Source organism: Bos taurus, chromosome 19, assembly GCF_002263795.3.
Source record: "Bos taurus isolate L1 Dominette 01449 registration number 42190680 breed Hereford chromosome 19, ARS-UCD2.0, whole genome shotgun sequence".
Classification (NCBI taxonomy): domain Eukaryota; kingdom Metazoa; phylum Chordata; class Mammalia; order Artiodactyla; family Bovidae; genus Bos; species Bos taurus.
The window spans coordinates 42,385,591-42,511,491 of record NC_037346.1 but is presented as its reverse complement, the minus strand read 5'-3'; the positions used below and the strand labels follow the sequence as shown (position 1 = coordinate 42,511,491).

Here is a 125,901-nt window from a genome sequence, read left to right as displayed (position 1 = left end):
TTCTGGGTTATGTCCTCTTTTCCTTTCTGGGCTCAATCTCCCCTACCTTCTGGTGAGAGGTGATCCTGAGATTCTGAAATGTAGGTCCAGAGTCAGGATCTTGGAAAGTCTTCCCGGAATGGAAAACAGTGCTGGTGCTGGGTCTTCCCAGGAGAAGAACTGGCTCTGAGATCTAGGATCTCGCCATTCTACTCCTGGCTCTTGAGCTCCTGTCTGGGGTGGGGGGCGGGTTGTGTAGTGAAGCAAGAATAGAAAAGCAATCCCTCCTTTCCATTCCAAGGCAGGGATGTCAGAACCAGAAGAAACCTCCAGGTTGGGAAGAAAACATGTTCTCAGCTCCCAGACAGCTTCTTCCTCTTTCCTCAATTTCTACATAGCGATGGAGAATGACCATTGGTGGAACCAAACCGTATGGGGAGAGTGGGGAGATCATTAACTCCCCTTCCCTAATACTGGTTCTTCTGAAACTATACGAAGTCTGGGAAACGCGCTCCCTTGAAAGTAAACCTACCTTCAAGTTACCCTACTTCGGGGTCGCCTGAGATCGGCTGTGAGCTCACCCCTCAACCCAAACAAACTACCCAAAGCCTTTTGGGTCTGGCTCGGGCAGTGTGGGGCTCTGTGCACCAGAGGGCGCTCTGCCCATTTCCAAAGTTCGATTGTGAGCTCTGGGAGGCAAAGGGTAAGAAGTGGTTTAACATGGGTGGTTGCAGGGCTTGAGGAGCGGGTTGGAGAGCCGCAGAGATACTTGACCGAAGTGCGAAAACAGGCCAGATTCTGATCCGAAGCTCGGTTCCCTCTTTACTCTGTATATGTGCTTAGTCACTCAGTCGTGTCCAACTCTTTGCGACCCCAGGGACTGTAGCCCGCCAGGCTCCTCTGTTCATGGCGATTCTCCAGGCTACAGTAGGTTGCCTTGCCCTTCTCCAGGTCTACTTACTATTCATTCAACACATATTTGAGTGCTCACGAAGTGTTCAGCTCGGTGCCAGGCGCTGGGGGTACCAGCGCAGGAGTCCAGGCCGATTTCACAGGTACCACGCACTTGCCAGCATCACGGGTGCCAATGCCCGGCCCCGGGTTCGCCCAGAGTCCCCCCAAGTCTTCGCCCAACTCTCCAGCTCTGCCCCCACCCTCATCTGTTCCCTCTGATCTCCCTTTAGGATGAAGTGAAACTGCCGGCCAAAGTGAGCATAGGGAAGTCGCTGAAAGAGTCGGAGACGCTGCCCGAGAAGGAGGGCGACGAGCTGGCCGAGGGCGAGCGGCCAGAGGAGGACGCGGCGGCGCTCGAGCTGTCGTCGGACGAGGCGGTGGAGGTGGAGGAAGTCATCGAGGAGTCGCGCGCAGAGCGCATCAAGCGCAGCGGCCTGCGGCGCGTGGACGACTTCAAGAAGGCCTTCTCCAAGGAGAAGATGGAGAAGACCAAAGTGCGCACGCGCGAAAACCTGGAGAGGACCCGCCTCAAGACAAAGGAGAACCTGGAGAAGACGCGGCACACCCTGGAGAAGCGCATGAACAAGTTGGGCACGCGCCTGGTCCCCGCCGAGCGCCGCGAGAAGCTCAAGAGCTCGCGAGACAAGCTGCGTAAGTCCTTCACGCCCGACCACGTGGTCTACGCGCGCTCCAAGACCGCGGTCTACAAGGTGCCGCCCTTCACGTTCCACGTCAAGAAGATCCGCGAGGGCCAGGTGGAGGTGCTGAAGGCCACGGAGATGGTGGAGGTGGGCGCCGAGGAGGAGGAGGGCGGCGCGGAGCGCGGCGAGGCAGCAGACCTGCTGCGCGGGAGCAGCCCCGACGTGCACACGCTGCTGGAGATCACGGAGGAGTCGGACGCCGTGCTGGTGGACAAGAGCGACAGCGACTGAGCCGGGCGCGGGGCTGTGCCCGGAAGGCCGCGCCGCCCCGCTTCTCCCCGCCCCCGCCCCGATTCCTTTCCCTCTACGAACTTTCTCTTTCGCATTCTTTCTCTCTCTCTGCCCCAAATGGGCTGAGATATTTTTAAATCGAGAACACCTCCCCACAACGAGCACCCCCTCCAAGTCTTACAGCTATTAAGACGAGGGGGAGGCAGCCTGCACCATGGACATCCCCATTGTAGGCGTAGGCTGGGTGGAAATGCAGAGGGCGGTGATTCGTGTCCTGGGGATCCAAGTCGGGAATCCTAGAGGAAATTGCTGTCGTTTCCGTGATTAGGCCCAGGCTTGGGGCAGGCTGCCTTCTCCCCGCCCCCCACCCCTACACACACACACACACACACACTTACACACACACACGCTTACCCGGCTGCTGTCACACACAAACACACACACACGCTTACCCGGCTGCTGTCACACACACACACACACTCACACACACACACACACACACGCTTACCCGGCTGCTGTCATTCCTGTTCACTGAGCTCTTCTTTCTCATTCTGATCTCTGGCGGCTTCAAAGCCAAAATTACCATGAAAGGGCCCCTTGCCCACACGGGAGACCCCATACTGGAAGGATTTGAAAGCAGCTTTTGGGAGTATCTAGCTGCCGTTTCTGGGGTCGCACAGAGTCGGACAAGACTGAAGCGACTTAGCAATAGCAGCATCAGGGCAGTGTCAGAGAGAGAGCAGAGTAAGCCATGACCCTACATGAGGGTCTAGCACAGGCTGTATCTGCAAAAGGTCCCAGTAAGGAAGGCTGGATCCAGGCAGAGCTCTGGGGGAGGGAGGGAGGGCACTTCATGTTTATGCATCTTCGCAAAGGTGCCCATGGCTATGGCTCTGAAGGAAAGCAGAAAATAGTAGAAGGTGGAAATGGGCGAAAAGAGAATGCTCATTAGTAGCAGGAGAAACACAGGACAAGGATCCCATCTTATTGGGGTTCTCAGAGGACAGCAGGACAATTTTTCAGGACTAGTAGGTAGGGCAGTGTGAGAAACCCATCATCCAAGAAGAGAGAGGTAAGCCTTACCCCTTACCTCTACTGGTTATGGTGCCCCCAGGGACAGCCCATTTCTCATAGCCCAGAAAATTAGGGTCCCAGAAGAGGGCAGCACCAGGGTCCAGAAAGCTGGTATTATAGTTAGGAGGGAGGCTGATGGGAAAGAGACCAGATGCTAAAGGCCAGGTCACCAAGTTGAGAGCAGGAGAAGGGGAGAGGAGAGTAAGGAATTCCTGTGTGTAGGGCAGCCCGGCCTTGGCTCACTCCTGGCAGTTTCTTTTCAAGATCCTTCCCTAGAGCTAGTACCATAAAGCTGTAGAACATGCCAAGACCTCCGTAGCCTTGTGAGTTCCTCTCCTGAATCTTTGGGGTGAGAGGGGTGCTGCTTCCAGTTCAAAGGCCTGACTTCTGATCAGGTTCTCCTCAGGACACTTCAGTCTCCCTGTTCTTCCCCCATAAAGGGAACTTGTCAGAAGCAAGGACACCCCCCTCACCCCCAAGTCACAGCCCGAAGAGGAGAGCTGAAGCTCCCTCCTTCTCCCCTCACCCCTTCTGCCTTATCTTCCCTGCTCTGCATTTTAGAAAATTGCAGCTAATTGTTTTAAGGGCTGGAGGGAGGGAGTCCGGGGACACACCTTTTATACAACACAAAGCTTTGCTCCCCCCCCACCCTTGGTTCCCTTCTCTCTTCCAAATGGTTGGAGACACATCAGCTGAGGGAGGATGGGGATTGTGGGACGAGGTTCCTTGGTGCTGAAGGGGCCTGAGTTGTGGGCAGATACAGTTTCCTGTGGGCTCTGGGGAGCCTCTCGTGTTGCTGTGTCCTGGTGAGCAGCCCGACCAATAAACCTGCTTTTCTAAAAGGATCTGTGTTGGATTGTATTCTTCGAAGGCAGTTACATAGGATGAGTTCCAGAGAACAGGAGGGAACCAGGGAATGAAAGAGAGACACTGCTAGTTTAAACGTGCAGCATTTGCCTGGATGGGAAGTGGGACTGGGGTATTACAATTATCCCACTTAGAAATGGGAAGACATACACACAGAGTAACTTGTCTAACGTCCCATAGGTGGTAAGTGCTGGAGCTGGGATTTTAAGTCAGGCACCCTGGCTCCAGTTTCACCGTGTCTGTAATCCTGTAGTGTCTAGACTGCTTCTCTGCCTTCAGAGCCTTAGCCCTCCAGACCCACCCAGTTACTCTACTCAGCCTGAGCTCTGCCCCCAGCAAATTCAGGCTGCCAAATCCGTCCTGTGGGAGGCAGCCTAGGGGAGGGGAAAAGTCAGAGGCTGAATGTCATAGAAAAAGGATTCTGGTGCGTGCTAGAGATGCCAGTCATAGCCACACAGCATATTTCATTCTCCCTACAGCCCTGGGATGGGCACCTCTTTCATTGTCTGTACACCCTCTCTTCCTCATGAGCAGCCAGCCCTACCTGCTCACAAGTTATGGATTTCCTAGAGCAAAGAAAACAAATTGTCATGTGAGTTCTGCCAGCATCAGAATCATCTGGGGAGGGGTGTCCAAATAAAGACAATGTCATTTCTGGGGCTGTGTCCTGGCCTTGTAGTACCACCCCAAACAAGCTGAGTCCTTCCTCAGGAACCACCCATTTCCCTTGGTCCCCTGCTGCCGACCCTGGCAGCAAGCACGGCAGTCTTGGGTTCTAAGTCCCCCCAAAAGGGTTGGCATTCCTCCAAAAGGGTTGGCATTCCTCCAAAAGAGATGAAACTAAGGATTAAAATTCAGAGCCTGGGAGCCATGAAGCTTCCCCTCGGCCAGGAGAACCACGCTCAGGATCCTCCTTCCTGAGGGATGCAGAGGGGCAGCTGTGAGAAGCAGGGAATGACATCGGGACCCCAGCTGTGGAGTAATGAGCTTGAGGGAAACCAGGAAGGGCCCTGGGATACCAAGCCATTGTTCACTTTTCTTACTCAAAGCAGTAAGTTTCCTGGTTCTTTCCCCTTTGCTTCTGTAAGCCATCCTGCTCACTGGTCCACCACACTTTCACTACCAGCCAAATTACTTTGCTGTAACTTCCCTACCCAGCTCTATTCTGGACACCATTTTGTTAGAAGTGGCCCTAATTCTCTGAAGAGCCACTTTTCTGCTGGCCCCTGTTCCATGACATTCCTCCTTTACATCACAGTGTGGGGCCACAACTCCAGAAGCTCTGCCTAAGTCAGAAATTATTCCTTTTCTTCTTTGCTTGCAGCCGAAGGGAGGAGGAGGCTTTCATGAAATAGCTTCCTACCAATAGGATTTGATGGACATTCCAAGGTCCCATTCCCACAAAGCATCTTTTCCACCAACTGGTCATCAACTTGCCCACCCTCATTAGCACTATTTCCATGGGTTAGAATCAGACAATAAACTAGAGGTATTGTCTCTCGAAGGATCCCATCAAACATTATCTGTGTTGACCAAAAAAAAAAGCACAACCTAAAAGTTGAGAGTTATGTTTTCTTTGGCAGACATTATGAGGGCTTCAAGCCTGGGACACAGCATCTCAGATAACGCTGAGAAACTGTTCTAAAGAGGCAAAAGGGAGGAGCCAGGATATTAAGCAGTTTTGCAACAAAGGTCAGGCAGTCGGAACATTGAAGATTATCGTTAATTAAAGAAAACCAGACATTTCAAGTTAATGAAATTAGTGCTTCTTTATGTGTTGATTGTTAGTCGTTCAGTCACATCCTACTCTTTGCAACCCCATGGACTGTATGTAGCCTGCCAGGCTCCTCTGTCATGGAATTCTCCAGGCAAGAATACTGGAGTGGATAGTCTTTCCCTTCTCCAGGGGATCTTTCCCACCCAGGAATCAGATCCAGCTCTCTCGAGTTGCACGCAGATTCTTTATGTCTGAGCCACCAACCAGGGAAGCCCTTTTTATGGACGGGAAGGTGCAAAGTCTGCACTCACTAAATTCATTTCACTGATATGCACTTCAACTGGGTCTGGTGTCCTGTGTTTTCTCATTGTGAGTCTCCTCAGGTATAGGGCAGTGGGTATAGGGGGTGGGAGGGGAGGATCCAGCAGTTTACTGCAGAATGGTGGGCAATCTTAATTTCTATCCTGAGTTCCCTCAGCACTCACTGTCAGGGTGGCTGTAATATGACACTTGATTCAACATCTTTTGTTTACTGATAATTGTTGTTTCCTTTAGTCGCTAAGTTGTGTCCACCTCTTTTGCGACCCCATGGACTACAGCCAACCAGGCTTCTCTGTCCATGGAATTTTCCCGGAAAATTCTCTAGGGACCCTTCCCCAGTTCAATTTAGTTCAGTCGCTCAGTCGTGTCTGACTCTGCGACCCCATGAACTACAGCATGCCAGGCTTCCCTGTCCATCACCACGCAGGGATCAAACCAGCATCTCTGCACGTGCACTGCAAGTGGATTCCTTGCTACTGAGCCACCAGGGAAGCCCTTACTGATAATGGCAGGCAGCAATCTTTTGTCCACACCTGGGATCTAAGGGAGTTCCTCTACAGACTGAGTTATCAGATCTCTAAATAGTACTTCCAAAGTCCTTATCCCAAGAGGTAACTTTCTTCAGGGGCAGGAGAAGACAGCTGCAGCGTCCTACACTCGTCCAGATCTCATTTGCTCTCACCTGCGGTGTTTGAACTGCCTTTAGATTCTTTCTAATTTATTCCCCATGTTACTGCCAGGTAGAGATAGAGATATAAACTTATTTATATTATTTATATAGGTACATAGATTTTCTTTTTTAAAGAAAACATACTTTCCAGTTTAAATGTCTTCCTTTGACGATAGGGTTAAAGTCTTTGGCACGGCTCACAAGATATCATAAGAGTCTGGCCCCATGGGACTTCCCTAGTGGTCCTGTGGCTGAGTCCACCTTGCAATGCAGGGGACATGGGTTTGATCCCGGTCTGGAAACTAAGATCCCACATGCCTAAGAGCAACTAAGCACTTATGTGCTGCAACTGCTGGGCTCACATGCCACAACTAGAGTCTGTCTGCCACAACTAAGAGCTAACACAGCCAAATAAATATATATATATATATTTAAAGAGTCTGGTCCCTGCTTCAGTTCTTACTGCTGTTCAATATGCTCTATAGCAGTCTGCTGGTCAAAAATGGCCCACATACTTTCAGGCCTGTGGGCCTTACCTCCCTCTGGAATAGCCTCCCTCTTTCCATCTCCCCTCATAAACCAACCTCTTCTCCAGTCATACTGATCATTTCCTTCTCAGGGTTCCCATAGGACTCTATGTCAATAAACGTTCGTTGAACAAATTTTAAAACTTTATTGCAATGGTCATAAACTCACCTCAGACTGGCTTCAGCAGAAAAAGCCAAAATAAAACAAAACAATCATACAAAAAAACCCACCAAAGCTGAAAATAAAAATCAAAGGAGTTAAAGTAATCGAAAAAGTTTCCAATGGTAGGTCGAGGAGTGTCTGGTTGCAAGTTCTGATGTAACATCACTAGGAATTTCTCTTCCTATCTCCTCTTCTCTGCTGTGTTTTTCATTTGCAATTAGATTTTCACAGTGTGTTGGCAAAGATGACCATCAATAGCTGCAGGCTTATGGCTTGACAGCTCAACAACCCCAGTTAAGAGGATTTCTTTCCAAATCTTTCCAGAATTTCAGATACACTCCTGAGATGTCACATATTCAAATCACTGTGCCTCTGACCAAATCTAGGCCATGGACCATTTCTAGAACTCACCTGCAGCATAGAATTGAGTGTGGAGGAAGACACCTACATGGTGGTCCGGTGGTCAAATTTTATTTATTTATTTATTTTCGGCTGAGATGGGTCTTCATTGCTGCTTGCTGGCTTTCTCTAGTTGCAGCAAACGAGGGCTATTCTTCGCTGTGGTGCTCAGGCTTCTCATTACAGTGGCTTCTCTTGTTGTGAAGCACGGGCTCTGGTGTGCAGGCTTCAATAGTTACAGCATGTGGGCTCAGTAGTTGTGGCTTATGGGCTCCAGAGCAAAGGTTCAGTGGTTGTGGTCCACGGGCTTAGTTGCTCTGTGGCATGTGGGGTCTTCTCAGACCAGGGATGGAAATTGTCCCCTGCAGGCAGGGGACAGGCAGATTGACAGGCAGATTCTTAACTGCTGGACCACCAGGGAAGTCCTGTCCAGTGGTTAAGACCCCAAGCTCCCAATTCAGGGGGCATGGGTTTGATCCCCGGTCTGAGAACTAAGATCTTGCATGCTGCTCAGCAAGGAAAGCTGATTTCCCAAAGGAAAAATGGGTTGCTGTTAGGGGAAGGAGAGAAGATGATGGGTGGACAAAGAATCAGGTGTTCCTTCCCATGGATCTATTTGTGATATTGTGCTAACAGCCAAGATATAATATATCTAGCTCTTGATTTGAAACATTTTGCAATTAGTGGGAGAGGCAGATGTTCAAAATAACTCAAAGAGATATTGAGTAAGAGAAGTAAAGCAGAATGCAATGGCAATACACTGAAAACAGATTCACCCTGCTTGGGGAATATGGAGAAACTTATAGAGGAAGAGGGCTTTTAAGTTATAATCCTTCACAAAGGGTAGGATTTGAAATACATGTTGCTGGAGGGCAGAGACAATATTTTACTTGATTTTTGTGTCACCTAACACAAAACTGTTAACACTTAACCTAACTGTTAGAGCCTAACAGAGTCTCATACACAATTTCATTGGTAAATGTTATTAGGTTAAAAGCATAACAAAAGAACACCGGCCAAAAGGGGAAACAGGAACTTATGTTGGAAGGCTGCCAAGGTGTCCCATGGACACCAAGGAATTGCTGAGTGGTCAGGCTGGGAAGAGTAGGAATCAGGGGATCTCCAGGGACTTTTGAGAGGGAGATGATGGATGGCCCTCTTGAAAGCACTGACATTAATGGAACTCAGCTTGAAGGGCTCCCAGGCTCTGTGCCTCTCAGTTTCAAATTCCAAATTCCTGGCAGAGAGACTCTGATTAAGCCAGTAAACATGTGCTCACCCAGGGTTTAATCATCTATGACTGGGAGAATAGGACCATGAAATACAGACATGCCTGAAGGGACCTATTCCAGAATATGAATGGGGAGTAGAGGAAGCAATTCCTAGGAAAGGAGGACTCGTTGTGAGCCAGACAGGACCCAACAGGTATCTCTTGACATAGTAGATACTCAGTATGTGTTAAATAAATGAAAATAATGATGTGGGACAGGCACAGTCCTCCAGGCAAAGGGAGCAGTGTGTGGAAAGGCAAAGAGACAGGAATACTGAGGACATGATTGCTGCTGCTGCTGCTGCATCACTTCAGTCGTGTCTGACTCTGTACGACCCCATAGACGGCAGCCCACCAGGCTCCCCCGTCCCTGGGATTCTCCAGGCAAGAACACTGGAGTGGGTTGCCATTTCCTTCTCCAATGCATGAAAGTGAAAAGTGAAAGTGAAGTCGCTCAGTCGTGTCCAATCCTCAGCGACCCCATGGACTGCAGCCTTCCAGGCTCCTCCGTCCATGGGATTTTCCAGTTAAGAGTACTGGAGTGGGGTGCCATTGCCTTCTCTGGGACATGATTGAAGAACAGTTAATAGAATAATGAGGGGACTTCCATGGTGGTTCAGTGGTTAAGACTCTGTGCTTTCACTGCAGGGGGTGTAGGTTTGATCCCTGGTCAGGGAAATAAGATCTCATATGCTGCACAGCCAAAAAAAAAAAAAAAATTATGGAGTGTTGAAACCTGTAAGAGTATTGTTTTATTTATTTATTTATTTTTAATATTTTGACCACATGGCTTTTAGGATCTTAGTTCCCCAACCAGGGATTGAACCCAGTGGAAATGTGGAGCCCTAACCATTGGACCACCAGAGAATTCCCAAAGGGTCTTGTTTTATAGATGAGAAAAGCAGGAGTCATAGAGAGGAAGTTACTGTGGACCTGGAAGAGAAGGTTGTTTATTTGTACCTTATAAGACTCAGCATAAAATAGTTATCAGAAGAGAAGTGATCTTTGAAGTGCTAGGAACAGATGAGCTAGCCAAGGGAGGGGGAAGTTAGGGAGAGAAGATGATGGATTGTAAAATTAAAGCAGCCATGCCCCGCTTTAAGAAGTTGATGGGGTTGGAGGGAACAGTAAAGTAGATTGTGGGATGGTTGGAGAGGGAGAAGAACACCTTACTGGGTGCAGGGCACTTTCATAGGTATTATCTTAGGTGATTCTGGTGCTTATCTGATGTCCTTCTGCTTGGAAAATCCCTGCTCCCTCCCTCCAGGTCTTTGTCTCTACCAGATAACCAGAACCTTCTTTTTTGGAACCTACTTTTACTGGATAACCCTGTCCAAGCTGCTTTTTCAAAGATGCCTGTCTAGACCAATGAAATCCTCTCTGCCAGCAATTTAGAATTTTGAGCCTACAGCTGCCAGGAAATTGGAAATTTAATTCCAATCAGATGAACAACAACAAAAAAGTGAAAAAGAATGCTTGAGGACTTCCACGGTGATCCAGTGGCTGGGAGTCCTCCTGCCAATGCAGGGGACACAGGTTTGATCCCCAGTCTGGGAAGATTCCACATGCCGAGGGGCAACTAAGCCTGTGAGCCACAACCACCGAGCCCACCAGCTGCAATTACTGACCCATGAACTAAGAGCCCGTGCTCTGCAACAAGAGAAGCCACTGCAATAAGAAGCCTGCACACCGCAACTAGAGTAGCTCTCACATGCCACAACTGGAGAAAGTCTTTGCACAGCAGCAAAGACCTAGCACAATCTCTCTCTCTCTCTCTCTCTATATATATATATATATAATATATATATAGAATTCATATATATATATAATATATATAGAATTCATATATATAATATATATATATGAATGCTTAAAATGGTAGCATTAAAAAACACCAGCGATTCAAAACATTTGGAACCTTCACTTACCCTTCTTATTACCATGGTTAGAGACTGAACATTTCAGTAGCAGCCTCAAGTCAAGTCATGACAAGTGAATGGCAGAGCTTAGTGGGACGTCCACTTGTGGTGAGGTTCCTGGAATTATAAGGTGTGGTTGTTCAACTCTTTATTGGAATTTGGGAGAGACCTCAGATTCTTTCCAATAAGTTTCCCCCACCCTACTCTTGTTTTTTTTTTAGTGGGTTTTTTTTTTTTTTTTGAATAAGATTCTAGCTAACACTGTATTCTCTTCTATCTTCACAACCTATGAGGTAGGTGCACTCATATTCTCTGTTCTGTAGATGAGAAAACAGGCTCAGAGAGGTTAAGCAACTGACCCAGGGTCACACTGCTGTGTAGGTGGGGTGTCTGAGCCTGGCTCTTATCTGTCATGCTACACACTTAATTTGTATCTTTGTTCTTGTATCAAGAACCCTTTAATGCAAACTTCCTGAGGTCAGAATTAGGTTCTCCATTGAAGATGAGGGTGCTGACACTCACAGAGGTTAAGGAACTGGCCCAGGGTTGCACCATTTATTCTGTGTCAGAGCCAGGATTCAAACTCTGTGTCTCACTTCAGCTCACATCAGCCTTCTAGTTAATGCAGCTGCTTCTGTTGACCATTGTGATGGTCAAGGGAGGAAAGACTATCTAGGAGGGTGGAAGGGGAATGATTGGCAGATTCTACAGTCAAGTTAAAATAAAATGACCCAGAAGAAGACATAAGCTTTGGTGAGAAAAAGGTCCCTAATGACCTTCAAGAGCACTGTCCTATGGAGAGGAGAGTGCAGAAGCCACCTTGGTGGGGCAAGTTGGGGTAAGGACTTGGGGACCAAGATGGGAAAGGGGGGAGTTACTTGAAGGTCAAGATGGGAAAGACAGAGAATCTGCAGAAACAGAAGGGAAGGAATAAGTGGAAAAGGTCAAGAGAAAGAGGAGAACTGATAAAACCCACCGTGGCAGGGGTGGAACCAAGAGCACTTCCATTTAGTCCATGTGTTTATTGAGCACCTACTGTGTGTCCTGCAGGGAGAGACAAGGAAGAAGTGAACAGGCAAAATCCATTTTTCCAGAACTGATAGTAAAATGAAGAAGACAGATAAGAAACTGTAAATAGATAAATAAAATGAGGATTATGATAAGAGTTTCAGAGGAAACAGCACATAGAGATAAGACTAAAGTTGCTGGGAGCAACCTTAGGTGGAGGTAGTTAGACAAGCTCTCTCTGAGCAGGTGAGACCAGAAGGGTGAGAAGGAACTAGCCATACCAGAGCTACAGAAGGAAAAAGAAGGGCATATGCAAAGGCCCTGAGGTGGCAATGGACTGGCTGGAATTGAGGGGACAGGAGAGAATTTGGTGGGATAGGTGGGGCCTTGGAGGGAATGAGAAAGGAGAACTCCTTTTTTCCTAAGCCCCATGGGAATGACAGGGCTTCCTGGTGGCTCACAACCTGCCTGTAATGCAGGAGACCTGGGAAGATCCCCTGGAGGGGGGCATGGCAACCCACTCCAGTATTCATGCCTGAAGAATCCCATGGTCAGAGGAGCCTGATGGGCTGCAGTTGGTAAGGTCACAAAAAGTCAGACTGAAGCAACTTAGCATGCATGTGGGAATGACATGGTATGGATGATGTTTTAAGCAGCATAGGAAAAACATTTAGCCTTGAAAATACTGAGTAAGGAGGACTGTTTTTCAGACAGGACTGAAGAGAGCTGCTTGCATGATGATGCCTGAGAAGTGTTTTTGCAGAAAGTAGAAGTCCAAGGAATTCATGTTGCATGGACCTGCCCTTCTCTGTGATTTTGTTTATTTACTTATTTATTGGCCATACCACTCAGCATGTGGGATCTAAATTTACCTAATGTGAAGAGTAACAAACCATCCCAAAATATACTGGCTTAACAATCTGGAGGGGAAAAATAACAAAGCTGGAGGTATCATCCTTCCTGATTTCAAACTATAAATTACAAAGCCATAGTAATCAAAACAGCACAATACTGGCAGTACCTAGATAAATGAAACAGAATTTAGAGCCCAGAAATAAACGCACACAAAAATGGACAACTTATATTCAACAGAGGAGTAAGGACACACAATGGAGAAATGATAGTCTCTTCGATAGATGTTGCTGGGAAAATTGTATAGCCACATGCAAAAGAACGAAGCTAAACCAACTTGAAATGGATTAAAGACGTGAATGTTAGACCTGAAACCATAAAACACCTAGAAGAAAACATAGGCAATATGCTCTTTGATAAGTCTTAGCGATATCTTTCCAGCTATAGCTCCTTAGGCAAGGGAAACAAAAGCAAAAATAAACAAAAGAGGGAATTTCCTGGCTGTCCTTTGGTTAGGGCTCTTTCACTGCTGTGTGGGTTCAACCCCTGGTTGGGGAACTAAGATCCTGAAAGCTGTTACGGCATGGCCAAAAAAATAAAAATTTGGACTTCCCTGGTGAACCAGTGGTTAGGACTCTGTGCTTCCAATACAGGGGCCCGAGTTTGATCCCTGGTCGAGGAACTAGATTCCACATGCCACAACTAAAGATCTTGCATGCGGCAGCTAAGACCTGGCACAGCCAAATAAGTAAATATGTATAAATTTAAAAAATAAAGAAAAATTTAAAAAAGAAAAACAAATGAAACTGCAACAAACTAAAAACTTTCACACAGCAAAGAAAACCATCAACAAAATGAAAAGACAACTGACAACCTACAGAATGGCAGACTACATTTGCAAATGATATATCCAAGGGGTTAATATCCAGAATACAGAAAGAACTCATATAGCTCAACAATAACAAAAACAAGCAATCCAATCGAATTCCCTGGTGGTCCAAAGATTAGGACTCCGAACTTCCACTGCAGAGGGCCTGGGTTCAATCCCTGGTCAGGAAATTAAGATCTCTTAAGCTGAGTGCCATGACCAATAAATAAATTAATTAATTAAGAGTAGAGAAGATGAACGGAGAAGGCACTGGCACCCCACTCCACTACTCTTGCCTGGAAAATCCCATGGATGGAGGAGCCTGGTAGGCTGCAGTCCATGGGGTCGCTAAGAGAGCGACTTCACTTGCACTTTTCACTTTCATGCATTGGAGAAGGAAATGGCAACCCACTCCAGTGTTCTTGCCTGGAGAATCCCAGGGACGGCGGAGCCTGGTGGGCTGCCATCTCTGGGGTCGCACAGAGTTGGACATGACTGAAGTGACGCAGCAGCAGCAGCAGAGAAGATGAACAGACTTTTTTTCCCAAAGAAGATATACTTACTGATGACCAACTGGCCTGTGGAAAGATGTTCAACATCACTAACTTTTCGGGAAGTGCAAATTGGAATCACAATGAAATATCACCTCATGCCTGTTAGAGTGGTTATATCAAAAAGGCAAAAAATAACAAGTGTTGGCAAGGATGTGGAGAAAAGGGAACCCTCATACACTGTTCGGAGAAGACAATGGCAACCCACTCCAGTACTCTTGCCTGGAAAATCCCATGGACGGAGGAGCCTGGTAGGCTGCAGTCCATGGGGTTGATAAGAGTCAGACACGACTGAGCGACTTCACTTTCACTTTTCACTTTCATGCATTGGAGAAGGAAATGGCAACCCACTCCAGTGTTCTTGCCTGGAGAATCCCAGGGACGGGGGAGCCTGGTGGGCTGCGGCCTATGGGGTCTCACAGAGTCGGACACGACTGAAGCGACTTAGCAGCAGCAGCAGCATACACTGTTGGCAGGAATGTAAATTGGTGTAGGCAGGAATATAACTTTTCCACTATAGGAAAAGTTATGGTGTTGCTCAAAAAATTAAGAGCAGAACTAAAATAATAGTCCAGCAATCCTACTTCTGGGTTTTTATCCAAAGAATACAAAAAGACTAATGAAAAAGATATGTGCTCCACTATGTTAATTGTGGCATTATGTACAATAGCTAGAATGTAGAAACATTCTAAGTGCCCATTAATAGATGAATGAATAAAGTAGATATGGTACACATACTCACACACACACTGGAATACCACTCAGCCACAAAAAGGTGAAATCTTGCCATGTGTAACATGGATGGGCCTTGAGAGTATTATGCTAAGTGAAATAAATCAGATCGAGAAAGACAAATACTCAATGATTTCCCTCCTATGTAAAATATAAAAAACAAAAAAAGAAACAGAATAAATGAATGAACCAAACAAGAACAAACATGTAGATACAGAGAACAGAGTAGTGATTACCAGAGGGAAGGGCAAAATGGGAAAGATACATCTATCAGCTGTATGATGATAGATGGAAACTACATTTTTGGTGGTGAGTATGCGATAGGCTGGAGAAGGCAATGGCACCCCATGCCAGTGTTCTTGTCTGGAGAATCCCAGGGACGGGGGAGCCTCCTGGGCTGCCGTCTATGGGGTCATACAGAGTTGGACACGACTGAAGCGACTTCGCAGCAGTAGCAGCAGCAGCATGCTATAGGCTGGGGCTTTCCAGGTGGTGCTACTGGCTGCCTGCCAATACAAGAGACGTAAGAGATCCTGCTTCAGTCCCTGGGTTGGGAAGATCCCCTGCAGGAGGGTACAGCAACCCACTCCAGTATTCTTACCTGGAGAATCCCATGGACAGAGGAGCCTGGTGGGATGCAGTTCATAGGGTCGCAAAGAGTCAAACATGACTGAAGCAACTTCGCGCGCATGCATGCTATAGGCTATATAGAAATAGAAATAAAATGCACACATGAAACAGTTATACACCAATGTTACCTCAATTAAAGGAAAAACCAAACAAAGAACCTAGTAGCTTAAAACAATGACAACATTTATTTTGCTTATGAATGTGTAATTTGGGTAAGGCTCAGCAAAAACGGCTCATTTCTGCTCCATCTGGCCTCCATCTGGCCTCCATCCGGGTGGCTTGAAAGCTGCGGCTGGAATCATATGGAGTCTGACTCACAGTTGGTGCTTGCTGTCACCTAGGCCTTAGCTAGACTGTTAGCCAGAACACTTTCAGGTGGTTGCTACATGTTGCGTAGGCTTCCTTATAGCACGGTGGCCGAGTTCCAAGGGTGAGTGTTCCAAGAGAAAGAGTCAGGTGGACACTGCATTGCCGTTTAATTTTTAAAAATATTTATTTACTTGTTTGGCTGTGCCAGGGCTTAGTTATCTGTCAGCATGTAGGATCATCTTAGTTGCAGTCTGCAGGATCTTTAGCTGTGGTTCACGAACTCTTAGCTGTGGTATGTGGGATCTAGTTCCCTGACCAGGGATTGAACCCAGACCTCTTGCATTGGGAGCACAGAGTCTTAGCCACTGGACCACCAAGGTAGTCCTGTATTGTCTTTTATGACCTAACCTCAAAAGTCAGGCAGCATCATAACCATTGTATTCTATGTGGAATGAGACTCTACATTTATTATAGACGCAAGAAGTGTCAAAGAATTTGCAGATATGTTTGTAAAGATATGTCCATCCACCATGGACTTGAATGGGCTGGACTTCTGCACTCTGCCCTTATTTATTTGATGGGTGGAGGGTGCAGGCATCAGGTTTTCTCCTCCTTTAGGTCCTTCCTTCCTTGGAGATCCAAAAGGAAGTTTTATCCTTGATATGAAGTCAAGGAAGAGAAGCTATTCAGGCTCTCCAATTGAACACACTTGGGTTTGAATCTGACTGTCATTTACCAGCTCTTTGTTCTTGGGTAAGTCACTTAACCTTGGGGTAAGCCTCATTTTTCTCATTTGTAAAGTCAGAGTATCTTGGAGCTATTTTAAGGATGAAATGAGTTAACAGATGAGCTGCATAACACAAGCTCAGAAGCAGTAACTAGCACATAGTAAACACTCCACGTGTTAGCTATTGCTAATATGATTATTCAACACCTGTTGATTAATATTTCATTAACTCAGGCTTAGGTGAGTTCTGGGCTAGATGCTAGAATTACGAAAGTGAGTATGAAGGGGTTCAGGCCTCCAGAAACCAAAAGCTTAGAGGAGATGTTTTCAAGCTTATGGACAAAGGAGGCAGCCAGGCCTGATTCTCATTCTGAGTTTGCATGTAGTCTCTATCTGTGGGACCTTGGACCAGTCTTTCAACTTTCTCTGCCATAGTTGCCTAGCTGAAAATGAGAAATGCAACAGTACCCACCTCACTGGGTTTTGGTGAGGGTCAAATGAGATAATCTATGTAAAAAGCTTAGCACAGTTCCTGGAAAATGGTGATTGTTTTATAAAAGTTAATTATTAATTTTATTTACCAGGAAGTAGGCTAACAAATGGATTCATTGGAGTCCAAGGTGGAGAATGCTAAACTAGATGGGGAAATAACCTGTTAAAGGAATCCAGGAGAAGAGATTAACTTTGCCAGGAAGAGTCTCGGAAAGCCCAGAGGAGGTGGTGCTGGAACTGGACTTTGAAGAATGAATAAGAGTTTTCCAGTAGGGAATGAGGAAAGAGAAGATATTCCAGTTGGAGGCAAGGAGATTTGCAGAGGCGTAAAGTTACAGAAGGTGTTTGGAGGAGGGTAATAAATTCAGTGTGGGAGCTTCAGGTGTTTAAGATGGAGGGGATGAGATTGGAAAAGGGAGTTCAGGTCAAAGCATTGGCTCAGGTGAGAGAAACTTCTGTCTTCAAGCCACGGGGGGCTCTGTGGTATGGAGAAAGGCCAGTGGCTGCACTGGAGAGAGGTTTCATAGGTGGAACAGATAGATTCAGGGGTAGATTTTCTGTGTAAATTGAGAGGAGGGCAGTGAGGGAAACACAGGTCAGCAGAGGAGTCCAGAAGGAGGGCAGGGTTCAGGTGGATGGAACAAAGTTGTGAGATGTAGATTCTAAAAACCTGGCTCTGGGGACTTCCCTAATGGTCCAGTGGCTAAAACGCTGCACTCCCAGTGTAGGGGGCCCAGGTTTGACCCCTGGTCTCCATCTCTGGTCGAGGAACTAGATCCCACATGCCACAACTGAAGAGCTCACATGCCGCAACTGAGGGAAAAAAAGACCTTGCCACGAAGACCCAGGGCAGCCCAAAAAAGAAATAATAAATACTTTAAAAACAATAAATAAAATACATAATAAAAACCTGGCTCTGAACCCACCTGGTATACCTCTGAGTATGTGATCTTGAGATGATCATACTATTTCTATCATAATTTCCTATCAATGGATAATATAGCCTCTATCTGCCACATATAATTGTTGTGAGAAACAAGAGTGTATCAGTAAGAAATATATAAATATCAGCCCCTATGTTACTAAGGAGGTAGTCAACTGCATGGGAAAGCATAGCTAAAGCAGAGTTTAGGTGAGGTGGAAGGTGGAGGATCTGCCCTAATCCCCTAATCTGCCCTAAAGGGAAGATTAAGATAATTGCAGTCAAACACACACACATATACACACACTACAGACAAATATAGCAATTTCCAAGCTGGGTTGGGTCTATGGGAGAGCAATAGGAAACTCGAAGCCCCACCAGGAAAGACCCTACCATTTACCCTACAGATGCTCTCACCTCTTTATTTGCATATATGGCGGTCCAAAGGTCTAAACTAGGGAACCAGGAGAATTTGCGAGTAAAATGTCATGCTGTGTATTTCTGGGAGTAGAATCCATAGTCTCCAACCAACTCAGATTCCCCAAAGGTTAGGAGTCATTGATTTTCCCACCAGAAATTAGTAAGAATAGCTATCCTTGGCGAGAAGGACTAGTGGGGGAAGGGGGCATATTTTCAGTTTTAATTTTTGTGTTTTCTGAACTGTCTGAATTTTCTAACCACAAACATGTGTTAGTTTCATTGAAAAAGCTGTCATCAAGGTTTATTTGGGTGTTCAGATAACAGGCCCTTTTTAGATTTCATCTTTAATACCTCTTTGTACTAAACAAACACAACCAAACACTAATAGCTGTTATTTTTTTAAAACCCTAATAGTCTTACACACACACACACTATAATGCAAAGAACATCTATTATGTAAGGTGAAATGTCTACATTTCCTATAAACTACTGGTTAATGCAGTAAAACTTGAATTTGAAGTAGATGAGGCAAAAAAGAAAAAGGCACGCAATTTCAAGTATTTCAACTCAGACGCATAAAAACAATGTGTATACGTGTCATCCTTCATTGGTACTGTCTCCTTATTCCCTTGAACCGGCCAATGTGCGAGCCGTTGGCCTTTGATGCTTGAAGCGACGGAACGAAGGGCAGGGTTAAATCCACTACCTTCTCCCCACGCACTCTAGTAATTACTCTATTTCCACGTCATGTTTCCGGGTGTGTGTGTCCCGACTCACGCAGAAACTGAAGTTCAAAGCAGGCGGGAGTCACCCATGTTCTTTTTGCTGTCTCCAGAAACCCATTTCGGGCGTTGGGCCCCTAGAGGATCTGGCGACACCTGGGGACTGTCTAACTGGCTGATTCCCACGTGGTAAGTGCTCCCAACCTTGCCCCCACGTGGTGCCAAGGGCCGGGAAGACGGAGAGCAAGCAGAAAGGAGCCGCATCAGGGGCATTTAAAGTGTCTTGACGTCACGCACTGCCAGGAACTCAGCTGAGTTTTCAGCAGGACATTCCAGTCATCTTCCCTCCCTCCCACCGGGCTCCTCTGCCCAGGGCCTCGGTTCTTCCCCAGTTGTTGCGGAGGGAGGAGTCCTAAGAGTCGGAACAGCCAGAACAGGGGCGTTCCCAGACTTGTATTGGCTCCGCCCTTTCTCCCAGAGGCTCTCTTCATTGGCCAGTGGGTGGGGCTTCGGATGTAGAGTAAGCTCAGCAGGGCCTCTGGGTGGCCGAGAAAACTGGTCATGTTATGAATTATACATGAGCGGCGTGCCCTGGCCAAGCGGGGGCTGGGCGGGGATTGGCTGGAGGGGCTGTAATTCAGCGGTTTCCGGAGCTGCGGCGGCGTAGACGGGGAGGGGGAGCCTGGGGTTCCGACGTCGCCGCTGAGGGAGAGAGCCCGAACCGGATCCCTGACGAGCACCCCAGCTCCGCGCTCTCCCCACTTCTGCCAAGGGAGACTCCGCGGCCTGAGGGAGTTCCGCGGCCCGCACCCCGGCGCAAAAGCAGCCCCGGCCAGGCGGGCCTCAGCCCGAGCAGCAGGTGAAGGGGGTTAAGGGTGGGGCTGCCCCCCGACGGCCTTCAGGCCTGGGCATCCCGGGGGAGGAGGGGCGCGCTGGGGAGCTTCTGGGGTGTTTGGGGGGGGTAGTGAATGGAAACTTCAGTGGGGTCTGGGGGATACGAGGAGACACGGAGGGTCGCTCTGAAGGGACAGTTCCCCGGGATGACAGGAGCCGACCTCTGAAGGGACGGGGTGCGCTGGAAGGAAGTTTCGTTCTTTGGAAAAAGGGGAGACGCAGAGGAAGAGAGAGAATGGACTGGAGGGGGAGGACCGTGGGGCGAGGGTACTCTAGGGTGGGGGGGCAGGAGCGAGGGACAGCCCCCCGACTTCCTGCTCCCTGGGGCTCTGGGGACGTTCCGGCCACGGGAGCGACTGTCACGCCGGCGGAGATCACGGAGTGGGGTGGTTGGCAAGCGCCTCCTCGCCGCCCCCCGGCGGGGCCCGGCGTCTCCCGGCTGAGCCACTTCCTCCGCCTTGCCCTGTTCCTGCTCCTTTAGGAGCCAGCTGTGCCCCCCTGGAGGAGGTAGGAATAGGTGTCTTCCCTTTACAGCCTTGCGGGCTGTTTGGTTATGGGTAGGATTATTGCATAAGATTCAAGTTTCCTGTAGGGAAATTGACAGTCTTGTACTCTTTCTAAACTCCCCCCAGCCTTTTTCTGGGGGTAAAGTCGTGTTTCCCTTCTCCCTCTTCCAAAAAAAATCCAAATAAAACCCCCGTCAACCCAGCTCTAAAGAGAAATAAACCTTTTTCCTCCTTGACATTGTTCTTTTATAACCACCTGGTAAACTTGGCCAGAAGATAAATAATTGAGCCCTTGCGTTTACTGGATTGTGGTGTTGCTTAATTGCATAGGACAGAATGAACCAATCGAGAGTGGGAGTTTTCTGTCTCAGAGCCAAGGTCTTGGGTAAATGCAGAGAGGGAAACAAAGACAAGCTGGCCTTGGCAAAGCCATGTGTGCAAACTTTACCTGTGTTTGGGGGTGTGGTTGCACTTCAGTTAGCTTAATTCAAACCGTCACCTGAGTGGTTTTTTCCATGTTTAGTCCACATCTTTCTGTGTTATATCAAGTGGATGCATGGTATTGACACACTTATTCTTATTAAAAATGTATATAACGTGTCCCTGCTGGTTGGTTAAATAAATAAAGGGCATATTTATTCTATGTGTGGGTTGTAGTTTTTTGGCTGGCTGAGCTGATAGAGCATTGGTTTGAATAAATCAGAACCGTAAATTATCTCAATCTTTTATATGTGGATTTAGACTGTTATGACTTGATTTAGCCAATTTTATGTTTTATATTAAATATGTCTATTCCCTGAGTCAGCACATTTATTTCCTTATTACATGTGCCAGGCTGAGCTACTAGTAGAATTTTTGCAGTGACATTTGCACAGTGGGATGGAGGAAAGAAGTCTTTAATACAAAAAAAAAATAAAGAAAGTGTAGATGCTAGAGGCTTTTTGTGTGTGTGTATTTATTATTTATTTATGGCTGCATAGGGTCTTAGTTGTGGTGCGTGGGTTCAGTTGCCCCAAGGCATGTGGGATCTTAGTTCCCCCACCAGGGATTGAACCTGACTCTCCTGTATTGAATGCGTAGATTCTTAACCACTGGACCACAAGGGGAGTCCCTGAGGCTTGACCTTAATCTCTATATTTGCTAGCATGTCTACAACAAAGAACCACTAGAAAATTCGTAAATCTTCTATCTTTATATGTCATTCTTTTGGGAAGAATAGCCATCTAGAAATATCCATAATTATAATTTGACCCACAAAGGGTAGATAGTTCATGTAACCTTAACTCTGTTTTGAAGATAAGGAAATTGAGGTGTAAGGAACAAGACATTTGCCCGGGCAGCAACATACCATAGTGGTAGAGCTTGTACCTTCTGTATATTTTGTTTGCTTTTGACTATCTATGCTTAAGTATTAGGTCTTAATTTAGAGTGACTGTAGGCCCTACTGGGAAAAGTGTCAGTGAAATTCTAACATATACCTAGACAATGAAATACCATCAACATCCTGTAAGACTCCAAAGGAGATATTTAAAATAAACAGGTGAGTCCCATTTAGGTTATTACAGAATATTGAGCAGCATTACCTGTGCTATACAAAAGGTCCTTTTTGATTATCTGTTGTAAGATAGCAGTGTGTACATGTCAATCCCAAACTCTCAATCTCCTTCCCCTCAGGTAACTAACTTTTTAGTCTGCATAATTTACCATCAGAATTTAGCTATTTGCTAATGGAAAGAGAGATTTACTGAGGCAGGTTTGTAGGTGAAGGACAGTTATGACCTAAATGTCATTTAAACCAAAGTGTCTTGTGGCTTGATCAGTTGTCATTTGTATCTCCAAATACAAATTGCTCTTTCCTCCTGCCTCTGCACGTCATGACTTTCAGATGGTGAGATGGGGCAGAGGTGGTGGCCATCATTCCAGAGGCCGAGTCCAGCACCTTTTAATCTTATGGCTTTCTCAGAGGTTATATACAGATCAACAAATATTTACTTTTTACACCTTTGTGAAGTTGCTATGAGGAACAAGATGCCTTGTTGACAGACCTTGCAGTCTACTGTGACAACTTCATGAATTTCTTATCCATGTAATGCAACTTGATTTCCTCAAAGAGATGGTGAGACTGTAAGCCCATGCTGTCCAGCAAGGTAGCTGTTATATGTTTTAAAACATATAGCACAGATATAGAACATTTCCATTATCATAGAGTGGAATGCTTCGCTGTTGGACAGTGCTTCACTAAGCACTACAGGTCTTCAGAAGGAGGAGAGGTTATGAGTCTTGGAGTTGTCTAGAAGTCTTCTTGCCAGAGGAGAGATTTGATCTGAGACCCACATAATGGTTGGCATTTGACTGATGTAAAGAATTTGGGGCAAGGAGGTATGGTGATACGGCACAGACCCAATTCTAGTAGATTAGCAAAGTAAATAGAGGAGTAAGAGGTCTTGAATGCAAGGTCAAGGAGTTTAAAGATTTTTGAAGCCAAATATTGATGTTTAATTATGGAGTGCTTACTACATGCCTGACGTTGGTTAATTTGTATAAAGTAAATGGGTATGTGTGGCTTCCACCCCAGGGAAGTTGTCATTGAAGATGACCATATAAACTGGACCAGCACCCAAAAAGAGGGGTCCTGACTTTGCAGATTTGTGTGGTTAAGTGCAGAAGTGGATTTGTTTTCTTTTTTTTTAATGAGGATTTTTAACTGGCTACACATGTCCACTCATATTTTCTGTCTTCCATATTTAAAAAAATTTTACCTTAACTTTTGGGTCATGTGTGACAACTAGCCAATGAACACTTGAAGGACATGTCCAGATCCTGGAGAACTCCTGGTGTCCTGGAGCAGCCTTGGTGAGGTCCAGCAGAATGACATCCCTGGGCTACCTCAATCTGTGTTGGTTATGGTGAAATTAATATTGTGGTTACACACTTGTTGCAAGGAACCTTGGGTTACAGTGGGGCCCTTTTGTCAGGATGGTTTTATGGTACTTCGGTAGTGAGTTGTTTGAAATATCTCCAGATTTTGAAAGGAATAGCATATGCAAGAAAGGATTTCTATTATGTTCAGTTTTCCTATATCATATTATTAATATCACAACTCTAGTTCAGATCAACAAGCATGTTATGTAATGAGAGTTGGTTATCATGCTAGGCAGGATCCAAGGATAATGCAATATGGTCCCTGTTTCAGGGACCGGAAGTGGTATTATAGGGGCCAGGGTCTGTGCTTCGTCAGTAGGGACTTAGGAGTGGGAAGATGACAGCACAGTGGTTCAAAGGTCAGACTCTGGAGTCCAGCACATTCTGGAATTGGATCCTATATCTGCCAATTCTTAGTCAGAATCTGAACCTCAGTTTTCTCATCTATGAAAGGAGAGGCTAACAGTGTATATCTCCTAGTGCTATTTAAGACTCCAGGAGATGATGCTGGTAAAATACTTAGCATAATGCCTGGTGTACAGTAAGAACTTGCTAAATCCAAGTTTTTATTAAATATCTAAGAAAAGTGATTAATTTTTTTAGGGATGAAAGAGAAAGGCTTTATTATAGAAGGGTATTCACATGGGAACACATGATTAGGGTTTTATAGGATGATTAGGAATTCTCCCAACAAAGTTGAGTTGGTGAATAGCTGTATTCAAGGTTGAGGGAACATGAGCGTGCAGAGGCTTAAAACAGCGTAGTGTGTTCAGGGAGCTATAAGTGGAAGTTCTTAATTTAGGAGAACTGAGGAGAAAGGAAGCTGACTCTCAGCCCTTCTGTTAATAATTGGGTTCAGATATTATTAAGTTGTTTTTTTTTCTTGTTTATAAAAGTAACGCATGCTAGTGTAAAGAAATTTAAATTTGTCGAAATAGAAACCATGTATAATTTTTTATACATGTCTTATTAGTTTGGTGTGTGTTTCTCCAGCTATTTTGCAGCTGCTTCTACCTACCAATTTATCTTGGACAAATTTATTGCAAATTCCTTTCTAATAGCCTAATAAAAAAGTAATAAAAAAGGCAGACCTGCCCCCAAAGTAAAGTTTAGATTGCCTGGTTTCCTTTCTGCTAAAACCTCCCCCCTCCATCCTTAAGAATAAATGACTTTCCTAATCACTGAACTTTTCCCTGACCTTTGACTTTTTAACTACATCAAACACGAGCTTTCCTAAGGTAACTGTTACTGTAATGTTGAAATGTTTGGGTGAGGTGAGTTTGAGGATTTCATGATCCACAGCTGTGATAGGAGTCAAAAGAATGGCAATGAGCTCAAACTTCCTGGGCTTTCATCGCAGATCCAACACCCCTTAGATCTTGGGTCAGTTGCTTAACTTCTCCCGGTTTCACTTTCTCTGTCCAGAAAGTGCAGATACCAGATCCAATTGTAAGGGATTTGTAAGGATTGAGCAAGATAAGGTATGTGAAGTACTTTGCACAGAACCTGGGAGATAGCTAAAAGTGGAGTGCTAATAATTGCTATTATTAAAAACCACAGTATCTAACTATAAAGTCACACCAGTTATGATTTGTGGTAACCTTTCATGACCCAAAGGAAAGAAGGAGTAATCAGGAGCTTCTAACCTAATAGGAAAAAAACTAAATGAATAGGGAGCAGGGGGATTTACACTGTGGTGGAGGAGACGGAGGCTATCACGCAAAAGGAACAGAGCACGTTTACACGGGTGCCTTTGTCAGACGTATGTGTCTCTACATCTTCTGATGGTGGCCCATTTATTTGAAGTAATATTCAACACATTAGATTTTTATGGCCACTTAGGAATGTAAACAGTCGCTTGGAGTTCTTGATACAAAAAGTACAGATAATACGAAAGGTTTGAGGGGTGGGGGACTCAGGCAAGGAAGGTGGGCCAGCACACAGCTTGGGGGTGAGGTCACAGCTTGGGGGTGAGGCTGCACCCTAAGTAGAGTGAATAATCGTATGAGGCCAGGAAGGGATTTGTTCTTTCACATCTGTGCTATGTGAGTGCGTGTGTTTTCATTGGAGGAGTCGAGCTTTACTTTCCTGTCCTGTAACTTTCCTTTGCAAACGAAAACTCAAAACAGCCTTGTGGTTTAAGAAGAGCCACTCAGCACCTCCATGAAACAGATTCTCTTGCACCAGCTCTCCGGTTTGGGGTCAGAGAAGGCCGAAGAGAAAAGGCCTGCCGCTGTTTCTTGGCCGAATGTGGGGCGGGAGGAAGTCAGCAGAGTTTGAAAGAGAAAGTAAACCTTCTGGTAAATAAATGGCTTCCCTATTGTGGAGGAGGAGTGTAAATTATTAGGGGGATGTTTGGGTAGTTTTTGTAGAAGCCATTTCTGAAAACTGATTGAGATGATTGAGGGTGAGCCCTATTTAGGGAAATCCTGCCTGGCCTGCTGTGAACCCACTGTTATTCCCACTTCGTTGATTGATTTTATTAGTTTGTGGCAGCCTGACCTCCTGTTCTTGTTGAAATTGGAGGATCTGAGTGTGACTTTGAGCACCTGCTTAGTAAATACTTCTTGAAATGCTTGTTTTTTGCTTGTTTTCTAATGTTCATTTTGTTTTTACTTTTAAGCAAACACTTTTTCTGACAGAAGCTAAAATCATGAGACTTTCCCTTTGTTCTTTCCTCCCCCTCCCACCTCCAGTCCACCCAAATGTCATCCTCAAAACCTCAAAACCCAGATGTTAGCTGTGTAATTACCTCTCCTCTAAACCAAGCAAAGTGCAATCTTGCGTTGAGTTGGCATTAAAATCGTCAGCCTTTGAATTTCTTTCTACTTGTGGTTTAGATACAATAAATATTTAATCTCAGACTGAATTTGCCTGACAAATCAGTCTTGTATTTGGGCCTCTTTTTATCAATAGGTTTAGAGAAAGCAAATTTATTGAAACATTAACCAAAATAAAATGTAATTAGAGTGGTCACTGTCTTATGCATCGGAGCAGGTGGAATAATCAAAGCCAAATCTCAATATTTATTCTTTTTTATTATCTCATATTTAATTTGAACATGCATATATATCAATATTTATTCTTAATTCCGTGTGTTATTACGCTTTCCATTTGAGTACATAAATAAGTAGATAGAAGCACTTGGGACGCTTTAGGGTCTTGATTACTATGTTGAAGAATCCTAGGTTCATGGAGCCATCTAAGATTCCTGTTTCTCAAGTGTACTCCTGTGGTGCTGGATGTTAATAGGGTGGGAGTGGCAAGGGGAGGCTGTCCCTATAGGGGGAAAAGGGGTGGGGGATAGGTGAACTCTGTACTTCCCACTTAATTTTAATTTGAACCTAAAATGGCTCTTAAAAGTCATCTATTAATTTCAAAACAATCCTGCAGAAATGACTGTGTCAGAAGTGCCCTCTATACAGCTGTGTGATTCCAATGACTTCTACCACTGGATTCCCTAAACTTGGCAAAGAGAGTGGCTTTCTTTTACCATTATCTCCCAAGTAATGGAGAATGCGACTAGAAGTGGGGCATCCAGAAAACCCATATAGTCTCTGGATGAACCTGCTTCCCCTTTCCTTAGGAGAGATGAATGCTAGTCTGAACTACAGATTTTCAGCCAGAACGTATCAGTTTTGTTTTTCAGTTCCAAGCTAGTTTTTTTATTTTAGGGGGGAGGGGAAGTTTAATCACTACAGTAAATGCAAAGTCTCCCCTTCATCTTATCCTCTGAACTCTCTCTCCCAGGGACAGCTAGGTACCTATTTCTTTATCTTTCCAGAATGGTCATGTGTGATATATAGGCAAACATGTTATTCTTTCTCTTTTTTTCTTCCTTCCACAGACAGTAGCAAATTATACCTGTAACTCAGTATCTTTTTGAAGACACTTTGTTTATCTTAGAAGATACTCCATGTGAATAGGTTTGGCACCCCACTCCAGTACTCTTGCCTGGAAAATCCCATGGATGGAGGAGCCTGGTGGGCTGCAGTCCATGGGGTCCCTAAGAGTCGGACACGACTGAGTGACTTCACTTTCACTTTTTCACTTTCCTGCATTGGAGAAGGAAATGGCAACCCACTCCAGTGTTCTTGCCTGGAAGATCCCAGGGGTGGGGGAGCCTGGTGAGCTGCCATCTATGGGGTCACACAGAGTCGGACACGACTGAAACGACTTGGCAGCAGCAGCAGCAGCAGCAGTGAAATGGCAGGGCTGCAGAAAGCACTTCTGCTGCGAAGAAGTCTGGTGGAATAGCACTTGTGGAATTGTTTGAGTTGTGATCTCAAACTAGCTGCTTTTTTCACGAAGCACCATGCTTACTTGAAAGAATGATTGACAGACCAACAGGGATATTGATATTTTCTCAAAAATGAAAGAAGGGAAGCTTTTTCTTCAAGGAAAACAACCCACATTATTTGTTGCCGATGCTTTAGAGTGGAAATTAGAGTTTGAGAAACTTATATCCACTACTGTGTGTTTGACAGCTTCTCAGGATTAATGTAATTTTTTGATAATGTGGTTTTGTGATAGTTTATAATAAATTATGTTGGTATTTGAAGGTCTGCATGTCTCTGAAATAGTGTTTTACAGATACTTGATGCATGGCATTACAAAATCATGCATGAAAACATTCCATTCAAAATGCAAGATAGACTAATGGATTTTAATGTAACTGTGTATGAAGAGTTCATTGCTATGGTTTCAGAGTCTACACTGCCTCTAACCTTGAAGAAACTACTACTTGTCAAGTTTTGATGTAGTATTAAATAATATCCAAAGTTATCTGCAAAGATTCTTCATATACTGTCTTTTCTTTTCCAGTGAGTGTGAGGCCAAAATTTCTTCGTACATTTCAACCAGAATAACATACTGCAACAGGTTGAATGCAAAAACAGAGCTGTGAGGATCCAGCTGTCTTCTAAGCTAGAGATTAATCGTTAGAGAAACTTCCAAAACTTTAACAATGTCACTCTTTTCACTAAATTTTTTTAAAAATAAGTTGTTTTTCATAGAGATGTTATTTATGTAATAGGTTTATTTTAAAAATAATAAATATATTATAAATGTCTCAGTTTTAGTTTGTAATACAGTAAAATTGATGTATGTCCATAAACAAATGCTCCTTAGGATCCTCAATTTTTAAGGGGGTCCTGAGAATAAAAAGTTTGAGAACTGCTGATTGACAGGTTTTAGCATAAGAACTCCTTGAATAGCTGTTGAAGAAAGAAAAAAAAGATTCTATGGTTCTGTTCCAGAGACTCTGGGTTAGTAATCTAGGGTTATTTTTAACAAACAGCCAGTGTTCTGATCCTGGTGGTCCTTGGTGTGAGAATGCTGCTCTGAAGGATCATAAGCTATAAGTCTTCAGATTCATGAAGTCATATCCACAGGTTTTAGAAATCATTGTTTTGGGGATAAAAGTAAACGGTAGCCATGTGGTCTTCCAAGGAAAAATGCTTTGTAGATTTCTTTTTATCCTGTTCTTAGTATTTATGGATCTGAATATTAATCATGGGGGGATTATAGTCATAATAAATAGTCATAAAGAATCACTTGGCCAAATTAGAGTTCAATTTGGTTTTATTGATAGGCCACCCATGAACATATTAAGATACTTTCTGAAGACTCGGGTTAATTTCTAAAGACATTTCTGGTTAAGAATTGTCCTTAAATTCTATAAGAAGTGTTCTATTTCAGACAGGTCTTTAACTTTAGTGTATACGTGTAACATAAGTAAAGCTGTCATTTTCATTCTTATAATTGCTTGTATTACGAATTCAAAGAGAGTTTACTTGTCAGAGATAATACAGCAGAGATAAGACTTCAAAAAATATAATATGACTCCATTCAGTTCAGTTCAGTTCAGCCACTCAGTCGTGTCTGACTCTTTGTGACCCCATGAATTGCAGCACGCCAGGCCTCCGTGTCCATCACCAACTCCCAGAGTTCACTCAAACTCATGTCCATCGAGTCAGTGATGCCATCCAGCCATGTCATCCTCTGTCGTCCCCTTCTCCTCTTGCCCCCAATCCCTCCCAGCATCAGGGTCTTTTCCAATGAGTCAACTCTTTGCATCAGGTGGACAAAGTAATGGAGTTTCAGCTTTAGCATCAGTCCTTCCAATGAACACCCAGGACTGATCTCCTTTAGGATGGACTGGTTGGATCTCTTGAAGTCCAAGGGACTCTCAAGAGTCTTCTCGAACACCACAGTTCAAAAGCATCAATTCTTCAGTGCTCAGCTTTCTTCACAGTCCAACTCTCACATCCATACATGACCACTGGAAAAACCATAGCCTTGACTAGATGGACCTTTGTTGGCAAAGTAATGTCTCTGCTTTTCAATATGCTATCTAGATTGGTCATAAGTTTCCTTCCAAGGAGTAAATGTCTTTTAATTTCATGGCTGCAATCACCATGTGCAGTGATTGTGGAGCCCCCCAAAATAAAGTCTGACACTGTTTCCACTGTTTCCCCATCTATTTCCCACGAAGTGATGGGATCAGATGCCATGATGTTTTCTGAATGTTGAGCTTTAAGCCAACTTTTTCACTCTCCTCTTTCACTTTCATCAAGAGGGTTTTGAGTTCCTCTGCAGTTTCTGCCATAAGGGTGGTGTCATCTGCTTATCTGAGGTTATTGATATTTCTCCTGGCAATCTTGATTCCAGCTTGTGCTTCTTCCAGCCCAGCATTTCTCATGATGTACTCTGCATATAAGTTAAATAAGCAGGGTGACAATATACAGCCTTGACGTACTCCTTTTCCTATTTGGAACCAGTCTGTTGTTCCATGTCCAGTTCTAACTGTTGCTTCCTGACCTGCATATGGGTTTCTCAAGAGGCAGGTCAGGTGGTCTGGTATTCCCATTTCTTTCAGAACTTTCCACAGTTTATCGTGATCCACACAGTCAAAGGCTTTGGCACAGTCAATAAAGCAGAAATAGATGCTTTTCTGGAACTCTCTTGCTTTTTCCATGATCCAGCAGATGTTGGCAATTTGATCTCTGGTTCCTCTGCCTTTTCTAAAACCAGCTTGAACATCTGGAAGTTCACAGGTCATGTATTGCTGAAGCCTGGCTTGGAGAATTTTGAGCATTACTTTACTAACATGTGAGATGAGGGCAATTGTGCGGTAGTTTGAGTATTCTTTGGCATTGCCTTTCTTTGGAATTGGAATGAAAACTGACCTTTTCCAGTCCTGTGGCCACTGCTGAGTCTTCCAAATTTGCTGACATATTGAGTGCAGCACTTTCACAGCATCATCTTTCAGGAGTTGAAATAGCTCAACTGGAATTCCATCATCTCCACTAGCTTTGTTCATAGTGATGCTTTCTAAGGCCCACTTGACTTCACATTCTAGGATGTCTGGCTCTAGGTGAGGAATCACACCATCGTGATTATCTTGGTCGTGAAGATCTTTTTTGTGTAGTTCTTCTGTGTATTCTTGCCACCTCATCTTAATATCTTCTGCTTCTGTTAGGTCCATACCATTTCTGTCCTTTATTGAGCCCATCTTTGCATGAAATGTTCCCTTGGTATCTCTAAATTTTCTTGAAGAGATCTCTCGTCTTTCCCATTCTGTTGTTTCCCTCTATTTCTTTGCATTGATTGCTGAGGAAGGCTTTCTTATCTCTTCTTGCTATTCTTTAGAACTCTGCATTTAGATGCGTATATCTTTCCTTTTCTCCTTTGCTTTTTGCTTCTCTTCTTTTCACAGCTATTTGTAAGGCCTCCCCAGACAGCCATTTTGCTTTTTTGCATTTCTTTTCCATGGGGATGGTCTTGATCCCTGTCTCCTGTACAGTGTCACGAACCTCTGTCCATAGTTCATCAGGCACTCTGTCTATCAGATCTAGTCCCTTAAATCTATTTCTCACTTCCACTGTATAATCATAAGGGATTTGATTTAGGTCATACCTGAATGGTCTAGTGGTTTTCCCCACTTTCTTCAATTTAAGTCTGAATTTGGCAATAAGGAGTTCATGATCTGAGCCACAGTCAGCCCCCAGTCTTGTTTTTGCTAACTGTATAGAGCTTCTCCATCTTTGGCTGCAAAGAATGTAATCAATCTGATTTCGGTGTTGACCATCTGGTGATGTCCATGTGTAGAGTCGTCTCTTGTGTTGTTGGAAGAGGGTGTTTGCTATGACCAGTTCGTTCTCTTGGGAAAGCTATTAGCCTTTGCCTTGCTTCATTCCATGCTCCAAGGCCAAATTTGCCTGTTACTCCAGGTGTTTCTTGACTTCCTACTTTTGCATTCCAGTCCCCTATAATGAAAAGGACATCTTTTTTGGGTGTTAGTTCTAAAAGGTCTTGTAGGTCTTCATAGAACCATTCAGCTTCTTCAGTGTTACTGGTTGGGGCATAAGCTTGGATTACCGTGATATTGAACGGTTTGCCTTGGAAACTAACAGAGATCATTCTGTCATTTTTGAGATTGCATCCAAGTACTACATTTTGGACTCTTCTGTTGACCATGATGGCTACTCCGTGACTCCACTAGCCTGGGAGTTTCAAGACTCCCAGTTTGTGTTCTGGTTTTATCTCTGTCTTTTGTGATCACTTAACATTTTGATAGAGTTGTTACATTATCTTGGAACCTCAGGGTTCTCTTTGGCTGAGTGGTTGACTGGAAAATCCAATGTAAATTTATGCTTCAGGCCAGGTTCTGTTTGTGTGTAATTTTTAGGATTTAGATCATAAGCTACTTCCAAGGCAAGCTTCAATAGGGTTTCTAAATTATACGTTACTATCTTCTAAGTATTTATTCTTTTTCTTTCTAAGCCATGTCCACTCTCTCACTTACATTGTGAGATGTAAGCCATGTCTCTCAAATTGTCAGATTTTAATTTCATGAGTAATTGAGACTTTTTCTTAACCTTCTCTTGTGTAGATGCTAATGGATAAGATCAGCTGCTCTCTGAAGATTGCCCACATTATGCTAAACTATGGTGTACAATGAGGTCACCTATTTTTCCAAGTATGCTATTCATTTTGATAAGAATTTCATAGAAAAGCTTGTCTAATTTGGGGAGATAGCTCATCTTCCTTCTTAAATATAATTGAAACTCTGTGGGGTCAGCTTATCTTTTAAAATATTTTTCATAAAGCTCAATACATTTTAAACATTAGTAGATTATATATTTAAGAGCAGTCTTAGGATGCATAAAAATTGAGCACAAAGTACAGAGAACCCCTCTATACCATCTTGTCTCTGCTTCCCAGTTTGTCCAATTATTGACATCTTGTCTTAGTGTGACACATTTGTTACCATGGATGAGCCAATATTGACACATTATTATTAACATTAGAGTTCACTGTGTTATACATTCTACGAATTTTGACAAATGTATAATGACATGTATCTACTGTTACAGCAACATTCAAAATAGTTTCACTGCCCTGGAGATCCCCTGTACTCTACCTATTCATCCCTCCCCCGAACCCTGGCAACCACTGATCTTTTTTATTATCTGCATAGTTTTGTCTTTTTTCCAGAATATCGTATGGTTGAAGTAGTCATTTCAGTTTGCCTTTGTTCACTTGGCAGCATTGATTCGGATTCCCCCATGTCTTTTCAACGCTCGATAGTGCATTTCTTTTTATTGCTGAGTAATATTCCGTTGTCTGTGTGAACCACATTGTTTATGCATTCACCTATTGAAGGACATAATAATTGTTCCTCAGTTTGAGCACTTATGAATGAACTTGCTATAAATAATTTGTGTGCAGGGTTTTATGTAGATGTAAGTTTTCAACTCATTTGGGTAAATACCAAGAAGTGGGTTTGCTAGATCCTAAAGGAAGGAGTGTCACCAGGGATCTCCACATTACCAAGTTGAATGGATGTCACTGTGTCACCATCTTGCTCACAGTTTTAGTGGTATTGGCATAGCTGAAAATCTTTTTTTAAAAAAATTCTCTCCTCTTGGCTTTTGTGATATGTTCCCCTGGTTTTCCTTCAGTCTTGCTTGTCTTTCCCAGTTGCCTTTCCTTGTTCATCCTCTACCTGAACACTAGTGGTGAAGTGCTTCAGACCACTGTCTGGGGCTCTTTTTTATCTTCTTCTATAATCTGTCCCCTAGTTTATGTTATCCATTACTTTGGCTTTAACTATCATCTCCATCCTGATGACTGATGTATCTCTAACCCAAGTGTCTCCAGGCTCCCAGTTTCTGTGTCCTGATGCTTAATTGACATTTCTCCTTGGACGATTGTACCATCCAAGGAGAAATGTCAATTAATAGAATAGGAAAGACTAGAGATCTCTTCAAGAAAATTAGAGATACCAAGGGAACACTTCATGCAAAGATGGGCTCGATAAAGGACAGAAATGGTATGGACCTAACAGAAGCAGAAGATATTAAGAAGAGGTGGCAAGAATACACAGAAGAACTGTACAAAGAAGATCTTCACAACCCAGATAATCACGATGGTGTGATCACTCACCTAGAGCCAGACATCCTGGAATGTGAAGTCAAGTGGGCCTTAGAAAGCATCACTATGAACAAAGCTAGTGGGGGTGATGGAATTCCAGTGGAGCTATTTCAACTCCTGAAAGATGATGCTGTGAAAGTGCTGCACTCAATATGCCAGCAAATTTGGAAACCTCAGCAGTGGCCACAGGACTGGAAAAGGTCAGTTTTCATTCCAGTCCCTAAAAAGGCAATGCCAAAGAATACTCAAACTACCGCACAATTGCCCTCATCTCACATGCTAGTAAAGTAATGCTCAAAATTCTCCAAGCCAGGCTTCAGCAGTACCTGAACCATGAACTTCCAGATGTTCAAGCTGGTTTTAGAAAAGGCAGAGGAGCCAGAGATCAAACTGCCAACATCTGCTGGATCATGGAAAAAGCAAGAGAGTTCCAGAAAAACATCTATTTCTGCTTATTGACTATGCCAAAGACTTTGACTGTGTGGATCACAATAAACTTTGGAAAGTTCTGAAAGAGATGTGAATACCAGACCACCTGACCTGCTTCTTGAGAAACCTATATGCAGATCAGGAAGCAACAGTTAGAACTGGACATGGAACAACAGACTGGTTCCAAATAGGGAAAGGAGTACGTCAAGGCTGTGTATTGTCACCCTGCTTATTTAACTTATATGCAGAGTACATCATGAGAAATGCTGGGCTGGAAGAAGCACAAGCTGGAATCAAGATTGCCAGGAGAAATATCAATAACCTCAGATATGCAGATGACACCACCCTTATGGCAGAAAGTGAAGAAGAACTAAAGAGCCTCTTGATGAAAGTGAAAGAGGAGAGTGAAAGTGAAAGAGGAGAGTGAATGTTTTCAACATTCAGAAAATGAAGATCATGGCATCCGGTCCCATCACTTCATGGGAAATAGATGGGGAAACAGTGGAAACAGTGTCAGACTTTATTTTTTTTGGGCTCCAAAATCACTACAGATGGTGATTGCAGCCGTGAAATTAAAAAACGCTTATTCCTTGAAAGGAAAGTTATGACCAACCTAGATAGCATATTGAAAAGCAGAGACATTACTTTGCCAACGAAGGTCCATCTAGTCAAGGCTATGGTTTTTCCAGTGGTCATGTATGGATGTTAGAGTTGGACTGTGAAGAAAGCTGAGTGAAGAAAAATTGATGCATTTGAACTGTGGTGTTGCAGAAGACTCTTGAGAGTCCCTTGGACTACAAGGAGAACCAGCCAGTCCATCCTAAAAGAAATCAGTCCTGGGTATTCATTGGAAGGACTGATGTTGAAGCTGAAACTCCAGTACTTTGTCCACCTGATGCAAAGAGCTGACTCATTTGAAAAGACCCTGATGTTGGGAAATATTGAAGGCAGGAGGAGAAGGGAACGACAGAGGATGAGATGGTTAGATGGCATCATTGACTCAATGGACATGAGTTTGGGTAAATTCCGGGAGTTGGTGATGGACAGGGAGGCCTGGAGTGCTGAAGTACATGGGGTCGCAAAGAGTCAGACATAACTGAGCGAGTGAACTGATACTGATCTATTTATCTGTCAAAAAAAAACCCCTCTTTAAAAAAATATATTTATTTATTGGAGTATAGTTGTTTTATGCTAGTATGTCAGTTTCTGCTGTACAGCAAAGTGAATCAGCCATATGTATACATATAACCCCCCCTTTTTTGGATTTCTTTCCCAGTTAGGGTACCTCAGAGCACCAACTAGAGTTCCTTGTTCTATACTGAAGGTTCTTAGGATCTTTTTTCTTATATTGAAGTAGTTGATTTACAATATTGTGTTAGTTTCAGGAATACAGCAAAAAAATATATGTAGATAGATAGATGCTTCCCAGATGGCTCAGTGGTAAAGAATCTTCCTGCCAGTACAGGAGAAGCAGGAGATGCAGGCTCCATCCCTGGGGTTGGGAGGATCCCCTGGAGGAGGAAATTTCAACCCACTCCAGTATTCTTGCCTGGAAAATCCCTTGGACAGAGGAGCCTGACGGGCTGCAGTCCATGGGGTCCCAAAGGGTCAAACACGACTGAGCTTGCAACAACAACATATATGTGTGTGTGTGTATTTTCCAGATTCTTTACCATGACAGGTTATTACAAGGTATTGAGTATGGTTTCCTATGCTATCCAGTAAACCTTATTGTTTATTTTATATTTAGTGGTGTGTATCTGTTAATCCCATAATCCTAATTTATGCCCTCTTCCAAAAAACATAACTCTTAAGCTTTCTTACCACACGCTTGTGCCCTTCTCCCTGCCTAGCTTTCCCCATCTAAGAAAATGGCATCCCCATCTAACCCATGGTAAAAGCCGAAAACTTAGGAATAACGTTAATTCCCCCTTTCTCTCAGGCTTCCCTGGTAGCTCAGATGGTAAAGAATCGCCTGCAATGCGGGAGACCTGGGTTTGATCCCTGGGTTGGGAAGATCTCCTGGAGAAGGGAACGGCTACCCTCTCCGTTATTCTGGCCTAGAGAATCCCATGAACTATACAGTCCTGGGGGTTGCAAAGAGTCCGACACGACTGAGCAACTTTCACTTTCTACTTTCCCTTTTCTCTCGCGCCTCTGTTTCTCTTCAAATCATCAATTCCTGCTGTTCCACCTCGCAAGTCTTTAAAAATTCTTTGTCTTGTCCTGACTTCCATTCCTGCTCTATGGTAGGCTAGATACCCTGAAAATCTTCCCTCAAAACACCAAGAGGGGACTTCCCTGGTGGCCCAAAGGTTAAAACTTCATACTTCTGATGCCAGGAGGCGCAGGTTTGCTCTCTGCCTGGTCAGTGACCTGGGGAACTAAGATCCTACCTGCAGTGGGGCTGAAAAATAAGCCAAAAAACAAACAAACAAAAAAACCACCAAGAAATATTGGATACCCTGAGCTCTCCAGGAAATTAGGGAAATCTTCAGAGGTAAAAATCAAACAGAATCTCCCAAAATAAGGGAGAGGAAGTCAGCCTATAGTAGGAGTGGGGAGGAGGGTATTTCCATATCCCTGTTACTGAAGACTATTTGTTTTACAGCCACTCTAGGCAGCAACCAGGTCTTGCTCTTGGCGAGGAATCTGCCAAGTCGAAAAGAATTCCTCAGCATAGGGCTGTTGATTTTAGAGATTTGAATTTGCACTCCTTTTTGTCCCAGAAACTCCTATCTGAGATTTTTAACAGAGTCTGAACAAATAGCTTACTTCCTTCTAGATATGGTATCTAAATTGTAACTCCCAGTCACTCACTATCCTACATCTTTATTGCTCTTATCGCAAGAGGTAATTATCATCCCATTGACTTGTCTGTCTTTATCTCCAGGGCAGAGACTGTCTGTCTTGTTCCACACCCTATACTCTGCCTTTGCTTCCAGACCCAGGGTTTGTTTTTTTTTTTTAATTTTCTTTTTTTTTAAATGAATAAATGGGTGAGTGATTTGAGTAAGTAGCTTCCTTCTGAGAGAAGATAAAATGATGTTATGTCAATTTTGTTTTGGTACTAAGCATTTCACTTTTAACACATTATTGACCAGAGACATATCAATACATCTTTAGTTGGCAAACATTATTGACTGAAGAGGTATCAGTATGTTTTTAGAGAGTGATACAATTAACATCAGACTTCCCAAGTGGCGCTAGTGGTAAAGAATCTGCCTGCTAATGCAGGAGACGCTGGTTCTATCCCTGGGTTGGAAAGATACCTGGGAGTAGGAAATGGCAACCCACTCCGGTATTCTTGCCTGGAAAATTCCATGGACAGAGGAACCTGGTGGGTTACAGTCCATTGGGTTGCAAAGAGTTGGACACAACTGAGCGTGGGTGTGCGCGCGCACACACGCGCAATTAACATCACTGTGCAAAGTTGTTAGAGCTTAAAATTGATCAAAGCTTCATTATACAACTTTTGATTGTTGTTATCACTCACATTTTGCTCTGTTAGATTTTTGTCCCAAACTTCTGTATATTACAAAGGCAAGTTTATTACTGTAAAAAATTTTTAAATGACACATCACAAAATTTTGAGTGAAGAATTTTTTGGTGAATTTTATGCAGATACTTTCTCTGATTATCCAAGTAACATATATACTGGACTCTCAGAATATGGTAGTTCTTCAGAATATAGTTCTGATTCAGACAGTGTGGTTATTAGACCCACAAAAAGACAAAAAATCTGAGTGATTCTGATTCGGAAAGTGAAAATGAAACTCATGGTGCTGGTGAAGACTTTACAGGTGTGTCAGGTGTAACTATTGAATGTAATAACCTGCAAAGTGTTAGTGAAATGATAGAGTTAAGTTTTGACTGGTCAAAAGAAAAATTACCAGCCACAGGTGTTAGTTTCTGCAAAAATCCCCTGGTCTGTAATGAGTTAGAACAGAATTTTAATTTTTATGCAGAGTAATGCACACAAATAAGTTAGAAATCAAAGACTAATGCAAGACATATTAAAAATCATGGTTTTATGTTCCACCCTTATTTCCAAGTATTGCTTCCCAGAAAAGTCTTATTTATTTTAAAAATTATTTATATTTATTTATTAGACTGTTCTGGGTCTTAGCTGTGGGACGTGGGACCTAGTTCCCACCAGGGACCGAACCCCGCCTCCTTCCTTGGGAGCGCGGAGTCTTAGCCACTTGGAAGGACCACAAGGGAAGTCCCGTCATCATAATTTTTAAACCATTTTAGTTAAACCACTAAATCATGCACTTTAAGTAAATAAGTATTTACTGATAGGCTGCATAGTATACTGTTACATGATTACATTTTCTTTCACATGCAGATTTTTTCCCTGGAGTAAATATTTTTATCTTAAAAAAGAATTTTTATAAAATAAAAAAATTCAAAATTATTTTCATAAAAAATCGATTTAATTTTCTTATACCTATTGCTAACTTTTCCCAAATATTCCAACAGGTCTATCAAATGCCTGGCAGTCTTACTGCAGATACTTAAACACATCTGTTCGTTATTTTCTGGGCAACTCTCTCACCTCTCATGATAGTCATCCTGCAATCTGAGTCTCCTTTCACCTGTCTTCCATATTGGATTCCCCTTTCCCTAGATCTTATGTCTTCCTCTTTCTATCTTGATTACTTATTTGCTGAACCACAAATTCTAGTAAAATACTATCAGGAAAAGGTGCCTGGGAAATAACTTTTCTGAATTGTTGAGTATCTGAAATCTCTTTATTCTTTCTTCACCTCAGATGATGGTTTGGGAGGGCACTGAATCGTTTGTTCATCAACTCAAAGGCATTACTGGCTCAATTGGCTTTGAATCTTTCAGTGCCTGTGTTGAAAGGCTTATGCTGTTCTGATTTTTTATCCTCTCCAAGAGGCCTGGTTCTTTTCTCTGGAAGTGTGTATGACTTCTTCATTCCCACTGTTCTGAAATTTCACAGAATATGCCTTAGTGTGAGCCTATTTTCATTCATTGGATTGAGTTCTAGATGGGTCCCTTTCAACCGGCAAAGGGGAATTCTTATTATTTTTTTGATAATTCTCACCTTCCCGTTTTCCCCTTGTTTTTTTCTGAGAATGCTCTTGGTCAAATATTGGATCTTTTGGACAGATCATCTAAGTTGTGTTGTGTTTTGTTTCCCTTCTGCTTCTATTTTCCATCTTTTTTGTTATGGATTATTTTCCATCTTTTTTGTTGTAGGTTTATTCCAGGAAGTTTTCTTGGTTGTTTCAACCCATCTATTTGATTTTAAATTCTGGCTGTCGTTTTCAAGAGTCCTTTCTCAGTTGCCATTTTCATCTTGATCTTCATTTTTGTAATTGAAAAAAGTTTTTATTTGACTGCACCAGGTCTTAGTTGCAACACATGGGAATCTTCACTGTGGCATCTGGGATCTCGTTCCCTGACCAGGGATTGAACTCAGGCCCCCTGCGTTGAGAACTTGGAGTCTTAGCCACTGGTTCACCAGGAAGTCGTTCATCTTAATTTTTATCCTATTCCTGATTAACGTATATAACTTGTCTCTTTGAGGATATTATTTATAGTTTTGTGAAGTTTTTGTATACTGCTAGTAATTCCCTGGAACCAGTGACAGACTTTATTTTCTTGGGCTCCAAAATCACTGCAGATGGTGACTGCAACCATGAAATTAAAAGATGGTTGCTCTTTGGAAGAAAAGTTATGATCAGCCTAGACAGCATATTAAAAAGCAGAGACATGACTTTGCCGACAAAGGTCTGTCCAGTCAAAGCTATGGTTTTTCCAGTAGTCATGTATGGATGTGAGAGTTGGACCATAAAGAAAGCTGAGCACCGAAGAATTGATGCTTTTGAACTGTGGTGTTGGAGAAGACTCTTGAGAGTCCCTTGGACTGCAAGGAGATCCAACCAGTCCATCCTAAAGAAAATCAGTCCCGAGTATTCATTGGAAGGACTATGCTGAAGCTGAAACTCCAATACTTTGGCCACCTGATGCAAAGAACTGACTCATTTGAAAAGACCCTGATGCTGGGAAAGATTGAAGGCGGGAGGAGAAGGGGACGACAGAGGATGAAGTGGTTAGATGGCATCACTGACTCGATGGACATGAGTCTGAGTGAACTCCGGAAGTTGGTGATGGACAGGGAGGCCTGGGATGCTGCAGTCCATGGGGTTGCAAAGAGTTGGACATGACTGAGTGACTGAACTGAACTGAGTATTCTCTGATTCCTGAGTTCCTCTTTTCTTTCGTTCATCTCTCTCATATTGAAAGTTTTCTTCAAAAGTCTAATAGGTGAAGTTGAATGGTCTTATTTGCTTGTTAGGCTTCCCTGTGGGGTGGCTGGGGGAGGCCCTGACTGCCAAGCTTCTTGGAGCTGATGTATGTAGCTTCTCACCTTATTGCCATTATTTCAGTTTAGTGCATCTTCAGCCGTGCCTGGTATCCCCAAGTCTGGAGTTAGCTTTCTCCAGGCAATAAGTGTTCTTTTTGGGTTTGGAGAAAGGTAGTTATCTGGGGGGTCTAGATGCTCTTTATACAGGTTTTCAACCAGTTCTCCTATTTTTATCCAAACTTTTCACCCCTCCCTTCAACCATGTCTCCCATCTCCAACTTGAGCTTTTGGTGGGTTACACAGCAGACACTTACTGTTCAGTTTTTTCATCTGTACTAGGTCAGTTAACATCACTCTACTTTCTGAAATCTAGAATTTTATTGACATATTTTGTCCATGGTCATCTCCTTTCCCATTCTTTGTCCTTGTGGGTTTGTACCCACAAACCCCTGTCACTTTAGTAGGTCTGTGGGTCATATTTAACCAGAAGATCTGTATTATGTTCTCTTAGCACCCCTGTGTTTGCACATGCTGGTCCCTCTATGTGGACTGGTTATCCCTTCCTTTCTAGCATTACCAGCTCTCCTGCAGACCCACTGTACCTTGTGAAGTAATCTCCAAGAAATGGAGAGAGGAGGAGATAGAAAAGAAGGAAGAAGAGGAGTTAGAGGAGGAAAGAGGAGAGAGATTGGAGTCAAGGCTTATATTCAAGGTTTTTAGCGTGAGCACATGCAGGAGTGGAGGTGTCATTTGCTAAAATAGGGGAGATTGAAGGAGAAGTTGGCTGGGAGAGGTTTTTAATGAAAGGGTTAGTTCAGGGTATATTAAATTTGGGATGCTTGTTAGACATCCAAGTGGAGATGTTGAGTAGACAGGGTTCTGGAGTTCATGGGAGAGGCTAGGGCTGGAGATGTAAATTTGCGGATTGTCAGATGTTATTTTGAAGAAATTGGGACTGGATGACTCATTTAGAAAGTGAGTGCATAGGGGAAAGAAGAGATTAACTAGCGAAGTAGTTTTAACAGCACAGCCTTTCCTTTGAAAACTACAAATTCCTTTCTCATGGAAGTTGGGCTCTATAAAGATGACATTCCATCAGTGTGTTAGTAGAAGTGTTGTTCTGGTCACCAAGGGCCATAACCCAACTGAAATTTTAGTAGCACAAAGCCCCCACCATCTTGTGCTCACAGATTCTGTGGGCAGGGAATCTGTAAGGCAGAGGTGACTGGTCTTAGCTCCTCAGTGTCGGGGGCCTCAGCTGGGAAGACTGGAACATCTGGGGGCCGTTACCATTGGGAGGCTGCTTCACTCACACATCGCCTGGGATGAATCAGCGGCTGACCTCAGCCGGGACTGTACGCCATCGTCTCCACGCGGCCTCTCCCGCCTTGGGCTTGTCACAGCGTGTTGATTGGGTTCTGGAAAATGAGCCTTCCAAGGGAATCAGCACTTCTGTTATAACTCTGTTGGTTGGAGCAGTCATGGACTTAGCCAGATTCAAGGGCAAGGGGCAAAGACTCCTTCTCTCAAAGGGAGGAGTATCAGAGAATTTGGAGCCATTTTTTATACCCACCCCAATGCCCTTTTGGATTTGAGCTTCTGACCCCAAACCACAGTCACTTTGAAGGAAGAGGTTCTAAGACAGGATCCACAGATAAGGATTCCCAGCCCCAGTTATCTGGTGCTTCAGGCTAAGTGTCCAGGATCAACTTAGTATATCTTTTAGGGAAAGTAACCTGAATAAATTAAAGAAAAACTTCTTCCTTCTCTTTAGTAAGTGTTGAACTATATTGTGAGTCAGTGACATTGAGATTCAGAAATTTAGGTACTCTTTCTCTGTTTTATTTCGGTTGCCTATCTTAAAAGAATATTACTAACTTCCACAGCGTTCTAAATCAGTAGATGCTTTTTGACTCTCTTCATTTGGGCTTTGGCCAAAGATAGTAGTATCTGCAGGCTTCCCCCCACCCCAGCCCCTGCCCCGCCCCAGCAACTTGCCCTTCTCCTCCCTTTGCTGCTTCAAGCCTGGGAACTATGACATGATGATTTGCTTGCCCAATGTACAGTGTGTTTCTTGAAGGCTATACTCCTGTTTTTATTTAAAAATATTTATTTGGCTGTGGCGGATCTTTAGCTGCAGCATACAAACTCTTGGTTGTGGCATATGGGATCTTCTTCCCCAGTTAGGGATCGAACCCAGGCCTCCTGCATTGGGAGCTTAGAGTCTTAGCCACTGAACTACCAGGGAAGTCCCTATACACCTGTTTCTAAAAGTTGGCAGCTTGCCTCTGATTCCTGTGAGGGTGAGTCCCTCTGTATTCATTGGAAGGATGCTTTACTTCCCTCTAGAAAAACCTCCAAATTCTAGGTAACCGGTCATACGGGATGCGGTTGCTGTATTGTTGGCGTGCTTTTCAGCACTGTAGCCAGCAGTGACTGTTAGTAGGAACTTTTGCAGTGGAGGTGGTGTTTATGTGTGTGTGTGCAAATGTGAGTAAAGGAGGCTATAAAGGCACTACTCATTTGGTGTCTTAAATATGATATCAGAATGATATGTAAGGATCAAATGGAGGAGATGGAATCAAAACAAGAAAAAGCCTCAGCCACATTTGTAGGTGCTGTGGGCTTCAGATTTGAAGCAGTGATTGGACCCTAGGTAGGGTTAGGAACCAGGGCTAAGTTCTCCAGAGGAGACAAAGGGACATAAAATGCCGCCAAGGGGAAAACCACCTTAGGCAAGAGCACCAGCGAAGAAGGAACACGGTCTGTGGAGGGTGGAGGTGAGGTTGAGGGGGACATAAGTTGACATTTTGAAAGTCATCTTGAGACCCGAGAGAGGAGCTGGAGAGGCCAAAGTTGGCTGAGGAGTTGGGGAACCTTAGCGGGTGTAAAGATTTTGGGTGGGACAATGTTTTTGAACTGGGGGAGTTGCTGTAATTTTACTCTTATTGAAAGATCACTGAAGGCTCATCCTCGAATTTTTCAAACAGCAAATCTGAAAGAGTTGGTCTGCTCCTCAGAATACTTCTTACTGGATGCAGGGTCCTTGCCTGGGAGAATATGTTTCAGTCCACTGACTGAGCTGTAATTCATACCAGTGGTTTATTTGTTCTATATGTCTCTCTGAGTATCTGTTGTGAGCTGGGCACCCTGCTGGATGCTGAGGGGCGAAGGGAGGAACTGACTGGTGAGCAAAAGCCCAGGCTCTTCCTGTCCTCAGGCTGGCAGCCCAGCAAGAGGTTACCAGTTCAAGTTACAGAGTCCACGGTGCTCACTCAGGCCCAAGTACGGAGAACACCAGGGATCCTTCCCAAAGCGATGTCTTCTCAACAGCAAAACTGGGGGAATTGTAAGCTAAGGGTACATGCATATTCATGAAGGGGCTTGTGCAGAGGTAATTTCAGCATACAACTGGGGCAAAGGTCAACCATCAACCAAGACGGGGCTTTAGTTGATTGAAGTCAGAAGTGTCAACATCTTACTCCCATCCTTCACCTGGGTGGGGGCCTTGTATATTGTTATGTGTATCCCTTGTGGAGGAACTAGGACTCTGCTTTATCACTTTGTTATTGTTTGTCTTTTCTCTGTTGGATTCCTGTGTTCCCTTAAGACCATTAATTACTGAGACCTGTTCAGGGGCAAACATTGCAACCAGGATTAAGCCAAAATGGCTTCTCTTATGTGAAGAAAATCATTCCTGGTTCTCCTCCTTTAGAGGCATGTTAAGAAAACCATTCATGGTTCTCCTTCTTTAGAGACCTCCTAACATTTCATGCAAAGATGGGCTCGATAAAGGACAGAAATGGTATGGACCTAACAGAAGCAGAAGATATTAAGAAGAGGTGGCAAGAATATACAGAAGAACTGTACAAAGAAGATCTTCACAACCCAGATAATCACAATGGTGTGATCACTCACCTAGAACCAGACATCCTAGAATGTGAAGTCAAGTGGGCGTTAGAAAGCATCACTATGAACAAAGCTAGTGGGGGTGATGGAATTCCAGTGGAGCTATTTCAACTCCTGAAAGATGATGCTGTGAAAGTGCTGCACTCAATATGCCAGCAAATTTGGAAACCTCAGCAGTGGCCACAGGACTGGAAAAGGTCAGTTTTCATTCCAATCCCAAAGAAAGGCAATGCCAAAGAATGCTCAAACTACCGCATAATTGTACTTATCTCACATGCTAGTAAAGTATTCTCCAAGCTAGGCTTCAGCAATACGTGAACCGTGAACTTCCAGATGTTCAAGCTGGTTTTAGAAAAGACAGAGGAACCAGAGATCAAACTGCCAACATCCGCTGGATCATGGAAAAAGCAAGAGAGTTCCAGAAAAGTATCTATTTCTGCTTTATTGACTATGCCAAAGCCTTTGGATGTGTGGATCACAATCAACTGTGGAAAATTCTGAAAGAGATGTGAATACCAGACCACCTGACCTGCCTCTTGAGAAACCTGTATGCAGGTGAGGAAGCAGCAGTTAGAACTGGACATGGAACAACAGACTGGTCCCAAATAGGAAAAGGAGTACGTCAAGGCTGTATATTGTCACCCTGCTTATTTAACTTATATGCAGAGTACATTATGAGAAACGCTGGAAGAAGCACAAGCTGGAATCAAGATTGCCAGGAGAAATATCAATAACCTCAGACATGCAGATGACACCACCCTTATGGCAGAAAGTGAAGAAGAACTAAAGAGCCTCTTGATCAAAGTGAAAGAGGAGAGGGAAAAAGTTGGCTTAAAGCTCAACATTCAGAAAACGAAGATTATGGCATCTGGTCCCATCACATCGTGGCAAATAGATGGGGAAACAGTGGAAACAGTGTCAGGCTTTATTTTTTGGGGCTCCAAAGTCACTGCAGATGGTGATTGCAGCCATGAAATTAAAAGACGCTTACTCCTTGGAAGGAAAGTTATGACCAACCTAGATAGCATATTGAAAAACAGAGACATTACTTTGCCAACAAAGGTCCGTCTAGTCAAGGCTATGGTTTTTCCAGTGGTCACGTATGGATGTGAGAGTTAGACTGTGAAGAAAGTTGAGTGCCAAAGAATTGATGCTTTTGAACTGTGGTGTTGGAGAAGACTCTTGAGAGTCCCTTGGACTGCAAGGAGATCCAACCAGTGCATTCTAAAGGAGATCAGCCCTGGGTGTTCTTTGGAAGAAATGATGCTAAAGCTGAAACTTTAGCATCATTTAATGCAGAGTACTTTGGCCACCTCATGCGAAGAGTTGACTCATTTGAAAATACTCTGATGCTGGGAAGGATTGGGGGCAGGAGGAAAAGGGGACGACAGAGGATGAGATGGCTGGATGGCATCACCGACTCGATGGATGTGAGTTTGAGTGAACTCTGGGAATTGGTGATGGACAGGGAGGCCTGGCGTGCTGCAATTCATGGGGTCGCAAAGAGTCAGACACAACTGAGCAACTGAACTGAACTGAACCGAACCTGTCTGCTTACAGAATTGTTTGCTTCTCTTCCTAAAACCCTTCTGACCTCCCCACTCCCTCGGGCAACCTGCCCATTCCCCTCGGGCAAGAGTTCCTGTTTCTTTGTATGGCTTAGCCGAGAGCCTCTCCACCCTCATCTCTTGCCATAGTTCCCTTATGTGGTCTCCACAGGGTTCTGCTTCATTACAGCTGCCTGGAGCCCATCCTTGGGGTTGATTATTCAGTACATGCAGAGTAAGGACCAGCCTCTAGTGTCTCAGAGCCCTTCAGGTGACTGAGATGTGCTTGCTGGGTGAGCCCTGATCTCTACTTTTGTTCTGAGGTTTTCAATCTGGCCACACCTTAGCATCATCTGAGGAGCTTTCAAATATTGAAACCTGGCTCCTTCCCATCCTCGACAATTCCCATTTAGCTTCTGGTTTGGTTGCCAGGCATCTCTATTTTATTTTTTATTTTTACAAAAATATCTGCCCTCATAATTCTGCTCTGCAGCTAGGGTGGGAGAAGGAAATGGCAACCCACTCCGGTATTCTTGCCTGGAGAATTCCATGGACAGAGGAGCCTGGTGGGCTACAGTCCATGGGGCTGCCAAGGGTCTGACACAACTAAGGGACTAAACGACCGCTAACACACCACCAGCAGCATTCTTGCCTGGAGAATCCCATAGACAGAGGAGCCTGATGGGCTGCAGTCCATGGGGTCGCAAAGAGTCAGATATGACTGAGCAGCTGAACACACAGCTAGGGTGGGGAACCTCTGCATACCAAGGGCAGAATCAGGGAGTAGATGTTACAGGAAAACAGATCCTGATTCTGGAGTGACTTATCCTTTTATGTACAGATCTCCAAGTATTTGAAAAGCTACTATTCCGTAAGTTATCCTTTTCTCTTCTGACTTTATTTCCTGCTCCCCAAGTCTATTTCCCGGGTGAAACGTTCATGTTCTTGGACTGCTCACACCCTGATTGCCCCTCCTCAAATATGTTTGTTTTCTAGTGCACCATTAAATTGTGATACAGTCAGAATATCACTATGGGCCAACTGGATTAATCCTTTTATTCAGACATATGTCTGTTAAGATATCATTAGATCACATTGACTTTGTATTATGATTGACTCATGGTTGACTTAAAATCAATGAAACTCCCACTGTAGCATAGTGGTTAAGAGCTGGAATTCTGAAAATGAACTTAGTAGGGTTGGGGTTCCAGTTTCATACCTTTACTACCTGTCTGAACTTGGGTGAATCACTTAAAATTCTGTGCCTTATTTTTCTCCTCTGTAAAATGGGTATAAAAATAGTGTCTATCTCACAGGATTATGAGGATGAAACGAGTAAATAAATATATGTCAAAGAGTGCCTGGCACACAGTGAAAGTTAAACTTAGTCACACAGTCGTGTCTGACTCTTTGCGATCCCATGGACTGTAGCCCACCAGGCTCCTCCGTCCATGGAATTCTCCAGGCAAGAGTACTGGAGAGGGTTGCCATTTCCTTCTCCAGGGGATCTTCCTGACACAGGGATCAAACCTGGGTCTCCTGCATTGCAGGCGGTGCTATATAAATATTAGCAGTAATCATTAGTTCTTTGGACTGCTCTTAAACCAAGGTTCTTATTTTTCATCTTTGTCTTTCATTTGGATATCACTTAGTGTTTCCACCTTTAGTCTTTTTAGGGCCTGGAGTTGTCCTTGGGTGAACTGTGTGTGGAGATATTTGATCAGGGTACGACCCAACCCTCTCTTCTTCCCCTTCACTTACACCAAATCACTGCATTACTAACTCCCTCCCTCAGGCTACATTACAAAGACCCATTAAAATGCATGTATTTTATGTAGAAGGGAAAGTTAGCTTATCATTTAATAGGACTAATCTGATGACAGAGGATGAAATCTGATCACACAGACCACAGCCTTGTCTAACTCAGTGAAACAAAGCCATGCCCTGTGGGGCCACCCAAGACTGGAGGGTCATGGTGGAGAGGTCTGACAGACTGCGGTCCGCTGGAGAAGGGAATGGCAAACCACTTCAGTTTTCTTGCCTTGAGAACCCCATGAACGGTATGAAAAGGCAAAATGATAGGATACTGAAAGAGGAGCTCCCCAGGTCAGTAGGTGCGCATATGCTACTGGAGATCAGTGGAGAAATAACTCCAGAAAGAATGAAGGGATGGAGCCAAAGCAAAAACAATACCCAGTTGTGGATGTGACTGGTGATAGAAGCAAGGTCTGATGCTGTAAAGAGCAATATTGCATAGGAACCTGGAATGTCAGGTCCATGAATCAAGGCAAATTGGAAGTGGTCAAACAAGAGAGGGCAAGAATGAATGTCGACATTCTAGGAATCAGCGAACTGAAATGGACTGGAATGGGTGAATTTAACTCAGGTGACCATTATATCTACTACTGCGGGCAGGAATCCCTCAGAAGAAATGGAGTAGCCATCATGGTCAACAAAAGAGTCCGAAATGCAGTACTTGGATGCAATCTCAAAAACAACAGAATGATCTCTGTTCGTTTCCAAGGCAAACCATTCAGTATCACAGTAATCCAAGCCTATGCCCCAACCAGTAACACTGAAGAAGCTGAACAGTTCTATGAAGACCTACAAGACCTTTTAGAACTAACACCCAAAAAAGATGTCCTTTTCATTATAGGGGACTGGAATGCAAAAGTAGGAAGTTCAGGAACACCTGGAGTAACAGGCAAATTTGGCCTTGGAGTATGGAATGAAGCAGGGCAAAGGCTAATAGAGCTTTGCCAAGAGAACGCACTGGTCATAGCAAACACCCCCTGCCAACAACACAAGAGAAGACTCTACACATGGACTTCACCAGATGGTCAACACCAAAATCAGATTGATTATATTCTTTGCAGCCAAAGATGGAGAAGCTCTATACAGTCAGCAAAAACAAGACCGGGAGCTGACTGTGGCTCAGATCATGAACTCCTTATTGCCAAATTCAGACTTAAATTGAAGAAAGTAGGGAAAACCACTAGACCATTCAGGTATGACCTAAATCAAATCCCTTATGATTATACAGTGGAAGTGAGAAATAAATGTAAGGGACTAGATCTGATAGAGTTTCTGATGAACTATGGACAGAGGTTCGTGACATTGTAAGGAGACAGGGATCAAGACCATCCCCATGGAAAAGAAATGCAAAAAAGCAAAATGGCTGTCTGGGGAGGCCTTACAAATAGCTGTGAAAAGAAGAGAAGCGAAAAGCAAAGGAGAAAAGGAAAGATATAAGCATCTGAATGCAGAGTTCCAAAGAATAGCAAGGAGAGATAAGAAAGCCTTCCTCAGTGATCAGTGCACAGAAATAGAGGAAAACAACAGAATGGGAAAGACTAGAGATCTCTTCAAGAAAATTAGAGATACCAAGGGAACACTTCATGCAAAGATGGGCTCAATAAAGGACAGAAGTGGTATGGACCTAACAGAAGCAGAAGATATTAAGAAGAGGTGGCAAGAATACACAGAAGAACTGTACAAAAAAGATCTTCACGACCCAGATAATCACGATGGTGTGATCACTCACCTAGAGCCAGACATCCTGGAATGTGAAGTCAAGTGGGCCTTAGAAAGCATCACTATGAACAAAGCTAGTGGGGGTGATGGAATTCCAGGGGAGCTATTTCAAATCCTGAAAGATGATGCTGTGAAAGTGCTGCACTCAATATGCCAGCAAATTTGGAAGACTCAGCAGTGGCCACAGGACTGGAAAAGGTCAGTTTTCATTCCAGTCCCTAAAAAGGCAATGCCAAAGAATACTCAAACTACCGCACAATTGCCCTCATCTCACATGCTAGTAAAGTAATGCTCAAAATTCTCCAAGCCAGGCTTCAGCAATATGTGAACCATGAACTTCCAGATGTTCAAGCTGGTTTTAGAAAAGGCAGAGGAGCCAGAGATCAAACTGCCAACATCCGCTGGATCATGGAAAAAGCAAGAGAGTTCCAGAAGAACATCTATTTCTGCTTTATTGACTATGCCAAAGACTTTGACTGTGTGGATCACAATAAACTTTGGAAAGTTCTGAAAGAGATGTGAATACCAGACCACCTGTCCTGCCTCTTGAGAAACCTATATGCAGGTCAGGAAGCAACAGTTAGAACTGGACATGGAACAACAAACTGGTTCCAAATAGGAAAAGGAGTACGTCAAGGCTGAATACTGTCACCCTGCTTATGTAACTTATATGCATGAGAAATGCTGGGCTGGAGGAAGCACAAGCTGGAATCAAGATTGCTGGGAGAAATATCAATAACCTCAGATAAGCATATGACACCACCCTTATGGCAGAAAGTGAAGAGGAACTAAAAAGCCTCTTGATGAAAGTGAAAGAGGAGAGGGAAAAAGTTGGCTTAAAGTACAACATTCAGAAAACTAAGATCATGGTGTCCGGTCCCATCACTTCATGGCAGATAGATGGGGAAACAGTGGAAACAGTGTCAGACTTCATTTTTTGGGGCTCCAAAGTCACTGCAGATGGTGATTGCAGCCATGGAATTAAAAGATGCTTACTCCTTGGAAGGAAAGTTATGACCAACCTAGATAGCATATTGAAAAGCAGAGACGTTACTTTGCCAACAAAGGTCTGTTTAGTTAAGGCTTTGGTTTTTCCAGTGGTTATGTATGGATGTGAGAGTTGGACTGTGAAGAAGGCTGAGCGCCGAAGAATTGATGATTTTGAACTGTGGTGCTGGAGAAGACTCTTGAGAGTCCCTTGGACTGCAGGGAGATCCAACCAGTCCATTCTGAAGGAGATCAGTCCTGGGTGTTCATTGAAAGGACTGATGCTGAACTGAAGCTGAAACTCCAGTACTTTGGCCACCTCATGCGAAGAGTTGACTCATTGGAAAAGACTCTGATGCTGGGAGGGATTGGGGGCAGGAGGAGAAGGGGACGACAGAGGATGAGATGGCTGGATGGCATCACCGACTCGATGGACATGAATTTGGGTGAACTCTGGGAGTTGGTGATGGACAGGGAGGCCTGGCGTGCTGTGATTCATGGGGTGGCAAAGAGTCGAACACACCTGAGCAACTGAACTGAATGTGATGACAGAGGATGAAATGGTTAGATAGCATCACCGAGTCAAAGGACAGGAGTTTAAGCAAACTCTGAGAGATAGTGAAGGACTGGAAGCCTGGTGTGTTGCAGTCCATGGGGTCCCAAAGGGTGGGACACGACTTAACAATGAAACAACAATCTGATGATTTAATCTCTTTTTCCCAGGGCATTGAGGAAATGGATTTAGCACAGGAAATGCTGATGAAAGGGATGCCATGAGAGGAAGGAAAAATACAGCTGTGAGGTACACCCAACACAGACAAGAGGGATGCTATACATTTTTTTTTTTAAAGGCAAGAGTGGCCCCTGAAATATAAGGTGGTTAATTTTTTGTTGTTGTTTGTCTTTTAATTAATTTTTGGCTGTGCTGGATCTTTGTTGCTATGTAGGACTTTTCTCTAGTTGCAGTGAGCAGGGGCTATTTGCTAGCTGTGGTGCACGGGCTACTCATTGCGGTCACTTTTTTAGTTGCGGCACACAGGCGTAGTTGCTCCGAGGCATGTGGAATCTTCCCCAGCCAGGGATCAAATCTGTGTTCCCTGCATTGGCTGGCAGACTCTGAACCACTGAACCACTAGGGAAGTCCCCATTATTTTCTTATTACTTACATAACAGTCCTTCAAAGGAGGGCTACTTCCCTATTTTACTAAAGGAGAAGCCTGTTCAGTAGTCAAATTATGTTCCCCTCCTCCCATATAGCTGATAAATGACTGTCAGGACTGGCACCCAGGCCCATCCAAGGTCAAGTCTTTTGGTCCTTGGCTTCACACCACACAGCTTCAGGGGAGCGTGTCTGGATGGGGGAGGGGTCATGTGACAGTGGGAAGGCCATGTGACACTCAAATTTGGTCTCTGTTGTGGTTTTTATCTGGTGCTCAGACCTGTTCTCAGGCAACTTTAACCATAAACTTCACATTGAGTAATTGACAAAGCATGTCTAGTTGTGTTACTTTCAGTTTAGAGAGAATATATTTGTTCTGCTCCTGTTTAACCTGAAATAGTTGTGATCACATGTGGTGCCTATCCCAAATGCAGTATGGGGAATACATTGCATTAAAAAAAAAATTACGTCCATAGCACTATTAGATTTGAAATAATAAGAGGCCCTGGTAATTCATAGTTTTCAGAATCTTTTCTCAAAGGTAGCTGTTTGAGCACTAGACGTTCGTTAGTGCTTTTGGTTTTGCTTTTAACATCCTAATTGTCCTTCATGGGTCAGGGCACTGGGTTTTCCTTCCTTTTTGCTGTTCACATTCCTGGTCGTCTCCACCTCTTACATTTAACTGTAAACCTGATACATTTTATTCTCTAAGTTTCTGGATTTAAATTAGATAACTACACCAAAGTAGTGCTAGTGATAAGACCTTACACATGTCAGGATTTGGAATGGAAAAAAAAATCATGTGCTCAGCACAAGAGTCTTGAACTTTTCCACGAATTAAAATGGGATAATGGACTTCCCTGGAGACTGCCTACCAATGCAGGGGACACAGGTTCGATGCCTGGTCCAGGAAGATCCTACATGCTGAGCAGCAACTAAGCTTAGTTGCTGAGTGGCAATTGAGCCCATGCATTGCAACTACTGAAGCCCACTTTCTAGAGCCCAAGAACCACAACGAGAGAAGCCGCCACAATGAGAAGCCCATACACCACAGCCCCCACTTGCTTGAGCTAGAGAAAGCCCTGTTGCAGCAAGGAAGGCCCAGCACAGCCAAAATAAATAAAGTTGGATAAGAAGAATGAGGGATAGTAGAATTTGGGGGGTTGCATGTTCTTTAGAGTGTCATTAAAACTGTTATTTCCCTCACTTCTCCAAGCTCTGCTGCTGCTGCTAAGTCGCTTCAGTCGTGTCCAACTCTGTGCGACCCCATGGACGGCAGCCCACCAGGCTCCCCCATCACTCCATCACTGGGATTGTTCAGGCAAGAACACTGGAGTGGGTTGCCATTTCCTTCTCCAGTGCCTGAAAGTGAAAAGTAAAAGTGAAGTCACTCAGTCATGTCCATCTCCAAGCTCTGCTCCTCAGTAATTTAGTAGTACTGCTTTCTTATTATAATCAGTTTTGCCCACATTAGTAGGGAACTATAATTCAAATTCTCTTATATCTCAAGGTCCTTTTTTTCCCCAAGGAAGTGTTGGTTTCTAACTTTAAAACAAATATTTTATTGTTATCTATAATTGAATGTATTTGATTATTCCAGTGCGGTTAGTTCAGATTGGGCACTCAAGTGTTTAATATTTTGTCTTTTTAGGAAACCAAAACTGGGTGTCTGTATAGACAACTTATTGTGAAGGCAAATGTCTAGTCTTTTTTTAAAAAAAATTAGTTTATTATTCTTTGTTGTGCTGGGTCGTTGCTGCTCACAGGCTTTCTGTAGTTATAGCAAGTGGGGGCTACTCTTCCTTACCGTGCTTGGGCTTCTCGTTGCAGAGCACGGGCTCGAGGGCTCACAGACTTCAGTATTTGCAGCACACAGGCTCAGCAGTTTCAGCTCCCAGGCTGTAGACTGCAGACTTGGTAATTATGACACACAGGCTTAGTTGCTCTGCAGCATGTGGGATCTTCCTGGGTCGGGGATCGAACTCATGTTCTCTGCATTGGCAGGCAGATTCTTATTCACTGTGCCACTGGGGAAGTCCCTAACATCTAGTCTTAAACTTTATAAAGGAACTGTTTGGATTTGTAAGCAACGAAATCACATATTTACTATCCAACTGTACTTATTTTGAATTATTTTTATTTTATTTTTTTGGTCACACCATGCAGCACGTGGAATCTTAGTTCCCTAGTCAGAGGTCGAACCCATGCCGCCTGCATTGGAAGTATAAAGTCTTAACTACTGGTCTACCAGAAAAGTCCCAACATGATTACTTTTATAGTCTTGTAAAAATGTCTTCTCAAAAGGACTGGTTTCTGTAGACCTTAGTACCATTTGCTGCTGCTGCTAAGTCACTTCAATTGTGTCTGACTCTTCGCGACCCCATGGACTGCAGCCCACCAGGCTCCTCCGTCCATGGGACTTTCCAGGCAAGAGTACTGGAGTAGATTCTCATTGCCTTCTCCATAGTACCATTTATATGTTACTTTTACTTGGGTTGCCTTAGTCACTGGGCCTTTCCTGACAGCAAAGAGGAGCTTAGTGTAGACAACAGATAAAATACAAGTATGAATAAATATGTTGTTTTAAAGGTAGGTATTTCTACTATAGAGTATGGCTAACATCCAAAGAAAAATCTTGTGACGCACTGCAAGGTGGAACAGAAACTATCTTTAGATCTCTTTATGTTCTGGATGTTTGTGGACACCTGGTTTTCCTCCCTCTCCTCACTTTCACTCCGGTTCACTCACCCCTTGTCGTAAATCCACTGGTCATGGATGCAAAGAACAGGTGTTAATTTTAAAAATATATTTTATGAAATGATGTAATGAAGCCTTTTTTAAGTGGTCCTGACTTGTGGTTCTCAGTACATCCCTTGGTTTCTTTAGATCGAAGTACGTAAATGAAAACTGTGACTTAGCGGATGAATCTTTTCAGTGATCTTTACAGTAATAAGTTCCCCATTAGACAGTAGTTGTTTGCCTTTTGACTTGTTGTTGGTAAATTATCCCCAAGAGGCTGAGAAATTCCTGTTTTGAAAAGTCCAGAAAGTCTTTGGTGACTTGCTGTTTCATTTTTATTGTTCTTTTCTCTTCAGTTATAGAAAACAGGATCAAACTTACCTTTCCTTTATCTGCTAACATTTGATATATGTGAACCTTAAACAGAGTTAAGTCCTGGAGAGGGGCTTCTCTGGTGGTCCCATGGCTAAGACTCCATCCTCTCAGTGCTGGGGGGCCTGGGTTTGATTCCTGGCCAGGGAACTAGACCCCACATGCCCTTGCAACTAAAGATCCCTTGTGCCACCACTGAGACTCAACGCAGCCAAATAAATAAATGTGTTTTTTTGTTTTTTTTTTAAACACACCTGAAGAAAAAAAAAAAGAAACACACCTGAAGAGAATTAGAGACTGTATTGCCCTAAGCCAGCCACTGTATGGAATGAATTGCCTTCTCTCGGAGTGGTACTGGGCACTCACATTGTTGTGCAAATTTCTCTCTCTGTTCGGGGTTCAGTGAAAGTGGTTTGTAAGTCACGTTTAGAATTAGACTTAGAATCATTCCATAGATAAATATTTTAGCTAAAATTTAGCGAAGTCCTTCAGATTAACTTGCGATTCGAAAAGCAGAATTGAAATTGTGAAATAAAGTGGACTTGAAAAAAATTTTTTTGCAGTTAAGACAGTTACTACAAAGCTAATTGGCAGTGGTTTCCTAGACAATTTGGCTAATGATCCCTCTCTTTATATAACATTTATTTGGTTGCATCAGGTCTTAGTTATGGCACGTGGTTGTCTTGTTGAGGTGTGTGGGCTTCTCTCTAGTTGCAGCTCGAGGGCTCAGTTGCCCCAGGGCTCAAACCCGAGTCCCCTGCATTAGAATGCAGATTCTTAACCACTGGACCGGCAGGAAAGTCCAAACTAATGATCCATTGAGGATCCACAGTTATGAAGAACAGTTGGCCTGTGGCTCCTATTAGTTAAATATGGTTAGTAGCTAAGCAGCTGATAAGGAAATCACTGTTTGACCCTTTGCTGAAAATACTATCTGTTCCTTGGCTTTCATTTAGAATGATTTTTTTTTTTTTTAATATAAGAGAGCTAATACACTATTACCTACAGTGATTAGACTGAGACATAGAACATAACATTACTCATTTTTGGTCTTTTAATTTTATGGAAAATACAATATTGTTAGCTCGTGTCTGGTTTAAGAAATAGCCCAATTATTGTACTAACTGGCACTAAAACCACTGCAGATGGTGACTGCAGCCATGAAATTAAAAGACGCTTACTCCTTAGACGGAAAGTTATGAGCAACCTAGACAGCATATTAAAAGCAGAGACATTACTTTGCCAACAAAGGTCCGTCTAGTCAAGGCTATGGTTTTTCCGCTAGTCATGTATGGATGTGAGAGTTGGACTATAAAGAGAGCTGAGCGCTGAAGAATTGATGCTTTTGAACTGTGGTGTTGGAGAAGACTCTTGAGAGTCCCTTGGACTACAGGGAGATCCAACCAGTCCATCCTAACGGAAATCAGTCCTGAATATTCATTGGAAGGACTGATGTTGAAGCTGAAACTCCAGTACTTTGGCCACCTGATACGAAGAGCTGACTCATTTGAAAAGACCCTGATGCTGGGAAAGATTGAAAGAGGGAGGAGAAGGGAGGACAAGGAGACGACAGAGGATGAGATGGTTGGATGGCATCGCTGACTCAATAGACATGAGTTGGAGTAAACTCCAGGAGTTGGTGATAGACAGGGAGGCCTGGCATGGGGCAGTCCATGGGGTCGCAAAGAGTCGGATATGACTGAGCGATTGAACTGAACTGAACTGAGCACTAACTAAAACCCAAACAACAACAGCAACAAAAACCTTCTGAGTAATGAATTAGAAATGAATTGGCAAACTTTCAACAATTTGTAATTTTTTAATGATGTAAGAGTTTGAAAATGCAACTACTCAGGCATGAAAGTGAAAAAGTGAAACTTAGTCAACTCTGACTCTATGCAACCCCATGGACTGTAACCCGCCAGGCTCCTTCCTCTGTCCACAGAATTCTCCAGGCAAGAATATCGGAGTGGGTAGCCATTCCCTTCCTCAGGGGATCTTCCTGACTCAGGGATCAAATCCCAGTCTCCTGCATTGCAGGCAGATTCTTTACTATCAGAGCCACCAGGGAAGCCCTGACTCCATGGTTAATCCAGAAGTGAGTAGGGATAGTGGGATGTTGCTTCACAGTTTTAATTTGGACCTTCAAGGATCAGACTGTAATGGCTTTGTATTTGTATACACGATCAGCAGTTAGTTTATTTTTTAACTGACTTATAACACAGGAGTTTATTATGAAAAGGTGTCTGTTTCTTTAAGTACTTTATTAGAACCACAGCTTTTGGATTACATAATCTGCAGTAGTGTCCAGCAAAAATAGAATATAAGTCACATATGTAGTGTTAAAGTTTCTAGTAGCCACAGTAAAAGAAGTAGGAAGAAATAAATAAAATCCATCTTAATGGTGTATTTTATTTAGGGACTTCCTGGTGGTCCCATGGTTAGGACTCAGTGCTTTCACTGAAGGGAGCTTGGGTTTGATCTGGGAACTAAGATCCTGCAAGCCATGTGGAGCAACCAAAAAGGAAAAAAAAAAAGATAGTAAAACTTAATCCAGTATATCTAGAATATTAACATTTCTGTATTAATGAGATATTTTACTTTTATTTTTGTACTGAGCCTTCAAAATTCAATGTGTATTTTACAGCCTATCTGGTTTGAAATGAGCCACATTTTCAAGTGCTCAGTAACCACATACGGCTACTGACTGCTGTATTGAATTATGTAGATCTATAGTTTTGACATTCACATGAGACAGAAATCTATATAAATTGGCATATTACACAGATTTCTGTGCAAATCATGTCCTGAGAAATATAGGGCAGATCCTGATGCTTTTAGCCTAGGAGGCATGACTGACTGCACTTCCATGCATTGGAGAGGGAAATGGCAACCCACTCCAGCATTCTTGCCTGGAGAATCCCAGGGACAGTGGAGCCTGGTGGGCTGCCGTCTATGGGGTCGCACAGAGTCAGACATGACTGAAGCGACTTGGCAGCAGCAGCAGCAGGCAGATTTTAATTTGGTCCTAATGTGAATATTATAAGAGTGTTCTAATGGCCTTTGATTTTTTTTTCTTTTTTTAATTTTATTGGAGTATAGTTGACTTACAACTTTGTGTTAGTTTCAGCTCATTGATTCAGTTATACATATGTATATATTCATTCTTTTTCAGATCCTTTTCCCATATAGGTTATTACAGAATATTGAGTAGAGTTCCCTGTGCTATACAGTAGGTCCTTGTTGGTTATCTATTTTATATATAGTAGTGTGTGTGTGTTAATCATAAACTCCTGATTTATCCCTCTCATCCACATTTGCTTTTTGGTAACCATGTTTGTTTTTGAAATCTGTGAGTCTTTCTGTTTTGTAAATAAGCTCATTTGTATCATTGTTTTAAAGGTAAATTCCACATGAGTGATATCATATGATATTTGTCTTTTCTGTCTGACTTCACTTGGTATGGTAATCTCTAGGTCCCTCCATGTCGCTGCAAATGGCATTATTTCATCCTTTTTATGGCTGAGTTGTATTCCATTGTGTGTGTGTGCGTGCGTGTATTGCACACAAATGCCACCTTTTCTTTATCCATTCCTCTGTTGATGGACATTTAGGTTGCTTCCATGTCTTGGCTGTTGTAAATAGTGCAGGAGTGAACACTGGGGTGTGTGTATCTTTTTGAAGTAAAGATTTTCTCTGGGTATATGGCCAGGAGTGAGATTACTGGATCATATGATAGTTCTATTTTTAATTTTTTTAGGGAACCTGCATACTGTTGTCCATAGTGGTTGTAGGCCTTTGATTTCCTATTGAGAGTAAAACTCAGCATGGTCACAGTGCTTCAGCAGTAGCATGCGCTTCCTCGCTGTTTCGCACACATGTATTACTGCCCAGGTAGCATTGCACTGGTACTGTGGCAGGTAGTCTTGGGGGTGAGCAATGCTTGGACGGGGGGTAGCGGGCGGGGGAGACTGCAAAGGAGTGGTAGCTGAAAATGTTCAAGACGTGCTTCAGATATTGGTTTTTTTTTTTAAATCCCAAGCAATGAGAAAACTTAACTTATTCCCCTCTAACATTGTTGGAAGATTTAGCTTATTTATTAAAAAGAATTAGCCTGATTGGGGCAAGTACCTCATTCTGACATTCTCATTTCTTTGCTTTACCGAAGTTTTCACTAGTGGAACTTAAGCCTTTGGTAGTTAAGCAGGGAAATACCTTAGATCTGTGGTGTAAGTGTAAAGCACACATTGGGTTTAGAAAACTTTGTGTGAAAAGAAGAATGTAATGTATCTCATGAATAATTTTTGTATGATCACACGTTAAGGTGCTAACATTTTGGATGACTTAGGTTAAGGAAAATGTATTTTTAAAGTTAATTTTACTTGTTTCTTTTTACTTTTTAAAATATGGCCCCTAGAATATTTAAGATCACCTATGTGGCTTGCATTACATTTCATTGGATAATGCTGCCTTAGATAGTTATTTGTTCAATGTAAAGACTGCTGGGTGGGGCCAGCCTCTGCTCTCCTGAATATATGCTTGAAAGCTTGATCCATTGACATTATCTTTGTAGTAGCAAGGGGGTCTGCTGCATCTGTCCCCCCAAGAAAGGGGAGGAGAACAGCAGCACAGCTCTCTGGAATTCTATAATTTGGATTTGTTCAGCTTGAGTTGCTCCTTGGCATGTGGAATCTTCCCAGACCAGAGATTGAACCCGTGTCGACTGCATTGGCAGGCGGACCCTTAACCACTGGCCCACAAGCGAAGTCCCGCCCAGTTCTTTTTATGAAAGGACCAGTAATTAGGTGCTTCTTCATGCCTTCTCTGAGAAATCACTCTATATATGTATTTGTGTATATTCTATCTCTCAGTAAATGTTCTCACTGTCCCAAAGAACCATGTCAATATACTCTGATCTATACATACCTTAGTCTTTGGCTACTGCTTGTAGTTACCCTTTACAGCTTCTTAAGATTGTTGTTGTTACGTTAGCTGCTCAGTCGTGTCCAGCTCTTTGCAACCCCATGGACTGTAGCCCACCAGGCTCCTCTGTCCTTGGGATTCTCCAGGCAAGAATACTGGAGTGGCTAGCCATTCCCTTCTCCAGGGAATCTTCCCAACCCAGAGGTCAAACCCAGATCTCCTGCATTGCAGGCTGATTCTTTACCATCTGAGCCACCCGGGAACCCCAGTTCTTAAGATTACTTGGTCTCTATTGCTGTTTCAGTGACCCAAGCTATTCAGAAAGAGGATTTAAGGTGGTTAGCTGGCTTGCCTTCTCCTTCCTGAACATTTCTCTGGGGTAATCATGAACCTGGGGACAACTCGAATGCCTTGTCTTTAGCTTCTCTTCTTTCTCATCCCAGACTGAGAAATTTTAAAAACAAAATTACTCTTTTTTGAGTGGGAGAACCCCAGGCAGATCCTTGCTTGTAGGTTTAAATCTGTAGTCCTTTTTAACATTTTATTTTATATTGGAGTATAACTGATTAACAGTGTGGTAGTTTCTAAATCCGTAGCCTTGGAATTAGCTCTCTGTCCTCCCTGAACACCCACATCCCACGTTTTGGTCTTAGTTCAGGTTTACTGTGTTCATATTTCCCAGTCCGCCTAAAAGGAGTGGCAAGTGGAAAGAAAGGAACTCCTATCTGTTGAGCATCTATTGTGTGCTGAGCACTGAGCTGGATGCTCTAGAAATATTATTTCAGTAGCCCAGAGAGCTGGGAATTATAATCTCTGTGTAATAAGAGGAAGAAATGAAATCTGGAAGTGAAGTAGTTTCTCAACTTCACATACCTCTGGGAGATAATGGGTTCTAGAACTTGGCACCATGCCCACATTGTCATCTTGGTTTAGAAGAAAGAAGCTGTGATGTGGCCCCAGGGGTAGAGATTTGAATGCACATGTATTGTTCTAAACTGGGTGGAGCAAGAGAGAGCCTTTCCACAGCACCTTTTATCCCTAATCATAGACCTGAGCCCTATGTTGGATAGTCATTTCCTCTTACTGGGCTGGTAGTGACCATATGAACCTTTGGTTTGCAGTTGTGACCCCTGATTCCAGCAGAATGGCCCAATGGAATCAGCTCCAGCAGCTGGACACACGGTACTTGGAGCAGCTCCATCAGCTGTACAGTGACAGCTTCCCCATGGAGCTGCGGCAGTTTCTGGCCCCTTGGATTGAGAGTCAAGATTGGTAAGTCCTTCTCAATAAACTCCCCAAATTGCTAAGTGTTAGTTTGAGTCAAGAGACATGATCTGCTCTAACTTAACTCTTTGCTAACTATTTCATCTTAAAGCTTATAGTTGCAGGTGACGGGGCAAAAGAGATTGGAAAGTAAAGAGGTCATTTTAGTCCTGAAAAGCATTTTTACATTAGAAGGGCATCTGGACAGCTGTCTTTTGGCACACTGAAACATCTTGCTTGATGGTTCAGTTCAGTCGCTCAGTCATGTCCAACTCTTTGTGACCCCATGGACTACAGCACCCCAGGCCTCCCTGTCCATCACCAACTCCCGGAGTTTACTCAAACTCATGTCTGTTGAGTCGGTGATTGCATCCAACCATCTCATCCTCTGTTGTCCCCTTCTCCTCCTGCCTTCAATCTTTCCCAGCATCAGGGTCTTTTCAAATGAATCAGTTCTTCGCGAGATGTGAAATTGAAAGTAAAAAGTGTTACTGGTTCAGTCGTGTCTGACTCTCTGACCACATGGGCTGTAGCCCGCCAGGCTCCTCTGTCCATGGAATTCTCCAGGCAAGAATACTGGAGTGGATTACTATTCCCTTCTCCAGGGGATCTTCCCGACCCAGGGGTTGAACTCAAGCCTCCCGCATTCCAGGCAGATTCTCTACCATCTGAGCCACCAGGGAAACCCATTTTAATTTCATTTGCTTGATGAGATTCTCTGCGTGTTCTGATGCTTCAGGGACATGCTACAGATATATTTTTTTTAATCTGAATGAGAATTTTGTCATGGATAAAAAAAGGTTTGGGTTTGTACTTCTGATTCCTCTTTCATTAAAGAAAAGAGATACAGAGTTAGAGAAACAGACTCAGTCATAGAGGAGATAGGGGTTCCCTGGTGGCTTAGATGGTAAAGAAACCGCCTGCAATGCAGGAGACCTGGGTTCGTATCCCTGGGTCAGGAATATCACCTGGAGAAGGAAATGGCAACCCACTCTAGTATTCTCGCCTGGAGAATTCCATGGACAGAGGAGCCTAGCAGGCTACAGTCTGCGGGATCGCAAGAGTTGGACACAACTGAAAGACTAACACTTGGTCATAGAGAAGATAGTGGTACAGAAGCCCAGCAACTCTTCCCTTCACTTTCAAGTTTTCAGATCCACCTTTTAATTTTGGTTTAATTCAGGCCCATGACCTAATTTTTCCAGTATTTGATGAGGGGCCAGGGAGGTAATTCAGAGATGTTGGAAATAGGCCATCCTAATCTGGGATTGGTGATTTGCTACTGAAAATCCGACCATAGAGTTGACTGAGAATTTAAAGGAAAACAGTGTATCTGATCATTCAAAATTTGATAAATATAGAACTATGACATTCGCTTAATAGTATCCAAAATAATTGCTGGTAATTTTAAAATCAATTAATTTATGATTGCTGAGTAAGATGCATCTAAAATGATGAGTGGGTTAAAGCATCAGGTTTGCCTTGTTTTTCCCTCCTTCTTGATGGTGATTTTGAGTGCATGCCTGTGCGTGTGTGAGTGTGTAGGTTTCGGAATCATTCTTTGTCTTTATCTTCCTTTTTCTAGGGCATACGCGGCCAGCAAAGAATCACATGCGACTTTGGTGTTTCATAATCTCTTGGGAGAAATTGACCAACAGTATAGCCGCTTCCTGCAAGAGTCCAATGTTCTCTATCAGCACAATTTGCGAAGAATCAAGCAGTTCCTTCAGGTGTGATGAGAAACTGAACCTGCAGAGAAGGGTTTTAGCTTTCTTTCCTGAAAATGTTTCTTTCTCACTTGATTAATTAATAACCTATCTTGTACTTTAAATCCAAGGAGAAGTTACCAGCCCTTTGAGTATTATTGCTTGAAATTTACTTGGTTGGTTCATTGAAATAATAATGTGATTTTTATGTTAATTATGTTAGTATGCTAATAACATGATTGTAACAAGTTCAGATGACTAGGAAGATGGCTCTTACTTTTCAGTGTCAAAGGCTTGGACACCATAGTTGGATACTCCTTGACAAAGTCAGTCACCCCCCTTTAAGACCAGGATAAACTCACTGTCCAAAGACAGACAACCAAGCCTACTCTCACTGCAGTACTGCTCATTGTGACTGCCTTTCTTCTTCTCTTCGTCACTTCTTCTCCTACTGACTGTAGCTGGGCTCTGATGCTCTGTGGTTCCATGGAGTAAATGTAACACTTTCCCTAGTTTATGAGGAAGTTAGCTTTAAGTTAGCAAAGTTCAGTCCACATCTCCTGAGTCTGCTGCTGCTTTTCATTCTCTTTGTCTCCCCACTTACAGAGCAGATACCTTGAGAAGCCAATGGAGATTGCCCGAATTGTGGCCCGTTGCCTGTGGGAAGAGTCCCGCCTCCTCCAAACTGCAGCCACTGCAGCCCAGGTGAGCCTGGGAAGAAACAAACGCTGTTGACATGTGCTTTCTTCGTGTGTACGAAGATGTCCTTGCTTTTTGACCTCCAGAGTAGTGGGTGTTTGGGGGTTTTGTACAGTAAAAATAACTTTCTCAGCATATAAAATGCATTCTCCTTTTTAAGAAAGACTTTATTTAATAAAACATTACAGAAAATTACAAGGAAGAAAGTTTTAAGAAGAACTGAAAGGTCACTGGGTCCTCTGTCCATTTTGTCTTCCCAGGAAACCAACATTAATAGTCTGGAATATATCCTTTCATAACTGTCTCCAGGCTCCTATAAACTATAGAAAACACACCACACACATGATATTTAAATTGGTTTACTTCTCCACATCTTGCATTCTTTTAATTACGTCATGCAAATCCTTCTAAGTCAAGCAAATTAAAGCTAACTCACTTTATTTGCTGCATAATATTCTGTAGTACATATTTGCTACATATTTTATAGTACATAATTTATTATTGTCCCTTCAATAGACTTCATTTCATTCTGTTTTTTTTTTCACCTCCATGAAAAACACTAGTGCAGTACCTCCCTATATATATTTATGCTGTGTTTTCTCTACTGCAGTTTTCTAGGCGTGGGATTGTGAGATCAAGGAGCGTGTGTGTGTAAAATATATAAAATTTTACAGATAGTTCTGGGTTACTTTCCCCAAACGCTGTAACTGTTCACACTTGCACCAGGAAGAATGACAATGGACTATTCTTGGGAGCCACCTTGGGGCTGGTTTGGGATTGAGTCATTCAGGTTCATATGTATTTCTCTTTGTTGTTAAGTTTGAGAATAACCTCCCTAGAACTAAAGATACAGTTAATTTAGGGAATAGAGATTATATGACCCTACAGGCCCATTGAGGGACCACATATTGATATATGATAGTCACATCCATCTGTCTGTCTGCTGCTGCTGCTGGTAAGTTGCTTCAGTCATGTCCAACTCTGTGCGACGCCATAGACGGCAACCCATCAGGCTCCCCCGTCCCTGGGATTCTCCAGGCAAGAACACTGGAGCGGGTTGCCATTTCCTTCTCCGATGCACGAAAGTGAAAAGTGAAAGTGAAGTCGCTCAGTCGTGTCCAACTCTTAGCGACCCCATGGACTGCAGCCTACCAGGTTCCTCCGTCCATGGGATTTTCCAGGCAAGAGTACTAGATCATCTAATCTATTATATATCTATGTGTGTCCTACTGTGTGCTAGTTGTTATGACCCTCTGCTCTAGAGGAGGTTGTGGTGTGAAACAGAAAATCAAATTTTATAATGCAGTGGATTTTCTAGGCAAGAATACTAGAGTAGGTTGCTATGCCCCCCTCCAGGGGATCATCCTGACCCAGGGGTTGAATTCTCTCCTATGCCTCCTTCATTGGAGGTGGGTTCTTTACCACTAGCGCCACCTGGGAAGCTAATGAAAGATATACAAATTATTAAAATATATTTAAAAAGGTGAAAAAAGTTGATTTAGCCATAAAAAATATATTGAAAAAGACTTAAAAAAAAAATTACACTCTGTATCCCAGCAAAAAAGCCAAAAGGCCAGAAAGTTTAGAAGTTTTAACAAACCTTTGTGGTACAAATTGTTCCATTATCATTTAACTCCTCCAAAGTGCAGGAGAAAAAGAGATGAGATTGAAATAATGCTAATATCAAGACCTAAACTACAGTGTAAATAAAGGTTATTTTATGAGGTTGAAATAATGCTAATATCAAAACCTAAAAGAGTAAATTTAAACTGGTTAGGATTTTTTTAGGGAGTCTGTTAATGTAATTCATTAAATTAGTAAATTAGAGAAGAAAAATTGTATTTTTGTTAGGTGACAAAATTTAGTGTCCATTCTAGATTTTAAAAAGTAAAGAAATAAACAAAAAAAAATTTGTCAGAAATATGATACACAGTGGTGAAACACTAAAGTAATATTGTTAAAATAGTTACAAGATTGAGGATGCCTCTTGCCACTGATATTTTTCTGAAAGATGAAGCCAATGTAATAAGACAGAAAAAGGGAGAGTAAATGTTGGAAAGTAAGAGACAAACTTTAAATGAAACAAAACAACACAACTATTAGAACTAACGAGAGTTCAGAAAGATGATTGTGTTCAAGGTAAATATTTTAAGAATCAGTAGATCTCATAAATAGTAACAATAATATTTCATTACATGAAGATGTAATGGAAGATCAGCTTCATAATAGGAAAAACAAATTATACGATATGCATATGTTATTGATACATGTGAAAAAATGTCTGGAAGGATATATTTGTTATTATAACCCCATGAACTGTAGGCCCGCCAGGTTCCTCTGTCCGTGGGATTTCCTAGGCAAGAAAACTGGAGTGTGTTGCCATTTCTTTCTCTAGAGGATCATCCTGACCCGGGGATCAAACCCGCCTCTCCTACATTGACAGACAGATTCTTTACCTCTGAGCCACCTGGGAAGCCCCAGAAAGATATGTGCCAAAGCATTGATATTGTTGGTTACAGGAGACTTTCTTATTTTCCCTGAGGGTTTTTTTGTTTATTTGGCTGATTGGTTGGTTTTTTTGGCCATGCTGCCTGTGGGATTTTATTTCCCCAACCAGGGATTGAACCCACACCCTCTGCAGAGAAGGCACAGAGTCCTAACCACTGGACTACCAGGAAATTCCCCTGAGGTGTTTTCTTTAATAACCTCTAATTGGGGAATTTTTTTTCTTTATCCCTTCTTTAAAAAAAATTATGGTAGCATATACACAACATGAAATTTACCTTCTTAACCATTTTTAAATGTACAGTTTCATTAGTGTTAAGTTCATCACATTGTTGTACTTCTCAAGAAATTTGTTCATCTTGCAAAATTAAAACTCTGTACCTATTAAACAATAACAGCTCATTCCCCTGGCATCACCATTCTACTTTCTGTCTCTATGAATTTGACTATTCTTTGTTGTTGTTGTTCAGCTGCTAAATCGTGTCCGACTCTTTACGACCCCGTGGACTGCAGCATGCCAGGCTTCTGTGTCCGTCTCTGCCTCCCGGAATTTGCTCAAACTCACGTCCACTGAGTTGGTGATACTGTCCAGCCATCTCATCCTCTACTGCCCTCTTCTCCTCCCACCTTCAATCTTTCCCAGCATCAGGGTCTTTTCCAACAAGTCAGCTCTTCACATCAGGTAGCCAAAGTATTGGAACGTCATCATCAGTCCTTCCAATTCAGGGTTGACTTCCTTTAGGATTGACTGGTTTAATCTCCTGGCTATTCAAGGGGCTCTCAAGAGTCTTCTCCAGCACCACAGTTCAAAAGCATCAATTCTTTGGCACTCAACCTTCTTTATGGTCCAACTCTCACATCCCTGCATGACTACTGGAATAACCATAGCTTTGACTATACAGACCTTTGTTGGCAAAGTGACATCTCTATGAATTTGTCTGTTTTAGGTACCTCATTTAAGTGGTAACATACCACGTGTGCTTTCTCTTAGCGTAACATCCTTAAGGTTTATCCATGCTGTAGCATATTTATCCAGAATTCCCTTCCTTTCAAAGGATGAATACTATTCACTGTGTGGTTATATCACATTGTGTTTATCCATTCATCTTTATCCAAGTGTCAGTGGACACTTGGGCAGCTTCTGCCTTTTGGCTATTGTGAGTAATGCTGCTGTGAACATGAGTGTGCATTTTTTTTTTCTTTTCAAAGACAAAAACAGGGACTTCCCTGGTGATCCAGTGGCTAAGACTCCAAGCTCCCAATGCAGGGGGCCCGAGTTCAACCCCTCATCAGGGCCCTAGATCCCACATACTGCAACTGAGTGTGTACAACAACAAAAAGATCCAGCGTGCTGCAACTGAGACCATGCCGTGTGCCAAGTCGCTTCAGTCGTGTCCTACTCTTTGTGACCCCATGGCCCACCAGGCTCCTCTGTCCATGGGATTCTCAGGCAAGAACACTGGAGTGGGTTGCTATGCCTCCTCTCCAGGGAATCTTCCCGACCCAGGGATCAAACCTGCATCTCACATCTCCTGCTTTGGCAGGCAGGTTCTTTACCACCAGCGCCACCTGGCAGCTAAGAACAGGCACAGCCAAATGAATAATTAAAAAAAAAAAAAAGACAAAAATATAGCAGGAACAAAGAAGAAAGAATATCTAAGTCTAATTGAGAATATCAGAGAAGGCATCGAGGAGAAAGGAGAGGTCATGTTTGAGCTGAGACTCAAAGCTTATCAGATGAGCATCAGGCAAATGGTAAAGAGAACACACTGTAGGCAGAAAGATGATCATGTTCAAACAGGGAATCTGAAGCATATGTATTCTTGGGAGAAGTGTAGAAAGTTCAGCATCTGACTGGGTAAAGGAAGATAAGGTGGTCAGAGGGCCACATCGTGAAAATCTAGTTAGTCATGCCTCAGTTTGGCCTCAGAAGAGCAGTTTTACCACAGGGGACTTGGGCCCAGACTGCCTGTATGTGAACCCCAGAGCTCTGCCCCTGCTGTTTAACCTGAGGCAAACTGTTTGCTCTCTTCTCCTCCACTGGGGAAGATAATTGTACTGACTTCATAAAATTAAATTAATTCCTACATGTAAAATGCATAGAACAGGACCTGACACATGAATGCAAGATAAATGTTCACTGTTTTCTGTTGCTGCTGCCATTGTTATCATCAAGTCTGTACAAAATGGGGCCCATTGAAGAATTTTTTTTTTTTTTTTGGCTGTACCATACAACGTGCAGGATCTTAGTTCCCTAAATCGGGATCCAGCCTATGCCCTCTGCAGTGGAAGCACAGAGTCTTAATCCCTGTACCGCCAGGGAGGGCCCTCCACTAAAGAATTTTACGTAGAAAGCTGGTATACTCAGATGCAGGTGAGGGGGTAATACTCATCATTCAAGACTCTGAAGTAAGGGAGGTTAGAAGATGGCAGTTGTCTGTGCATCACTAGGGTTTGCTGTTTGTGGAGAACTTTTATATTTGCATTACTGTTCCATAGGATAAAAATAATCAACTTAAGCCAATTTGCATAGAGGTGCCAGCTTACCATGGGAGTTAGAAAAGCAGGAAGTGTGCCAAGGATGTTCCCAATTGTGTTGATCGGGGCTGGCAACCAATACCTGGGGCCCAAATCCAGCCTGCTGTGTTGTTTGCTTTTTTCTTTATTTATTTAAAATTGAAGGCTAATTACAATATTGTGTTGGTTTCTGCCATACATCAACATGGATCAGCCATGGATTTACATATGTTCCCTCCCTCTTGAGCCTTCCTCCCACCTCCCATTCCATCCCAGCCCTCTAGGTTGTCACTGAGCCCTGGTTTGACTTCCCTGAGTCATACAGCAAATTCCCACTGGTTATCCATTTTACGTATGATAGTGTATATGTGTCGTGATACTGTCTCCATTCATCCCATCCTCTCCTTCCAATCCCCCTCCCACCCCATGCTGTGTATTTTTGCAAATGAAGCATTTTGGAACACAGCCACACGCGTTCACCTGTGCCCTGTCTGTAATTGCCTTCATGCCGCAATGGCAGGGCTGCGTATTTATGACAGAGACCACGTAACCGACAAAGCCAAAAAAAATTTACAGTGTGGCCCTTAGAGAAAAAGTTTGCAGCCCCATGCTACAGAGCTAGCTCAAGCCAGGTCTCACTGTTGTTTTGTCTGTTGACATCTGTGGCATATTCCCACCTGTCTTTTGTGGGTAAAGCCCTGGGGGACTAGTGGGCTGTGGTCCCTTGTCTCCCAGGGCTCTCTGTCTAATTGGGTAATAGGTGCACAAACACTTCAAGTGAGAAGAATGTAGAGGAGGATGTTGAAGTTGAGTAAGGATTCAACTTCGGGAAGTTGAATAAGGTTTCACAATGGAGCAAAAACATTTTGTACTGAGTTTGAAAGTGAATGAGTTCAGGTGTGCCAGTCCGAGTGAGGTGGCGCTAGTGGTAAAGAACCTGCCTGCCAATGCAGGAGACATAAGAGACTCGGGTTCGATCCCTAGGTCGGGACAACACCCTGGAGGAGGGCATGGCGACCCACTCCAGTATTTTTGCCTAGAGAATTCCATGGACAGAGGAGCCTGGTGAGCTACAGTCCAGAGGGTCACAAAGAGTTGGACACGACTGAAGCAACTTTGCACGCACGCACACAGTTAAGCTGAGTAGACAGGGTGCGGGGAGTCAGTGTGGAAACCTGCTGTGTGCAGAGAAGGCTGGGGAGTTTGCGGTGACTGAAGCACAGGGAGGGAGGGTTTAAGTTCTTCTTGGATTGTGTGAAACAGCTGTCTGTGCTGGGCTGAGATGCTTATATCTGGAAGCAGTGGGGCACCATTTCTGTGGGTGATAACTGATCACATCTGTTTTCCTTCTTTAAGTGCAGTACCAATTTAGAAATAGACCTAGGAGGACTTCCCTGGTGATCTAGTAGTTAAGACTCCTTGCTGCTAGTGCAGGGGGCACCGGTTCAATTTCTGGTCAGGGAATGAAGATCCCACATGCCATGTGACACAGCCAAAATATAAAGAAAAATTTTTCTAAAAAAAGAAACAGACCAGGAAGTTGACACCAGATGAAACAATCAGCTGTATTGTTGGTAAACTGGACTGGAAAGCATGACTTGGATGGATGACTGTGGGGACTTTATTTTTATTTATTTGTGTGTTTAAATTTTTTTTAACTTATTTTTATATCAGAGTATTGTTTAAAAAGTACAGCAAAGTGATTCAGTTATATGTGTGTGTGTGTGTATATAAATATATGGGGCTTTTCAGGTGGCTCAGAAGGTAAAGAATCTGCCTGCAATGAGGGAGATGCGGGTTCAATCCCTGGGTTGGGAAGATTCCCCTAGAGAAAAGAATGGCTACCCACTCCAATATTCTTGCCTGGATAATTCCAGGGATAGAGGAACCTGGTGTGCTATAGTCCATGAGATGGCAAAGAGTTGGACATGACTGAGCAATTAACACTTTTACTTTTCACTTCATACATGTATCCTTTTTCAAGTTCTTTTCCCATTTAAGCTATTACATAATATTGAACAGAATTCCTTGCGCTGTACAGTAGGTCCCTGTTGGTTATCCATTGTAAATATAGCAGTCAATCCCAAACTATTTATTTATATTGAAGTATAGTTGATTTACTGGAGAAGGCAATGGCAAGCCACTCCAGTACCCTTGCCTAGAAAATCCCATGGATGGAGGAGCCTGGTAGGCTGCAGTCCATGGGGTCACGAAGAGTCAGACACGACTGAGCGACTTCCCTTTCACTTTTCACTTTCACACATTGGAGAAGGAAATGGCAACCCACTCCAGTGTTCTTGCCTGGAGAATCCCAGGGATGGGGGAGCCTGGTGGGCTGCCGTCTATGGGGTCGCACAGAGTTGAACACAACTGAAGTGACACGGCAGCAGCAGCAGCAGCGTAGTTGATTTACAGTGTTTCAGATTTATAGCAGAGCAATTCAGTTTCTTCTTCAGATTCTTTCCCATTATAGGTTGTTATAAGATATTGAGTATAGTTCCCTGTGCTGTACAGGAGGTGCTTGTTGTGTAGATGCCTGTTGTCTGAGTCAGGTGTTGGGGTGAGAGACTGGGTTTGCAGAACAGCACTGCCCAGCCATCCTTTTGGAGCTTTAGAGACCACACGCTAATACCCCCTGAACTCAGACACATAGGCCTCTCGAACTGCTTCTAGAAACCAGGCCCTGGCTCCTGCCCTAGGTGTGCCCCCGGAAGGCAAGAGTGGGAGAGAACCACCAGCTTAAGGGCTGGGCCTTCAAAGATCTCTGTGTGGGCAGTCTTTCTCCTAACCTCACTAATTCGATGAGTCACTCCTCCTGTAAAGAGAGTTATGTAAGGGTGGAGGTCGCCTTCCTGGGACTTCTAAGGGAAGTTTATATTCTGTGGGCTTGGACAGGGTCCAGTGGAAAAGGAGAGAATAGGTCCCTCTAATGGTGGCGTGTTTCAGTCTACTTTGGAGACTTGTGGTAGCAGTTTGGAGAGCAGATTGGAAGTGAGAGAGACTAGAGGCAAAGGGATCAACTTTGGGGCTTGAATGGAGCCGGTAGCACTAGAGATCCATTGGAGAGATTACAGAATACAGAGCCAGGAAGATCTGGCAGCTCAGTGTGAAGTCAAAGACAACTGAAAATTTCTAGTTTGGAAAACTGGACTCTCAGTTCTTTTCTGCCACACTGTCTTGGTCACTGCAGCTTTTATATGGTCTTTAATGTCCTATTACTTTGACAGAACTTATTTGTAAGTTGCATGTGCTATTCAACCTTTTTGAGGCACCAGCCATAACCTTCCCTTCTCCCCCTACATGATATCTCTTGATTAGGAATTTTATTATTCTACCGAAATGTGCTAAAAACCTTCATGATTTTTTTTTTTTTTTTTGGTGGCTGTACCACATGACATTCGAGATCTTAGTTCCCCAACCAGGGATCACACCCTTGCTTCTGCAGTGGAAGTGTGTATATTTAACCACTGGACTGCCAGGGAAGTCCCCCTCCCGCTATACATTTAAACAGGCATCCAGCATCTGCTTTCATAAATTGTCCTGATTTTATATATATATGTATGTATGTATGTATCCTTACCTAGAATGAGGTTTTTGAAGGCAGGGACTGTGTCTTAGCTCAACATATGGTCTCTGAGTGCAGTACATACAGTGAGTTTATAGTATGGCTTCCCTGGTGGCTCAGTCAGTAAAGAATCTGCCTGCCAGTGCAGGAGATATGGGTTCGATCCCTGGGTCAGGAAGATCCCCTGGAGAAGGAAATGGCAACCCGTTCCAGTCTTCTTGCCTGGGAAATCCCATGGACAGGAGAACCTGGCAGGCTACAGTCCATGGAGTCACTAAAGAGTCAGACACGACTTAGCGACTAAACCACCATGAGGTTAAAAAGCCAAGGACACAAGGAAAAGTGTGAGAGCTTTCTTGGCCTGCGCTGACAGCCCCTGGAGAGCAGTGGGTGCCGTGGGACCGCTCCTGTCCTCACAGTGGCAGCAGCAGCAGCTCAGGCCAAGCAGGAAGGGTCATGGAGGAGATGGAGACCAGACAGGGATAGTCTTCTCCTGCTATTTCCGGCTTTCATGTGCACATGCTCCCTGTCTTGGCAGCAAGGGGGCCAGGCCAACCACCCCACAGCCGCCGTGGTAACGGAGAAGCAGCAGATGCTGGAGCAGCACCTGCAGGACGTCCGCAAGCGTGTCCAGGTGAAGCAAGTCTTGGGCGGGAAGCCTTTTCTTGGGGAAGTGGCCTGTGGGTCCCTTGTGTAGCTTTTGCGAGGTTGTGGCTTTATTTTAATCCTACTCAGAAACTTTCTTTTCTCTCTCCCGAGGGCAGTCCTTTTTTTTACTTCTGTTTTGGTTGGTTTGTTTGAAACAGGATCTAGAACAGAAGATGAAAGTGGTAGAGAATCTCCAGGATGATTTCGATTTCAACTATAAAACTCTCAAGAGTCAAGGAGGCAAGTGCATGTTAGAGACATTAAAATCCCCCATATAAAGTGAGTTTGTGTTACTGGAGTCTCAGAGCTGGCTCATCTTGACTCTGAGTTCAGACTCAGGGGAGGGGGCACTCAGGGGCTGCTGGCAGTTCAGGGAGCCCAGTTACTGAAGCTAGGCGTATTCCCTCATCTCACGGAGGTTCTCCTTCCTTCTCAGACATGCAAGATCTGAATGGAAACAACCAGTCGGTGACCAGGCAGAAGATGCAGCAGCTCGAACAGATGCTTACTGCCCTGGACCAGATGCGGCGCGTAAGAGCAGTGGACCCCCTCCCCGTGCCTGGCTCACTCACCTTTGGGAATTGGGCATCTCCAGGAAGAACTTGCCTGTTTCCTAATCAGTTCTTTCTCTGGAATTGACCAAAGAGAGACGGTCTGTGGTTAGAGACGGTCTGGGGGAATGTTTTCTGACTTTGTTTTTTGGTTTTCAACCAGAGCATCGTGAGTGAGCTGGCGGGGCTTTTGTCAGCGATGGAGTATGTGCAGAAAACTCTCACGGATGAAGAATTGGCTGACTGGAAGAGGCGACAACAGATTGCTTGCATTGGAGGCCCTCCCAACATCTGCCTAGATCGGCTAGAAAACTGGTATGACAGAGAAGAGAAGTTTCCCCTTTCTTTTCAGAGAGCTGTGCTAAAATATGGTCAGAGCTGCATAAAGAGTTGCTACTGCATTTCAGTAGAGAAGGGCATGGCAACCCACTCCAGTATTGTTGCCTGGAGAATCCCATAGACAGAGCAGCCTGGCAGGCTACAGTCCATAGGATCGTACAGAGTCTAACACAACTGAAGCGGCTAAGCATGCACATACTGTATTTCAAGGGTGGGGATTTCAACATACTCAAATTTAGTCTAAGGGTTAAAGCTTTTTACTTTATTTGGACAATTTTTAAAATGAAAATGTATTTATGTTTGCTATATTTTACATATATTTTGCTAAAGTTTTTGGTTTAACTGTTTTTAAACATGTAGACTAAATTTTAAATTTTAGTTATTCTAAGACTCTCAAATGACATCTGCTCTTTATAAGAGAAAAGAGTTCAAATACATAAAGTTAATAAAGAGCCGAAAAGACTTTAAAAATCAAATCATGCAGAGGTACTTAGAGTTAAACATTTGGTGACCGTCACTCCAGACATCTGTTATTATATATACACATACAAAGATAGAAATCTACATGTTTATTTTATGTATATATATATATACACACACACATAAAGATAGAAATCTATACATTTCATATTTGTAAGATCATTCTTTATATGCTCTTCTTTTACTTTGATTCACTCAGAAAATCTTGATTGAGCACCCTTGATGTCCAAGGCCCGATACTCAGTATGTTGCACCAGCTTGAACTGGGAGAAACTTGACCTTGACCCAGGATACACAGAGCGTGAAATGGGAAATTTAGGATAGCTCTACATGAGATGCCTGTTTGTTCATCTAACTGACCCTGAGCTTTGCTCATTGATTGAAAGCAGTTTTAAATGCTTTCTAGTCAGGGAACCAAATGACTTATAAGTTCTAGGAATGTATTGAGATGTTTCCATAACACCTTATAGGAAAACCAAGCAAACATTTTAGCCAACCCAGTGGATGCCAGAAAGGAGTCTGTGAGCTCAGGAGTCCTGGTGCTGTCCTTCTCCACCCCTTGCCTTCCACTCTGTCTCTTTGGGGTCTTCACTAAACTAGTGGGGGGCCATCAGAGAGAGCCACTGATATTCTCCCTCCTTGGGGGCAGACTTAATCAGCCTTTGTCTCCCCGTCTACTTTTTCTGTATGCATGTTATCAATATTTGGAAACACAATGTCACATCCAGTCATCCAAGAAGACGAAGTTTAAAGGGCTCCTGGGGATCGTGCAGTTCAACCCTCTCAGGCAAGGGGACATCAAGGCCCACGAGGGTGAAGGGACCTGGCCAAGCTTGCATAGACAGTGAGGGACAGAGCTGTGCAAACCTATCTTTTTGGGCTGTCAGATATCCTGCGTTTCCCCAGTCCTCACATTTGGTACAAAAACAAGTTAGGCTGAAGAAAGTGAGTGCCAAATTCCATTATTTCATGTTCTCTGTATCTGGGTTCTAACGTGTTAACTTTCCATTGGTTACCTCATTAATGCCTCCTAGTGGTATAAGTTTTGGCATGTCTTCCTCTGTGTCTGCCTCCTTCTTTGAAAAGTAAACTTTTAGGAAGTGAAATGAGGGTTGCTCAGTTGTGTCCAACTCTTTGTGACCCCATGGACTGTAGCCTTCCAGGCTCCTTGTCCATGGAATTCTCTAGGCAGGAATACTGGAGTGGGTAGCTGTTCCCTTCTAGCAGGCCAAAGTTAGGATTTGGTGCTTTCACTGCCAGGACCGGGGTTCAATCCCTGGTGGGGATCCTGCAAACTATGCTGCATGGCCAAAAAAAAAAAAAAGGGCAAAATAATTTTCCCTTTTCTAATCTAGTGCCACTGAACTGTGTATTTAGAAATGGTCAATGTTATGCTACTCATATATTTCCATAATGAAAAAAATGCTCCTTTCTTATGTTGGATGACTGTGTTAGAGTACCTGTGGTCTTATTCCCTTCCCCTTCTCCAGCTCATTTATATACAACCACTTATGTAACTGATGGCACCCCACTCCAGTACTCTTGTCTGGAAAATCCCATGGATGGAGGAGCCTGGTAGGCTGCAGTCCATGGGGTCACGAAGAGTCGGACACGACTGAGCAACTTCACTTGCACTTTTCACTTTCATGCATTGGAGAAGGAAATGGCAACCCACTCCAGTGTTCTTGCCTGGAGAATCCCAGGGACGGGGGAGCCTGGTGGGCTGCCGTCTATGGGGTTGCACAGAGTTGGACTTGACTGAAGCGACTTAGCAGCAGCAGCAGCAGGTAACCAAGAACATCCTTATCTTATTGGCAGGATAACCTCATTAGCAGAATCTCAGCTTCAGACCCGCCAACAAATTAAGAAACTGGAGGAGCTGCAGCAGAAGGTTAGCTACAAAGGGGACCCCATTGTACAGCACCGGCCAATGCTGGAGGAGAGAATCGTGGAGCTGTTTAGAAACTTAATGAAAAGGTAACATAGAGACTTCCGAGGAATGGGACAGGGACCAGCCCACTGCATCATGTGTGACCCACTGCCTTTCTCTGTCCCCTCCAGTGCCTTCGTAGTGGAGCGGCAGCCCTGCATGCCTATGCATCCTGACCGGCCATTAGTCATCAAGACCGGTGTCCAGTTCACAACTAAAGTCAGGTGGGCTGTTTCACCTCCTCTTCTGGCGGATGTTGTATCAAGGGACACCCTCAGGGCCAGGGTTGTTCTTTACAGCCATTGCAGGCAGTACTGTGATGGATAGGGAATTTTTTGGTGTAATATTAACTTGCTCTTTGATTGTCCTGTCAAATGCTAAAGAACCAGAATCTTTCTGAGGTTACCTGGATATATTCCTATGATTCGGTCGCACTGTATTCCTGATTCCAGGCCTAATGTCTTAGGTCATAGCATTTCCATCTACCATGCAAAAGGGGCAGAATAATGCCAGTTATCTTCTGTTCTTTGAGCCTGCTTTTTCCTGAGCATTTGAAGGGGAAGAGTAAAGCTTAGTGATAATAGACGCCAAGAGGTCACAGGGCAGGTGGGTGGGGGACCTGCAGGTAGAGCATTACTTTCACATTCAAGTCAGAGCAGGTAAGCTGGGGTTTGCCCTTCTGCAGTGAAATTTCCCTCCTCAGAAAGGTAGTACACTGTTGGGTTTCCAGTCTAATAGAAGGAGTACCAATTTCAGAGCATGTATTCCTGTAATGTTTTTCATGATAGGGCTTTCATTATCCTTTTGTGTGTCTCTCACAACTTGGTCCAAGTTCTTAGGCTTTTTTTTTTTTCAGTCCCTTTTGGCCTGAAGGGGGTGATGCTTGACTTAAAATGAAAGGAAGCACTGGCAGGAAGAAAAATTTGGGATTATGACTCATCTCTTTAGAATTGAAGAGTTATGAGTTTTAGATTCAACTAGAAGTTGCTGGGGGAGCCTAGTGGCTGTTTTTTAAAACTGGATTTTTTTCCTTTGCTCTGAAACTTTTTTCCTTTTCTTTTTTTGACGTAGATTGCTGGTTAAATTCCCTGAGCTAAATTATCAACTTAAGATTAAAGTGTGCATTGACAAGTAAGTACTCTATCTTAGCTTCTTTTTTTTCCCCCTTTTCTTCAAATGAGGGACAGAGAAACGAGAACTTTGATAGGCATCATGTGAACTTAGAGGCTTTATCTATATTCAGAGAGATTTTTTTTTTTTTAAGTTTTCAAAAGCCTTGCTGTGCATTGTCATTTACGTGCCTGAACAAAACCACGAAGCTGGCGGTAGCGATTTGAGTTGTGATTGGCATTGTGACCTCAAGTCCCTCTTTCTTTGTTTTTTTACTTATAAATGAAACTTGTGCATATTATGTAAAATTGAGAATATATGGGAAAATTGATTTTAGTTGTTGTTCCACACTTTACCACATAATGGAATCCTCTTCCAAATTTGACAGTACCTTTAAAAAAATTAAAATGCACTTACCCTCTGAAGACATTAGAAAAGAGAAAATGTAGGTGATATAATTATTCATCTGGAAATTCCATGAGAATGAACTAGAAAATAGTTATGCAGCCAGGGACTCGAGGAAGGTGGTAGGTTTCATAAATGAATAAGCAAAAATTAATGACTTTAACCATAAATTAGTGTAAAAAAATCACCGTCTCACTAAAAAAAAACTGACCATCAGAATAAATTCTAGATGTACCTTAAAAGCATAGGCAAGGACTTCCCTGGTGGTCCAGGGGTTAAGAGTCTGCCTTCCAGTGCAGGGGACACAGGTTTGATCCCTGGTCTGGGAAGATTCCACATGCTGAGGAGCAACTAAGCCTGTGAGCTACAACTCTTAGAGTAGCCCCTGCTCACCACAACTACAGAAAGCCTGAGCACAGCAACAAAGACCCAGCACAGCCAATAAATAAATAAATAAGTTAATTAATTAAGATTTTTTAAATGAATAAGCAGATGTGTAATGTAATGGCGGTAGAATGGCAACCACTTTTGGAGAACAATTTGGCAGTTTCCTGAAAAGTTAAACTTGCACCTATCCTACAACCCAACCACTCCACTCCTAGGTGTTCATCCAAGAGAACTGAAAGCGTATGTCCACACAAAGGGTGGTACAGGAATCTTCACTGATAGATGAGTGTCCATAAGTTTGTGGTATATCCATGCAAGGGAAGTACTACTCACCGACAAAAAGAAATAGAGTATCAAAATACGTAATACACGGATAAATCTCAAAATAAATATACCAAGAGGGAGAAGCCAAACCCAGAAAAAAGAGTACATACTTTTATGTTTCCATTTATATAAAATTCTAGAAGTGCAAATAAATCTATCATGACTGAAATCAGATCATTGGTTGTCTGGAGACAGGGATGGGTGGAGTGTGGGACTGGGGAATGGGTTGCATAAGGGAGGTGGGAAACTTGGGGAGGAGGGGTTGATGAATACATTCAGTCTCTTGATTGAGCGGGTGTCACAGGTGTGTGACATCTATCAGACCTCATCAGCTTGTGCATTTTACATATGCAGTTTATTATTCATCAATTATACATCAAAGCTGTAATACAAATAAAGAATATAAAATAAATAAATATAGGCTAGACATGAGGGAAAACTTTCTCATAACGGGGGCTTGATTTAAGTTCTAAGATGTGATATATGGGAGGTTCCCTCGTGGTCTAGTGGTTAAGACTCCAAGCTTTTACTGCTGAGGGCCCAGGTTCAATCCCTGGTTGGGGAACTAAAGTCCCACAAGCCAAGTGGCCCCCAAAAGACATAAAATTAATGTATGGAAAGATATCTTCTAAATGGTTTAAAAGTTGATCCATTTTAATCTATAAACTCCCATGGAATGCACTATCTAATAAGTAGTAGATATTATTAATTCTAAAAACATAAGTGGATATATAGCAATGGAGAAGGACTTTTAAAACAGTACTAAAATAATGTTAACAAGAAAACACTGAGAAATGGTGACTATGTAAAAAATGAAATACTCAAAAACAGTTAAAGGACAAGGAACATGCTGGGAAGAATTTTTCTGGCGATGTCAATGGGATACTCTGAGTTGCAGGTAACAGTAGACCTTTACAGAAAGCCCAGTGTGGCTTCAGTAATAAGGAAATTTGCAACCCAGTATAACTGGAAATGCAGTTAGAACAAGTTCCGGGTGGTGAAATCAGTGACTCAATTCCTGTCACCAAGGATCCAGAACCTTCCGTCTCTCTTCTCTGCCACCATAAGTAGCACGGGCATTCGAGGGTTCCCTCTGGTTGCAGCATGGTTGCTTGTAGTAAAGGCCACGTGTCTCCTTGCTGATGTGCAGCTGAAGCTACAGAATGTAAATCCAGCCTGAGGGAGAATTCCTTCCCCGTCGGATTGAGACAGTGTGGGTCCTGGCCTCACTCCTGGACCAACACTGTGCACATGCTCGGTTCTGTGGGCTTAGAGCAGGATCCCCTGGAAGTGGGGATGGGAAAGATACTTGCTGGAGTCAAGGTTCTGTTAGGAAGAGGGGAGTAGAGGTTGGGTAGGCAACCAGCTGTGTCTTCTACTTGAGCATGTACAGGGATGTTAGATTTCACGTATACCATGTAATCGAGTCCTTGACAGAAATCCCCAGGAGAACAGCAGTTTTTCCATCCGAGTAAATGATAGGTGTTCAAAGTGGACTTTCAAAGAGACTCGGGGCCTGTTTTATTAACACTGGTTTATATTCTTAACAGAGACTCCGGGGACGTTGCAGCTCTCAGAGGGTAAGTTCAGCATACAGGCTTCCTTCTGTTCTGTATAATCTAACTTTGTCCCTGGCCATTCGGTCACGTATGTGGTTGGTCTTTTCCTCCTGTGATTCAGGTCCCGGAAATTTAACATTCTGGGCACAAACACGAAAGTGATGAACATGGAAGAGTCTAACAATGGCAGCCTCTCAGCGGAGTTCAAACACTTGGTACATGGGAGAAGCCTGGGCTCCCTTTCTGCAGGGCCTCTGGCAGGGGGAGGGACTTGGGGAGAGCCTTACCTGACGGAGGATGCTCTTTGTTTTTCTTACAGACCCTGAGAGAGCAGAGATGCGGTAATGGGGGCCGAGCCAATTGTGATGTAAGTTTTGTTGGAGATGATAGCTGAGCAGGAGAGAAAAAGAGCCTCCATAAGAACTTCCCTAGTGGTTAAGACTCCACGCTTCCAATGCAGGGGGTGTGGGTTTGATCCCTGGTTAGAGAACTAAGATCTCACATGCCTTGCAGCCAAAACACTGAAACTTTTTATAAAAAGAAAAGAAAAAGAGCCTCCTTACTGCCCAGAAGTAGAGACACCTACCTGCTATTTCAGCTGCAGTCACCGCCAGCCAACACATGAGTAGTCACACATGCCTTGGAGGAGTTCTCTGGCTCAGCGCATTTCCTTGATTGTCCGGAGAGTTAGCTCATCTTTAAGGAGTGTAAAGTCCCTTGCCCACACCCATTTGGTAGAAAAGGAGCCTTCCGCCTTGCCTGGGACTTTCCAAATTCCCCTTCTAACTTCTATGCACTGACACGGCTTGTCTCAGCTTTTGGTGATCTGTTTTGGTCACTGAGGTGGGATGGGTTTCAACACATCCAAGTTAAACATTTTACCAAAAGAGAAACAGCAAACTCTCTTGTTCTTTACCCACCTTGTTTCTTCTCTGTCTCCCATTGACTCAGATTCTTGGATTCTTAGTGTTAAGAATAAACTTAAGGGAATTCCTTGGTGATTCAGTGGTTAAGACTCCAGGCCTTCACTGCCATGGGCCTGGGTTCAATTCCTGGTTGGGAAACTAAGATTCCACAAACTATATGGCCCCCCAAAAAAGAATAAACTTTAAAAAAGAGAAAGTATATGTGACCAAGCACTGGTTTTAAATCTTTTTTATAAAATTGTGACACCCTATTCTTTTTCTGTTTGTCTCCTGAGCCGTTCTTACCCTCTTCTCTAGAATGTAGCAGGCCTTTTAAAAAAACAAACTGAATCTATAAGACTTGACAGCAGTTAAAGAGTGAGGTTGTTTCTATGCAGTGATATGGGAAGATGTATGTGGCATATTTATTGAGAAAAAAATGCAAAGTAATTTGAGTAGTATACTAGTATAATTGTTTTAAAATTTACTGTTTTTTCTCCATTCATGTCTGCATTACAAAATTCTAGAGGAATGTCTACCAAATAGTGCTTATATATTTGTGCTGCTGTTCTCACCCAAAGCTACTCTATACTATCTCTGTAATATTTGCATTTAAAATTGAATGTGTATTTCTTTTGTTATGAGAGAACATTTTAAAATATGAGTTGGAATTTCTAATAATTCATTGACAGTTCTCATTCAAAATAGTCGCTATGTTGCTGGTGTATCAATTGTTATAATCACTTTGAAAAACAGTTGGGCATTATGAAAATAAATATACCCTATATACCAGCAGTGCCACTCTCGGGATTTAACAATAGAGAAATCTTTGCTCATAGGTGCCAGGAGACTGGCGCCAGGAGACATGCATTTCATGTCCCAACAGCCTAATTGTAAGGCCTAAATACAACCCATATGTCAACAGCACTAGAGTGGATAAATGATCTGTGGTATAGTCAGGTGATGGAATACTATACAGCTATGAAGATGTATAAATTGCAGGTATACACAATTACATAGGTGTGAAAAGCGAGTCACAGTATGAGATTCACAACCCCCACCCCAAATTAAACAACACATACATTGTTTAGAGATATAAATGCAGGAAAACCATAAAGAAGGGCTAGGAAATGACAAACTCAAAAGACAAAATAGCAGTCACTTCTGAGGTAGGAGGCTCAGGGATGGATGGAGTTGGGAAGGGCACCCGGAGAACCTCCATGGTGACGGTCTCTGCCTTACACTGAGGGGTGGGTACACAGGTGTTCAGTCTTTTGCCATTATGCTGTTCCCATTTTATCCATGACCAACTGGATCTCCATAGTATCATAATAAAGCCGATAAGAGGTCAGGTTGTAGATCAGAGCACTGGAGAGTCGTAGAGTTGGAAAGACCATGTGCTCCAGTTGTATCCATGGCCACCTGGTGCGTTGCGCTTCAGGATGGTGTAGTGATGGCTGTCAGGACTCAGTGCCATCCTCTCTGAGGAAGAGCATCCTTCTCATTCTCGTAGGCCTCCCTGATTGTGACCGAGGAGCTGCACCTGATCACCTTTGAGACTGAGGTGTATCACCAAGGCCTCAAGATTGACCTGGAGGTGAGTTCTGCACAGAACTGGGTAGAACCGCCTGCAGGATGATTCAGAATGGGGCTTCTTCTAGTCAGGGTTTTCACTCTAGAAGGTGGAATGATGACTCTTTACTCAGCACTGTGTTTACATTTGCTTCTTTTTCTCCAAAAATTTGTTAGTATCTTGCCTGAGTGCTTAGAAGATACATGTCTACTCAGGTTCCAGCGAACTTGATGTAAAAACTCGTATTTAGGAATTAATTATAGCCAACTTTATACAGTTTGGACAAAACAGTCTTTCAACCACCACCGTTTTTAGTATCCAAACAATCATGGCATTTACCTGCTCTTTCCCCAACTTTCTTGATTTTAAATTAAAGATACACCTGAAAAAGCAAGCACCCTAGTCTTTGATTCCTGGGACCTCTCTATTAAATGGGCAGATACAGCTTCAATGCAGCAATGCGGGAGACTTGGGTTCGACTTCCCTGGGTTGGAAAGATCCCCTGGAGAAGGGAAAGGCTACCCACTCCAGTATCCTGGCCTGGAGAATTCCACGGACTGTATAGGCCATGGGGTCGCAGAGTTGGACACAACTGAGCAACTTGCATTCTTTTCACAGCTTCAATTCGTGAAAGTCTTCCAAGTTTTATAAATGGGGAGTCCGTGGACTGTGAGTCCACTGTGAGGAGTCAGCTTTGTAAATTCCTGGTGATACTCAGACAGCCCCTGAGTTCAGCCTACTCTCCACGCTGGGTGTCAAGCTGACCGGGCCCCACAGCTTCCTGAGGGTTGGCAGCAAGTGTACTCCACGACCTCTCCTTTTATTCTGAACCCTGCGAGATGCGGGTGAAGAGGTTTCTGGAGCCTCAAGGGCCCTCTGCCTCCCCAGCTCATTCCCCGCTCCCTCCACAGACCCACTCCTTGCCAGTGGTGGTGATCTCCAACATCTGTCAGATGCCCAATGCCTGGGCGTCCATCCTATGGTACAACATGCTGACCAACAACCCCAAGGTGAGTTGGAGGCCCGGGTTCTCCGGAGGCTCCTTGGTGCCTCGGGGCTGCCGCCCAGCAGGCGCCACCCTCTCATCTAAAGGAGCAAATGTGTCATTTCCAATAGAACGTGAACTTTTTCACCAAACCCCCGATCGGAACGTGGGATCAAGTGGCCGAGGTGCTGAGCTGGCAGTTCTCCTCTACCACCAAGCGCGGGCTGAGCATCGAGCAGTTGACGACGCTGGCGGAGAAACTCTTAGGTCAGCCCTTGACCTCTTCTCCCTTTGCTGTCCTTGCAAAAGGAATCTGGCCCATGGGGTTGTTCGTTGAGGAAAGTTGACTGAGCAAGGCGCTGGGCAGAATACACGTGCTCCAGCAGGCCCTGAAATCGGGACGCAGAGGAGGTTTGCGCCTGTGATCACTTTTATGAGACGGGAGGCAGATTTCTTCTGTTGGTGGCTGTCTCCCTGGGTACTTTGTCCAGCCTTAGGAAAGTATTTTAAATGTATGTTCGAGCTAAAGGCTTGGCATCCCTGTCTGTTTTTTCAAGAAAATGTAGCTTGTTTTTAATTTTTTTTCCTGGAAGAAAAAAGTCTTAGAATGTTTTACGTGCCGTCTAGCTTTGTCCTGTGCTGCCATGAAACATGGGCTCTCCGGGTGCCTCAGTGGTAGAGAATCCACCTGCCAGTGCAGGAGACTTGGATTTGACCCTTGGGTCAGGAAGATCCCCTGGAGGAGGAAATGATAACCCACTCCAGTATTCTTGCCTGGGAAATCCCAAGGAGAGGAACTTGGTAGGGCTGCAGTCAGACATGACTGAGGGACTGACCATGCATGACTAAACGTGACCCTGTAACTCAAGCTGTCAGCTTCTTAGTGTGTTCTGCTGATCCCCAGACTGCCACACGAGGCTAGAAAGGGCAGCAGGGACTTGATACATCACCCACCACCTCCGCTAAACAACAACTTAGGGGGCATCAAACGATGGGATTGGGTGGTGGGGAGGGGTGCGTATGTATGCACACAAGAGTGCCAACGTTCAAGTGCATGAAAACCAAGTTTCGGGGCGTGTTGTGGGACAACTGTCTGTCTGTCTGTTTGAAGAAAGATCTGGATTTAAAACTGCAAATTATATGACTTTTTTTTTTCTTTCAGGACCTGGTGTGAACTATTCAGGGTGTCAGATCACATGGGCTAAATTTTGCAAAGTAAGCCACCGTGTGAACTCCATCCATGAGGCTGCCTCATAGGAGGAGGAGGGGGCAGGGACACTTAGCTGTGGGGATGTCGTGGAGGGCAGTGGGCCTGAAGGCCCCGGACTCTTGGTCTGGCGGCCAAGATGACCTGCCTGAGGGTAGATGGGCTTGAGGATTTTGGTGGCACCTCACCCCCTTAAAGGAAGAGCCCAGGGAGGTGGGGGACTGACCTTTCCCATTACTCTTTTCTCCAGGAAAACATGGCTGGCAAGGGCTTCTCCTTCTGGGTCTGGCTGGACAACATCATTGACCTGGTGAAAAAGTACATCCTGGCCCTTTGGAACGAAGGGTAGGTTGGAACTCTTGTGTCTGACAGAACACACAGGGGTGACAAGTCGCCTACTCTCCCAGCAGGTTGGCTGCAACACAGAGGTCCCTCAGCCCCAACCTTGCTGTTGCTCCTCTCTGTCTCCAGGTATATAATGGGCTTCATCAGCAAGGAGAGGGAACGGGCCATCTTGAGCACTAAGCCCCCAGGTACCTTCCTGCTGAGATTCAGTGAAAGCAGCAAAGAAGGAGGCGTCACCTTCACCTGGGTGGAGAAGGACATCAGCGGTAAGCTTAGTGATTCCCCACCGCAACTTGTGGCCAGCACTGCTGTGGCTGGCCATGGCTGCTGCTAGTTTCAGGCACCTGCTGCCCCCTTGTGGGCAGGGATGGCCTCGCATTCTCCTGCCTCAGACTTGGAAGGTACCCGGTGATCATTTTTATGAGATGGGAAGACTTGGCTTCTCTAAATTCTTCCAGCTGGAGGATTGGTTTGCCAGTTTTATTTTGCTCCCTGCAAGGGGTTAATCAGTTCAGTCGCTCAGTCGTGTCCGACTCTTTGTGACCCTATGAGTCACAGCACGCCAGGCCTCCCTGTCATCACCAACTCCCAGAGTTCACTCAAACTCATGTCCATCGAGTCAGTGATGTCATCCAGCCATCTCATCCTCTGTCGTCCCCTTCTCCTCCTGCCCCCAATCCCTCCCAGCATCAGGGTCTTTTCCAATGAGTCAACTCTTTGCATGAGGTGGCCAAAGTAATGGAGTTTCAGCTTTAGCATCAGTCCTTCCAATGAACACCCAGGACTGATCTCCTTTAGGATGGACTGGTTGGACCTCCTTGCAGTCCAAGGGACTCTCAAGAGTCTTCTCCAATACCACAGTTCAAAAGTATCAATTCTTTGGCGCTCAGCTTTCTTCACAGTCCAACTCTCGCATCCATACATGACCACTGGAAAAACCATATCCTTGACTAGACGGACCTTTGTTGGCAAAGTAATGTCTCTGCTTTTGAGTATGCTATCTAGGTTGGTCATAACTTTCCTTCCAAGGAGTAAGCGTCTTTTAATTTCATGGCTGCAGTCACCATCTGCAGTGATTTTGAGCCCCCCAAAATAAAGTCTGACACTGTTTCCACTGCTGCCCCATCTATTTGCCATGAAGTGATGGGACCGGATGCCATGATCTTCATTTTCTGAATGTTGAGCTTTAAGCCAACTTTTTCACTCTCCTCTTTCACTTTCTTCAAGAGGCTAATATTTGCCTAGAAATTGGTAATTTTTTTTTTTGAAATTTGAAATTTAAATTGTATTCTTCATCTCCTTTCTTACCCACTCTGTTCATATATCTTATAAAAGTAATTATTCAACTATGTTACTTGTGGCCCAGCTGAATAGCTTCTCCCGAAGCCTGCTGAACATTTCCATAGTACCAGACAACTGGGCAGAATATTCAGGGTCTCGAACACTAGGTTGGCATAAGCCTTTCCCCCTCAAGGGAAAATCAATCAGGTAGTCTTCTCTAAGATCACCCGAGTATTCTCTTTCTGTATCCCATGACAGGCAAGACCCAGATCCAGTCAGTGGAACCTTACACCAAGCAGCAGCTGAACAACATGTCATTTGCTGAAATAATCATGGGCTATAAGATCATGGATGCCACCAATATCCTGGTGTCTCCACTGGTCTATCTCTACCCCGACATTCCAAAGGAGGACGCGTTCGGAAAGTACTGTCGGCCGGAGAGCCAGGAGCATCCTGAAGCCGACCCAGGTAGTTGTTGATTTTCCGCAACAGCCACTTGGTTCTGGGGAGAAGTGGGAAATCGTAGGATCCTTGGGGGACAGGTAAGGTAAATGCCTGGAGAGCCTGGTGATCTGTTTTTTTCTTTCTTTCTTTTTAAGAAATTTTCTCTTTATAATTTTTATTTATTTATTTTTGTTTTTGGCTGTGCTGGGTCTTCATTGCCGTATGGGCTTTTCTGTAGTTGGGGCAAGCGGGGGCTATGCTCTACTTGCAGTGCGTGGGCTTCTCATTGCGGTGGCTTCTCTTGTTGCAGAGCTTGGGCTCTAGGCACAGACTTCAGTAGTTGCGGCAGGTGGGCTCAGTAGTTGCAGTTCCCAGGCTCTAGAGCCACAGGCTCAATGGTTGTGGCACACGGGCTTAGTTACTCCGAGGCATATGGAGTCTTCTCGGACCAGGGATCAAACCTGTGTCTCCTGCGTTGGCAGGCAAATTCTTTACCACCGAGATATCCAGGAAAGCCCAGTCTGGTGATCTTTATTCCTCTTTCTGGGAAAGAACTTAATAGTGAGTGCCTTTAGGGGCAATTGATGGGGTTAGAGAGAGGAGAGGAATCAGTCACCAGGCTCTGCCCCACTGGAGGCACCGGTCTAAAGGGGAAAACAGCTCACACATACCCAGACATACCTAAGACACTACGAAGAGAAACCGAGGGCGGAATTCTCTAGAAACAGGATGCCCAGCCAGCACAGCACTTCTTGCAAAGCATATGCTGGAAGGTTTGCGACTCAGACTTCAGTCTAGAGTGTTTCCTTTCCCCATCATTGAACAATGTAAGCAGCCCAAGTGGGATGAAGAAAGGCTTTCTGGAGGAAATGAGTGTTAGGCACGCTGGAACATGGTTTAAGAGAGATTCTCAGGAGAGTGGAGATTGAAGGGGAAGACGGTAACTGGTGGGAGGGGCCTAGGCTTGGTGCTTTGAATGTGCAGCTACTGAAACTCAGATGTTTTTTTAGTGTACTCGAGCCCATGTGCTTATGTAAGTTACACATACATTTTTTCATACTAAACTCTCGCTCTCTGGTGCCATCACCCGCATGGAGGCTGGAGCCTTCTAGCCTGTTCCCATGGGCGTTTGAGGCTCAGACTCGTGGTTCTCTGGCCAGATCCTGAGGAGGAGACTGTTATTTGCCATCCTTTGTTTTTATTGAACTTTCTTTAATCATAGAGCCAGCAAGGGCTTAAAGTGATCCTTTTGAGTTAGCCTCCCTACCCTAACTGCTTTGGGAAAAAACCTGTGTTTTGAACAAATAGTTCCCCCACACAAACCCACCACTGCCTTCACACTCTTTTCACAGTAATTCCCTGTGAGGGATTTCTGGGGGCGAGCAGATTGAGACTTGGAAGAGGGAGTTGGGGCTCACTGGCAATTGACTTTCCTTTCTCCTTTGTTCTGGGTTGAGTCTTGGTCACACTCTAGGCGAGCATAACTCTCATTTCCTGTCTGCTACTTATCTCTCTTTCCACGTTGTGCTTCGGTTGGTAGATCTGTTTATCAGCCCCCGTCACACTGCCCTGTTCCTTCTGCGGAAGGCAATTAGGTCCAAGTGCTGGGCCCTCGACTCATTTCGCCGTCAAGGTCCAAGTTCCTTGTGTGAGGCTGCACCCTCCCTCACGGCTCCTGTGTGAGCAGGAGGCCAGGCCTTTTCCTGCCTGGGGACTCAGTGTTTCCTCAGGGGCAAGACGCCAGTCATGAGATAGAACTAATTACTCAAGAGCTTTGTCTGTCTCCTGGGGCAGCAGGAGCCTGGTGATGGCATCAGGGGGTGTGGGGGAGGCCGGTGGGCGACCTGTGGGTTCCTCCAGAGTGGAGCAGCTGACCGTTTCCTCTCTGTTCCCATCCTGAAGGTTTTATTGTCTCTTGGAGATGGCTTATCTTCCCAGGACTCTTCCCTCCTCCTTTCTTAGAAGCTCACATTACTTCCTCATGGCTTGAGGGAAAGACTCCTCTGTAGAAATGACAGATCTCTTATCTTACAAATTAGATGAAGCACATTTACAACCTTGCACAGAGCCATAAATCAACTTCTAATCATTCTCCTTTGCTTCTACTGTGGCATCTCAGAGCTGTTTTTCTCAGCAACATTGATCACTTAGGAGAATTCAAACCCTTTTGTGTCTGGGAGTCAGCTGGAGTCAGCTCCCCTCAAGCCTGGGCCCAAATGGATTTATAAGATAGCAGAACCCTGCCTTGGTAGCTTCTTTGGATTCTGTACTGAGTTAATCTAGTTCTTGGCCCCAGATAAACTCTGATGGCAGTGCCCTTTCTCCAGTTGTCACCATTCTTTCTGGTCTCTCAGTTTCTCTGTGAGCCCCAAGCTTTCCAGTCATGCTTTTCCTGACCCACCTCACCCTTCCTAAGCGGTCTGTTCACCGGAATCCCCCAAATTCCATGCCAGTGTCTCTGGGGCCCCTTGACCTCTTGGTATAAGCATTTAGCAGTTAAAATTCTTAAATCTTCATGTTTCTAACTATAGAAGAAGAATCACAAATGACAAAGATGGGCCCCTCCATCCTCCTCCTCCCTCTTATTTTATTATCTTGTAAATATAGTTGATTTTTAAAATTTTTTTTAAATTAACTTTTGGGGGCCACCCCACACCGTATGTGGGATTTTAGTTGCCTGATTAGGGATGGAACCCAAACTCGCTGCACTGGAAGCGTGTTTTGAAGATGTAACGAGGCCCCAGCCTCCTATCTCCCAGTCCAAAGCCAGTTGTACTACACCGGAGACATTCTCCCCATGGAGAGGCTCTTCTCTGTGATGTAGTTATCTAATGGGGGTTACTAATATCCTCACTGAAGGATGTAACAGGCAGATCAGTGCTAATGGGAACAGAAGATGTCACCCTCAGCTTTGGAACTGCATTAGCCACTTCTGTGTTTTCATAAAGACCCCGTGACTTCGGTGTCTGAGCAGGACGAGGTGCCCGATCTAAGAGATACAACCAGGCCAGGTTACAATCCTCAGTCCGCATACAAGCAGTGAAACTCTTCACCCTCATCTAGGGGAAGAATGAACACCAGGCTGGCACTTGTCTGAGCTCAAGTGAGTCTGCTGAAAAGCTTTGGGGAAAGAACTGAGCTTCCAGCTGCAAGCGCTGGAACGTCAGAGTCTATAGTGGAGGGGAGGGCAGCCCAGTGGGGGATGGAGGTTCCTTCAGACCGTCTCTGCTCAGGGATCGAGTGAGCTTCACATCGGCCCTGGGGAGGCAGCCAGCTTCCCCCTTCCGGTACCCAGAGTGGGAATCACAGTCGCTAAGGCAGAGTTGTCTTCTCCCCAGGTGCTGCCCCGTACCTGAAGACCAAGTTCATCTGTGTGACACCGTAAGTGGCTTCCCTCCCCGATTTTGCCTCCATCTCTAATGTCCTCAGTTATCCCTGGGAACAGGACAGTGGGTGAGAATTCTCTTGTGAAGCAGGGTTGGAGCCCTCTGAGTATGTTTGGTACTCATTTAAACTCACAGTGACCTCGTGTGTTTAAAAAGCTTGAGCTTTTATTTTTTTTCTGTTGGAGACCAGAGTTTGATGGCTTGTGTGTGTGTGTTTTGTTCTTTTTTTTTTCCTCCATTGTGTCTTGTCAACCCGACCCTTCCCCCTCCTGCTGCTCCCCCTTTCCTACAGAACGACCTGCAGCAATACCATTGACCTGCCGATGTCCCCCCGCACTTTAGATTCATTGATGCAGTTTGGAAATAATGGTGAAGCTGCTGAACCCTCAGCAGGAGGGCAGTTTGGTGAGTATCCGGTTGCTGGACTGTCCCCCTGAGCTGATGCTCCCGTGTATAGAACCAACCAAGGGGCACCCAAATGGGCAGAAGGAGTTCTTGAGCAGCACTTTCCTATAGAAATGCACTCCCCGTGCCAGTGTAAATTTTCTAGGAGCCAGGTTAAAAAAATCAGTGAAAAGGAACAGGTGAGGTTAATTTTACAAATGTATTTTCTTTAGCCCAACAAATCCGAAACAGTAGCATTTCTGTGTATTAGAAAAATAGGAATGTACGACATCCCCGGTGGTCAGGGGTTAGGACTCCGAGCTTCCAGTGCGGGAGCCTGGGTTCGACCGCTGGTCGGGGAACTAAGATCCCGCAAGCCAGTTGGCTCCCATAATATTAAAAAACAAAAAAAACCAGTATGTATATTATGATTAAAACATTAAAAGTATACAGATACAACTACCATGTGACCCAGCAATCCCCCTGCTGGACACGTACCCTGCTGCTGCTGCTGTTGCTAAGTCGCTTTAGTCATGTCTGACTCTGTGTGACCCCATAGACGGCAGCCCACCAGGCTCCGCCGTCCCTGGGATTCTCCAGGCAAGAACACTGGAGTGGGTTGCCACTGCCTTCCCGCATATACCCTGAGAAAACCATAATTGAAAAAGACACATGTACCCCAGTGTTTGTAGCAGCACTGTTTACAATAGCCAGGACATGGAAGCAACCTAGATGTCCGTAAGCATTTGAATAGATAAAGAAGTTGTGGTGTGTACATAGGTACATACATATATATGTGTATGCAGTGGACTCACCCATAAAAAGAACTCATCTGAGTCAATTCTAGTGAGGTAGATAAATCTAGAGCCTGTTATACAGAGTGAAGAAAGTCAGAGAAAAACAAGTTTCGTATATTACCATGAACATAATTTCATATACATGGAATCTAGAAAAACAGTACTAATGAACCTATTTGCAGGGCAGACATACAGAACAGATTTTGGACACAGCGGGGGAAGGAGAGGGTGGGATGAACTGAGAGAGCGGCATTGCCATACATCCTTTACCACGTGTAAAGTAGATAGCCGGTGGGCAGCTGTTGTATGGGCACAGGGAACTGAGTCTGGAGCTCTGCAACAGCCTAGAGGGGTGGGTGCCCTTTCAGAAGGCAAGACCCCATAGGGAGGAGAGAGAATGTGAATTCTCTACCCCTTCTTGATGACTGAGGGGCAGGGGCAGGAGACTGGATGGCAGTGGTGGTCTGAGCCCCGTGCCCCAGAAAGCTAGGGCTGTGTGCCCTGCCTGCTGTGGGGCCCAGGCAATTGAACTGGCTCTCCCCGTGTGTGTCCCCTTCTTCCAGAGTCCCTCACGTTCGACATGGAGCTGACCTCGGAGTGCGCTACCTCCCCCATGTGAGGAGCCGAGGACGGAGGCTGCAGAGAGATGACGGATGCGCCAACCCATGTCCCACCAGCCCTTACACAGCCTAAGCCCAGATCAACTCAGCTCCCAGCTTTGCGGTTCCAGATTTTTTTTTTTTTTTCATCTCTCACTTTAGCTATCTCTGAGCAATCTGGGCACTTTTTTAAAATAGAGAAATGAATGAATGTGGGTGATATGCTTTTATCTACATGCAAATAAGAATACACGCTCCACAACTGAGATCAGGGGATGTGGAAGGGGCGGCGAGAGGGAGAAAGAGGAAACATCTTTTTTTGCCCTCCTCCCCCGCCCCCCGGCCCCCTTTCTCAGCAGCTTGTTGTCGTTGTGAGTCAAGTGCCTCCTGGTGCCAGCTGCATCCTTCTGCCTATTCTGTAAGCTGATGCCATGGGCAGCCTCTCGCCTCATCCTCCCGGCACCACACTTTCAACCTTGCTAACGTCCAGATAGATGCTAGGACTTTCAAAGCCCCTAGGTTTATTTTTAATCTTCAGTAATTTTTTTTAAGGGCAAAAGACACTGACTGTATTGGCATAGCTTCCTCTGTATTTAAGAAAACTCAGTTAATTTCCTCCTTGGTGCTTCAGGTATTCAGCTTTCTTCAGGCCGATAATTTATATAACCCCTGACATGAATTTTAGATCCAACCCTTAAAAGATATCTTCTGAAGATGCCTTTGGTTTGAAATAGGAAGGTTGAAGGAGACCCTAAGTATTTTAGGATTTTTTTTTTAATAAAGTTTTTATTTCCCCCTTTAGCATGTTGGCCTGTTTGTAGGTAAGGCTGGGCAGAGGGGCATTTACAACCTGATCTCTCTTTCTCCCTGGGCTTCTCCTGTTGCCAAGCTTGGGTGGGTGTCTTAGAAGGGACAGGACAATTCTTCCTTTTCCCATCGACCTGAGCCCCTCTGCTGGGTGGCTCCTTCCAGTGTCTAAAGGTCCCTTGTCCTGTTTGCTTTACGCACCTGGTCTTGGGACCTTTTCAGATAAGAGGGAGACACAGGTTGAACACGAGTCAGACTACAGACCCCCAGTCGAGGGTCTAGTTGAGCTCAGGGAATACAGTTCTTATCCCAGTTCCTTGGAGATTTCCTGCTGCACCTGTAATCATTTCACTCTGTCAAGCCAGGGGCAAAGGCTTAGTGATAAGCTCGGGGTCTGTCTGTTGTGTGAGGGAATGTACACTCCCACCTCCCCCCAGCACTGGTGACTGTCTTCCCCCTGTAGAGGCCCTACAATTAGGCAGAACAACTGCATGTACTGTGCATCTCAGAACATAGGTAGCATGTGGGATGGTCTCTGATACGGGGCCTCTCAGACCCAGAAGCACGGCTAGATTGGGTCGGCTACAGCCATCTTGTCTCAGTTGACCAGAGTTTCTAGGGATGCTTTGCGTTACACCCAAATTCGCCAATTTTTGAAGGGGATAAGACCTCTCCAAGACAAACGGGTTGACAGGTAATGCAGAGAGATTTCCCTCCAACTCTCTAGATGGAAATAAGCTTAACATGAGGGACCTGGGGCAAGAATCCTGGCTTTGCTGGAGCAGAAATCGTAAAATCCGTGGCTCTTAGGTCGTATGAGTATCTGGTTTTAACCCTGATATTAGCAAAAGCCCTGAGAGGAGCTGAGACCCTCCCTTAAAGAACCTGCCTGCATTCTCTCTGCCAGCCCCCTGTCTAGCCAAGGGATTCCCAAGGATGCCTAACCTACCCACAGGGTGGTTTGTGAGATGCTGTCCTGGCCACTGCATTCAAATTCCAATGTATACTTACTTAATAGTGTAAAAATTTATATTATTATGTTGTGGGTTTTTTTTTTTTTTGTATATTGCTGTATCTACTTTAACTTTCAGAAATAAAAGTTATAACCCTCCCATAGCATGGCAGTTCTGTGTCTGGCTGGGGGCTGGGTTGGGAGGGGAGTCCCTCTTCCCCTGCGTCAGTTCTGAGGGGCCTCATAGGCTGAGCCTGGGTCTTGCAAGATGGTGGCTACCCCATTCCTGGGCTGGTGGTCTTAGCTTCTCATGCTGGAGCTGATGGGGCCCACCTCTGGAGCACGGAGCATCTACCCTGCACCCCATCTTACATTAGCCACCAGCCTCCAGCTCAGGGGTACCTGGAGGAGCCAGGGGTACTACTCCTGGTGCACAAAGGCTGCAGAGTGAGGCCTCCTGTCTCCCCCTTCCTACCTCCCTCCTCTCCTACCTCCCTCCTCTCCGCGACAAAGGCTGCAGAGTGAGGCCTCCTGTCTCCCCCTTCCTACCTCCCTCCTCTCCGCGACCTCCCTCCCTTCCGGGGCCTTCACAAGTCGCGGTGTCCTGTCTGGGGTCAGATAAGCCACCTCAGGGGGTTGAGGGGCAGACACTCCCAACCCCTAGGCCTCTTCCACAGTTGGTTCCATTATCACTTTCTCTTCAGTTCGCTCCATGGGGACGATCGTCAACACTCAACGGGCCTCGGCTACGGGCCCCGGGCCGTGGGCGGTGATAACTCACAGACCGAGGCGCCCACTGGCCTGGCTCCCCCGCCCCGGCGCCGAGCACCATGGAGACGAGCGGGTGCGGGAGATACGCGCCGCCTCCCCGGGTAGAGATGCGGCTGCAGATTAGATGTGATCCGGGCTTCGTGGCTGCCTCCCCTCCCGCCCACCCGCGCTGGGCTCCTGCGCCTCTCCGGGTGGGCTGCGAGCCCCTCTTCCCTTGCTTTGAGCCCCGAAGAAACCCTGTCGTAGGCCCTTGCTCCCCCGCCCCCAGGCCCTGGCAACAGTCCCTGGACTCTCGGTGCCAATGGGTCCAAATGGGGAGACCGTCCCAGCCTCAAAAATCAACCGCTTGAAAACGCAGTGGCAGTGGAATGGTGCCACCTGCTGGTCTCTGGAAAGGGACCCGGGGAGAAGGGACTGCGGGAAGGCTCCTGCAGCGCTCCCCGCTCTCCATGTCCATCCAGCGGGGTTGCCAGCCGGGTTGAGAATGGTGGGCCCTGGCCTTCAGCTGCCACCCTCCAGACTGCTTATAGCAGCAGCTGATAAGGGCAGGAGGCGGGGACCAGAGTTCTCCCCTGCTCCCGCTCCCAGTAATTGTTGTCCTGGCTTTCCCCAAGACAAGTTCTTTAGTCTTCGGAGAGGCACTGCAAGTATTGGGGTGGGGAAGGGGGGTGGAGTGTGGCGCCCTTAAAAACCACAGAAAAGGGAGCAGACTGCAGGTTACCGCACCAGCTATGCAGGAGGAAAGGAACAAGAGAACTCCAGCTGTCCCCATGACCCAGGAGCCTTACCAGCAAATTTACGAAAAAAAAAAATATTTTATTCAAAAACTGTTTACACAAATGTGTAGCCTATGTACAAAGTACAAAAGAATCCTGCTTCTTGTCCCCACCTTCCTTGAGAGATGTTTCAACTTGGGACCCCTTCCAGGACTCTGGCTGTCAGCTGCCCTGGGGCTGCCTGTGGGCGGCAGCTTCGGCAGGAGGGGCCTTCTCAGACCACAGTCAGTTATGCAACCGCGAAGAGGCCCTATTCCAAGTTCCCCCTCCCAGCAGAGTGGACCGCCATCAGCTTTTACCCCTCCCTCCTCCAGACTCCACGGGCGCACAGCAAGTCGCTGGTGCTGCCTCTTGCTGCAGGTTTTTTCCAGGAGAGGGGATCAACCCTGCAAGCCCTGGACCTCTCTCCCCCTCCCCCAACTTCTTCCATAGTGAGCAAGGTTGGAGACAGAGGCAAGGAAAGGCTGGGGCCAGATGGAGGGAATGGGATTGGGGTCGGGGGAATGAAGAGCAGGAATGTGGGCAGCAGCATTATACACATGAAGCCGGACCCCCCGAGCTGGGGGCCAAGAGGCCAGGGAACTCCAGGCCCGAGGCAAAAGACCCCTTTCTGCTGTGTTTAGGGACATAACCACAGCCTAGACAAGCTCTCGGTTCACAAAAGCTCTGGAGTCCCTATTCAGGAGATAAAGTATAAAATATCACTCATCACCTCCCTCCTGAGGGGAAGAAGCAAAAGACCAACACTGTACCAGAGCAGATCCACGCACACAACTGAGAGGCGAAGCTGCTAGCTAACTCAGGAATAAAACTTGAGCTTAGAGAAATTACCTGTCTCCTTTCCCTTCGCAAATAATTCCATTCAAACAGCTGCTGAGCAGACTAAGGCTCTGGCAGGAATAGGTCTGCCTGCCTGGCGTACCTGTGACCACAGAAGCGGCTTGGTCTCTCTCCACAGACAGACCCAGTGAGCTCTTGGAATGCCTTCATCTGAAGAAGAACAAGGCAGCCACACACCTAAGACTGCGGAGGCGAGGTGGGCACACCTCGTACACAAATGCGCGCACATCTACATGTGTACATGGGCTGCCTGCAAAGGCATCAGTATGCACAGAGATACAAATACAAAATCACAATGAATAGGACCCTGCACACTGGGGATTGTTTCCACAGAGGAGTGCAGTGTTCGAACAAACATTCAGGACAGCGAGCCTCTGCCGGGGGTAAAGAGACCAGTGGGCGGGGGGAGAGAGGGCTCCAGACTGTCCATTGGGCGGCGGAGGAGTTCTTCCACGTGCCGGGCCACATCCATGGTCTCGTCCAGGTCGAATTCTCCATCCTGGTCGAGCACCGGGTCAGGGCTGGGAGGGGGAGAGGGGTATCAGAGGGAGCTGGCCTGCCGCAGAGCCCCAGGCTCCTGGGGGACAGCGCCCAGCCTGATCCCCGTTCAGTCTCATGGGAACAGGACCTGCTCTGGCTAGATGCCCGCACCACCAAGCTGAATCAGTCAGTCACTAGTTTGTCGGAAGACACCCCGGTTCTAGTCTCATCACTCACAAGCTCACTGAGGGATCTCAGGGAATTCATTTCCCCTGTCCCTGCCCTCCTCTGTAAAAACAGGTGGTTGGGTGAAGGAGCTCTGCCCATGAGATCTCAGGCACGAGACACTGAGCACCTATGAAGGCCTGGGCCTTTCAACCACTTTATGCCAATCCCCACAGCCACTGAGGAAGAAACTGAGGCTCAACCATGTTAGGAAGCTTGTTCAGAGCCACCTGGTAGGCAGGTGGAGTCAGGACTGGAATTCCAGTTTTGTGACTCCCAAGCCTGTGGTCATCCCATGGCAGTAGGCCACCCTTGGCTGGAAAGAGAATGAATTTTCTTCTCTGGGAACTTCAGAGAGGAGAGACATGTCCTGTTCCCACACAACTCCTAAGAACCACCACCACCCAGAGATACTCTGTATCAAGCCATTACAACAGCCTTACCTGGGCTAAATGCATTACCTGCAGTCTCTTGCTTGAGCCTGACCCCAGTCCCATGTGGTAGGTACTCTTGCCTCCATTTTACAGATAAGGAAACTGAGCATCAGAGAGGCTCCATAATTTCCCCAAGGTCACACAGCTACTCAGCACCAGAGCAAGGGTCCTGCTATTTCACAATGCTCTGTGCTCCTGGTTGGCTGATCTCATCCACCCTGCACCTGGGCATATACCCAAGCCCACCTGGCCTGGGTGGTCTCAGACGGAGAGGAGCTCTGGTGTCCTTGCCCATTAGCCCTCTGGGTTCCTCCCCCCGGAGCTGCATGAGAACACAACCTACTTCTGTGGGTACATGGAGCTGCATGAGAACACAACCTACTTCTGTGGGTACATGTTATAGTGAGGCTGGGGGCACACGGCTGGGGAAGGAGCCTGGTCCATGTAGGTGGCGTTGCTTCCAGCAGAGTCTGCAGAGGCGCTCACAAACCTGTGGGAGGAAGCGGAGCCTCAGCGGGGAGGGGCTCGGGGGCACCTTCGTGTCTTTCTCAGGTGTGGAAGGACAACTGGCCCCTGAGCCTAGGGCTCCGGTGCAGGGGCGGGGCCCTGGGTACCCGCCCCTTGTGACCACGCCCAGTTCCCCTCCCCAGGGCTGGGCCAAGTTGGGTGGGGGAGGGAATAGGAGGGGAGGCGGTGGGGGGTGAGGAGAGCCAGGTGGAGCCGCGCGGGGAGGAGAAAAGAGGCAGCAGGAGACCAGCGCTGGGCCCGGACACTTACTCAGGGACCACTTGCTTGATCTGTGGCTTCACGTATCCGTCCACTGCTTTAGCTGCCGAGGGTGGGGGGGTGGGGATGGTGATGAGAACCAAAGTCACTGGGAGCTCCCAGGGGAGTAGACACCGCCCTACGCAGTCGGCCCCCCCCCCCACCCACTCCCCACAATGCCACGGGGCTCATCAGGGATAAGATTTCCCACAGACCCATTGAACACCTGCTGACAGTCACCAGGTGACCCCCCAGACCTCTGGTTTCAGTCTCATCCCATGTCCCGCTTCCTTTCCTGGCCCTTGGCTTCCTCTCTCCCCGTCCCCACCCCTGCCAAGGAAACAGAGTCCACACCGAGGAACAAACCCAACCAAAGGAGTGGGGCCAGGTTGAAGAGAAAAAAACCTGTCCATTTTGCTTCCTACCCTCAACTGTGAGGGCAGGTTTGAGGGTGGAGAGGGGTGAGAGCAGTTGATTAAGATGGGAGCCGTGCATTATCTGTGGGTCTGCGTGATCCTGCTCCTCCCCCTACACTGCAGCCGCCTCCTCCTCCAAGGGCGCAGAAGGGAGTGCACTCAGTGTTTGCTTTGCAGGGAAGAAAGCTAGGTCGGGGTTTCCGCTTCATGGGCCTGTTGCTTGTTCACAAAACCTAGGATGGCCCTGGGTGCACGGAGCCCTGAAATCCCCTCTGCGTGCCTTGTGCCATCCCACGGACCAGCCCTCACAGGGGAAAGGGCCCCTGGGCTCTTCCTGGGGTGTACCCGCTGCTTAGCCCCGGGAGTGTGTTGGGAGGAGTGTTGGGCAGACGCACCAAGCACAGGAGTGTAGTACTTGGAGAAGACCTCATCCTTGGGCCGGTCGGGAAACACGTAGATGAGATAGTTCAGGTCCCCCAACCTGTCGGCCAGGGATCGGATGGAGAAATCCCGCGTGGTGAATGGCTTCAGATTCCACAGGTTACGGTCAGCTGTGAAAAGGCCAAGCTCATTTTCACAACCCACTGCCCACAGGAGGAGGATTGGAGCTGTAGGGCTGGGGGCCAGGCTTGTGGAGACATCCAGGTAAAAGCCTGCACTGCTACCCCACCCCTGTTCTCAGCACAGGGCAAGGAAGTGACCACGGGCGAGCAGATACCAACAAGTCTGGGTCAGGACAAAGAAGGACTCGCTCAGCAGTTCTGGAGGCTGTGGGGGGTAGTGATGTTAGGTTCTCCCAAGAGGAAACCAATAGAGACTGGGTATTTGAACAACACTCCACCCACCCTCCAAGCTCAGTTCCCATCTTTCCCACTGGACCCCTTCTAAGGATACAGGCCTGATGGAGAATGGGAATGAGGAAATGAGAAACAGAGCCACTGGGGCGGGAGTGTGGGCAATGCAGGGAACTCACGAGAGTCAAACTTCCAGGCGATGGTGATGCCCCCAATTTCTGAGTCGCTGAAGCGCAACAAGAAGGTACCGTCGGGCTTGTTGATGAGCAGGTCATGGGCCTGTTGCTTGTTCACAAAACCTAGGATGGCCCTGGGTGCATGGAGCACACAGAGTCACTGCTGGGCCACCAGCCACTGTCCCCTGAGCCCCGACCTCCCACCCGCCATGCCTCACCCGTCATTCCAATGGGGCTTGTGATGTTTCTTCAGCACCTCCATGACCCCGTCGAACCACTGCCAGAAGGTGTAGTTCCAGCCGGGCAAGTTCTCCTGAGGGTGCCCGGGAAAGCCCAGGTTAGGGCTTGTGTCCCCATCATCTCAGGTGGTCCAGGGAACACTTGGTGCCCCTGTGTCCTCACCCAGTGCCTGTGTGCCAAGTCGCTTCAATCGTGTCCGGCTCTTTGTGACCTTATGGACTATAGCCCACCAGCCTCCGGTCCATGGGATTTTCCAGGCAAGAATAGTGGAGTGGGTTGCCATGCCCTCCTCCAGGGGATCTTCCTAACCCAGGGATCGAACCCACGTCTCTTTTATCTCCTGCATTGGCAGGCAGGTTCTTTACCACTAGCGCTACCTGGGAAGCCCATCCTCTCAGACACAGGGATCTGGGACAATCCCATGGAGGGGGTCAAAGGTGCAAGAAACTGTCCAAGCTGGATGAGACCTCCAAAGTCATTCCTGCCCAACCCCTTCATTCTACAGATGGGAAAAGTGCGATGCAGAGAACGGAAGGGGCCTGGCAAATGAGGTAACATGTTGAGGACCAGAGCCCGGGGACCCTGACTTCCAGCTCTGGGTTCTTTCCAAAGTCTTGCCTCGGGTCTCATGGCTGTCTCCACTCCTTGGGGCACCAGCCCCCATCTCTCCTGGTTGTAGGAGAGGGGTCTGGGGGTGGAGGGGGCCCATGGACCAGGTGCCTGTCTGTGAGGTGGGGAGGGGTAGAGATAGTCCCAGGCAGGCAGCAGGCAATGCGTCCCTTACCCGGTTGAACTGGGACCAGGACACGGACATGCCGTTGTAGTCCTCGAGATGGCTGCTGCTGCTGTTGAACAGCTTCTGCGCCAGGAACACCAGGTTCTCCTTGGTCAGGCCCCGGTTGCTCTGCACCTCGGCCTTGAATTTCATGTTGAGCGCCTCGCACAGCTGCGGCCACAAGACTTTGTCGGGCACCGCAAACGGCACCCTGCCCTGAGAGGGAGAGAAGAAAAGGGAAAAGATTGAGGTAATAGGAGATATTTACACACACACACACACACACACACAGATACCAAGAGGCAGAGGGGAGTGAGAAAGATCCAGGAAAGGAGACAAAAGCACAATGGAAAGAAACGGGGGGCAGGAGCAGAGGGACGGGTATATAGGGGTAGAGACCCAGAACGGAGCCCTGGGAGCAGAGATCAGGGGCCAGATTCCAAGCACCAAGCTCACAGACCTAGGAGACCCCAGTCCCGTGACCTGGAGCCCAGACAGAGCTGAGGTCGTGCTGAGGGCAGGGCGCTCACACCAGCTGCCCCCTGACCACTGGTTTGGCCCAAGGGTGGGAGAAGACCACTCAGCAGGAGCCCTGGGGTTGGGGCTGGCCCTGGGAACCTCTGAGGGGCTGGGGCTGAGGTGGGGGTCCCACGGGGACTCACCGGCTCAGCAAAGGCATTGTCCCACAGCACCGTGGCAGTAGCATTGTGGTCCTGGCTGCCATGAACGATGACAACCACGGGAAGGGACAGGGTCTACGGGAATCCAGGGAATGAGGGATGAGGGCCTATGACCCTGGTCTTGCCCTCCACTTGGGGGAGGCACCTGACCGCCATTCCTCAAGCCCCTTCCAGCAAAACCAAAGCAGAAATAAACAAAAAACACAGCCCATTTCTTTTTGGCCATTGCCTCAATCCTGAGGGTGGGTGCCAGATTGCTGTCTGTGCTCAGTCACTCAGTCGTGTCCTACTCTGTCGTGTCCTACTCTTTGGGACCCCATGAACTCTAGCCCGCCAGGCTCCTCTGTCCATGGTGATTCTCCAGGTAAGAATACTGGAGTGGGTTAACTCACAGGGGATCTTCCCAACCTAGGGATCAAACCCAGGTCTCCCACATTGCAGGTGGATTCTTTGCCATCTGAGCCACCAGGGAAGCCCAGGTGCCAGATTACAATCTAGCAAATAAGCACCAGCAGAGTGAAATTAGGTTTTCTGAGAGCATCATGCGGTAACTGGACTGAGCGTATGCAAGGATTCCAGTCTCTGGCTTTCCCAAGTCAGCTGGGTGGCCTGCAGGGGACAGGGGAGCCAGGCCTCACCTTCACCTGGAACACAAGCTCATTGCTGCCAACACTGAATTGAGACTCAAACAGGACCGTGAACTTCTCTTCCGTCACAGACTCTGCACCTCGCCGGTCAGCTCGCTTGATCCTCTTGAGGGACTGCAGGGTGGGAGATCAAAAGGGGACGAGGGGAACGTGGCAGGTTACGAGGACTCAGGACTCAGCTCTGGACAGACCTCCCAGCTCGGGCCGGGCCCTGTCCTCACCATGTTTCTGAAGTGGGCGCTGAGGGTGCCTGTGGCCTGGTGATACTCCATCACACAGCAGTTGTTCAGGATCTCCCCGCTGCACTCACTGCCAAGCAGAGGGGAACCCGTCTCCGTTGGGCCCAGGCCCAGAGCACTGTCCTGTATGCACCCTGGGCCCCAGCTTCTCCAGAAGGCCCCACAGCAGCCCCTGACCCCTCCCCTAAGAGCGTTCCTCTGGGCTGTCTTTCCTCATCAACCTGAGAGCATCCGAGCAAAGCCCCAAGGGTGGGGCCAATGTTAAAGTTCCTTGGGCGTCAAGATTGACGTGGGGGCCTTTGGCAGCTTCTAGCCCACTTGACATAAAAATCATGACCTCAGCCTAACAAGATCCATGCCATCAACCCCTGCCCTGGCCTCACTGGGCTCCCCTCCCCTCATTCAGAACAAGCAAGCCCACAGTATCTTGTCTGTTTGCTGAACACACAAGCTCAGTGCTGCCTGGGGACTCCTGTACTTGCCTTCCTGTTACATTCTTTTTTTAAGTAATGCATTTTGCACTTTACTATTTTTTAAATTTTTTAAAAAGTTCTGGCTGTACCCCGAGGCATATGGGACCTTAGTTTCCCAACCGGGGATCTAACCCATACCCCCTGTATTGGAAGGTGGAGTCTTAACCAGTGGACCACCAGGCAAATTCTCCTGTTGCATTCTTGACTTTCTCATTCAGGTCTCCACTCAAATAGATCCTCAGAAAGGCCCTCCTTGGCCATCCATGTGCTGTTGCAACATCTATCCAGGCGCTGTGATATTGCTTGGCTTTAATTTTCTGTCTAGAATCTATTGCCTTCTGACGCTGCCTGATTTTTAAGAGTATATGACTGTCTTGTTCCCAGCCCAAAGGCAGGCTCTAAGAGAGTGAGAACTCTTCGTCATCTTCGTCATCCTAGCCCCAGAGCACACAGTGGGCCTCAGTACTCAGGACCCAGTCTCTCCCCTCACTCATTCCCGCCCTCCTTCACTCACTCCCACGCCCTTCACGGGTGGCCTGGCCTAATCCCAGGACCTCACCCCGGGTTCTCCATCCACCACGCCCTTTGTCTGCTCCTCTTCCAGACAGGCCCGTGTTCTCTCTGCCCGAACGTCTGCCCTCTCCACGCCCGTTCACCATCTCCTCCTAGTCACCCCGCAGCCTTGAAACTAGCTGTCATTCTGTCCCACCCCCTCCATGACCCACTTTCATGGTGCCCCAGTCGTCTCTCTTTTCACATGCCAGCAAGTAATCAATTCTCACGTCTGCTGCCTGCTAGCCTAAAGGTTGGGCCGTGATGGAGCCAAGTTTGGTGTGGATCCCAGCACTGTGCCAGTGCTCAGCACAGATCCTGGGACACCCTAATAGTGAAGTCCTTGATTTGCTCTGTGTGCGAGGAATACCCCCAGACAGACAGAGTCATCTGTCATTGCAATGCTAGACAAAGAGTGGGAGGCCCCGTGTGTCCTCATCACCTGGGACCCCAGCTACAGAGCAGAGGCTGAGCTGGGGGAGGGCAGATGAAGGAGCGGGCAGCATACTTGCGGGTGTTCTCGTTCTTGAGCAGTGACTTGGCCTGCTGCTCGCTGATGATGGTGGCCTTCACCTGGGGGGGGTTCATGTGCACGTTCAGCTTCCCACCCACCAGCAGGCGCACGGTGGCCGCGAACTTGGTCTGGGTCTTCAGGACCTGAGGGGGCTGCTTCTCGATGATGAAGGTGCTGCGGAGACACAAGGGACAGGAGACACTTCAGGGGACAGGACTCTGGCCCCACCTTCCACGTGGGGAGGCTGCCTTGCACCAGGCTGAGCAGGTGAAGGGAGGGTTTGCGGACAGTCCACCCTCCCTGGGGCCACTGTGAGTCAGGGGAGCTGGCGGGAAGGGAGGCAGTAAAAGGAACTCAGCAGCTGAAAGGAGTTGCAGGAGACAAATGCCCGTGTAGTGTCCACGAGAAATACTGGGTGAGGTCGACAGCAAGAGGCCATAGCAACAGGGGATGGAGAGGGATGGGAGGAGGGTGTGAGGCAGAAACTGAAGGATTTAAGCCAGAGCTCCCCATCTGCAAAGACCCTGCTGCCCCCAACCCAGGGCAACCAGATGGGAGCGGGGCGTGGCCAGGAGTCACCTCGTCACCAGGGCTGAGATGATGTCAGTGATGGTGGCGTTGACCTCAGCCAGCATCTCCTCCACGGGGCCGGGGATGGGCAGCTGCTGGCAGAGGTGCTCGGCTCTGCGGATCTGCTGCCGGTTCTGCCAGATAATCTCCGCCAACTTCTCACACCTGAACCCGAGCCCCAGGGCCCAAGGGAAGGACACGGGCTTCACCCCCGTCCTCCAGGCCAGAAGCTGGCAGGCGCCCAGGCGGGGACAAGGCCCACACCCAGCTCCACCCCCAGGAAGGCCTGGTGCCCGAGCCACCTCGCCTGTGCACTGGGCACAGCAGAGATGCCCTGCCTTCCAAAAAAACCAGAGAAACACCCAGGAGGAGCGACACTGACTGGGGTCCAACCAGCCTGAGCGCCACTTTGCCACCTGGCCCCACCCCAGCATCCTCCCAGGGGAGGGGGCACAGAAAGGGACACCGGTGTCAGCACCAAACACACCACTGGTGGGATAAGACCCGCGCCCAGACAGAGGGAGCCAGCTGCTCATGTAGACGTGGGCGCAAACAGCAGCTGGCAGCACCACTCTGCTGCCTGCCCCTCCCCGCCCCCCACCCCTGGTACCAGGACTGTAGCACATCCAGGCTGCCCTCGGGGGGCCCTCCGTTCCCCGCCAGCTGCTGCCGCCGCTTCCACTGGATCAGCTCGTCATCCAGGATGATGGTCTGCTGCTTCCGCAGCAGCTGCAGGGTCTTCTGGTGCTTCTCGGCCAGCTCCTGAGGGTCGGGCGGTGGCTCAGCCGGCCCTTCTGGGCTCTCAGAACAGCCCTGCAGGGCCTCCTCCTCCCAGACCGACTCTCCCCCTCAGGCCCCATGAGGAAGAAGGCCCGGGCCTCCTGCTCTGCTGGGTCCCGCTCTCCTCCTGGCTCTCTGCCTCCCTCAGGGTCCCCAGGACAGCTCAGGGTGTCACTGCCCCTGCGGGAGGGGAGGGACGCTGAGCCCACTCACCACGCGGTACTGCTGCAGCGTCTGGGCCTCGCGCTGCAGCCAGGCCTCCAGGGACACCTGCTTCTGCTGGAGGGCCGTCTCCCGGCTCAGTCGCTCCTGGGGGTTCAGCTGGGCCAGCTGGGCAAACTGAGCTGGAGGAGGGGACAGGACACCACGACCATGACCTCCCCGGTCCAGCCGGGAGCCCATCTGTTCTGGAGGCAAGACCCTCGAGGGGACATGTCTGACCAGCGGCCAGTCAGGTTCCACAGCAACGGGGCCCGTAGATGAGAAGACTCTGGCCCCTGTGGCCCGACTCTGAGCTCCTCTCAGGGAGTGGGGAGATGGAAGCCTGGGGGACAGCTGAGGAGAAGCCTGCCCTGGCCAACCCCCTACTTAGCCTGCCTCACCCAATGCATGGTCTGGCTTGGAGCCACCATGTCTGGTCTGAAGTGAACCCCGCCATTCACCAGGTGGTGAACTTGGGCAAGTCACCCCACTCTCCTATGCCTCAGTTTTCCCATCTGTAAAAGGGGAGCATCATGAGGCATCTACTTCAGCGGCTGCTGCTAAGTGATGAGACAGAAAATGCTCAGGAAGCTGCCTGGCACCATTGGCCCCCGAGGGAAGTCAGTTATGGTTAATGGGTTACATGAGGGGATGAAAGGCAGATGGAGCAGCTCTCAGCCCCAACCTCACGGGCACAGCCTCGTGAGAAGCCTCTGGTCCGTGGGCTTTGTCCTGACTACCAGGCTTGGCAGCCTCTCCTCAGGGAAGGGGGTTTTCTTCAGGTGGTGAAGGTCCCTAACATGCTTAACCAGGTTGGTCACTGTGAGCTCAGCTAACCAACCGGAAATGAGACACAGAGAGAGTCGGGGCCACTGGGGACACAAAAGCAGTGAGATTCTCTCAGGAGAGAGAGGCAATTTCTCTCCACACCAGCTCTCAGGCCGCTCATCAATGGCAGGAATATGTAACCAGGCCTCACTGACTCCCTCTGCAAACAACCTGTGATGAAATACTTAAGACACAGGAAGTAGAGAGGATGATACAAGAAACACCTGTGTATCAAGAAGCCGCTTAAGAAATCAGGCACTTCCATGGTGAAGCACCCGTACCCCTCCCCTGCTGGCAACCCCATCCCTCCCTCCACAGGTAACCACTGTCCCCAGTGCTGGCATCCTACCCTCGCCAATGGCCTTTCTGAACATCCCAGGGACCTCACTGGGGCTGAGTCTAGAAGACGTGAGCGTCAGTCAGCAAGTCTTGGTCAAGCTCCTTGCAGGCCTCTGAGGGCCATGTCACATGGCCAAGACCCGGTCCTATGGACACACAGGGCTGGGACAGACTAAAGCAACTCTATTCAAGAGAACTTAGAAATATGGCTCCATTCTGACTGCAGGGGACTGAGCAGGCAAGGAATGGAGCAGAACAATCTGGACAGCCACTCGGAATCCTGCCACCCACAGGGAGACAGTGATAATCCCAACACCGGGACCTGGCTTCCTTATGCAAGTAACCCACTTAAGTCTCTCCTGGCAAATTGCAGAAGCTTCTGGGAAGGACGCCAGGAGACGTGAGGCAATTGTCTGCTCCACTGGAGGGAGCTGAGACTGCCCTCACACAAACAGATCAGTCATCTGTGTTTCTGATGGGTGCACCTGATAAATGAGACTGAACTGACATTGCATGATGGGGACAAACCCAACCTCACAAGTAGCAAACAGAAAACCCAAGAAGCGGATCATCCATTCTGTCAGCCAGTCAATGGCCTTGGGTAGAAATAAGAGCCTGAATCTCCTATTCCCTAATCTTGGAAAAGGGCTGTCTTTTCTTTCACGTTAATCTGGGATGGATTCAGATGTAATGAAGACCTGCTTGAATCATCCCCCCAACTTTTATTCAATGCCTGCTAAGTCTCAGGCAATGCGTTAATCTCAAGATACAGAAAACACCCATAGGGTAGGGTAGGAGGAAAGCTTAAATGGTTAAGTTAAAGCAGCATCTTTAAAAATTTAAAGAATTAAAAGGAAGAACAGAGGAACAAAAAACCAAAAAGGGACAAAACAAAATAAATATTAAAATGTGGACCTCAGTAGACGGGTATTTAACATTACATTAAATATTAATAAACTGAACACCTCAATTAAAAGCAAAGATTTTCAGAATAAATACAAAAAGACTCAATTATGTGCTGTCTACATTTCAAATTTTAAAAAGCATGAATAAAAAACTGCAACTAGAACTGCCATATGACCCAGCAATCCCACTGCTGGGCATACACACCTAGGAAATCAGAATTGAAAGAGACACGTGTACCCCATTGTTCATCGCAGCACTGTTTATAATAGCCAGGACATGGAAACAACCTAGATGTCCATTAGCAGATGAATGGATAAGAAAGATGTGGTACATATATACTCAGCTGTTAAAAAGAATGCATTTGAATCAGTTCTAATAAGGTGAATGAAACTGGAGCCTGTTATACAGAGTGAAGTAAGTCAGAATGAAAAACACCAATACAGTATACTAATGAATTTAGAAAGATGGTAATGATGACCCTATATGCGAGACAGCAAAAGAGACACAGATGTATAGAACAGTCTTTTGGACTCTGTGGGAGAAGGCGAGGGTGGGATGATTTGAGAGAATAGCATTGAAACACCTATATTATCATATGTGAAACAGATCGCCAGCCCAGGTTTGATGCATGAGACAGGATGCTCAGAGCTGGTGCACTGGGATGACCCTGAGGGATGGGATGGGGAAGGAGGTGGGAGGGGGGTTCAGGATGGGGAACACATGTATACCCATGGCTGATTCATGTCAATGTATGGCAAAAACCACTACAATACTGTAAAGTAATTAGCCTCCAATTAAAATAAATAAATTAATTTAAAAATAAAAAATAAATAAAAAGCATGAAAAAATACATTGTGTTAATATAGAATAAAAGGCTGAAGGCATTATATTTGACCCCAGACAAAGAGGGATACCAGAGATCAAGAAAGCTATTCCATAATTATTAAGGGGTCAATCAATCAGAAAGACATACTAATTATAAATAACTATAAACATATATGCTTCCCTGGTGGCTCAGACAGTAAAGAATCTGCCTGCAATGTGGGAGACCTGGGTTCGATCTGATCTGGTCCAGCATCTGGGAAGATCCCCAGGAGGAGGGCCTAGCAACCTACTCCAGTATTCTTGCCTGGAGAATCCCCACAGACAGAGGAGCCTGGCAGACTACAGATCATGAGGTCACAAAGAATTGGATATGACTGGGAGACTAAAAGTGAAAGTGAGTGAGCTCGCTCAGTCGTGTCCGACTCTGTTCGACCCCATGGACTGTAGCCTACCAGGCTGCTCCATCCATGGGATTCTCCAGGCAAGAATACTGGAGTGGGGTGCCATTTCCTTCTCCAGGGGATCTCCCTGACCCAGGGAATCGACTGAGCGAATAAGCATGGCATAAATATATATGCATCAAATAATAAAGCTTCAAAAAACATAAAGGAAATATTTACATAAGTAATCGGAGAATTACACAATACAGTAGATCTTGCTACCTCTCTATCTATAGGAGCAATTAGGCAAAAATAAATCAATAAAGACATGTATCAGTGGTTCCTAAAGTGTGAGCCAGGGACCCCTGAAGGTTTCCTAAAACCCTTATAGGAGGTCCACAAAGCCAGAACTATTTTCATAAAATCATGACTTTATTATTATTTTTTTAATCATAAGACTTTATTTGCCTTTTTTTCTTTTATTCACTTATAAGTATACAGCAGAGTTTTCTAGAGGCTATAAGATATGTGATATTACAACAGATTGAAAGCCAGATCCAGCTATCTCCGACTAAGCCTAACATTGAAAATATTTGTAAAAATGTAAAAAACAATGCCACTCTACTCACTAAATTATGTTTGGAAAATATAGATGTTATTGGTTTCTCAGTTTGTTTGTTTTTTTACTTCATTATGTTAGCATTATATACAATGTTAAATACATTAACATTATTGAATTTATTATTGCTACTTTTAAATGAAACAACTTCAGAACATACATTCTTTTCAAGACCACAAAATACATTCATCAAGATAGAGCACATGCCGGGGCCCAGAACAAGTCTTCATAAATTTAAGAGAGGAGATCATATGCATATGTTCTCTGACAACAATAGACCTCAGCCACAAAATGAAATCAATAATGGTATGACATCTAGAAAAAACTCAAATATTTGGAAATTAAACAATATACGTCTAAATAGTGTATGGGTAAAATAAACAGAAGAGAAATTAGAAAATATTTCAAATTGAATGATAATGGTATACAGCATATCCAAGATGATGAGATGCAGCTGAAGCATTAATGAGAGGGAAATCAGTAGCTCTGAATATATACATTAGAAAAAAGAAGGGTCTAAAATCAATGACCTGAGGTTCTACCTTAAGAAGTCAGAAAAATAAGAACAAGGAAAAGGTGGCTTCCTGTTCTCACTTAGATGGGGGTGATACAGCTCTGGGGTCAATTTGAAGTGGAGGAAGATGAGTCATGTTTCAAGGCTCTTCAAAGTGTACCGTAAGGACACTTAGTGGGGTTAATTCCTTCTGGGTTAATTTTTCCCCCACACCCTAATCATGGCAGCTACTAGAAAATTATAGACCTGGGAGACAGCAGAGTTTTCCACTGTCGCGTCCTCCTCCCATCTTTACCTCCTATTAGTGAAGCTCAAGAAGGGGCATTCCTGGGGTTCCACCTCTCCCCAGCCTGGTTCAACCAGGGGACTCCCAACCTAGGTTTTCCCTCTGATTGGGGAACACTGTCCACATTCATTCATTCTTTCACCGAGATACAAAATACTGGTTAATAAAATATAAGGATTTTATGAATATCTCTAGTTAACATCCAGTTCTGCAACTTACAAGAAGCCCAGGCCAAATTGCATGTTCTCTTTGAACATCAGTTTTATTATTTGCAAAACAGGAATAAAGAATACTGAAGTGGGGAGCCATTCCCTTCTCCAGGGAATCTTCCTGACCCAGGAACCGAACCTGGGTCTCCTGCATTGCAGGCAGATTCTTTACTATCTGAGCCACCAGGGAAACCCCACTTAATTCTTAGGGCTATGGTAAAAGTTGTGTTGAATAACACAGTCGTATTGAGTAAAGGTTGTATTGAATAAGGGTTTAGCCTGGAGCCTGGCCCACAGCAGGGGCTCCATCACTGGAGCCGTTACTTGTCCCAAGCTTTGGGTAAGGCTCTGGGGAGACAGACATGGACCCAGCCCCAACCCTGCAGGAGTTCACAAAGTGGTCTCACTCTGGTCCTCCAGACATGCACTGCCCTCCCACACCAGGCTCACCCTGGATCCTCAGGCTCTCCTGATACTGGATGATGAAATACTCTTGAGTCTGCTGCAGCTTCTTCAGCTCATTCTCTGTGTCCTGCGTGACCAGTCGCAGTTCCTCAAATGTCTGGTTGATCTGAAGGTGTTTCTGGGACATGGCATCAACCAGGATCCCAGCAGAAGAACTACCCTGGAGACATATCAGGGGAGGGTGCAGGCAGCAGTGAGCTGGGCAGTGAGGATGGGAGAAAAACCTCAGGCCTTGGGGAACACCAATACTACAGACCCCAGACACCAAATCTAGAATAAGAAGGAAGGGTACTTTGAGTCAGAAGAAGAGTCATTTGCCAAAATAGGGGTGTAGGGGGTAAAGGACGAGAAATAGGTGACCTGGCAGACTCTGGTAGAAACTTCTGTTGCAGTTCTGACCTCCATCTGAGTACCCCACACAAGGTCCATTTGAGTTCTCTCTGGAGAGACTAGAACCCAACCCATCCCAGGAGTTACCTGAGTTTTCCTACTAAGGATGATGGCCCCTCATTTCAGTCATTCACTGACCCCATGCCATGATGCTAGATGCTGGGGACATGATGGGGAACAAAGCCATGTGAACATACGTTCTGTGTCCTCACTAAGACCTCAGGACTGAGGGAAGAGTGTGAACTGCTCGTGGGTGGAGTCCTGAAGACCCCCAAATGAAGGTACAAGGAGGCATCAACAAAGGCTTTGTGGATCCAGCCATTCAGCTAATCCGGTTGGATCTATTCCTTCAACCAAGTGCTGTTCTTGTTTTTATTTTACTTACTTATTTTGGGCTGTGCTGGGTCTTTGTTACTGCTCATGGGCTGGCTACTCTCTAGCTGTGGTGCTCATTGCAGTGGCTTCTCTTGTTGCAGAGCACAGGCTCTAGAGCTCAGTAGTTGTGTCCCATGGGCTTAGGTGCACCATGGCATTTGGAATCTTCCGGCACCAGGAATTGAACCCATGTCCCCGCCATGGGCAGGCAGATTCTTAAGCACTGGGCTCCCAGGGCAGTCCTCAACCAAATTTTTAGGGCCTCTCCAGTAAACTGCTCTCAGAATAAAACCCAAACTCCCTTCACAGCCTCCACGGCCCTAGCCAGGAGCCTCTGCCTACCCCACCCCCAGCTCCCTTGTTGCTAAACCACACTGGCCACTTTCTGTTCCTTGGATACGCAGGGAGTTCCTGCCTCAGGGCCTTTGCATGTTTTGTTCCATTACCCTGGAACATTCTGGCACTAAATCCTCCTGAGGCTGGCACTTCCACTGGCACCTTTTCAGAGTGACCTCTTCTGAAGAGTTACATTAAAATAGGACTGCCCTACTGAACGTGTCATGTTCCTGCATGTTCTTTCTTGTCTGCCTCTCTGCACTAGAAAGTGAGCTCCCTAAGGACCAAGACTTTGTCCCATTTGGTGCACAACAAAATCCTCAAGGCCCAGAACGTCAGAGGTGTCCAAGAACAGCTTGATGACTGGAGGACTATTTTTCCCCCAAACATAACAGCACCTGCCTTGTAGGCAGGTATTTCTTAACTGGAACTGGACTCATTCCTACGTTTACAGATAGCTCTGTAATTGCACCAAGTCAAGAATTGTACCAGTTAACCCTCTGTGACCTGGCTTCTGCCCAGTCGGCTCCCTTCTTCCCAGGATCACTAAACACTTAAAATTCTTCAAATGTCATAAGATGGCTTGTGCCTTCCTGCCCTCATATATACTGTTGCTATTTATTTATTTTGCATTTTCTTTATTTCTATTTTTGGCTGCACCTTGTGGTATGTGGTATCTTAATTCCCCAACCAGGGATCAAACCCATGCCTCCTGCAGTGGAAGGTGGGGCCTTAACCACTGGACCACCAGGGAAATCCTACTGCTGCTATTTTTCACTAGAAAACTCATTCCACCTTCTTCCTCCCTCTTTCCTCATTACAGTCAGGCATCTTTTTCCTCTGGACACCCTCCCCACTACTGGCCAGCCTGCCCCAATCTGAGTTGGGTCCTTTTTCCATATAGGCTGACTTAGCACTCAGCAGAGTCCTAAAGAATCTATCACAGCCCAAATCCCTTTTAGGTGGAAGCCAGGACTTTATCTGTTTCTCCCATCCTAGTCCAGTGTCAGACGCACAGCAGGACCTCGATAAATGTTTACTGAATGACCTCTCAAATTCTTGATATCAGTGTCCACCACAAGTAAATAATAACTATGACTTCACTTCAGGCATTATTCTGTGGTCATTACCTAAGGGATATCATTTAATGAAATTCATTTTGCTTTACTGTGGATAATGTACCATTTGCACCACTGTCGAAGCATATGTCCGAGATCTTTATGATTTCAGAACCTGGGGAATAGGTCCCTGCTCTGCCTCCCTGGGCCTTGCTTCTCTGAGCTTGCCCAGGTTAATTCTTCTGACACAGACCTCCATTTCTCCTCATAGACCCCGCCAGAGGATATTTCTTCTTTTGCCCCGGCCTCATTTATTCAATGACAAATCTTTTCCCTAGTGATTTGTAATGCCATCTCTGACATAGATTGAGTTTCCAGATGTGCATATGTTTTTAGGGCTTCCTCTTCTTCATTTGTATATGTCTGTTCTTTGCTCTGGGCTTCCCAGGTGGCTCAGTGGTAAAGAATCCACCTGCCAAGGCAGGGGACACAAGAGATGTGGGTTTGATCTCTGGGTCGGGAAGATCCCCTGGAGTAGAAAATGGCAACCTGCTCCAGTATTCTTGCCTGGAAAATTCTACAGACAGAGGAGCTTGGCAGGCTACAGTCCCCAGGGCTGCAGAGAGTCAGACACGACTGAACGATTAAACACACAGCACACATCCTTTGCCCACATGGTATCTCATTTAATCCTCGAAATAGCCCTATAGAGTAGATACTGTGACTGCCCTCATTTATAATAGGAAAAAATCGGAGGCTCAGAGAGGTGAAGTAACTTGCTCAAGTCGCACAGCTAGTAAATAGAGCCAGGGAGTGGGGGCTCTGTGTGTGTGTGGGGTCAATCTAAACCTGCATGTAATATGGCCTCTCACACTTGCCTGTGTGTTTTATTTCTTTGGTGCTCTCTCTTGCCAGTATTTATAAAACAGAGCTGTGTCTGGAGAGGAGAGCAGGTGAAAGGACTTCTCAAAATCTTTCCCCAAACCCATGGGACACTCACATTGTTGGCTTCTCGGACCAGCCTCTGTTCATTGTACAGAATGTGGCGAATGCAGCGCACCAGCTCCATGGGGCAGCGGTCGTACGTGTTCTGAAAGAATCCAACAGTGGCTACCAAAGGCCACCCTCTGCTCCCACCATGCCCACTGCAGTGCCACCCACTCCTTCCTCTCCTCCAGCCTATGCCTCAGCTTCCACTCGGAAGCCTCAGGAACTGCCACCAGAACCTCTATCTCTCCTTGACTTGATTTCCCCTCCCAGATCTTCACATTCGGTTCACACTGCATTAGAAAGCCACAGGTTACAAAGTACTTCCAATCTGCCATCTCCTTTGACTTGTGCATCATAGAAACCCTATAACACAAGCAGAAACCATTATCCTCATTTCACAGATGAGAATACTGATGCTCAGAGAGATTGAGTACTTGTCCAAAGGCAAACAAGTGAGTGAGCAGATGACTCAAGACTCGGGGCATCTAATGCCAAGGTCAAGGTACTTTCCATTATAGTCCTGGCCCTGGGTTCCTATTTTACTTCCCTTCCCACACCCCCCACAGCCCAGGTTTCTTCTGTTTCCTGCCTCCTTTGGGATGGACTTTTTATTTCCTTGGCACCCTGCTGCTTGTATTCAAGAAGGCTCTCTAAAACTTCAAGTGAGTTCCAATAAATGCTCATCTATGATTACCATCCACATCCCTTTCCTATTTCCACAAAAATTTCCTCTTTCCCCTTTACTCCTTCCTCCCACACCCTCACCTTACATTAAACCCTTAATTCAAGGCTCCAGGACAACGCTGCTCCTCTCGCTCGCCACTTGCCCCAAGAGAGCTGTCTGGTTGCCCATCCCCTCCTTTCTAGAATCTGTCGGTGTTCGTTTCTCTCAACAACAGAATTTTGACTCAGGCTACTCCCATCCCTTCTGCCTGATCTACCCAGAAAGTGCTTTCACCCATCCCCCTTCTCTTGGGGACAAACATGCCCCGTCTCTTACTTTGTCATAGGCTAAGGGAATCTGACAGGTCTGATTTAGAAAGAGGGGGTGGGGGAAATTGAAGCACAGATAAGCTCAGGGTCATACAGTGAGTCAGTGGCCAAACCAGGAAAAAACCCAGGGGTTCTGGTGCTGGAAAGAGAAGGCCGACACCGTTTCCCTGCAGACGGCTTGCAGCTCACGCCCACCTGGAGCTGCGTGGCATAGTGCCCCAGCTTGATCTTCAGAAGGAACCCGTCTTCCCCGACTTGGTGCTCTGCCTTCTTCTGCAACTCCTGCACCAGGCCCTCCAGGAGCTGGGTGGCCTGGGCCCGGTCCTGGGGATTGTCCAGGTCGATGGCATCCCTTAGCGCAAGGCAGGAGAGAGAAACCTGCTATGGTGCCTCCTCGGATGAGGAGGTCAGGTACCAGGAAGGACGGGAAAATCCCAGGCTCCTGCCCACAAGACTTGCTCCCTGCAGCTCCACAGCCATCAGAGTCTAGAAACATCCCCTCTCCCCTCCCAGACTCCCATTTCCCTGTTCCCCTTTCCCTGGGACACCACCCCTTCCACACAGTGAGGGACAGCCAGGATCAGAATCTCCCCAAACCACCAAGAGGAGACGTAAAGGCCAAGGGGCCTTGATGGTTAGCGACCAGCAGGGCAAGGCGCCGGGCAGGGGCACCTACCACGGCTGGCTCTCAATCCACTGTGCCAAGTAATGCCGGACCTCGATGGGGAAGTGCTGCCCGTATAGCACCTGCATCTGGCGCAGGGCATCTCCCTGCAGCTGCTGGGCCTGGATCCAGCCCGCCATGTCCGTTCACCTAGGGCGAGCAGAGCGCTGAGGAGGTGCCTTCTCGTCACAGGCGTGGACTGGGCCTGCCCCTGGCCCTGCCGTGCCCACCCATCCCTGGACCGCGGTCAGGCCAGGCCCCTCCCCTCCCACAGACACGCTTTCCTGTGCGGGAAGAAAGACGGTGAGGAGGGGAAGGCCGTCCTTCCCTCCAGCGAGGAACCCGCTGAGGCTTGGGGAGGGGCTCCCGAAAGTCAGGTGCCCTCCCCTTCTTCCTCTCCCCTCGCCCCACCGGGGCTTCCCGGGGTGGGGGTGGGGGGAACAGCTAGAAACTGAAAGAGAAACTTGATGGCGGAGGCCCTCGGGCCCTCTGGGGAGGACTGCAAACACCCCCTACCCTGCTTCGAACCCCGAGTCTCAGTTTCTGGGAACGCGGGGATATTCCAGCCCAAAGCTAGGGCAAGGCCACCGAAGGTTTCCCCTGGACGGCTCGGCCACCGCTGGCACGTGGCTGGGGTGTTTAGGAGGGAGGGCTGGGGAGACAAGACACTCCCTCTCTCGGGCTGCGCCCCCCGCACCTCGCTGTGCCCCGACGTCTCCCACTATCCAGTCCGACAGCGCCCCCTGCCCACCGAGGGCGAGGACGGCGCCCACCCTCGGCCTCCTCCCTCCATCCGCGTCCCGCGTCCCTAGTCCACGCGGCGCCGAAACTCTCCCTGGGTCCCGGGGACCGTCCCCAGCGCCCCTCCGTCTGTCGGGCTCCGGGGCCTGCGGGGCGAGGACCCGGGCGGCGGCAGCAGCAGCAGCAGCAGCAGCAGGGTGCCCCCTCTGGGCGCGCGTCGCCGGGGGCGCGCTGCCGGGGCCACCCACCTGGTCGTGCCGGGCGGTCCGGCGACTGGGCCGGCGCTCGCTCCCGGCCGGGGCTCCTGGCGGCGGCGGCGGCGGCGGCTGTTACTACAGGAAGGAGCCGAGAGCAGCGATTTCCTCCTCAAAGGTCAGCTGCCTCTGACAGACCATACACAGCGCGCGAGCTCTCGCCAACACCCCTCCCAGCCTCGGTCGCTCTCTCCCCGCCTCCGCCCTCGGTGGCTGGCTCCCCGGCGAGAGCACGGCTGCGAGGCGGGGCGGCGCCGAGCGCGGGGGGCTGCTCCGACGGCGGGGTCCCCCGGGAGTCCCAGCCGGCCCTCGCCGGCGACCCCGCGGAGCTGCCGCAGACCGTGCTGGGCAAGAGGGGCGGGAGTGGCTGGAGGATGGGAGTGGGAGGGCTGGGAAATCCCGGGCTCTGGAAATCCCAGCGCGGGGCCTCAGTTTTCTCATCTGTCAAAAGGGAGGAGGAAAGGGTTGGAGCAGCTGGAGATGCGGGCGTTTGTCATCTTCTGAGCCTCTAGATTTAAGAAGTCTAACGTGTGTGTGTGTGTGCGCGCGCACGCGTGTGGGTTGGGGACACAGCTTTTGTGATCTCAGAGGCAAAGCCGTATTGAGGGGAAGGCCTGGGGATTCCAGAGATTGCCAGCTCACCTAGAGGCCCCCCTGCCCTGCCCCTCCTTCCACGACTTTTCTGTGCACTCCCCTGCGCAGCAGAAACAGGAAAGAACCTTGGCAGTCAAATGTTTCAAGCCCTGGAAATTTTGCAGATGAGAAACGGAGTCCAGAGGGGTGAGGGGGCCTTGCCTAGGGTCCCACAGTGGGCAGAGGGCCAAGTCGGCAAACCATGGTCCATACAGGATCCTACCTGTCCATTCACCCCCAACCCAGTCACATCCGAGGCTGGTCCTATCTTCAGAAAGTCCAGGGAGAGGTGACGCGAATGCTCACAAGCTCACCACTGCCTACAGGCCTTGCGGGAATAGGCAGCACCTTCTCCAAGCCTTGCCTGGGTCACAGCCCCCTCCCCAAGAGCCCCCTGGGGGAGTTGGGCAAGGCTGCCCTGGAAGTCTTCCATTCCCTTTCCCCAGCTTCCCTCTCCTCTGGGGCCTCCCCTCTGCCTGGCAGCTGGTATTGGCAGCACCAAGGGAGGGGCCCTTCTGGCTGCCCACTCACAGCTGGCTGGGCCAAGACCTGCTATCCTGGGGGCAATCATTCTCCTCTCCCTCCCTCCCTAATTCCTTCTTGGATTTGCCCTTTTCTCTCCATTCCCTCCCACACCCCCACACCCCATCTTCTTACCACTCACTACTTCCCCACTTTCATTCTTTTATTTCAGGAAAAAAACCCAAAGTTTAAAGCTGCCAAAGCTGGATCACCTCCCCCCGACCCACTTGCATGTGTAGTCACAGTCTCTGTTGGCAGGATCACAAGGAAAGGAATCGAAAACTGTGAAGGGGTTCAAGGGAGGGGGCAAACCTTGCTCTAGGGAGGAGGAAACACAATGCCTCTCTCTCTCTCTCTCCTTCCCCTACTCTGTGCAAAGGGTTAAGCAGGGGAGGGTCCGACACACAGCTAAGGGGTCACCTGGAGTGATTGCCAAGTGTCAGAGCTGGAAACAACCATAATGATGATTTTACAAATGGGGAAACAGAGGCCGGAGAGGGGAAGTGACTTGGTCAGTGTCACAAGGGCTGTCGGTGGCAGATTCAAACCCGTCACCGCACAGTGGGTGGGTCCGAGGTGGCACCTGTGCCCTCTAGCCTCTTACTGTGAGCAGGTCAGTCAGTGGGAGCAGATCCTTTGGGCTTCCAAGTCTTCTGAGCCACATCTAGAAGACAGAGGACAACCCTTGCCAGACACCAGCATCTGGGCATCTGGAGAGGGTGGGATGGCAGAGTGGCTTCAGACTACAGGTCCTGCCTGCCCACTTCCAAGCAGCTGCCTCTCCAGCTTCCTCCCCAAGGCCTGTGGGGGCCTCCTATTCCAGCTGGCAGCCACACCCACCAAACATCTGGCTGGGTTGGACTGGGCTTGACTAGGGGGTGGGGCCTCCTGGGTCCTAAGAAGCTAGCATTGGGGTACCCATGAGCAAAATGGAAGGGATTGGCCTCAAAGGGTGTGCCCCAGTGCCTTCAGAGCCCCCACGTGCCTCCCTCCTCCCCTTGTGTCCAACAGCAACAGCTGTTTCCCCCCACCTCTGGATCTCTCCCCACTTGGCCTCTCTCTGTGAGGCCCTGCATCTGGGTGTCCTCTGTTGCATGTCTTCATCCTCTTGCTTTGGGATTCTCCTCCTCTTGATTCGTTCTCTCTAGGACTCCGTCTGCGTTGCTCTCTCCTTCTCTGTGCCTCTCTTCTCCTTCTGAGATGCAGTGCGAGGGGAGGAGCTTTGGCACTTTCCCAGGATGGGCAAAGGCCAACCGAAGAAGAGTGGAAGATGGAAGGGTGTCAGAGTTGGGTTGGGGGCAGAGGTGACTGTGGTCGCTCTAGATAATGCAACTACCCGGAAATGTCAAATTTGGGGTTTCTTTCTACTTTCAGTCCGCTGGTTTGGTCTCTGCTATTTCCCACCACAAAGCAAAGCAGGCTGGTGGTTTTAGGGGCCCAGACGACAGAGGAGAAAACTGAGGCATAGGGGGCGGGGTTCAGAAAGATCAAAGCCTGCCTAATGTTTGGATGAGCTGGGGTCCCAGGCTGCTGCCCTTAACTGCCCCTCATCGCCAACTCCAGGTCACAGCATTACATGGGGAATGATTTAAAGGAAGGATTTAAACAAAAATTCTCACAGGAATACATTCCGCAAAAGAAGACTGGCCATAGTTTGATAGGAATCAGAATAATCCCTAGCTGAGCCAGTAGTTCACACGCTCTGCATGTATCCTGAACTGAACCGTGGCACACTCGTGTGCAAACCTGATTGAACTCTTCAACTCAGTTATCTTTGTGACAACCTTGAAGGTAGGCAGAGCCAGAACCCTCCCCTTTGATTAGTCCCGGAAAGAGTCCCATCTACGGCAGTCTGGCCAGTGAGTGCATAGCTGGCACTGGGATCCAAGTTGCTCGGCTCTGTGGGCAGTGTCCCTATACAACCTTTTAAAACTTTCCCTATCCTGAGCACATGCGTAGTCTTCACTCTAGCCCATGGATGTTTTGTTTCGGCCATGCAGTATGAGGGATCTTAGTTCCCCAACCAGTGATCGGACTTGTGCCCCCTGCATTGGAAGCGCAGAGTCTTAACCACTGGACCCCCAGGGAAGTCCCACCTGCCCATGGTTGTTTTGTGACACCAAGCGTGGCACGTCCATCCCTGTGCTGGTCCCTGCCCTGTGTGGATGTCCTGAGCAGCCCCGAGTCAGGTCTGGCTCCCCATCCTTACGCGGGTGTGGGTTCGAGTTACACAGGAAAGGAACAATGATCCCAAGTCCTCTTTCTGGCCCTTGGAGACCAGGTTAGCCGTGAAGAGGGCCCTGCTGATGCCCCTACCTTAAGGTCGCCTTGACCTAACCGTCCCCGGGGGCAGGGGGAGATGGTACAGAGATGCTTTTGTCTCCTCTGCTCCAGGTCTCTTCTTCAAGGAGAGTTCCTGTTGTGCAGGAGCCAGAGGGGAGGTGGGGGGTAAAGAGCCTTCCCAGGAAAGCTGGAGGCCTTCCAGGAAGTATCTCCGTGCCCCAGCATAGCAGGCACAGCAGAAGCCGAAGTCCATGGGCTCTTAAGCATCCCGTTTCACCCCCACCGTGCCTCTGCGGGGGGCTGTCCACCTCCACTCCAGCCCCTACCTTTAAGGCTCCTGGAAGTGGGGGAGCCACAGGTCCATGCTCAGCATACACTGCACCCCTGAGACCAGTGTCTCTTCCTCTCCCAGAATTTCCACACTCTGTTACCCCCCTGTGAAAATGCTGCCCATGCCTGTCCCCGAAGACAGAGTAGTACCTAAGGAGGGGGCACATGCGCCATGAGAAATTTGGTGGGAGTTTGGGGGAGGGAAAGGAACTGCTGGGTCCACGCTTCCTGCCCCTGCCCCCTGTCCTCTACCACTCTTCAGGGAAGTCAACTTACAGTGAAGTCACCAAGGGAACACAAGGCCTTCCAGCCTCAGGCATAGCGACTGTCCTCTGTTTCTGGGAATGGGGTGAGGGGAGGGTGACCCAGTGGGTAGGAGGGGGGGAAGTCAGCATTCCTTTGCCCAGCTGCCCTGTCCACCTGATTTGGGAAAGAAGCTCACAGGGCAGGGAGAGCAGGGGCGTGCAACGTCTGGGCTGAGCACACGGGTCCGAGGGCAGAGAGGAGCCCATCCTCCTCGCAGCAGGGGTAGGCCTGGGAGGCCGGCGGGTGAGAGGAGAGGTGGGCCACGGGCACTGAGATGGGCAGCTGATGGGCCTGGTGATTGTCCTGAGCAGCCCTGGGTCAGGTCTGGCTCCCCATCCTTAAGCCCACTGATTACCAGTCCCCTCTTCCCACTGAGCTAGTTTCTCCTCCTTCTAGCCCAACAAGAAATCTTTTGTGTCTCAGCCAGCCCAGTATGGACCTCAAGCCCTGAGGGCAGTACATGAGAGAGGGCTGTGCATCTCCTTCTCCACCACCTCCCCACCACTTTGCCTGTCCTTTTTGTTATGACCCGAGGAGGTTCCTTGCTCTCCAGCTCTGTTTTCCATTGTTCTTGGCTTATGGCTGGCACCAACCCACCGACGCCTTCCCTGCCTGCTCCCAGCCTCCAAAATCGGCTCCCCAGAGCCAGGAGCCAGTGTGGGTATAAAGTCAAAATGAAGCCTGGTCTTCATTTGCTGCTACAATGGACCTCAAGCACCCGTGTCCCCTTCGCTCCAGGCTTCAGCCGTGAAGTTCGCCCAGTGTACTGGCCTCTCAACTCCAATGCATCTACCTGGAATGTCATTCCTCCCTTTCCTGCCTGGGGACGTCCTCTTCATCTTCCACATAGTCCGTGTGGCAGAGAGGAAAACACAAAGACTTTGGACCTTCGACACTCAATAGGAAGGCAGAGACCGCAGAATGGAAGTTTGTCACAATCAGTGATTCAGGGTGGGGAAGGGGGTGTCTGTCGGTGCCAGGGCTTGATTCTGCCAGAACGTGGGCAAAAAAAAAAGAGCTGAGTTAGATCTGCTTCCAAATCCCAACGTCGCCAACTTAGCAACCGGGTGACCTGAAGCCACTTTCCTTCTTTGTAAAGCAAGCCTGGCTCTGCTGTGTGACTCCAGGCACATGAGTCTGCCTCTCTGAGCTGAGTGGCCCCTTTCGTAAAAGGAGGACAGCAGGCTTACCTGCCAGGATTGCTGTGAAGACTCACTCACAGAGCCCAGCACACAGTAAATAGGTGCTCAGGGACTTTAGCCAGTAGAGCCAGGTCTTTTCTCCTCAGCACCCTTGAGCCTCTCAATCCTGTATTGCAAACCTCTGCTTTCTTTCTTAATATTTATGTATGTGGCTGTGTGGGGTCTTAGTTGCAGCACACAGGATCTTTAGCTGAGGCATGCAGACTCTTAGCTGTGGTATGTGGCATCTAGTTCCCTGACCAGGGATTGAACCCGGGCCCCTTGCATTGGGAGCACAGAGTCTTAGCCACTGGACCATCAGGGAAGTCTCCGGAAGCCTCTTCTTAAGGCCTGTACTAGTTGCCTAAAGGGCTGTGTCTCGCTGCTTGACTTGTAATCTGTGAAAGAGTGTGAGTTGCGCAGTCGTGTCCAACTCTTTGTGGCCCCATGGACTATAACCCACCAGGCTCCTCTGTCCATGGGATTCTCCAGGCAAGAATACTGGAGTGGGTAGCCATTCCCTCTCCAGGGGATCTTCCCAACCCAGGGATTGAACCCCAGTCTCTTGCATTGCAGGCAGATTCTATACCGTGTGAGCCACCAGAGAAGCTGGTGTTTCAGAAATATGTGCTGGATTAATAAAGGTCCCTGTCACAGCATAGGGCTTCCTCAAGCTCTGATCCCTTTCTCTAGTGCAGTCCCCCACTTCCCATTTATTAAGCCCACTGATTACCAGTCCCCTCTTCTCGCTGAGCTAGCTTCTCCTCCTTCTAGCCCAACAAGAAATCTTTTGTGTCTCAGCCAGCCCAGTATGGACCTCAAGCCCTCAGGACAGTACACAAGAGAGGGCTGTGCATCTCCTTTTCCGCCACCTCCCCACCACTTTGCCTGTCCTTTTTGTTATGAGCCGAGGAGATTCTTGATTCACAGCATCCCGAAGGCTCTCTCCTCTGCTGCCTTGGCTTCTGCCTGCTCTGGTCTTACTGATCTGCTTTCCCCCTCACAGCAGCAGTAGCCTCATCTTTGCCTGGTGCTGGGCTGTCTTTCGAGTTCTTAATTCACCTGCCAAGCCAGCAAATTACCTGGCTGGAATGGCCCTCTGCACCTTCTTCTGTGTCAGCCTCACCCTCTCTGGATGATAGCACTGACCCAGGACTCTGAATGGAAAGGGCATGATGACCCTGTCCCAGGAGGAGGTGGGGGCCCCTAGGGCTTTCTAGAGAGCCATCCCTTTAACTCTGGCTAGAAGGGAGCCCAGACAGGTGAGGGAAACAGGAGCAGGACAGGGAGCATGTAAGAATCTCCAGGTGGCAAGGTCTGCATGGACCCACACCTCCATTGCCCACATCCCACATACTGACTACTGCCTCCCCTGCCAGCTCCTTCTTGGCCCCGCAGGCTGACTGGGGTTGAGCTATGGTTGGGGGTGGGGGTGGGGAGACAATACTCATGTATCAAGCTAGGCAGGATGCTTTGACAAACCCTATCTCTCTACTTTTTCCTTTTATTAACAAAAAATGTTCATGTTCCCCATATTTTAATAGGTAGCACAGGACATGATACAAAAGCTCAGAAGACTTAAAAGGATAAATGGTGAAAAGTTAGGGCTTCCCAGGTGGTGCAGTGGTAAAGAATCCACCTACCAATGCAGGAGACACAAGAGGCGCAGGTTCAGCCCCTGGATCAGGAAGATCCCCTCTAGTAGGAAATGGCAACCCTCTCCAGTATTCTTGCCTGGAACATCCCATGGACAGAGGAGCCTGGTGGGCTACAGTCCATGGGGTCGCGAAGAGTCAGACAGGACTGATCGTGTGTGTGTGTGTGTGCCCGCACGTGCTCACACACACACAGTGAAAAGTTAGTCTCTCTCCTTTCCTGTCCCCTGGGTCCCTTCTGCAGGGACAACTACAGTTTTAGTCTTGTGTCTATACATTTACAAACATAACTTACACCTCCTATGAGTCACACCGGAGGGAAACTGAGGCCCTCAGAGAAGTGAAATACTTTGACTAAGGTCACACAGTTGTGAAATTGACAGAGCTGGGATTTGCAAACAGATCTAACTGTAAAACTTGGCTCTTTTCGCTGTCTGCGCTCTGGCAGAAGCAAGCCCTGGTACCAACAGAGTCCCCACCCCCACCCCCGCCCACCATGAACCACTGGCTGTGACAAACCTCCATTCCAAGGCCTTGGAGATGCAGGGGTCTTTGGTGAGTGTCCAAGGCTCCAGGGACCTGTACTGAATTACTAGGGAAGAAGCACTCCAGTATGGAAGAGGGAAAGTTCCCGCAGGTGTCCTTATGTGGCTGCTGTGTGGTCAGGACCAGTATGACTCCCAAGTACAGAGAGTTCTGGAAAGAGAAGCTACATGAGCGTATGAGCGTGGGTCTCTGGCTAGAGGGGATTGTGGTTGTGGTTTCAACTACATTTCCAGAAAATACCCTTATGATCTCCCTGTGGTTGGGCAGGGCTGAGCGGGGATGGGAAGCGTGGGGGCTGTTCTCCGTGGAAGCTACGTGCTGGTGCAAGCAGGTGAGGGGAGGAGGCTGGGGCCAGTACCTGGTGGAGAGCAGGCAGGATGCCTGAGCCGGGCTGCCCACCAGACTTCCAGGCTCTCAAGTCGCTCACTCTCCTTGGTCAGGGCGGGCTAAGAGAGACCCCCAACTCTCTTGACTAGTAAACACCTGTACACTTACAGCTATGTCTCAGGCAGCTTCCTATGTGAGCTCTCTGTAGGGTCTTTCTGGATCCTGGCTTTCCATTCAGTTTCTTTGTTTCTGTGACTCCCTATGGGTCATGTCTCAGTCAGGTGTCCCCTCAACTTAGGGTCTATGTCCCTGAGGCCCTGTGAGAACCAGGAGACTCAGGTAGGGTCTCACCTCGTCTGCAGTGAAAGGAGGGAGAGGTAGGTAGTGAACATTCCTTCCTCTCTCAGGTTGACAGCATTCTTGTTTTGCAGAGGTAGTAGCCAGAACATTCCGTCCTTTATGTCTGTGCACACAGCCGGCCAGATCTAGCTTGGTGCCTAGTGGTCAGTCAGAGATGTGCTATGAGATGCAAGAGTCAAGAGACATACCTGCCCCACCCTCCCAGCATTCAGACCAGCACCTTCCATGCTGGTGAACAACAGCCAAGGCAACTGCATTGAGTCCTAGACTTGACCAGTCCTAGGAAGAGGAGTGTAAATCTTAAAAACAACAATAATGGTTAACAGCCCTATAGTGCTTTACAGCATTCGAAGCACTTTACATATACTCACTCACTAAATTCTCCCCACAATGCTTTCAGGTAGGTCCTATTACCATTATTATATTACAATGAGGAAATCAAGACAGAAAACTTGCTCCAGGTCACACAACTCAAGGAGCTGATGGTGAATCTGGTTCTAGATTGTGTTTTTATTTTTTTAAATAATTTTATTTATTTATTTTTGGCTGTGCTGGATGTTCGTTGCTACACGGGCTTTTCTGTAGTTGTGGAGAGTAGGGGCTACTCTCTAGTTGCAGTGCTCGGACTTCTCATCGTGGTGGCTTCTCTTGTTACGGAGCACAGGCTCTAGAGCTTTCAGGCTTCAGGAGTTGCAGCACGTGGGCTCAGTAATTGCAGTTCCCGGGCTCTAGAGCACAGGTTCAATAATTGTGGCGCACGGGCTTAGTTGCTCCAAGGCATGTGGGATCTTCCCGGACCAGGGATTGAACCTGCATCTCCTGCATTGGCAGGCAGAAGCTTTACCTGTGCTGTGCTTTTAATTTTGTGATTCTGTGCTTTTAATTACTATGCAGTCATCCTAGTTTCCATTTCTATTCCTAGAGGGTAGGGTTTGTTCCTCAAATATTTACTGAGTGTCTGCTCTGGGCTGGGACAGCGTGGGAGCATTTAAAGGTGAATGGGATATTGTGTGTCACTGAGGGTAGAAAGGTATGTAAACAAGAAATTGTCCTTCAGCATGAGGGTGCCATAATACGAGCATAAATGTGTGGCTGGAAACAGGGAGGGTGAGGTGTATACTGCCTAGAGCAAGTGTCACCGAAAGGCAGATGTCAAGTGGCAGCAGGACATTCCAGGCAGAGGGAATGGTGTATGAAAGCTTACAAGAAAAAGATATGGTGTACCTAAGTGTTGAAACCTCACGGGCAATAACTGTCAGAGGGGTTGCCAGAGAGCTCAGGGCTGGCACTTCTGTCCAGCTTCCTGCTCCAGCCTGTCCTCCAGCTCTGGCCTCCAAGCTCTCAGTACCTACTCCATAAGAAGCACTGTGCCAGGTGTTGGCCCAGAATGTGGGAGAAAAGCAGTAGCTTGGGTGGCGGAGAAAGAGCTGGTGATCAGCTGCAGACAAAGATCTTTGTGGCTGGTGTTATTCAGGAGGTGAAGGCAAGGCTGCTGGGAAGAGCTGCCAAGGGAGGATTATGGGAGGACGTGGGGACTTGCAGATCCTGGTCATCTCTGGACAGGAAGATTTTCAGACTGTAGGGAAGGGACATGCTCTGTGTGTGTCGGGGGGAGGGGGTCCTTCTCCTTTCTGCTGCTGCAGCTGGGTTTCTGGAGATCTGACATGCCTTGCTTTAGTGCTGGCCCTTGGAGGGTTGCCAGGGAAACCATCGGCCAGCTCCAGAGATGTAGCCAGAGGAGAGTGGGTGACTCAGGCTGCCTTCTCAGATACTGCACCCCCTCCCCATTACATGGAAAAGGCTCTCAGAGACCCTTTCTTCTGGATGCTACACAGCTGATCCTGTCTATTCTCTCT

General features: G+C 46.5%; 3 protein-coding genes and 1 non-coding gene across 9 annotated transcripts in view; 2 read left to right on the top strand and 2 right to left on the bottom strand.

Annotated features, from left to right (window-relative positions):
- CAVIN1 (caveolae associated protein 1) overlaps positions 1 to 4,335 on the top strand; it is a 14,683-nt gene extending 10,348 nt beyond the window's left edge. The window contains exon 2 of the mRNA NM_001111103.3: positions 1,164 to 4,335. Within this exon, the coding sequence (NP_001104573.1) occupies positions 1,164 to 1,865 (702 nt within the window). The 3' untranslated portion in view covers positions 1,866 to 4,335. The remainder of the gene's footprint in view (positions 1 to 1,163) is intronic.
- Positions 4,336 to 19,709: 15,374 nt separating this feature from the next.
- On the top strand, positions 19,710 to 93,546 carry STAT3 (signal transducer and activator of transcription 3). Of its 5 annotated transcripts, XM_024979865.2 has the most exons (25): positions 19,710 to 19,884; positions 51,260 to 51,338; positions 60,851 to 61,001; positions 62,578 to 62,722; positions 63,305 to 63,403; positions 72,523 to 72,618; positions 72,791 to 72,872; positions 73,069 to 73,163; positions 73,347 to 73,498; positions 75,821 to 75,979; positions 76,064 to 76,156; positions 77,004 to 77,063; positions 79,709 to 79,738; positions 79,839 to 79,932; positions 80,037 to 80,084; positions 82,136 to 82,219; positions 83,107 to 83,205; positions 83,312 to 83,447; positions 84,343 to 84,395; positions 84,638 to 84,732; positions 84,859 to 84,998; positions 86,272 to 86,484; positions 89,796 to 89,838; positions 90,136 to 90,248; positions 91,588 to 93,546. In XM_024979865.2, the coding sequence occupies exons 3-25, from the start codon at positions 60,874 to 60,876 to the stop codon at positions 91,641 to 91,643; spliced, it is 2,313 nt and encodes a 770-aa protein (XP_024835633.1). In that variant the 5' UTR covers positions 19,710 to 19,884; positions 51,260 to 51,338; positions 60,851 to 60,873; the 3' UTR covers positions 91,644 to 93,546.
- A 2,450-nt stretch (positions 93,547 to 95,996) lies between these two features.
- Positions 95,997 to 116,033, bottom strand: STAT5A (signal transducer and activator of transcription 5A). 2 transcript variants are annotated; one of them, NM_001012673.1, is given in 19 exon segments: positions 95,997 to 96,290; positions 97,291 to 97,398; positions 97,686 to 97,737; positions 98,485 to 98,640; positions 99,063 to 99,193; positions 99,278 to 99,372; positions 100,084 to 100,290; positions 100,737 to 100,829; positions 101,393 to 101,515; positions 101,623 to 101,710; positions 103,174 to 103,353; positions 103,759 to 103,914; positions 104,360 to 104,511; positions 104,743 to 104,873; positions 110,087 to 110,261; positions 113,261 to 113,350; positions 114,439 to 114,595; positions 114,920 to 115,057; positions 115,897 to 115,955. In NM_001012673.1, coding segments are annotated over 18 exon segments (2,385 nt in total). In that variant the 5' UTR covers positions 115,048 to 115,057; positions 115,897 to 115,955; the 3' UTR covers positions 95,997 to 96,127.
- Positions 116,034 to 121,409: 5,376 nt separating this feature from the next.
- Positions 121,410 to 121,482, bottom strand: TRNAG-CCC (transfer RNA glycine (anticodon CCC)). Its single transcript has one exon. It is a non-coding gene; the product is annotated as a tRNA-Gly (tRNA).
- Positions 121,483 to 125,901: the final 4,419 nt, after the last annotated feature.

Coding starts and splice junctions, on each gene's coding strand:
- STAT3 (XM_024979865.2), top strand. CDS start 60,874: ATGGCCCAATGGAATCAGCTCCAGCAGCTGGACACACGGTACTTGGAG. Junction 76,157..77,003: donor CAGTTCACAACTAAAGTCAG/GTGGGCTGTTTC, acceptor TTTTTGACGTAG/ATTGCTGGTTAAATTCCCTG. Junction 82,220..83,106: donor GCCTCAAGATTGACCTGGAG/GTGAGTTCTGCA, acceptor CTCCCTCCACAG/ACCCACTCCTTGCCAGTGGT.
- STAT5A (XM_059877731.1), bottom strand. CDS start 115,047: ATGGCGGGCTGGATCCAGGCCCAGCAGCTGCAGGGAGATGCCCTGCGC. Junction 101,711..103,173: donor AAGAACGAGAACACCCGCAA/GTATGCTGCCCG, acceptor TCTGCTTGGCAG/TGAGTGCAGCGGGGAGATCC. Junction 97,399..97,685: donor ATCAAGCAAGTGGTCCCTGA/GTAAGTGTCCGG, acceptor TTCCTCCCACAG/GTTTGTGAGCGCCTCTGCAG.